This window comes from Anolis sagrei, chromosome 6, assembly GCF_037176765.1.
Source record: "Anolis sagrei isolate rAnoSag1 chromosome 6, rAnoSag1.mat, whole genome shotgun sequence".
In the NCBI taxonomy this organism is placed as follows: Eukaryota; Metazoa; Chordata; class Lepidosauria; order Squamata; family Dactyloidae; genus Anolis; species Anolis sagrei.
In genome coordinates, this window is record NC_090026.1 from 11,368,997 (window position 1) to 11,501,326 (window position 132,330).

Sequence of the window (132,330 nt, forward strand, 5' to 3'; positions counted from 1 at the left end):
CTTCAGTCCTGCCGGCACAGGGGTGGATCTCAACAGTGCTTACAATAAAATGAATAATTTAAAGCATGCATATCAAGTTATACAAATGAATTATTTAACAGTTAAAATAAGATCAATCATGCACCCAAAGTAATACAGTTGGCCCTCCACAGTCCTTGGATTTAGGAAGGCAGGATCTCCAGGAAAGGAAGTTGATCATAGTATCTGTTTTTATTTACTTCACTTGTATACTGCTTTTCTCCCTTCAGGGGGACTCAAAGCAGTTTCCAACATATTTATGGCAAAATTCAATGCCCCACATACATATAAAAGCTAACACAGAGCAACCATAACATATAACTATCTATTAGATCATAAAAACATAACAACATTGAGACAGTTAAAACGTGGAGTTAAAAACATCAATTTAAATGTTGACATCAATAGTATTAGAGCATGTAAGAAATCAGTGTGTGTGTGTGTCAACTGCAAAATAAGATGCATTAAGCTGATTGGTTGAGCTTTGCATGTGGAGATAGCTGAGCCTGGTACTTTTGGATACTGTTACATTTATGCATTGCTTTTCATTTTGTCACAAATAATATTGTAATTGGAAGACCTAGAGATGCCCAGATAAGTGTTTTCTCAAATAAGATAAGTGTGTCCTCAAATGCACTTTAATATTGATTTAGGATTGTCTGCGTGCCCTCATCTTTCTCTGAAAACCCTATCCTAGTTTACCTCCTTGTTCATGTCCAGCATTTTAAATTTTAATTATTACATTTGGCCCGGCCAAAGGTTTTTAAATGTTGTATGTTGTTATTGTTATTGTTTATTGCTTATTGTGTATTATTTGTTTTTGGGTTTTATTTATTTTATTTTATTTTATTTTAATTGTTTGTATTGATTATTTGTTATTGCCTTTGTTTATTGATGTGCTGTGGGCTTGGCCTCATGTAAGCCGCACCAAGTCCCTTGGGGAGATGGTAGTGGGGTACAAATAAAGTATTATTATTATTATTATTATTATTTCTCCAGAATCACTCTATGACCAACTTCTGACAGTGGTTTCATAAATTTTGCGTCACTTGAAATAAAATTACAAGGAAATAATATTAGGATGTAGAGTTTTTCAATTTTAAATGTTATTAGTCTGGCCTCATCATGAAACCAGATGGATTATGACAAGGGGCCCCTGGTGGCGCAATGGGTTGGCGGTTTGAATTCGGGGAGTAGGGTGAGCTCTCGTCTGTCAGCTCTAGCTTCTCATGCAAGGACATGAGAGAAACCTCTCACAGGATGGTAAAACATCCAGGCATTCTCTGGCCAACATCCTTGTAGACAGCCAATTCTCTCATACCAGTGTCTCAAGTTGCTTCTGACACGAAAAAAATGACACTATGTACTACAATTCCCATTATTGTTCCCCACTCCTTATGCTGACTGCTAGGAATTGCAGTCCCAAAAAATCTGAATGGTTGTGATGAACACCAGATTTTTTCTGGTGATGAACATCTGATTTTTTGGGACTACCATTCCCATCAGTGAGGAATAATGGGTATTGTAGTCCATCTAGTCACATGATTCCTACCCATGTTAGACTCACCCCTCACAAATATGTCTATTCTGCTCTGCCAGATTCCCTCTTCCCAATCATTTATTTCCTTTGCAGTGAGATGCGGCAGGTACCTGATAACCAAGAAGTCTTTGTTCATCCAAGTACAGACCAAAGCATCATTATAGAACTACTAGAATATCAGGCAGGTGTGCCAGATGAAAACGCTGCCAGGTAAGTGATGGAAAGCATGTCCCTTTGGAACTAAACAGACTGGAGCTGGTTTTTATAGTTTGTCAGGGATCCAGACTTTTTCATTTAGACTTTTTAATTAACTGGTTGTTTTTATCTGTGTTGTGCCCTGTCTTGGGGGCAGCCGGGTAAGAAATAAAAATATTATTATTAGTCCTTTTAATTAGATATATTCACTGTATTTTTTGTATCTTTGAACGCTATCTTTTAAAAATAATTTTAATGGTTGCAAACTGTTTTGGGTCCCATGTAGGGAGAAAGATTTGATATACGCAATTAAATAAAAAAAAAAGAAATATACATATATTCAGCCCTTGCCCATTAATCTTAACTCTGGCTCATTGAGAGAGAGAGAAAAGTCAAGTCTTCACATGGTCAGAGAGACCTTTTTATTTATTGCACCAATCACATCTGTATGGTAAAATTAATGCAGTTTTACAACACTTTTTGGCTTATTGCTATGAAATCCTAGGAGTTGTAGTTTGGTTTTTTTTTCCGTGTCAGAAACAAATTGGAGTCGCTTCTGGTGTGAGAGAATTGGCTGTCTGCAAGGATGTTGCCCTGGATGTCTTACCATCCTGTGTGAGACTTCTCTCATGTCTTGCCCAGGGGATGCCTGGATGTCTTACCATCCTGTGTGAAACTTCTCTCATGTCCCCACATGGGAAGCTGGGGCTGACAGATGGGAGCTCACCCTGTCTTGCGGATTTTCCGACCTTCAGGTCTTCAGGTCAGCAGTTCAGTCGGCACAACCCATTGCGCCACCGAGGCTCCAACACTTTTTGGCAGAGAAGGCTATAGACTTTGAAAAGCGACATCTCCCAGAATTCCATAGTATTGCGCAGTTAAAAGAAGTGCCAAACTGCACTAATTCTACAATGTGGATGCACCGTTTGGATTCATGAGTTGATCTATCCTGGAAGCTGTTATCAACAAAAAGTGGCATTTCCAAAAATTTACTTTTGATGTGTACCTATAGTTCAGGAATGGGCAACCTGTGGTGTTGTAGATGTGGTAGGCCTACAAATACCATATTTCCCCAATCATGGGCTATGTTGGCTAAGAGTTAATATCCAATAGCATGTGTGACCTTGATATAGTTCTTCAGAAGGAGTTAAGGGAAGTTTATCAGTTATTTTCCAGAGGAGATGTCAATTTTCAATTTTTTTTTCAATTAGGCGATCCCTCGTAGCCCGAGGATGATGGTCCTCCAAGTGTAGTGTCTTGGCGGTGGGTCCATAGGTGGCTATGGAGCCCTATTCTTGATCTGCATGTTCTCCCGCAGTGAGGACATCGGTTTCCAGATGGAAAGTGGTCACGGTCAGGGTTGGCTTGACGTGCCTTCCTCTTGATACGTTTCTCCCTTTCACCCTCCATTCATGCCTCTTCAAATCTTCAGCACTGCTGGTCACAGCGGACCTCCAGGTCCAGGGCTTCCCAGTTCTCAGTGTCTATGCCACAGTTTTTGAGGTTGGCTTTAAGCCCATCTTTAAATCTCTTTTCCTGTCCACCAACATTCTGTTTTCCGTTCTTGAGTTCGGAGTAGAGTAACTGTTTTGGGAGGCAGTGATTGGGCATTCGGATAATGTGGCCAGTCCAGCGAAGTTGATGGCGGAGAAGCATCGCTTCAGTGCTAGTGGTCTTTGCTTCTTCCAGCATGCTGACATTTGTCCGCCTGTCTTCCCAGGAGATTTGCAGGATTTTTCGGAGGCAGTGCTGATGGAATCGTTCCAGGAGTTGCGTATGATGTCTGTAGACAGTCCATGTTTCACAGGCGTATAGCAGGGTTGGGAGGACAATGGCTTTATAAACAAGCACCTTAGTCTCTCTATGGATGTCCCAGTCCTCAAACACTCTCTGCTTCATTCAGAAGAATGCTGCACTTGCAGAGCTCAAGCGATGTTGTGTTTCAGTGTCAATGATGACTTTTTGGAGAACTGGCTGCCAAGGTAGCGGTCAACGTTTTCTAATGTTACACCATTAAGCTGTATTTCTGGCATTGGAGAGGGATTGGCTGTGACTCCTAGAAGAGCACTTTGGTTTTCTTGATGCTCAATGAGAGGCCGAGCTTCTCATATGCTTCTGCGAAGGTGTTTAGAGTGGCTTGTAGGTCTTCTTCTGAATGTGCACAGACAACATTGTCATCAGAGGGGATGTAGCTCAGTGGTAGAGCGCATGCTTTGCATGTATGAGGTCCTGGGTTCGATCCCCAGCATCTCCACTTTTTTTACAAACAAGACTACTCTTATCTCTATTAACAAATTATTAAGACAAGAAATGAGCAGAGCCAACCTGAGATCCATACACTGTAGAATCAATGTAGTTTGACACCACTGTAACTGCTATCAAATCCTAGGAATTGTAGTTTTGCATGGTCCTTAAGCCTTTCTGCCCAAGAAGGCTGATGCCTCACTAAACTAAACATTTAAGCATTTTGCAGAAGAAGGGGAATTTCAACTGGTGTTGCCTGTCACACAACCAGGTAAGATGCAAGAACAGCTGAAAGTATGTCTTCTACACAACTCTTAAAGGCACAGGAGCCTTCTCAGGTTTTCATTTTGACAAGCCCATTTTGACAAGCCCAATGGGTATATTCCCATTTAACAACATTAGGCAGGTAGATGCAGTGCACTGTTAGGTACAGGATAGCACTATCATAATTTTTGAGATGTCTAGAGTCCCAGTGCCTCTATTTTGCTAAATATTTGCCCCGTCTGGAAATGCCTATATTGTCAAAGGAGTCAGTCAGGATTTGACTTCTGGTTGACCTATATAGCAATAATTTGGGGCACAAACATGGTGAAATTGCTCACTCCTGATTCCCATTTTGGGGATCATCTTGGATCCGTTTTTAAAGGGAAAAAATGTGAACTGAGAGTTCTGCAAAGGATACAACACTGTCAAATTAATGCCATTTGATCCCATTGTAACTACTGTGGCTCAATGCTATGGAATCCTGGGAGTCGTAGTTGGCTGAGACACCAGTAGAAAGTGCTAAAGCAGTGGTTCTCAACCTTAGTAATACCGCAATCCTTTAATACAGTTCCTCATGTTGTGGTGACCACCAACCATAAAATTATTTATGTTGCTACTTCATAACTAAGTAATTTTGCTTATGTTATGAATCGTAATGTAAATATCTGATATACAGGATGTGTTTTCATTTACTTGACCAAATTTGACATAAATACCCGATACGCCCAAATTTGAATACTGATTGGATTGGGGGTGGTAGTGTTGATTTTGTCATTTGGGAGTTATAGTTACAGGGATGTATAGGTCACCTACAATCAAAGAGCATTCTGAACTCCACCCACGATGGAGTTGAACCAAACTTGGCACACAGAACTCCCAAGAGAAAATACTGGAAGAGTTAGGTGGGCATTGACCTTGAGTTTTGGAGTTGTAGTTCACCTACATCCAGAAAGCACTGAGGACTCAATGATGGATCTGGACCAAACTTGGCACAGATACTTGATTTGTCCAAATGTGAACACTGGTGGAGTTTGGGGAAAATAGACCTTAACATTTGGGAGTTGTAGATGCTGGAATTTATAGTTCACCCACAATCAAAGAGCATTCTGAACCTCACCAGCGATAGAATTGGGCTAAACTTCCCACACAGAACCCCCCATGACCAACAGAAAATACTGTGTTTTCTGATGGTCTTTGGCGACCCTTCTAACACCCTCCTTGCAACCTCCCCAGGGGTCCCAAACCCTGGTTGAGAAATGCTGTGCTGAAGACTTTGCAAAACTGCAACTCCCACAATCCCATAGCACTGAGCCATGGCAGTTAAAATGGTGACAAACTGCATTAATTCAACAGTGTCGATGCAGCCCAAGACTCCTGGCAGTAGCTCATTGTTTCTCTAAGGGCAATGGTTCACTTGCTTTTGTCCTCCAGGTATTTGGGACTTCAGCTCCCAAAATTCCTGACAGTTGACCAAGTTAGGAGGGGCTTCTGGGAGCTGAAGTCCCAAATGTCTGGAGTTGGGAATTGCTGCCTGAGGCCCCTTCCATTCAGCTGAATAAAATCCCACATTATCTGCTTTGAACTGGAATATATGGCAGTGTGGACTCAGATAACACAGTTCAAAGCAGATATTGTGGGATATTTCACCTTAATATTCTGGTATATAAGGCTGTATGGAAGGGCCCTTAGAGGGTAGATCCAACCTAAGCATCAATTCACTTCATTTTCTCCTTTTAAGAAGTGATAAATAAACCTAGGATTCTTGTTTCAATTTAATCTAAAATTTGGATTTGGTTTCTAGTTCAGATAGAGGCCACAATATGCTAATAAATTGAGGTAGACACATCAGGAATGGGTCATTTGGCAGCAAGATGAGAAAGAAGGAAAAAGGAAGCAGGAAGGGGATGTAGCTCAGTGGTAGAGCGCATGCTTCGCATGTATGAGGTCCTGGGTTCAATCCCCAGCATCTCCAGAATTTTTTTCTTGACCATGAGGAATGATAATTTTTGGTAGAAAAGACTTGACTGGAACATACTAAAATATTTTGGCTATTTTGTTTTGACACTTTTCCACACCCAATATGCACAAGAACATTTTTCTCACTCTTAACCTATCCATAGGTGGGTTATTAATTTAAAGGGGATCAAAATTGGATCAAAACGCCCCCCAAATAGACTTTGCTTTGAGTTGCTGTGAGTTTTCCAGGCTCTATGGCCATGTTCCAGAAGCATTCTCTCCTGACGTTTTGCCCACATCAGTAGCAGGTATCCTCAAAGGTCGTGAGGTCTGTTAGAAATTAGGCAAGCGAGGTTTCTATATCTGGAATGTCCAGGGTGAGAGAAAGAACTCTTGTCTGCTTGAGGCAAGTGAGAATATTATCAATTGGCCACCTTGATTAGCATTTAGTGGTCTTGCAGTTTCAAAGCCTGGCTGGTTGCTGTCAGCAACACCAAAAAAAAAGCAGGGGAATTCCAGACAGTTGGCAACCTTGATTGGCATCTGCCTTCCTCACAGATGTGTCTGGTGGGAACGAGAGACAGGGCCTTCTCAGCGGTAGCCCCTCGACTGTGGAATGCTCTGCCTAAAGAGATATGATTGGCCCCCCCTCCCTCCTGACCTTTCGAACAAAGGTGAAAGGTGAGCAGGCCTTCCCAAATACGATATTATTGACCACTGATGACGCAACTGGACAATGATTTGATATGGAGACGCTTTGATAATGTTTTTAATGCTTTGTATGGGTTTTTATATTGCTGTTAGTGTTTTAATAGTATTTATGATTGTTTTAATTGTTGTAACTGTTTTGGCATCAAATTGTTGCCTATTGTTAACTGCACTGAGTCGCCCTTGAGCTGAGAGGGACGGTATATAAGTGTCGTAATTAATTAATTACTTAATTAATTGCCTTGCAACTTCAAAGCCTGGCTGGTTGCTGCCAGCAACACTAAAAAAACCCAGGGAAATTCCAAACAAGAATCAATCAGGGTCAGGTAACACCTCCCAACAAAGGATGCCCCCAGGCAGCAACCAGTCGGGCTTTGAAGCTGCAAGGTCATTCAATTCTAACCAAGGTGGCCAATTACAACATTCACACTTGCCCCAAGCCAACATGAGTTCGCTCACCCACCCCAGACATTCCACAGATATATAAACCCCAGTTCCCTAGTTTCCAACAGACCTCACAACCTGCTATAGATGTGGGCAAAACGTCAGGACGGCATGCTTCTGGAACATGGCCATACAGCCCGGAAAACTCACCGCAACCCAGTGATTCCGTCCATGAAAACTTTTGACAACACAATGGACTTTGCTTTATTTATCAAACATAGGAGTTATGATTTATTTGTATAATTCATGCAAAAATGCATAATATATTGATCCTGCTTCCCTCTGTGTCTGTTAATTTGGAAGTTCATCCAACTATGCTCCATGAAGCCGTTACTCCAAAATTAGATTACTCCAAAATACCATTAGATGTCTGATCAATGAGTGGGTAGGTTGGCTTTCCAGAGCAAGGGGATGTAGCTCAGTGGTAGAGCGCATGCTTTGCATGTATGAGGCCCTGGGTTCGATCCCCAGCATCTCCACCTTTTAAAACTCTGCCCTGCAGGCAAAGGACAAAGGCTAGAAATGTGAAGTAGCTCAAAATGCCACACACACCAGAGATGGCAAGTTGTGGCATTTGGACTTGTGTGTATATAACCCTGTCTTGCAGTTAATATTATTACAGTATTTTCCTACCATTTTTAAAAAAGGGAGTATAGGCCTTCTTACAATATAAAAAATCCCTTGAAACCTTCCAGGAAGTATTGTTTTTCTTTAAAGCAAGGCCATTGCTCTCTATGCATCATGTTGCTGATAGTAATCCTTTTCTAGGATTTCTTTGATGTAATCTGCAGCTTAAAAACAAAGATTTTCTCATTGAACTGGAGGTAAAAGGGTGCTTCAAAGTGGCATTAAAATTCGATTACCGCCTGGAGGCATCAGTGTGAACAAGAGGGGATATAGCTCAGTGGTAGAGCGCATGCTTTGCATGTATGAGGTCCTGGGTTCGATCCCCAGTATCTCCACTTTTTAATGACAATTGGTTTACATTCCATGCAACCCAGCCCTGCAGCGTTTGTCTCTTACACATCTTTCTGATCCTTCTGTTGTTATGATGGAGGAAAAGTCCCTCTTTCCCAATACACACACATTTAATCACATTTTAGCTCTCCCTTCCCCTTTGCTTTAAGCCCAGCAGAGGCCTTTTTTGAAGCAGGAAATAACTCAGAAATTACCTCACTACCTCTGAGGATGCTTGCCATAGATGCAGGCGAAACGTCAGGAGAGAATGCTTCTAGACCATTGCCATATAGCCCAAAAAAAAACCTACAACAACTCAGAAATTGATTTTTCAGGTTTCTAAAAAGACTTCACAGCCTACACCTGTGGTTATGCTGCAACCCTTAATACAGTTCCTCATGATGTGATTTTTTTTTTTTGGTCGTGTCAAGAGCGACTTGAGAAACTGCAAGTCGCTTCTGGTGTGAGAGAATTGGCCGTCTGCAAGGACATTGCCCAGGAGACGCCCGGATCATTTGACGTTTTTATCATCCTTGTGGGAGGCTTCTCTCATGTCCCCGCATGAGGAGCTGGAGTTGATGGAGGGAGCTCATCCGCCTCTCCCCAGATTAGAACCTGCGACCTGTCGGACTTCAGTCCTGCCGGCACAGGGGTTTTCTGTTGGTTGTGGGAGTTCTCCCAAATGACAAAATGACTCCCAAATGACAAAATCAATATTTTTGAGTGATGGTCACTCCTTGGGTTAGTAGGTGTCTTGTGGCCAAATGTGGCGGCAGTTCGTTTAGCGCAGTGTTTCTCAACCTGGAGGTCGGGACCCCTGTGGGGGTCGCGAGGGGGTGTCAGAGGGGTCGCCAAAGACCATCAGAAAACATAGTATTTTCTGTTGGTCATGGGGGTTCTGTGTGGAAAGTTTGTGTGGAAATGCTATTTCATTGTGGGTGAACTATAAATCCCAACAACTACAACTCCCAAATGGCAAGGTGTATTTTCTCCAAACTTTACCAGTGTTCACATTTGGGCATATTGAGTATTTGTGCCAAGTTTGATCCAGATCCATAATTGCTTGAGTCCACAGTGTTCTCTGGATGTAGGTGAACTACAACTCCAAAAACTCAAGGTCAACATTCTATGGCAGTGCTTCTCAACCTGGGGGTCGGGAACCCTGTGGGGGTTGTGAGGGGGTATTAGAGGGGTTGCCAAATACCATCAGAAAACATAGTATTTTCTGTTGGTCGTGGGGGTTCTGTGTGGAAAGTTTGTGTGGAAATGCTATTTCATTGTGGGTGAACTATAAATCCCAACAATTACAACTCCCAAATGGCAAGGTCTATTTTATCCAAACTCGACCAGTGTTCACATTTGGGTATTTTGAGTATTTGTGCCAAGTTTGATCCAGATCCATCATTGCTTGAGTCCACAGTGTTCTCTGGATGTAAGTGAACTACAGCTCCAAAAACTCAAGGTCAGTGTCCACCAGACCTTCCCGGTATTTTCTCTTAGTCATGGGAATTCTGTGTGCCAAGTTTGATTCAATTCCATCATTGGTGGAGTTCAGAAGGCTCTTTGATTTTAGGTGAACTATAAATCCCAGCAACTCCAGCACTACCAAATAACAAAATCAATCACCCCCAACCCCACCAGTATTCAAATTTGGGCATATTGGGTCTTTGTGTCAAATTTGGTCCAGGGAATGAAAATACATCCTGCATATCAGATATTTACATTACGATTCATAACAGTAGCAAAATTACTATTATAAAGTAGCAACAAAAATAACGTTATGGTTGGGGATCACCACAACATGAGGACCTGTATTAAGGGGTCGCGGCATTAGAAAGGTAGAGAACCACTGGTCTAGCGGATTTTGAGTTATGATGTCACTCAAAATGAACAGAGGATTTATAGATAGACAGACAGACAGAAAGACCCAGGATCATGTAAACATTTCTCAGGCTAAAAGGATTCCCAAGTGGAAAAGTTCATGAAGCCCTGATTTCAATTATGGTTCAAATTATGAAAATCTGACTGTGTAGCTAGTGCCCTTGTTCACCAGGTCAGGAACTCTGGGACTAGGTAGATTCTGGGATATGTAGACCAACTCTTCTGCTCTCCCTCTTTCAGTCTCTTTCCACGATTGAGAGGTGTGATGTTTGCTCCTTTTTTTTCCAGCCTAACTTCTCCATCCTTATCTCCACCAGGTACCACTTTGAGGACTTGGCAGATTCTTCTTCCACCACTGAGATCTTGAACCAAGAACAGTTTCTGCCTCAACTCTTAGCTCTAGAAGGCTGCAGCAGCGCCTGGCAGCTCACCGCCCGCCAGCTGGTCGCAAAATTTAATGAAGAGGTGGGTTATCAAGGCTTGTTGTGAAGTTGTAATGTGTTTAAAAACAAAAACAAAGTAAATAACTTGGCATTATACTAAGTGTCCTTTGACCAGTATCTGGCCACTTGGAGTGCCTCTGGTGTCACCAGGAGCAGGTCCTCCATTGTACATGTGGCAAGACTCAGACTGCATTGTAGTAGGTAGTCTGTGGTTTGCTCTCCTCCACAGTCGCATGTCGTGGACTCGACTTTGTGGCCCCATTTCTTAAGGTTGGCTCTGCATCTTGTGGTGCCAGAGGACAGTCTGTTCAGCGCCTTCCAAGTCACCCAGTCTTCTGTGTGCCCAGGAGGGAGTCTCTCATTCGGTATCAATCATGGATTGAGGTTCTGGTTTTTAGCCTGCCACTTTTGGACTCTTGCTTGCTGAGGTGTTCCTGCGAGTATCTCTGTAGATCTTCAAAAGCTATTTCTTGATTTAAGGGAGGTTTGAAGTAGTTGAGCAGAAGCTCTCTGAAGTTGTAGGTGCTCTTACTGCCTATTACAGGGGAAACCAACTGATTCCTAATCCATCTAAAACACAGACGTGTGCTTTTCACTTTAAGAATAGGCAAGTATCTTGAGCTCTGAGGATTACCTGGGAAGAAATCCCACTGGAGCATTACAGCACACCAAAATATCTGAGAGTTACCCTGGACCGCACTCTGGCTTACAAGAAGTACTACTTGACTATCAAGCCAAAAGTGGGTACTAAAAAGAATATCCTGGGGATTACAACCAGACACAGTGAAGACATCTACCCTTTCACTTTGCTACTCTGCTGCTGAATATGCATGCCCAGTGTGGATCACATCTCTATCAGTGTTGGGGTTTTAATTTTCACATCTGGATTCAAGTCAGTTTAAGTATTGCTTATAGGTGAGGGAAAGGCTAAATCATTGCCAAAGATACAGAGGCTAAGCAAGTTAGTACTTGAATGACAACCTCAGTCAAAACCAGGCTATGTGTCCAGAGGAACTACCTCCCTAATTTTCCTTGTCTATGAAAATCCCTATGAAATTCATAGGGTTGCTGTAAATCGACTAACAACATACACATCCTTGTAATAAGAAAAAAAGGGAGTTCTAGCCCATATGATTTCAGTGGGGAGAAATAACGGAAGACAAAATGAAATACACAAATATAGGATGGGTGACTCCTAGCTTGACAATAAGACTAGTGGAAGCGTGACTAAAATGATCAAGGGTATGGAGAACAAGCCCTATGAGGAGCAGCTTAAAGAGCTGGGCATGTTTTGCCTTAAGAAGAGAAGGCTGAGAGGAGACATGATAGCCGTGTATAAATATGTGACAGGAAGTGAGATAAATATGAGATAAATATGTGAGAGGAGATAAATATGTGAGAGGAAGCCACAGGGAGCAAGCTTGTTTTCTGCTTCCTTGGAGACTAGGACGCGGAACAATGGCTTCAAACTACAAGGGAGGAGATTCCATCTGAACATTAGGAAGAACTTCCTGACTGTGAGAGCCGTTCAGCAGTGGAACTCTCTGCCCCGGAGTGTGGTGGAGGCTCCTTCTTTGGAAGCTTTTAAGCAGAGGCTGGATGGCCATTTGTCAGGGGTGATTTGAATGCAATATTCCTGCTTCTTGGCAGGGGGTTGGACTGGATGGCCCATGAGGTCTCTTCCAACTCTTTGATTCTATGATTCTATGATTCTAAGTCATAGGGAGGAGGGAGAAAACTTGTTTTCTGCTGCCCTGGAGACTATGACGCAATGGAACAATGGCTTCAAACTACAAATAAGGAGATTCCACCTGAATATGAGGAAGAACTTCCTGACTGTGAGAGCTGTTCAGCACTGGAACTCTCTGTCCCAGAGTGTGGTGGAGGCTCCTTCTTTGGAGGCTTTTAAACAGATGCTGGATGGCCATCTGTCGGGGGTGCTTTGAATGCAATTTTCCTGCTTCTTGGCAGTGGGTTGGACTAGATGGCCCGTGAGATCTTTTCCAACTCTATGATTCTATGAATCTAGGAGTCTTACAAACTGAACATGAGCCAACAATGTGATGCAGCAGCTAAAAAAGCCATTGTGATTCTAGGCTGCATTGATAGGAGTATAGTGCAGGAAATCTGCTGACCGGAGCGTTAGCAGTTTGAAGCCGCAAGTCGGGGTGAGCTTCTAGCTGTCAGCTCTAACTTCTGCCTACCTTGCAGTTCGAAAGTATGTAATGAGAGTAGATCAATAGGTACTGTCTTGGTGAGGTAAAAGGGTGCCAAATGTAGACATGAGAGCAACACTATCGGAGAAGTCTATGGACAACAGGCTCCTCAGCATGGAAAAATGGAACAAGAGCACTTCCCAATGACCAGAGTTGAGCATCGCCTCCAGACACCATAGATGGAAGGGGAAGGACTCTACCTCTGTCTTGTATGTCGTTGTTTACTGTGTAAAAACAGGCACTGAATGTTTGGCTTATATGTGTAAAACTGTAATCCTCTCTGAGTCCCTCCAGGGAGATAAAACAGAATAGAAATAAAGTGTAATGTTGTTGTTGTTGTTGTTGTTGTTATTATTTGAAACACAACAAGATGAGTCCACAGCAGACACTCTGCTGGCTGTTGTATTGGATCACACGTTGGACACTTCCCAAGTGTCTAGGACTGTGTGATGTATCAGCGAATAATGCATGCAGATCCCAGTAAGGTGACCTTTTGCAGCTGGCAGATGATAATTTTGTCAGTGCCGATTGTGTTTAAGTGCAGGCCAAGGTCTTTAGGCACTGCACCCAGTGTTCCGATCACCACTGGGGCCATCTTGACTGGCTTGTGCCAGAGTCTTTGCAGTTTGATCTTTAAATCCTCATATCGTGTCAGCTTTTCCAGTTGTTTCTCTTCAATCCTGCTGTCACCTGGGATTGCAACATCGGCAATCCATACTTCATTTTTTAACACAATTGTGAGGTCAGGAGTATTGTGCTTCAAAATTCTGTCTGAATTTGGAGGTCCCAGAGTAGCTTGATGTGTTCATTTTCTGCAACTTTTTCAGACTTGTGATCCCCCAGTTCTTTGTTGTAGGCAGATGGTATTTGTGGCACAGTTCCAATGAATCATTTGAGCAACGGTGTTATGCCTCTGCTTGTAGTTTCTCTGTGCGATCTTCTTGCAGCAGCTGAGGGTGCGATCTATTGTTTCATCTGCTTCCTTGCACAGTCTACATTTGGGATCTGTCATCGACTTTTCAATTCTGGCTTTGATGGCATTGGTTCAAATGGCTTGTTCTTGGGCTGCCAGAATCAGGCCCTCCTTTGTCTCCTTTTTCAAAGTTCCATTTGTGAGACACAGCCATGTTCTTTCTTTGTTAATTTGGCTCTCAATTTTTCCCAGGAACTGTCACTGGAGAGCCTTCCTTTGCCAGTTTTCTCGTCTGCTCTGGATTGTGTTTTTCTGCTCTGGATTGTGTATTATTATTATTATTATTATTATTATTATTATTATTAGTAGTAGTAGTAGTAGTAGTATTAGTAGTTTCTAGATTGAAGGAAGGAATAGTACTGCCAGTGGAAACTTTGGAGCATTTTATGTTCTCCACTGGTTGGAAAAGGACAGGTGTCTGCAAGAGTTTCACTTTGTTCCCTTTCTGCTCCCAGGCCAAAAATGAAGTCACCCTGCACCTGGCATTGCTGCGCCTCCCTCAATATGGAACGGACCTGCTTCTCACCTTCAACGATCCCACACGGATTCAGTACGTATACCTTAAAGCAGAGTTTGGGGTATCTTAATACAGGCCTCTTCCACACAATGCTTACTTTCTAACCACAAAATGTCATCATTTATTTATTTATTATTTGAACTTATATGCCGCCACTCCCCTGGGGTTCAGAGCGGCTTACAAGAATGGCTAAAATCTATTTAAAAACAGCAATATCAAACATTAAAAGCCTGTCGAAACAGGTATGTCTTACATGCCCTGCGGAAAGCTGGTAAGTCCCGCAAGGCACTGACTTCAGGTGGCAGAGTATTCCAGAGTGATGGTGCCACTGCTGTGAAGGCTCTGCGTCTGGTTACTGTTAGACGCAAGGTCTTGACACTGGGAATTTCCAATAGATCTTGGTCCTCAGAACGGAGGGATCTCTGGGGTTGGTAGGGGGTGAGCTCTAAGCACCAGTGTTTTGTGGCCAACTGGAGTGAAGTGTGTGTGCAAAAATATTTGGTGCCTTACTCTGATTCTGCCTTTTTCCTTTCTTAGTCCGCTCAGCAGCAGCGCAGCCCAAGGAACTGAGGTCCCTCCTCCTTTTTCTCAAGCGCCGTGGACGGTGGAGCATTTCCACACCTTTGTACGCAGCCTGCGGCTTCACGACCCTGGCATCTTTGGCTAGGACACGTCTGTGCTGCCCTGAACTCCAAACATCAGCCCATCTCTACTGCAAGCACAACCCCCTTGTTGGGTTAAGACTCTCTTAAGGTATCCTCAGCCAGGCATAATATCTGATGCTTACGTTTGCTGCTGCTTTTCTCTCTCTGTCTTACTTTCCTACCCAGAGAGAAGTGGACTCAGAATACCAAAGGGTATTTGCATTGTTATATGATGATTTCAAGGCAACCCCACGTGACAAAAGTGGTTTTAAGTCTCCTCCCTGCTGTTGGATGACAATGAATGGTTTGTCTAAAGGGAATGTGAATTGCACTTGATTCTCCCAGCAATTGCACTTGGCCCTCCACAATTTGCAGGTTTGATTAAAATATTATCTCTAGGAATCTCTAGACCAGGCATGGACAAGCTTTGACCCTCCAGGCGTTTTGGACTTCAACTCCCACAATTCCTTTTTATACCCCGCTCCCATCTTCTGCCCTTTCCCCCAGACATATACTTTCTACAATAAACTACAGAAATTACATGTGAAATATCAGTCTTAAGGATACCAGGAGTGTATAATATGCAAAAGGAAAGAGTGATTATTAAATTAATATGTATGCTCAGATTGTTTTGGTAAGGGGTTGGAAAGATAAAAACCAAGTGGACTCTGACAAATTGGTATAATTATATAGTTCGTGTGTTAAATATGGAAGTAACAAATTGTAAATTGAGTAATATAGATATAATAGAAAATGATATAATAATTAAGAGCATGTGGGACCATTAGGAATTATTTAGAGAATGTATTAAGACGTGGAGTGGAAAAATTCTCCAGCGCAACTTCACACTTTGTTCATTGATTAAGACTGATAACTACTGGCTGTTTAGGAATTTGCCCGTGCCTGATCTAGATCCTCCAGCGCAACTTCACACTTTGTTCATTGATTCACATTGGAAGACCTAGAAATTCTAGAGAAAACATCTCTAGAGCAGGCATGGACAAACTTGGGCCTTCCCAGTGTTTTGGACTTCAACTCCCACAATTCCTAACAGCCTCAGGCCCCTTGCTAAGTGACTGAGGGGGAAAAGGAAAGGGCCGGAGGCTGTTAGGAATTGTGGGAGTTGAAGTCCAAAATACCGGGAGGGCCCAAGTTTACCCGTTCCTGCTCTAGAGGTCTGTAGCTCCTCCAGTGTCATTCTTTGTTTAGCTTCCAGTGGACATTGAGCAGTCAAAAATGCAAAGGGTTGCTGTGAGTTTTCCGGGCATGTATGGCCATGTTCTGGAAGCATTCTCTCCTGATGTTTCACCCACATCTATGGCAGGCATCCTCAGAGATTGAGGGGTCTCAACCTCTGAGGTTGCCTGCCATAGATGTAGGCGAAACGTCAGGAGAGGATGCTTCAGGAGGAACAAGAGCTAGAAGCAGCTGAGGCATTGTAATACTTGTGGTAGGGAAGCTTTGGCTTTCCAGTTGATAACGGACTACAACTGGCCTCAGTCTTGCGCTTTGGCCATTCAGACCGAAACTTTTGGAACTGGTAGACCAAAACAGCTAAAGAGTTTTATTGGGTTGTTGTAGGTTTTTTCGGACTATATGGCCATGTTCTAGAGGCATTCTCTCCTGACGTTTCGCCTGCATCTGTGGCAAGCATCCTCAGAGATAGTGAGGTCACCTCATTGCCTCTGAGGATGCTTGCCATAGATGCAGGCAAAATGTCAGGAAAGAATGCTTCCAGAACATGGCCATACACACCCAGAAAACTCACAGCAACCCATCGATTCCAGCCATGAAAGCCTTTGACAACACAAAAAATGCAAAGTTGAGCCGGTTTTCAAAAAGCAGCAGCAAGTATCTTTAATTACAATCAACCTGCCAAGATTTGTAAGACAGAATGCGATCCTTGATGACCAGAGAGAGGAGTTAATGTTAAGAGAAGAAAAGCAAATATTTTAAAAACAAGTCTGTTTTATAATTATCAAGAAAGACCCCTTTTGTTTTTTACCAGATCCCCCTTCTTTATGCCTCCTGTTTTTTAAAGGTTGCCACAAAAACTGAGGCTTCATTTTAAGAACTGGCACATTCCTTGGGTGTTAAATATGGCTGTAGGGCAGAGAACCTGTGTCAACCTTTGAAAATAAAATATCAAATGCATTGAAGCAGGTTTTGGACACATTCATCATTGATGCACTTCAATGCCAGGAATGCACATGTCTATTTAATCAACAACAGGTATGTTTTTTTGGGAATGCCGTTGGTATCAAGTGCAAAAATAAGTGAAATGAAGCCTTTCCCACCCTTTTTATAGGGCAGAGTCACCTCCATTGCACCTCAGTGCTGCTGTTAGAGAGCACAAACTAGAATAGTTGTTCTCAACCTGTGTGTGGTTCTCAACCTGTGGGTCTACAACTCCCAGAAATCCCAGCCAGTTGACCAACTGTTAGGATTTCTGGGAGTTGAAGGCCAAAACATCTGCAGACCCACAGGTTGAGAACCACTGAACTAGAACATGGATCTGGTCTCAAGAAAATGGTAATAAAACATAACCACAAAATCCCACCATCAAACAATATGATGGCACAGTGTGACCTCCATATCCACAAGATGTTTCATTGTGTACATCTGACAAAATATGCCCACTCTGGGCATTTTCTAGGTCTGTGATTCTCAACCTGGGGTCCCCAGATGTTTCTGGCCTACAACTCCCAGAAATCCCAGCCAGTTTACCAGCTGTTAGGATTTCTGGGAGTTGAAGGACAAAAACATCTGGGGAACCCAGGTTGAGAACCACTGTTCTAGGTCCTCAGTGATTCTATGATATGCTTCTGATGGAGGTTGACCATAGAAGGACCTACTCATGCTTACAGAGGTGTCTTCTAGGCATTTCCTAGATCTTGCAGCATGGTTCTATGGCAGGCATGGGCAAACTTCACCCCTTCAGGTGTGAGGAATGGTGGGAGTTGAAATCCAAAATACCTGGAGGGCTGAAGACTGCTCATGCCTGCTCTCTGGTATAATTCTGCCAGAAGTTATTTGTTCAATCAAGTTTACTATTACTGCAAACATGTGTCTGACGGATATAGAGGCTGCAACGTAACTGTAATTCAACACTGTAAGAAAAACTAGGAACAAGAGCTAGAAGCAGCTGAGGCAATGTAATATTTGTGGTAGGGAAGCTTTGGCTTTCCAGGTGATAACGGACTACAACTGGCCCCAGTCTTGCGCTTTGGCCATTCAGACTGAAACTTTTGGAACTGGTAGACCAAAACAGCTAAAGAATTTTATTGGGTTGTTGTAGGTTTTTTCAGGCTATATGGCCATGTTCTAGAGGCATTCTCTCCTGACATTTCGCCTGCATCTATGGCAAGCATTCTCAGAGGTAGTGAGGTCTGTTGGAACTAGGAAAAAGTGTTTATATATCTGTGGAATGACCAGGGTGGGACAAAGGACTCTGGTCTGTTGGAGCTAGGTGTGAATGTTCCAACTGATCACCTTGATTAGCATTTGAAGGCCTGGCAGAGCCTGGAGCAATCTTTGCTCCAGGCTCTGCCAGGCCTTCAAATGCTAATCAAGGTGATCAGTTGGAACATTCACACTTAGCTCCAACAGACAAGAGTTCTTTGTCCCACCCTGGTCCTTCCACAGATATATAAACCCTTTTTCCTAGTTCCAACAGACCTCACTACCTCTGATGATGCTTGCCATAGATGCAGGCGAAACGTCAGGAGAAAATGTCTCTAGAACATGGCCATATAGCCCAAAAAACCTACAACAACCCAGTGATTAGGGCCATGAAAGCCTTCGACAATACAAAGAGTTTTATGCTTTCATCCCTTGAACTCTACCACCACCTAGAGGCGAACCAACTTTAATTCTTTGGATTTGAATAGTTTGATACTAGACAGGGGTTGGCTCAGGTAACATTAAGAGTTGAAATTTTAAAAAGAGCACATTGTGCGCTTCTCTTGCCCAAAAATGGCAAACCTTGGGCCTTCCAGACATTTTTAGACTGCTGGCCCCATAGTCTCTTTCAGTTGGGAGTCCAATAACCTGCAACAAGCCACACATTGGGATACAATTATAGCAGTGCAAGACCACTTTAATACTAGTGTGTCTGTCCCATGAATCCTGAGATTTATAATTGGACCTGGTACTCTTTAGCATGCGGTTTCAAAAGTACAGCACCAAAATTTTCTGACAGGAAGTCTAGTACCTTGTGAAAGTACTCACCCCATGATTCTATAGGATGGAGCCATGGCATTAAAATGGCATGAAAGAGCTGTAGTAGATGCTTCACTTTGTTCTGTTGGTCCTAAGAATGAGCTGGAACCTATAGCCATCCTACAGAATCTGCCTTCCTGGACCTATTAGGCAGCTTATGAACTACATTCAACTTTGCAGGCGACATGTTGTGCCCAAGAACACCCAGAGACCTGTTCTAGTTCCACAACAAGGACAAGGTTCTGGATACAAGAGTCTCACAGAATTCTTGGTAGGTCTCAAGTAGTTTCTCAATGTACAATGCAATAACTGAGAAGATAAGATTAAACAAAACAGTAAAGATCAGCTGCCACATGATGGGATGCAGTGCAAAGAAGAGTCTGACTGCTCATTCCCTCGACTCAAGAGAGCAGAAGTCACCAGCCAAGGTCATGTTGGTCCCATGGTTGACGTCCAATGCATAAAAGAGTCTTGCAGGTCTCAAGGCTTCTTAACCTCTCTTCAGGAAAGTGACAACATGGAAATCCCCAGTGGGTTTTCTGTTATCTGCCATCGCCGTCACCGCTTCTGTGCCCAGCGGGCATAGTGTTGGCGCAGCTCATTCCAGAACAGCAGGCTGAGGATGGTGTGGGGCCCGATGCGGAAATAGCAAGCTCCCAGTCCCTTGTAGACCCCCAAGAAGCCCTCTGAGCGGATGATTTTGGCAAGGCAGTCGAGGAGACCCTTGTAGATCAGACCCTGTGGGAGAAAAAAAATTGAACCAAGATTGGTAACCTCTCCCACTCTTCATTGTGCACATCTGACAAAATATGCCTGCTCTTGGCATGTTCTAGGTCCTCTCAGTGATTCTATGATATGCTTCTGATGGAGGTTTCCAACCAATGGCAAATGGTTGGAGGTTTCCAACCATTTGCCATTATGCTTCCACCTGGTCAGCCATGTAAAAATCAGTTGGTGAGTGTGTGTTAACTGAAAATGCAATGCATGAAGCTAATTGGTTGGGCCGCATCCAACTAAGCTAGCTGAGCCTGGGAGTTTTGGCAACAGTTACATTTTCAGGCTTTAGCTGTGCAGGAGCTTGCAACGATCGATTTTCTTCTGGGTTGCTGGAAGAAGGTTCTTTTCACATGAACACCTAAGTTCCATTTGAATCTCTCTTAAAAGGACACTGTGTGAGTCAATGCAACTTTTCACATGATTGTATATGTGTTGCTCTGCATAACAAAGAGTAAACACCTTATTCTTTACTTATCATCTGCATGGCATATCTTTTCTTTGGCAAGACAGTGTGTGGACTGTCAGACGTGAACGTGAACTACAAGTGATTTTCATTCTGCCACACCGAAACAGCAGTTGTTTATTTCCACACTTACCTGACCCTCTGGCCCAACGGGCTGGTTGTAGAGGCGGGTGCTGGCCACATCAAAGGGCGACATTGCAAGGGCCACGGTGAAGCTGCTTACCATGCCAGCGCTCAGGGCCACAAGCCAGCTGTCCTTTGGGAATACCTAGGGAGAGTCAGGAGAGACGGAAAGCAGGTGAGGTGGCTCAAAAGGAACCCCAAGGAACACAGGCAGAGATTGCCTTGACCGATGGAGACTGGAACCAAGCATGGGCAGAGAGCCATCTTCGTATGTAAGTAACCTCCATGAAACTGGGAAAATTCATTTAAAAATGTGAGATAATTCCTTCTGGGGTTCTCTACATCCAGGGAGACTTGGTGGTAAACGTCTAGGTCTCCCACACTGGGGGACCTAGAGATTCCTAGATAATTGTTCCCTCTAAGTCAGTGGTTCTCAACCGGTGGGCCTTCAGATGTTTTGGCCTTTAACTCCCAAAAATCCTAACAGCTGGTGAACTGATATATAAACCCCACTTGCCTATTTTCCAACAAACCTCACAACCTTTGAGGATGCCTGCCATAGATGCAGGCAAAACGTCAGGAGAGAATGCTTCTGGAACATGGCCATATGGCCTGGAAAGCACACAACAATCCAGCTGGTAAACTGGCTGGGATTTCCGGGAGTTGTAGGCCAGCTTCTGCCAACCTAGCAGTTTGAAAACATGTGAATGTGAGCAGATCAATAGGTACCACTTTGGTAGGAAGGTAAAGATGCTCCATGCAGTCGTGGCCATACGGCCCGGAAAACACACAACAACCCAGCTGGTAAACTGGCTGGGATTTCCGGGAGTTGTAGGCCAGCTTCTGTCAACCTAGCAGTTTGAAAACATGCGAATGTGAGTAGATAAATAGGTACCACTTCGGCAGGAAGGTAATGACGCTCCATGCAGTCATGACGGCCACATAACCTTGGAGGTGTCTAAAGACAATACTGGCTCTTCGGTTTAGAAATGGAAATGAGCACCACTCCCCAGAGTTGGACACGACTAGACTTAATGTCAGAGGAAAAGCTTTACCTTTCCTCTTAAAAGATTCCAGTGTTTTTCACCTATGGTCTAGTTTCTGGCTGGAAAAGCTTTCGGTTATAAAAAGCTGGTATATTTGGTCCCTGGGCTCTCTACTCTTATACACCACCTTTGGAATGTGGTTTTGGAATTTCTTTAAGATTGGATTATGGCCTTGGGCAGAAGATTCCCCATCCTTGTAATGTAAATATGTAGTATCTCAAGGAACAGTTTGGTAACAGGCACACAGAAGAAAACATACACAAGTGTTCTGTTAATGGACCATAGACTGTAAATCGCCTATATATAGGAGTGTTGTGTGGTTTCTGGGTTGTATGGCAGCATTTTTTCCTGATGTTTCACCTGCATCTGTGGCTGGCATCTTCAGAGGATGTATATCTCAGGCTGAGAAACATGTTGGCCTCTAGATATTGCTGGACTTGCAGAGCTGATGAAGAAGAATGCTGGCAATTGTGATGCAACAACTTGGGGTGGGGTTGCCTTAGTCCCAACCCTGATCCATATCAACGAATGTTGAAATGCCCCCAAGCTCTTAGGACCCATAAAACCAGGATAGCTTGGGAAGAGCCCACTCCAGCACAAATGGAGGAAATCACCTTCTCTATGAATATACCTCTAGGCGCTGGAAGAACTCCTTGGCAGAAGAGAAGGTGGCCAGCTGGGTCGCGGAGCCCACCATGACCCGGGGTACGGATGAAATGGCTCCACGCCACAACCCCAGAATGCCGTGTTCCTTGTGAATCATCATCAATGCGTGGAACATCCCCTGGGCACAAGGAAAGAGAAACAAAAAGTCCCTAATACCTTCTCCAATTTTATGATATTTATTTATTTATTTATTTATTTATTTACAGCTTTGATATTCCGCCCTTCTCACCCCACAGGGGACTCAGGGCAGATTACAGTGTACACATATATGGCAAACATTCAATGCCATTTTTTGACATACAAACATATACAGACATAGACAGAGGCTATTTAACTTTTTCTGGCCGCCAGGGGAGCTGTCGCTTTCATCGTCCATCTGCGACGCTGATTAAGCACTTCCGCATTCCCTGCATGCTTCCCCGCTGGAATTCTTTGCTGGAGTCTTCTTTATGGCCTCATAAATCAGTTAATTTAGCCTCCCCACACTTTAAGGTGGTACCTTATTTTCCTACTTGACAGATGCAACTGTCTTTCGGGTTGCAAAGGTCGACAACAGGCTACACACAATTGGTTGGAAACCCACTCCAACCCGGGCTGGCTTCGAACTCATGACCTTTTTGGTTAGAGTGATCTTAATGCAGCTGACACTCAGCCAGCTGCGCCACAATCCCAGTGCCCAATTAATATACCACTTTTCTCCCACATGCCATACATGATCAGGGGTCCTCAAACTAAGGCCCAAGGGCCGAATACAGCCCTCCAAGGTCATTTACCCAGCCCTCGCTGAGGGTCAACCTAAGTCTGAAAGGACTTGAAAACACACAACAACAATCTTATCTCATCAGCCAAAAGCAAGCCCACACTTCCCATTGAAATACTAATAAGTTTATATTTGTTAAAATTGTTCATTTTAATTATTGTATTGTTTTAAAGTGTTTTTTGCACGACAAATAAGATGTGCAGTGTGCATAAGAAATCATTCATGTTTGGTTTTTTTAAAAAATTATAATCCGGCCCTCCAACTTTGAGGGATTTTGACCTGGCCCTCTGTTTACAAAGTTTGAGGACCCCTGCACTAGACTATAGTGAAAACTGTTAGAAACATATACATACAAATTAAAAAGCATTAAACAATAATGCTCATACTTGATCTAGTTGGACCGAGATCCTGGCTGCATATAGAGCAGCTTCCTAACAACTACGCTGTTAGGAATTGTGAGAGTTGAAGTCCAAAACACCTGGAGGGCCAAAGTTTGCCCATGCCCGGTCCAGACTGTAGAACTAGTGCAGTTCAACACCTCTTTAACTGCCATGACTGAGTTCTATGGAATCACGGGAATTGTAGTTTTATCTGCCAAAGAGTGGAGGTGCCTCGCCAAACTATAACTCCCAAGATTCCATAGAACTCAGTCACGTTCAGTGAAAAGGGCATTCATTCAGCAGTGTAGATGCAGAGGGGTCCTAGGTAATTTTCAAGGATAAGCAAACAGTATTATGCTCCCCCCCCCCCCCAACCAATCACTGATATATATTTTCTGTTTGTCGTGGGAGTTCTGTGTGCCATATTTGGTTCAATTCCATCATTGCTGGAGTTCAGAATGCTCTTTGATTGTAGATGAACTATACATCCCAGTAACTACAACTCACATATGTCAAGGTCTATTTTCCCCCAAGAGCGCCCCTGGGCAAAATCAACTATACTGCAAATGCTTACTTTGCGTAATGGGTTGAGCCGCCCCTGTGTAGATGCACCCTAGGACAAAGAACAAGCAGCACATACCTGATGCTGATACTGGTGCCCCACCGCAATCTCAGCAGCTGATTGAGCCTGAATGTGTGTCTTCACCTGCGGGAAAAGATGGGAGTCTGATTAGCTTCCTCAGAAGCCATATAAGGAGCCTATTAGTATTATTTAGGAAGAGTATCATATGTCCTCTTCTTAACACGGGTCATCTTTATCCAAAGGAAAAATAACACCTATGTTTCGGAGAGATGTTTTGAGCAGGGAAGTACTCCTTACATGTAGCTATGTTCAAACTAGTGGCGGAATGAAAATCACATGTAGTTCAATCTACACACTGTCTTGCTTGAGGAAAGATGCCACGCAGTAAAGAATTAGGTGTTTACTCTTTTATTATGCAGTGCAACATATATACAGTCATGAGAACAGTTGCATTGACTCACACAATGTCCTTTGAGAGAGATTTAAATGGTCCTTGGATGTCCATGTGAGAGATTGTCTTCCAGCAGCCAAGAAGCAAAAATACAAAACTGCCTTGGCAAGCGCTCACACAGAAAACTTAAACATGTAACTGTTGCCAAAACTCCCAGGCTCAGCTAGCTGCCTGGGCGTGGCCCAGCCAATTAGCTTTGTGTGTTAGGAGGAGCTTGAAGACGTGGTTGTTCCAGTGTGCCTTCCCAGAATAATGATCCCACAGCACTTTGTCTTCCGAAGCACTTTACATTTTAGGTCTGCTTATATGTTTCCACAAACACCACTACCACCTTTTCAACCATGCTCCAGCATTATTTTCAATTTTAATTTTACATTTGGCCTTCCCACAGTTTTAATTGTGTGTTGTCTTATTGTTAATGTTGTCCATGTCTTTTTTAATTTTAATTGCTTGTATTGTTGTTATTATTGCGTGTATTGTTGTATTTGGGCTCGGCCTCACGTAAACCGCACCAAGTCCCTTGGGGAGATGGTAGTGGGGTACAAATAAAGTGTTGTTGTTGTTATTGTTGTTGTTGTTGTGTTTTGCATTTTTCAGTTAACACATTCACCAACTGATTTTTACATGCTCCAACAAAACTGTTACACTCAAGATTTGAAGATTCAGAGAACCTTTTAGCATGGATAACTAGGAAATGAAAGCAATTGTTATGGTTTGAGTATCCAAGTATCAATCTGGAGACTACCATTTCAAAACTGCTCAACTATGGAAACCAAGTGGGTGACGTTGGATGAGTCACACTCTCAATTTCAGAGGAAAGCAATGACAAATTGCTTCTAAATAAATCTTACCAAGAATCCCATGTGCTAAGGTCACTATAAGTCAGAAATAACTTGAAGGCACACAACCACCATCAGGCTAAAATTAACCTCCCAAAAGCTAGCCCAGGTCTTGTCTTGCATCTATCATTTTTGGGGGCGAAAGGATGCAGGAATGGATGGGCCACAATGACATTGTTGAATACAGAAAGTCGTGGGGTTTATAATCTAAGAAGGTGGCTCCCATCCTGTGGTCCATGAACCACCAGTGGTCCCCAAGAACTAAATGTATTGTCGAAGGCTTTCATGGCCGGAATCACTGGGTTGTTGTAGGTTTTTGGGGCTATATGGCCATGTTCTAGAAGCAGAGAACTAACTAAATTTTTGTCCACAGTCTCATCATTACTACACTGTTACAACGAGGGGAAGCACTCTTGCAAAACCTTCGTATAGTGCTGAGGCTTATTAAATATGGTTTTCTGTGGGCAAGCAGATGGCGACTACTGGATGGCATATGTTCTGTATCAGAAACTAGAGCTGATGTGGTCTATCCAAGGCAATGTTCTGAATCAGCACCCCAAATAAGCAAACCAAATCTAAAGTTGACCAAAAACTGATTCGTAAACCTTTTGGTACTAATGTTGGAGAGTGGTCCCTGGTCAAAACAAAGATTGGGAACGACTGATCTACCACAATGCTCTTGATTATGATACTGGCTCTATCTTTTGTTTGATGGTTAACCAGGGAATCATAGAATCATAGAATCAAAGAGTTGGAAGAGACCTCATGGGCCATCCAGTCCAACCCCCTGCCAAGAAGCAGGAATATTGGAAAAGAGGAAGAGTGTGTGTGTCTCTTTAAACAATATGATGACTGTATCTTCCAAAGAATCTTTTAATTCTTTATGATGCAACAATCTACTTTGATTGTGTAAAGAGGAAACAAGAATCATTCTCCTTCAAAAGCAGAAGGAACGCTTTGGTTAATACAAGAATTTCAACTAACTACTCTGCCGCCCACACAGTTAGCCAGCTTCCCTGTCTCCATGATCTAGTATTTTAAGTTTAAGATTTGCCTAGGGCCCAAATTACATACATGTTTAGCAAACTACAATTTAGAGTAGGGCTGCGGGGAAAATGCAGATTTTTATTTCTCTTTCTGGAGAAAAAGAAGTTTCCCAACAGGTTATCTTGCTAATACGCATTTTCACATTTGAAGCAGCACAAGCCCTTGATATGTCTCAACCCAGACCCGAACACAGACCCACCATATAAATGGGGCTGCTTGCAATAGCTGCCATTGCCCCGGCCGATGCTCCGGCCACAGTGGTCCGCAGGGGGCTGATCCGTCCGTCAGAGGAGTGGATGTAGCCGGCCGTCTCGACCATCCCGTAGGTGCCCAAGCGGAGGCCGTTGAAGCCAAACTGGTATAAAAGGGCAGGCATGAGCCCTCGCTGGAGAGCGGCCAAGCCGTCCACCCGGCCAATGGTGTAGAAGGCGTGGAAGACGTTGCGGTAATGGCGGGTGTAAGTGCCCGGGGCACGCAGCTCTCCCTGCAACTGCATGCGAGTCTTCACCACTTCCAAGGGGTTGGTGAAGAGGCAGGCCCCACAGGCTGCCACACCGCTAAGGATGAAGTCCATTGTTGGGGTCTTCAATGGGCAGAATCCTTGGACGTTGTGTATGGGGCCAAGCAGGGGGAGAAGATCAGAAAGGAGGAGGAGGAGGATGGAGGACAAGGAAGAAAGATAAGATGAAGGGGGAGGATGGAGAAGGATGGAAGTCAACGATGGAAGACAAGGATGGAGGACAAGGATGAAGGTGAAGGATGGAGGAGATAAAGGAGAGGGATGGCAGGAACTATGGAGGACAAGGATGGAGGTCAAGGATAGAAGTCAAGGTTGGAAGACAAAAATTAAGGAGAAGGATGGAGAAGTATGGTGGGGAAGGATGGAAGACAAGAATGGAGGTCAAGAATGAAGGATGGAAGGCACTATGGAGGACAAGGATGGAGGTCAAGGATGGAGATCAAGGATGAAGGATTGAAGTTAATTATGGAAGATAAGGATGGAAGAGAAGGATGGAGGAGATAAAGGAGAGGGATGAAAGGCACTACGGAGGACAAGGATAGAAGACAAGAATTAAGGAGGAGGATGGAGAAGAATGGCAGAGAAAGATGGAGAAGTATGAAAGACAAAAATGGAGGTGAATAATGAAGAGGAAGGGGAAGGGATCGAGCGTGGTCTAGTCCATGAGGTTAAGAATGAAGGGGAAGGATGGAAGTTAACTATGGAAAATAAGGATGGAAAATGAGGATGGAGGAGATAAAAGAGAGGGATGGAAGGCACTATGGAGGACAAGGATGGAGAAGAAGGATGGAGAAGTATGGTGGAGAAGGATGGAAGACAAAAATGGAGGTCAAGAATGAAGAATGGAAGTTAACAATGGAAGACAAGGATGGAAGAGAGGGATGGAGGAGATAGAGGAGAAGGATGGAAGGCACTATGGAGGACAAGGATGGAAGATAAGGATGGAGGAGGAGAATGGAGAATGGTAGAGAAGGATGGAAGACAAGAATGGAGATCAAGGATGAAGGAGAAGGATGGAAGTTAACGATGGAAAATAAGGATGGAAGAGAAGGGTGGAGAAGATAGCGAAGGATGGAAGGCACTATGGAGGACAAGGATGGAGGTCAAGGATAGAAGATAAGGATGGAGGAAGAGAATGGAGTAGAATGCTAGAGAAAGATGGAAGACAAGAATGGAGATCAAGGATGAAGGAGAAGAATGGAAGTTAAGGATGGAAGATAAAGAGATGGAGGAGAAGGATGGAAGACAAGGATGGAGGCGAAGGATGGAAGTCAAGAACAGAGAAGGTAAGACTATGGGACTCCCTGGGCGAAAATGTTAAGGGAGAAACTCTACAACTCTGACCCTATCAACCAACGAGAGGATCCTGAACGAAGACTAAGGACAGGGTGACAAACACAAGGCAGAGGAAAGTTAAGATTGGGGTACATTCCCACACAAGAAAAAAGAGTAACGACATTTCCATCTATGGCAATGTCAACCATTGGGGGGGGGGGGGGGGGGGCAAATCAGGAACATCAAAATCCCAGAAAAGCACAGGTTGAGAGCATTAGGAGGAAGGGACAAGCGGAAGATGGCAGATATTCCATTGTTTTCAATGGCAGGATGAAGGAAGGGAGAAGAAGGGGGAATTCAATATCACCTTTGGAGATTTGGACTTCAGCTCCCAGAATTCCTGGCAGTTGATCAAGCCGGCTGGGGATTCTGGGAGTTGAAGTCCCCTAAATACTTGGAGGATAGAAGGTTGGGAGTTACTGAACTAGAGAATCTAATGGAGGATGTGAATAGAGAAAGGGTTCAGGGGAGATATAAGCAGGGAGTAACGAGTAACGGCTGGAATGTAATTAGAAAAGCCTGAAAAAAGGATGAAACTGGAGGATCTTCTCCTTGATCGCCGCTGGAAACAGTAGATGGCAAAATCCGGTAGAAAAATAATTAAGGAGACAGTCCCTCCATTCAAGGAAAGAGAGCCCAATCCGCACCTCAGCCGGCTTCTCTCCGTCTGAGCCACTGCTGCCCTGGCAAGCCGACAGGCGCCGGCCGGCGTTCTAACCACGCCCCCAACCGACGCGCTTTGCCCAATGGCTGGACGGCTCCCTCGTGGCGTCACGCGGGCGGACGGCGCTCATTGGGCGAGAGCGTAAATCGCCGCTACCTGCTTTGACGCACCTTGCCAGCGCGGTGGGCGGAGCCTCTTCTCCTCGCCTGACCCGCTAATTCCAACAGGGGTCCTCCAGGAACTTTGGACTTCAGCTCCCAGAAGCCTCAGGCAGCTTGATCAACGGCCGGGGATTCTGGGAATTGAAGTCCAAAACCCCTGGAGGATCAGTTGTGCCGTTTGGCATCACATTAACTACAGAGGCCCAATATTATGGAATCAGGGAGGTAGTTTGGTGAGGCACCTGCACTATTTGGCAGGGAAGGATAAAGACCTTGGGAAACTACAACTTCCAGGAGGTAGTTTGGTGAGGCACCTGCACTATTTGGCCAAGAAAGATCTTGGGAAACTACAACTCCCAGGCTTCCATTAGCATTGAGCCAGGGCAGTTAAAATGGTATCAAAATGCATTAACTGTACTGTGTAGATTAGGTATTGTCAAACTTTGGTCCTCCTTCCAGGTGTTTTGGACGTGAACTCCCACAATTCCTAACAGCCCAAAACACCTGGAGGGCTGAAGTTTGCCCATGCCAAGGTATAGATTCCACCTTGGAGTTTAAGATCTTCTGGGGAGGCCCTGTTTTCAGCCCCGCCTCTATCACAAGTGAGATTGGCGGGGACGAGGAGCAGGGCCTTCTCAGTGGTGGCCCCTCACCTATGGAATTAACTCCCTGGGGAAATTAGATCAGGAACATCCCTCCTTTCCTTTAGAACAGTGGTTCTCAACCTGGGGTCCCCAGATGTCTCTGGCCTACAACTTCCAGAAATCCCAGCCAGTTTACCAGTTAGGATTTCTAGGAGTTGGAAGGCCAAAAACATCTGGGGACCCCAGGTTGAGAACCACTGCTTTAGAAGGATATTAAAAACATGGATTTCGGACCAGGCGTTTGGGCAATCTGGCAGATAAATAAAGGACTACGACGACGGATAGGAATAGACTATGTGGAATGAAGTATGGACTATGAGCTGGCGAACACTGAGCATGAGATTGGTTATTGATTATGATACATATTGTCTTAATTATTTTAATTGCTATAACTGTTTAACTGCTGTTTTTATACGTTTTGTATTATTGTGTAGGCATCGAATTGTGCCTGTTTGTAAGCCGCCCTGAGTCCCCACTCGGGAGTTGAGAAGGGCGGGGTAGAAGTACACGAAATAATAAATAAATAAAATAGATTCACTCTCTGAATAGGAAAGGCCCTGAAAAGGAAGTATCCAAACGACGTTTTTAACAAAGAGGCACAATGAATTTATATTTTATTGATTTGTTTAGTTTTTATTATATATTATGTTTTTAATTGTATTTAATTGACATTGTAAGCACTGAATTTTGCCCTGTTAACCTTCTTGAGTCGCCTATGGGTTGAGAAAGGCGGTATACAAATATAGTAAATTTTCTAAACTTTGAAAAGTTGAAAATGGGAAAGAAAAATTTATTCCTTGTGTTCTTAAAGAAAGAAAGAATGGGCTGCGAGTTGGGAAAAAGGGGCAGCAATGGCAACTGATGTGAAACATTCCAGAGACATATAATCCCCACTTTCCTAGTTTCCAACAGACCTCACAACCTCTGAGGATGCCTGCCATAAATGCAGGCAAAACGCCAGGAGAGAATGCTTCTGTAACATCGTCATACAGCCCGGAAAACTCACAGCAACCTAACCTAGGCTACTGGAAGGGATGCACTGAACCATTTTGCCTTTCATTGTATGCGTATTGTAGCTCATCTGAAATTCACTTTGCCCCTGCCTGAAGGAAGTTCCAGAACTTTATTATGTAATGTATGTCTATAGCAGTGGTTCTCAACCTGGGGTCCCCAGATGTTTTTGGCCTTCAATTCCCAGAAATCCTAACAGCTGGTAAACTTGCTGGGATTTCTGGGAGTTCTAGGCCGAAAACATCTGGGGACCCCAGGTTGAGAACCACTGGTCTATAGGCATCATTGCCCAGGTGTTGTTGGGACTGCTGTCCACCTTTCTCCCTTCTCCAGCTCCTAGAAGGCCTACCTCACAATGTCTCTAGGTCAAGTGTAGGCAAACTTCAGCCTTCCACAATTTCTAACAGGCAGTAGGCTGTTAGGAATTGTGGGAGTTGAAGTACAAAACACCTGGAAGGCCAAAGTTTGCCCATACCTGCTCTAGGCCATGATAGCAAACTGAGATAACAGGTGGACACTCTCTTTGTGGCCTTTCTTTCCTTCCAGATACCGTCATACACAGTCTTTCCTTTATACACCTTCCTTTTTTCTTTTCTTTCTCTTCCCCTTTCTCTCTTCCCCTTTCTTCCATTCCTCCCTCTTTTCTTTTCTTCCCCCTCATATCTTTTCTACTTTTCTTCCCTTTATTTCCTCCCTTTTTTCACATTGCTTTCCCTTCTTTTCATTTCTTCCTTTCCTTCGTACACGACACCTACTAGCCAAATGGCTTCACTCTCTTTCCCAGTAACATCACAGAGGGCCACTTCACCTAGCAACAGCCAATCCTTTGCCTAGTGTAGTGGTTCTCAATCTGTGGGTCCCCAGGTGTGTTGGCCTACAACTCCCAGAAATCCCAGCCAGTTTACCAGCTGTTAGGATTTCTGGGAGCTGAAGGCCAAAACAACTGGGGACCAAGAGGTTGACAACCATTGGCTTTTTTCATGTCAGGAGCAACTTGAGAAACTGCAAGTTGCTTCTGGTGTGAGAGAATTGGCCATCTGCAAAGACGTTGCCCAGAGGACGTACAGATGTTTTGATGTTTTACCATTCTTGTGGGAGGCTTCTCTCATGTCCCTGCACTGGGAGCTGGAGCTGACAAAGGGAGCTCATCCACACTCTCCTTGGATTCGAACCTCCGACTTACTGGTCTTCAGTCCTGCCGACACAAGGGTTTAACCCATTGCGCCACCGAGGGCTCTGTCACCACTGGCTAGTCACAGACAATCTGCTTTGTTTTTTTTCCTCCCTTCTGCTTTGGACCCAAAACACGTAGTTTTTTTTTTAGTTCCAACCCATCAATTTGATAATGTGCCATGTTTGTTCTAGGATTTACCAAGCCACTTAGAAGCCTTTGCTGTATATACCAATCAACATACATACATATATACATACTTTTGCTTTCACATATAGAGATCCAAGCCCAATATCTCCCCATTCTTTTGGTCCCATTCAGTGCTCCTTTTCTCATACCAAGAGAGTCCAACCGAAGCTTTGTTTTCCACTCCATTTTTATTTGGAATTAGAAAAGTCCACAGTCACCACGTGACCTACAGAGTTTGCATATTTCCTTTGTCAAACTTAAGTTTCCTTTTATTTAAATTTCCCCCCTCTACTTTTCATTTTTTTTCTTTTTTTAAGGCCAATAGTGTTCTCTGCTTAATTATTCTTTTATTATTTTTGTCAGTTCTTTGTATGTCTCCCCACAACCTTGCCTTCAGGAAAACAAAACAAAACACATGGTTACGCTGCCCCATTACAGTTTGTTTTCGATCACCTTGTCACGAAGACGCGGCAAAAAAGGGGGGTTCGGGGGGTACACAGGTGGAGTCACAATGCTTTGCTCGCATACCCATCTCATATACACACACGCACACACCGACACACTCACTCCAGAAGTCACAGTTTCAAATCTGAGGGGGAAAAATACAATGAGGACTAGGAACGGAAAGGAACAAAAAGAAAACCAAAACAGAAAAGCAAAGAGTGTTTTTGTCTCTTTGTTCAATGTTGCATATTTTCCCCTAATGTTTCAAAGCAAGTGCAACTTGGGAGGAAGACATGAGGAAGGGGAGGGAGTGTAATTAGGAGAGAGAGAAAAAAATCAAGGAAGGGATTTTTGAGGCTGAAAATGGGAAGGAAAGAAAAGAAAGAAAAATCACGGACTCTACACTGTGCCATGGACGCGAAGAGGGAAAGGGAGCAGACTCAAGCCTGCCGGTTGCCAAAGTTTCTAAGTGCTACCTGCTTCTAAAGCATTTTTTTTCTTTCTTGCTCTTTCCCAGAGTCTGAAAATCTCATGCTGAGATCAATCCTCATGCCAAACTCTCCCAGACCACATGAGATTTGTGCCCAACTTAAGTCCTGTTCCAATGGTGCTGGCTCCAAATTCACTGGGTTGGTTTGCCAGGAAAATGGAGGGAGAAAAGGGGGCACAGCCTCGCAGAGGGGAACTGTAGTAGAAATCTACCCCTCTTTGGACTTTGGAGCTCTCCCCTAAACTATTTCAGTCCTCTGGGAGCGTGTGGACGCATGCAGCCATCCCACATCTGGAAAAGGACGAAGTTGCGAAGGAGAGAGGAGGGATCTTTGACTACGTCCTTGGTCAGCTGGGAAGTGGGATGGGGTGTTATGGCCACATCCGGCTACGAGCTAATCATAATGCCCTGAAATTTGGCATAGAGAAGGGAGGGGGACAGGGAAAGGGAAGACGCCAGCCCCAAGAGGCTGGCTTAACGTTTGTGTGCTTACAACCCGGCCCGCTTTGGCTCGACAGGAAGAAAAGGAAGAGGAAGGAGGGTGGGCTATGGCTTTTGACTGGTTAATGGATTGCACAGAGTCATGGGACGGAGGGAGTGTTGAGGAAGAAGAGGAAGAATCTGCCACATCCTGAAAGCAAGAGGAGGTCTGCAGGGAGCTGATGGCGCAAGGAGAGCCACCACGGTGCCCGAGGGAGGCCGGAGCCGTGCCCGAGTAGCAGTTGCCTTGGGTCCCCCGTGCCGCCCGGATCTCAGTACTTCTTGGGGCCCCAGACAGAGGTCTGCTTGGGGACCACACCGGTGCCAAAGACAGGGAATTCTTCAGCACTGCTCACGTCTGGAGCCTGAAACCGAGTAAGAGAGGAATGAATTAGGACGTTCATGGAAAAGGGCCCAGAATTAGTATTGCTGTTTGGACTAAAATTTCAAGGTGACCCCACACTGGTGTTGGGAGGTGAAGTCTAAAAACACATGTTTTGCTTCGTATCTAACTTGGGTGGAATAATTAAGTGGAAAAAAGAGGGGGTTGTCATATTTTCTGCACTAAATTGGCTATGGAGCACGGCAGGCTCTGCAAAGACATCAGCTTCCCTTCTGTACTCTATCAACTGTTTCTCTGGAGTCACCCATTTCTTCAGGAGTGTAGAGAATTGTGCTATTTCCATAGAGAAGTGTCAGAAATATTAAAAATTAACTGGGTATTTTGGATTACAAAAGTTTGAGTCAAGCACTGAAAGAGTTAGTAGGCCAAAGCCTGTTAGAGTCAGTGGGCCAAAGCTAGAGTGTCGTTCTGAGGAGAGTGAATAGGCCAAAGCCTTTTAGAGTCAGTGGGACAAAGCTAGTGTTGCCCTGAGGAGAGTGAGTAGGCCGAAGCCTTTTAGAGTCAGTGGGACAAAGCTAGTGTCATTCTGAGGAAAGTTAGTAGGCCGAAGCCTTTTAGAGTCAGTGGGATAAAGCTAGTATTGTTCTGAGGAGAGTGAGTAAGCCGAAACCTGTCAAGAGTAAGCGGGCCAAAGCTAGTGTCGTTCTGAGGAGAGTGAGTAGGCCGAAGCCTTTTAGAGTCAGTGGGACAAAGCTAGTGTTGTCCTGAGGAGAGTGAGTAGGCCGAAGCCTATTAAGAGTCAGTGGGACAAAGCTAGTGTTGTTCTGAGGAGAGTGAGTAGGCCGAAGCCTGTTAGAGTTAGTGGGCCAAAGCTACTGTCGCCCTGAGGAGAGTGAGTAGACTGAAGCCTGTTAGAGTTAGTGAGCCAAAGTTAGTGTCATCCTGAGGAGTGTGAAGTAAATCTCTGTGTGAGAGAAGCTTCGTATGAGAAAGCTCCAGTGTGAAGGACACTGTGTGTAAAGCTACTATGTATTTGTTTATTTGTGTTATGGAAACCTTGTTGTTGTCAATAGTGTAACCACATAATTTTACTACACAGAAAAGCCTCCTTTGGAAGAGATAATACTGGTGTGTTTTTCTTCTTTTTATCACTTTGGGCTACTGGTGCTGCTAATAAGTTACTCTGCTGTACATTAATGAGGAGGGTCTTTTGTTAATAAGCCCACTCACCCAACAGTAAGCAAAATTTAATTCCTTCTTACAGGGAATTATTTCCAGGCCAATGTGTGGCTGCTAAGAACTTTGCAGATACAAAACAAGTTTGTTTTTCCCTCCCACTTCCTTTTGACTCAGACTCCCTCCTTGTTGTGTCATGTCTTTCATGCAGTAAGTCTGAGGAGCTGGGACCTTAAAATTTGGTCTATTAAGTTGTATTGAGAATGAGGTATAAAAACTTCAACAAGCTTGGTACTAATGGTGCTTTGTATGCTCTACTTTGCCTTTGAGTAAAGGAAGACTTGGGAGTGATTCTGAGCCAGACCTTGTTCCCAGATGCGTTCCAGGGGGCATCGCGCACCACAAAGCCCTTGGCGGGGCCCCGCGGCTCCTCTTCCAAGCGTGAGGGGGGCTTCATATATGCAGCCATCGTTTCTGTCTCCACCACATCCATCATCTGCAAGAAGACAGAGGCTTATAGGATCGGAGGGACCTACTGTAGAACGGGGCTGAGGAACTAGAAACCCTCTCTATCCTTGCTGAACTACAACACCCACTATGACCTACAAAGCCCTCTATATGGCTTTGGCTTGGATTTTCCGACTGTTGTTAATGTACTGTATATACTAAAATGTAAGACCAGTTTTTCAGCCCTTTTTTAGGCTGGAAAGCCCCCCCCCCCCCCCCCCCGGCTGATACTCGAGTCAAGGTTATTTATTATTTTACTCTGTTGTTATTTTATTACATTTATTATTATACTGTATTATTACTGTTATTCTTACATTTCCATTATTTTCTCTATTTATTAATGTTATTATTCCATTTATAATTTTACCCTATTTTTATTGTTATTATTCCATTCATTCTACTCAATTTATTATTGTTATTATTCCATTTATAATTTTACTCTATTATTGTTATTGTTACATTTATTGTTTTACTCTATTATTATTATTACATTTACATTATTTTACTCTTATTACTATTTTTATTATCACATTTATTATTTTACTTTTTTATTATTGTTATTATTACAATTCCATTATTTTACTTTATTATTATTTTTATTACATTTATTATTTTACTCTATTTGTTATTATTGGAAGGATACGTAAGCACATTTACATTGAAGGTTAGAGTAATGATTAAATAAGAGTTGGACAGTCTTATCTTAAATTACAATTTTATGTAAATATTCAGAAACATTTAACCTCAATTAATGTAATTTTATTGGGATCTGTTTTTATTTTGAAATGTACCAGTAGCTGCTGCATTTCCCACCCTCGGCTTATACTCGAGTCAATATGTTTTCTAGTTTTTTTGTGGTAAAATTTGATGCCTCTTCTTATATTTGGGTCAGCTTATACTGGAGTAAATACGGTATTTATATTTTTGAATTTTTATTTTTGCATTTATATAGTTCCATGTTGTTGCCTTTCAAAACACTTCAAGTTTTGAAAAGTTGGTCTGTGAACTAATTGAAATGCTGTTAAGTTTTTTTTAAAGCTGTAAATCTGTCTGTCAAAGAATGGGCACTAGGTACAAAGTTAGTAAGGGGAAAGATCTCAAAGTCACTCTACCAGCTCTGCAGATATGAATACACCCACACTGCCACCAAGAAATATCCCTTTTTCTCACATATTCCTCTTCCAAGTTCAGCATGTGGTCAATCGCGTCATCAACGTTTTCAGGCAGCCCTGTCACCGTGACTCTGTCAGGGTCACTAGAGCCCGGCTGAGGGAAGCGGATATCCACCTGTCGAAAAGAAAAACTTTCTTAGAAAACAAGGCAGGACAACTGATGGAGCAGAGTACCCCCCAATGAATGTTCACTTATCAAAGATGGCAGATGGGACTGAAGGCCATCTTGCTTGAGAGTTCTGGTATTGCCCAAAAAATGAACTTTTCCATACTGCAGATGGGATAAGCAAATTGTGGCAAATAGTGAGAATTTGAAGCTTTGTTGCCCAGAATTTCTTTCACCTGTGGAAGGACTGAACACTTCTTTGCCCTTGAATATCAGTTTATTCTCCACCTTTTAACCATCTGTACCGCCTCTGGCCCCTACCCGGAAATCTTCCATGAGTTTGCGGATGGATTTGCCTCTCCCACCAATGATACGGGCGTGGACTCGGTGATCCAGGCGAATGTCCTCACTGACCATCTCCTCCAAGTCAGCAACGATTTTAAGGATGGCATCCCGGGCTCCTTCAGCATTCTTCTCATATCCAGTGATTGTGATAAGGTCCTAAGGTAGAAGGCAGGATATTGATTGAACTTGATTGACACATAGCCAAGTAAAAGGGCATTTCGGGTGAATCACTATTAGTTTCTGCTTGCCGGATACCGGAAGCCCCCATAGCCATTTTCACATGCCTCCTGAAAATGGGTCCATTTTTGTTCTGTATCCGAAAAAAGCGTCTCTTTTTGGTCCGTTGGCGACAATGGGGAACTTATGAGGCTCCCCTTTCCCCTGGGAGTCTTTCCTTTCTTCCCTTCAAAGGAGCCTGGTTGTCAGCAACGGGGTTAAGAAAGCACCCTATCCAGCCCATTATGTGTAGGGGACTTCTCATGGACTCCCCTTCCCTTCCATATCTTTCATTAAGACCTGGATTTAAAAAACATCAGATTTAAGATACCACTCTTTCTGGATCCTTTCCCTTCTGTTAGAGGAGACCTGGTTTAATGCTTCTTAAAGTTGTTTCTACTCTAGAGGAGAGTCAGGCACACACACTTACTCTCCCCAGCAGCAGCCACGCAGTTTTAGGCATTTTAGGTAGAAACAGTGATGACCTGGAGCTCAGTGGAGCTATCTTCCCTGGACTACCTTAAAAATCCCCTCTGCTTTCTCTACTGCCTGCAATCTACTTTCTGCTTGGGCTATTGCTTACTTAAAGCTGTTTCTACTTTCTACTCTAGAGGAGAGGTAGGCTTCCCTTTTTGTTCGCTGGGATTACTATTATTGCTAATAATTAGTATTACTAATAAGAAGTATTTTCTGAAGGAGAGGAAAGGAAGGGAAAAAAAACCCCTAAAAGGGTGACTCTTTAAGCTCCCAAACGCGCATGCGCATACACCACCCACTGTCCCTCAGGTCCCCAACTCCCAGGCAGTCCCACTAAATAAAAAGAATTGGGAAATAAAGGAAAATAAAAAAGATTCAACTGTGATGCCGGATAGGGGAGGAGCAGCCGTGACCAGCTGCCACATGGTGCCTTTTCAGATGGGAATCCATGGCGGATGGACCCTTGTTGTTTTGAGCACCCGAACAAAGCGGAGAAGCCGGATTGGCCAAAGGAAGGGCTAAAAACAGATCCGGGCTCAAGTCTACTAAAACCCAAAACTTCACATGTCTTCTAAAAGGAAATTATTGACGGATAAGCCCTGAAGGATCTAAAGTTCTTAAAAGATCTAAAAAATGGTCAAACTTTTCTATTCACTAACAAATTAGAGTCGGAGAGAAAGAAGTTGGTACTATAAGTCTACCTACTGACATGCATGTGAGGAAGCAGACTTGGTCTACGTTACCAATGTCTTTCTCGCAGTTAGTCTCCAAACCCTTTATAAACTGACAGTCCATATTAACATGGCTAGGTCTTTGAATTCTACTTTTTTTCTTTTCCCGTGAGAGAATGCTTTATCGATATTTGAATTTCACTCGTTTTCTTTGGAATGACTCAGGGAATGCCCAACAGCTATCTGGACATTAACCATCAAGTGGTTTTACGAGAAAGAACAGGTTGGATTTCCCGCACTCTTGAAAAAGAAAGGTCAGATCTAATTTTGAAACCAAGCCATTGTTTTGTCCAATAGAAAACCAGTCCAGGATGAATGTTGAAATGACCTTTGCTCTGAAACCAGTCTGCCCACACCCCGGGGACAATGACTCCACAACTGAAGGTGACTGATTCTCCCACCTGATTCTCATCTCCTTTGTCCGGGAACTGGATGGTGACATCGTGGTCCTTGCGTATCTGGGAAATGACTGCCCCCTTCTTTCCAATGATCTTAGGGTGGTACTTGGGTTCGACACTCACCATCAGCTTGAAGCCCCGCAAGGCCTGGAAGGAGGAAGTAACTAGAAATTACTGGCAGGACAATGTGTTGTCACTCAATACCATACTGTGTAAAAGGGAAGGGTCTTGGCAGGCTTTGCCCAGGCAGTACCCGATCCTCCTGCTCAGCTTGCAGTTCTTTGACCCTCTCGAGAAGACCGGCTCTGGCCCGCTCCACGTTTGAGACCAGGCCTGTGATCTTGATAATATCCGACTGCTGCTCGGGCTGTGGCACGGAGATATTGACCTGTGGAACAGTGGAAAACAGCGAGTCAGCATGATGTAGCCGTTTGTGTTGGACTTGGACTCTGGAGAGCAGGGTTGAATCCACATTCAGCCATGGAAACCCACTGGGAGACCTTGAACAAGAGAGGTATACATTCCCAACTTGCACAAAAGCAAGAGGTATACTTTCCCAACTTGCACAACAGTGGCATCATGAGGAAGGGGAATGGCTATCAAGGAAAACCAAGCTGAAAACATGTCAAAATCACTTCCCGACTGTCTTAGGACAGTATCTGGAATCATTTAAGGACAATGTATTGTCAAAGGCTTTCGTGGCTGGAATCACTGGGTTGTTGTAGGTTTTTCAGGCTGTATGGCCATGTTCTAGAAGCATTTTCTCCTGACGTTTCGCCTGCAGCTATGACAGGCATCCTCTGAGGACCACACAACCTCTGAAGATGCCTGCCATAGATACAGGCGAAACGCCAGGACAGAATGCTTCTAGAACATGACCATACAGCTAGAAAAACTGGGCAATTTTAATGGTGGTGCAGTGTAGCCCCTTTCCAAGGTCTCCTGGGAGACTACTGTGGTCTCCTCACTTCCCATAGCTGCCCATCCCTATTCTCCACCATGTAAAGTCTCTCCAAGTCAACACCAGTTTTGGGACTAAGATATGTTCTATTTGACCCCTACCTCATATTCCTCCATCATTTTACGAATGCCAGCTCCCTTCTGCCCAATGATGTAGCGGTGCAGATCATAGGGGACATCCACGTCCATCGTGATGGGCACCAGAGCCTGGAAAGGAAGAATGGAAAGCAGATTTAGGGGTGCAATTTTAGAGTTTTTCTTGCTATTCATGCAAAAAGCTATACAGTCAGCCATCCATATTTGCAGGTTCAAGTTGTGCCAATTAGATTACAGATGGCTTTCTGTATACCTGGATTCTGCACTCATAAATTCAACCAACCCTCTTTCAAAAATATATTATTTTAATGCTATGTTTTGTCATTTTATATAAGGGACATCCTTTTAGGGCCCCCTGGTGGTGCAGTGGTTAAACTGCTGAGCTGCTGAATTTGCTAACTGAAAGGTGCTCATCTCCATTTCTAAGCCGAAGAGCTGGCGTTGTCCATATACACCTCTAAGGTCATGTGGCCAGCATGACTGCATGGAGCGTCATTACTTTCCCACCAAAGTGATACCTATTGATCTGCTCACATGTGCATGTTTTCAAACTTCTAGGTTGGCAGAAGCTGGAGCTAACAATGAGAGCTCACCCCGTATGTGGATTCGAACCATCGACCTTCCAATCAGCAGATTAGTGGTTTAAACTTGATCATGATAACATTAATGTTAATAATAATAATAATAATAATAGAAGAAGAAAAAGTAGTAGTTTATTTTTCTACCCCGCCTCCATCTCTTCAAAGGGACTCGGGGCGGCTTACATGGGGCCAAGCCCAAAATAATATACAATTAAAACAAGGCAAATAAAAATTAAAACCACATATAACCGACATCATGAAAATAATAAAACGTTGTAAGAAACAACCGGAAATACTTCCGAGTCTCATCTTGGGCTGGCCCACTAGAAGGCTCTTCTCCCACCTCAGTATAAATAGGGAAAGGCTTCCTACCAACAGTGCTGCCCGGGCTGCTTCACATTTCTCCTTGCGCCCCGAGATGAGGATGATGTCACATTTGCGAGGGACAGAGTCCAGCTCGGGGCTCACATCGCCATTTTCCTGAGTCTGTGCTTCTGGACCTGTGGATAAAAGGCAATGGCAGGGGAGGGGTGAGGTACAGAAATTGAGGTCCTTGTAGGACAATCCTGAGTGTGGAACCACTAAGCCATCTTCCACTCCTAACACACAAACCTGAATTGTCATCTCGCTCCGGGAACTTGATCAATACATCATGGTCCCGAGTGATCTGTTGCACCTTGTACCCTTTGGCTCCCATGACCACGCGGTGGAAGCGCTGAGGGATGACACACTCTAGAACCACCTGGGCCTCCTGGGGAAAGAGGGGAAACCAAAAAGTGGGTTATGGTTCAGGGTATGGCTTAGGGCCGTGATGGTCAACCTATGACACACGTGTCAGCACTGACACGAATGGCTATTTTTGATGACCCGCATACAGAGAAGTACACCTTATAAGAGCCAATCTAATTCCATCCTTAAATTTGTAAAAGTCTCTAAATTTAACATCTGCACATTTGAGCATTGTTCACTCCATAACTCAGCATGGATTATATATTTTTCTTATTTAAACTATACATATTGCAAAATTATGGTGTGTTTTTTTCTCTCGAAGTGACACCCCACCCTAGTTATGCTCAGGTTTTTGGGGAATTTTGACACATCAAGCTCAAAAGGTTGCCCATCACTGGCTTAGGGCAAGGAAAGAAGCACAGTTACTTATAGCATGTTCAACATTTAACATAGGAAGTGGGGAAGAGGTAATAAAGATCAATGGAAGATAGTGGTATTCATATCAATGAGATGTGGCGTGCAAGTGTGGAGGACAGCAAACCACAGACCACAGACTTGTGTTTTAAATATATTTTAACTGTATCCTCAATTCACTTCTGACATGATAAATTAAAAAAATATCAATGAGGTGTTGAATTCATTTCAGCTTTAGTCTGGATTATTCAAGATGTTGATCCATATCCAAAGAATAAGTATGACACCTTGGAAAACTCCCTTAAATTTCAGATTAAAACTCAGAGCAGGTTTTACCTCACTGATTTGGAAGCTCCCAGGTAGCACTGATACAACGTTGGAATCAACAACCAATAACAACAACTCCAACATTGACATCTGGGAAAAATATGTACCAGGTCACTGATGATTTCCAGAATGCGTCTCTTGGCAGCCTCCACACAGTCCTTCGCCCCCTTTAGCGTCACTCGGTCGCTCTGAACCCCAGTCCGGGGAAAGCTGACGGTCACCCCGCCATACTCTTCTGCAATCTCCCGCAGGACATGCCCTCGGCGTGCCACAAAATGGCGGTGGTATTTGGGGTCCACCAGCATCCAATCTTCAATGACATTATCCTGGGGTGGAAGAGACAAGGTTTTTGGTGAGGAGAGAAAACTAAAATGGGCAATTGTGCTGAGTCCAAGATTACCAAGAATTACACCCAAAGTCGCAACCCTTTCAAATGCTGCAGTAGCAATGGAAGGAAATGTTTAGCTTCATTTCAGTGGGAAAGGGGAAAATGATGGAACCTGCTCCTTTCCATTCCTCAGGTGGGAGAAATGAGTTAGTGAGGTTTCTTCCACAAACCTACTTGGGACCAAGTGCCATTTAGTCTTCTCATACCCACCCCTTCATCCTTCTCCTCTTGGTGAATATAAATACCAGGACACTGCACTGGCCCCGAGTCCCTACAAATCAAGCCAACTGCCCTCAACTATTTAAGGGACTCGTACCAGGTTCCGGATGAGGTTCTCCAACTCATACTGGGCTTGCCGCACTGACTCCTCCTTCCCCACAATGGTGATGAGTTCCTGGTCCTTGTCTTCGGCGGTGGGAAAGATGATGCGGGCCCCGGTGCGGTCCCTCACCTTGCGGATATTTGCCCCTCCACGCCCAATCAGAAACTTGTGGTACTCTGGCTTGGCATGCAGTTCCACTGAGTGGTTGTTGATTTGCTGGAGGGAAGGGTGGCAAAGAAAAGGCATACAGTCGGTCCTCCACATTTACAAATTATAATTATTTGCAGATTTGATGAATACGCTTTCTCTAGGAGTCAGACTGCAGGACCTAGGTTTCAAGAGAGAACACCTCTCCAGGCATTTGTAGGTCCTCCCAGTTTGATTCTACGGTCAACTTCTGGCAGAGCTTGACCAGAGTCTCACCCTGGAAGACCTACAAATGTCTAAACAGGTTCTTGCAGATTAAAAAATAGTGGTTTTCCACCTTCAGAGGGATCCTGCACCCCTAACCCTAGTGAATGTGGAGGGATGGATATACTAATTGAAACAATTATAGTGCTTCGAAACTACTTTAACCTATCATTTTTATACCAATGCTGACACCCTTCTGATACCAATTTCAAAAAATACATCAAATACATCAAGAACCAATACTGCCTGCATGATTCCAATAAATAATATTTACACAAAGGCTGAGCATAGCACTCTTTTCCGACCCAGTGGGTTTACAATCTTTCTTCTCAACTTCATTTGACCATCAGTTCAAAATAGGGGGCCGTACAGCTAAGCTGTAGAAGGTCTGTGGTTTGGACCTGGGGACAGGGTGAGCTCCGGTTATTAGTCCCAGCTTCTGTCAAACTAGCAAATGTGAGTAGATCAATAGGTACTGCTCTGGCAGGAAGGTAACAGCACTCCATACAGTCATGCCGGCCACATGACCTTGCAGGTGTCTATGGGCAACACCGGCTCTTCAGCTTAGAAATGGAGCTGACACCAACCCCCAGAGTCGGACATGACTAGACTTAATGTCAAGGGGAAACCTTTACCTTTAGCAAAATAGGCCATGAGCCACAGATGTGTGTGTGTGTATTCTACATCTGTCTTTCAACATGGAGCTTGGCTGATTAGATCTGGGATGCATGGTGCAAGGTTTGACCTCTAGCATCTTTGTGCCATTTTGCAACAGAAGGGAGATGTTAACAAACCTGAGATTTATAGTTTTATGAAGCACTTATATGTTCATGAGAGAACACAGGGTGGGGCCATGGCATCTAAAATGCTACCAAAGTGCTCTTAATGTGGACAAATCCTGGGCTGAAAGTTCAAGAATAGTTTATTCAGCCAAGGCGAGGTTTCCTGTTTTGCTGTCCAAGGATGTAGCCCTACCTTCCAATTCTTGACCTGTTGCCAAGAGAATCAACGACAAAAGGTTTTCCCTGAGGATTTGCTGAGAATAATTTGAAAGGGAATTTACATATAGCAGAGATGAGGTACTTCAGACTGTTTTAAGGAACAGTTCACTTTTCTTTCATACCATTTCCTCATCTTTTGTATGTTTTCTCCATTCTAAAACTCTGAAATACTTCTCCTAATAAGTATTAAGAACCTCAAGGTAAACTAGGCCAGTATTCTCAACCCTGCATTTCTGCCTTGGAGTGTAGCTCGAGAACCTTTCTGAAATTGAATTTGTCACTGAAATGGAAACAGACGCTGCAGTCTTGGTGTACAGCTGGGGGCTCAATAGCCCAATCCTGTCCAAATAGCATTGGCCTACGACTTCTTTACACATTTTACATTGGGTCACAAACACTGATCATTCCAAAATCCAAATGCAAAAGGATTTTAGTTAACAATTTTGTACAAGTTGATTTCATCTACTAGCATCACTTAATTTCAGAGATTATATTTTATTTATTCATGTTGTTTAAAAGAGATAATCACATTTTTCTCAATGTAGAAAGGGAATCTGGGAATGGCAAGTAAGATGAACCACAAAAAGGCATCCAAAACGCACCTCTGCCAACTCCCATCAAGATAAATCTAACTGATAATGATTTTATACCACTCTGTGAAGCTGTCATATTTTCACAAGAATGCTGCCCTGCCTGAAAAACTAGACTTCTTGTGTAGTGAATTCCAAATATAGGTCTCTTTACCTGCCCTTTCCCTTGAAATACTTTATAAATTACATTATTTTTCTTTCTTGTGGTTATCCCTTTATTAAATTAATCAAAAGACACAAAATGCATCATGCTAACTTTTGAAAGCTTCTGCATTGAACAAAGAGGATTAAAAAATCAAGCAAAGGAAAGGAAGAGAATCTGTTGAAATCAGGATGTTTTATAGGGAGTGCTGCATCAACAAAAAGGTTAAGCTCTCCTCATAAGTTGATGGGAAAGGCAGAGAAAGAGAAGTTTCGCTTTGTGAGCTTTACACACCAATATAACACAGCCTGTGCCTTTTAGTTAACCTGATATACAACACACCACAAGGCATACTTTGGATTTTCCTGTATTTCTATGGTCAACAGAGCTTCATCTGAGATTATTTTTCCTTTTTTACTGCACAACTGGTGATAAATAAAGGTTGCTTACCTGTAACCGTATTTCTTCGAGTGTTATTCCGTGAAATTCGCACCTATGGGTTTTCCCCTGCGCCTGCGCAGCAATCCGGAAGTTCTAAAGATTTAATAGATTTTTAAATGATTATTTTAAATGATTATTTGCGGACGCGGAGGCCCCGCCCATGTCCCCGCCCCCTTGGGCGCCCTCCGCCGCGGCGCGCGGCTCCTGGGTAGTTCCCCAGCGCTAAACAGCAGCTAGGCAACGGCATGACAGAGGGGAGGAAGGGCGGGTTGTGCGAATTTCACGGAATAACACTCGAAGAAATACGGTTACAGGTAAGCAACCTTTATTTTTTCTTCGTGTATTCCGTGAAATGCGCACCTATGGGTGAGATAGCAAGCTACTGACCTGGAGGTGGGTCATGCCACACAGGAAAAGAGAACTGCCCTGCCGAAAGCAGCGTCCTTCTTGGCTTGTATATCCAATTTGTAGTGAGAGGCAAACGTGGAAGGTGTAGACCACGTAGCTGCTCTACAGATCTGGTCCAGCGGCACCCCTCGCAAGAAGGCTTGGGAGGTAGAGACCGATCGAGTGGAGTGAGCCACCAGATGAGATGGTGGTTCTTTTCCTGCCAATTGGTAGGCTAGGCGAATCGTCGAAACGATCCAGGAAGCCAATCCCTGTGAGGACACAGGGTGGCCCAGAGTGTCTTTCCTATACTTTAAAAAGAGTTTGGGAGACTTCCTGTAAGAGGACGTCCTATGTAAATAGAACGAGAGTGCTCTTTTAACATCAAGGGAGTGAAGGGTCACCTCCAACGGGGAGGTTGGGTTTGTAAAGAATGCTGGTAAAATGATGTCTTCCGACATGTGAAACTGGGAAACAACTTTGGGAAGAAACGTAACGTCGGTTCGAAGGACGACTTTGTCATCATGGAACCTAATGTAAGGTGGGTCTGAACGGAGAGCCGTGAGCTCACTGCTTCTTCTAGCGGATGTAATGGCCACTAGGAATGCAGTCTTCCAGGAAAGGTGAGAAATCTCATTGGAGGCCATGGGTTCAAAGGGAGGTTTTGACAACTGGGATAGTACTAACTCCAAACTCCATTGGGGTGCGGGGGGGGGGGGGGGGAGGCAGGAGGGTGGACATTCTTGTATCCTTTTAGAAACAATTGAACCAAATGGTCTTGAAAAAGGGACGGCAAGCCAGCTTTTCTTCGGAAAGATGAAATGGCCGCTAGATAGCATTTGACCGATGAGAGGGAGGAACATTTGTTGGAGAGGTGTACCAAGAAATCTAGCACCACCGGGGTAGGTGCTGTAGTGGGGTTGTGTCCCGCCGATTTTGCGAAAGATGTAAAGAGGGACCATTTGTAGTTGTATGATTTGGTAGTGTTCGGTTTGTGAGCGGCAAGAATTATACGGGATACTGCCTCAGACAAGTTTATTGAGGTTTGATCCTCCACGCTGTAAGACGGAGGGATTGGAGGTCTGGGTGAAGTACCAGCCCGTTCTCCACCGTGAGGAGGTCCGGGGTGGGGTCGAATTTGAGGAATTGGCTGTTGGAGAGTAGGAGGAGTGGGGCAAACCAATGCTGGCGTGGCCACCACGGGGTGATTAGGATGCAGTCTGATTTGTCTTGGATTATCTTGGCTATGACTGGAGATAGGAGGGGGAGCGGGGGGAAGATGTATAGGAGGCCTGGTGTCCAGTGGAATAGGAAGGCGTCTCCGAGACAACCTGGGGATGCGCGAGGGTGGAGTCTTGCGCAGTAGAGAGGGCAATGAGTGTTCGAAGGGGAGGCAAAAAGGTCTATCCTGGGGGTGCCCCATTTGCGTGTGATGAGTTTGAATTGTGTTGGGTGGAGATGCCATTCGTGATTGTTTTTTGCTGTTCTGCTCAGGGAGTCCGCTAAAATGTTGTCCTGTCCCGGGAGGTGGATGGCTGTGAGAAGGACATTGTGTTGAATGCACCATTCCCAGATGCGTGTGACGATTGAGAGAAGTGTTTGTGACCTCGTTCCTCCCTGTTTGTTTATGTAGTATTTGACAGCTGTGTTGTCTGTCACTATCTGGACCACACGGTTGGATACAATTCGGACGAAGGCCCGAAGAGCTTTCTCCACCGCCATCATTTCGAGGGCGTTGATGTGGAATTTCTGGTCTTGTCGGGTCCAGTGCCCGCTGACCTGGAACCCCTTGAGGTGAGCTCCCCAACCCGAGTTGGAAGCGTCCGTCGTGAGGGACGCGGAGGGACGGGGTTGGTTGAATGGAATTCCCAAGAGAACATTGTGTGCTTTTGTCCACCATATAAGGGAGTGGAGGACAGAGTGGGGTGGATGAAGGACCCGAGACTGCGGGTCGCGGAGAGGGTCGAAGGTTCTGATGAACCAGTTTTGAAGGGGCCGCATTCGGAGGCGTGCGAATGGGGTCACGTTTGTGGTGGAGGACATGTGTCCCAGGATGGACTGGATAGTCCAAGCAGAGGCCTGTTGAGAGTGTTGGAGGGTAGTAATGGCCTGTTTGAGGTTGGAAAATCGGTCTTCCGGGAGGTACGCTTTCTGGCGTGTGGTGTCTAGGATAGCTCCGATGAATTGGATACGTTGCGTCGGTTGGAGATGGGATTTGTCCTGGTTGATAACCAGTCCGAGGACCTGTAAAAGAGATAAGGTGTAATGAATATCTTTACACAACTGAGGCCTTGAGGACGAGCAAAATAACCAATCATCAAGGTACGGAAAAACCGTAACGCCCTGTTGGCGGAGATGTGCGGCTACGACGGCCATGCACTTAGTGAATACTCTGGGTGCGGTGGACAAACCAAACGGGAGAGAATTGAAGGAAAAGTGTTTGTCCTGAACTGCAAAGGTCAGAAACCTGCGATGTGATGGTCTGATTGAGATATGGAAGTATGCGTCTCATAGGTCTATCGTGGCTAGCCACGAGTTTTCAGGGATGAAAGGAAGAATGTTAGGTAGAGTGACCATGCGGAATTTGCGTGGTGTGATGAAGGTGTTGAGTCTACGGAGATCTAGAATGGGCCGAAGGCCACCATCTCTTTTATCTACTAAGAAGTATCGAGAGTAGAAACAGGTGGCGGTTGTGTGAGAAGGGGTGACAGAGATAGCTCCTTTATGAAGGAGAGAGTTTATTTCCTCCCAAATGGCTTGAGAGGGTTGAGTGAGAAGAATAGTGCCAACCTGTGGATAGGTATTGAACTCTATTGCATAACCCCTGTTTACTATATCGAGAACCCAGGTGTCTGTGGTTATGGATTGCCATTGTGGAAGGAATTGATGAAGCCTGTTTAGATATGTAAGTGGGGGGGGGGGGTGGGAGGTGTGGTGATAGGTAAAGGTGTGTCAAAAACGGCGTTTATTGGTATTGGAAGGTCTGGTACCACGGTACTGACCTCGAGGGGAGTGAAGGACGTCTTGCAGCTGTAGCTGGGGCGTATGGTCTTTGTCTGCCCCTGTAAAAAGAAGTGTTGTAAGGCCTGTTATAAAACTGGGGCCGGTAGTAGTAGGAGCCCCACCTTTGGCGTTGGTAGGTGTAGGGCTGTTGATCATACTTGTATACAGTTTGTTTCATCTTGTGAGAATGCTCAAGTTGTGAATCTGTTTCAGGGTTAAAGAGACCCGCCTCATCCATAGGGAGGTTCTCAATGAGGGCACGTTGTGATTGAGAAAGAATTGCAGCTCTCAGCCAGGCGTGGCGTCTGAGAGCAACCGATCCCGCAATCAATTTGCCTGAGGTGTCAGCTGTATTTTTTGCTAGATCTTTTTGTAATTTGGCTAACAACAGTGCTTCTTGAGCAAAGGCCTTAGCCAGCGGTTGATCAGCTGGTGGTAATAAGTCTAAATATGGAGATATTTTATTCCAAAGTAGGGTCTGGTAGACACTCATATAGACCCCATAGTGTGCCATGCGGGCAAAGAGGCATGCTGAGGAGTAAAAATTTTTTGCCATAGAGTCCAATTTTCTCCCTTCTTTATCGGAGGGAGATGACTGGTTAATTTGGATTGGCTTTGGTTGAGCATCAGTCACTACAGAGTTTGCTTTGGGCATTTTGGAAAGCCATGAGGCTGAAGATAAGTCAATACGGTACAAATTTTCTGCCCTTTTAGGGGTTGCTGGAACCAGGGATGGGGCAACCCCTGTATTTTTAAGGATTTTCAAGAGATAAGGCAATGTGGGCAACACAGTGGATGCAGGTGCCTGTTGTTCAGTAGAAGTAAAACATGGATCTGTGACTGTATCAGAAGGCTCTGGGGTGGTAAGGTTTAGGGTCCTTGCCAGCCTGATCATAAGGGCTGAGAATTTTTTAAAATCCTCTAGGTGCTGAGGTGATGGGTCAGAGTCTGTTACCGGGTCCTGGATAACAGGAGTATCCTCAGTGGACTCCAAATCAATAGTATCAGTCTCTGGTTGAGGAAGCATGCGAGGGTCATGAGGAAGTGGTTGAGGATCCACTTCGGGATGAAGATCTGGTGGTTGAGAGAGTGTAGCCGTAGGTGGTGCACGAGGAGGTTGTGGGTACCTAGGGTCAGGGTATTGATAGGCATGGGGTCCCCTAAAATGGTCGGGGGGGGAGGGTAATAGAAAGGGTATGGGAAGGGAGGTGGAGGGGGAGGATAGAGGTGGTAAGGGTACTCCTGGTACCCATAGGTTTGATAGTGTTCAGGAGGAAGAGATCGCACCTTCTTGGGTGGAGGGTGGGAGGGGGTCGAGGGTTGGTTTGCATGAGGGGATGGAGAGCGCTGGCGGCGTCTAGAGGGTTGCGCCGAGGTGCTTGGCTGTATGGGGGAAGGAGTTTCCCCTGGTACCGGTTGCGGGGAGTTTGGAGAGGGGGGGGGGAGAGGCCTGAGAAGGAGGCAAGGGAGGGGGAGAGAGAGAGAGATCGGGTGGCTGCTCCGGTTCCAGGTGGGGGGCTAGGAGCTCGAGCGGGGGGAGATGGGAGGGATCCTCCATTTCCAGCATGTTTGGGAGCGGTTCCTGCAACTGCAGGGTGGAACCGGAGAGGTGAGGCACCGTTTCAAGGATAGGGGGACTCAAGGGCTGAACACCAGTGAGTTGCCGTCCCTTTTTCTGTTTACTGGGTTTCTCTTTCGTTTTTGCAGGCTTCGTGGCCTGTTTAGAAAGCTTTGCTTTTTTTCTCGGCTGCTCCTCGAGGGAAGCATTTGCCTGAGTAGAATCACGCCTATCCCCAACGCGTGGGGAGGGAGGCTGAACAACTTCTTGAATCGGGGAGGATTGGGAGGGGGCGGGAAGCATCTGGGGCGCTAGGGCCCGTTCATACAACAAAGCTTTTAATCTGGCATCTCTGCCTTTGCGAGCCCTGGTGGTGAAGCTCAAGCAAATTTCACATGTCTGGAGGTTGTGGGTTTCTCCAAGACAGAGGAGGCATTTGGAATGCCTATCGGCCTCAGGGAGGTTAACTCCGCAGGCCGAACAATTTTTAAAGTAGAGGGAAGACATCTTAGCCTGTTCAGGAGAAAGAATGGTCGTGCCGGTCCGCGTTCAGGAGAGGAGAAGGTAGGTAGCCGAAAAACAGTCCAAAAGTCAGGGAGATGTAAGTAAATCGAAGAGCGAAGTCCGGAGATGCTGCCTGTTTGGCGCGGAAAAAGGAACTACCCAGGAGCCGCGCGCCGCGGCGGAGGGCGCCCAAGGGGGCGGGGACATGGGCGGGGCCTCCGCGTCCGCAAATAATCATTTAAAATAATCATTTAAAAATCTATTAAATCTTTAGAACTTCCGGATTGCTGCGCAGGCGCAGGGGAAAACCCATAGGTGCGCATTTCACGGAATACACGAAGAAAAAATGAATTTTCAAAAGGTCTCCCATCCAGGCACTTTTTTTTTTGTTGTGCCAGGAGCAAAAACTGCAAGCTGCTTCTGGTGTGAGAGAATTGGGCGTCTGCAAGGACGTTGCCCAGGGGACGCCTGGATGTTTTGATGATTTATCATCCTTGTGGGAGGCTTCTCTCATGTCCCCGCATGAGCAGCTGGAGCTGATAGAGGGAGCTCATCTGCGCTCTCCCTGGATTCGAACCTGTGGGTCTTCAGTCCTGCCAGCACAGGGGTTTAACCCACTGCGCCATCAGGGACTCCTTATCCAGGCACTGATCAGACCCGGAATCTGCTTTAAAGAGTAGCTGCATCAAAAACCTTCAAGACAACATCCTAATATGTGAAACATCAGTATGCAAATGGATCTTGTAGTGCTTTAGAGATGATGAAGATGGTAGCAAAAATGTTCGTAGACTAAATCTACTTCCAGAGGTATATCTAAGGTGCTACAAGAGGCGTTTGAATACAGATATTCCAAGCTAATATGGCTAAGTCTCTGAAGTCTGCCAGAGTATGAAATGTCCAAGCCACAGCAATGAAAAGAAAAGGCTGTGCTGGAAACTTTGTCTATCTTGTTACGAAATAAACGAACTGCCATCTGTTAAGACAGGACTAGGAAAGCTGTGACCAATTTATGTCGAGGTCAGAATCCCCACACCCCTCCTAAGGATTGGGGAGAGATGGCAATCACCCCAAAATAGTAAATCATCATCCTAGGAGTGGTGAATACATTACCAAGTTCTACAAAACAGTCCCAAATATTAGCAGCCTGCTGTGAAGAATATCACTTTCCCCTGCTCCAGGGTTGGCCACCTCTGCTTGAACAGCACACAGCATTTGTACCTTTTCTTCTGCAAGCTGCAGAAGCTGGCGCTTGGCTTTCTCCACCTCTTCGCCGGGACCCCGAATGGTGACTTTGTCGCTGCCCGAGCCTTCCGAAGGGAAGTGGATGTGCACCCCGCCACACTCCTCCATGATGGAACGCACCAGCCGGCCCTTGGCCCCAATCAGGGAATTGTGCAGTTTGGCTGGAATGGAGACGTCCACTTCTTTTATGTTAGCCTAGGAAGAAGCGGCAGGGAGAAAGAGGGGAAGAGCACAAAGAGCTACAAAATTCTCTATGTTGCTACGTGTTATGTTCTTAAGCAGAATCTATTGGCACCTGACTAAAATAAAATTGACAGAAATGTGTAAAGAGATTTATTTATTTTGTCAAAAGCACTGATAAATAAATATAAAACTGATAAAATAAAGCAGCTAAATACTTTTAGTCCAAAAATGGGCAACAGTGACCAAATTTCCTGTAGCTTTAAACCATTCCTCCTCTGTGCATGAGGCAGAGCGTTGTGGGCAAGCATACAGATGCTGAGTTGTTTGTTCTGCTCCACAATCACACCAGATGGAGGATTCTTCTAGGTCAGTGGTTCCTAAACTGGTGGTCTGTGGCCAACTAAAATATAGTCTGCAGCCTCGCTGCTACTATGCTGTTGCAACGAGAGCGACTGTTCTCATGAAACCCTCTTATAGTGCCAAGGCTTATTAAATATGGTTTTCTGCGGTGACTACTGGATGTCATATGTTCTGTGTCAGAAACTAGAGCTGATGTGGTCTATCCAATGCAATTTTCTAAATCAGCATCCCAAATTATTCATAACCATTTTGGTACTGATGTTGGAGAGTAGTCCCTGCTCAAAAAAAAGTTGGGAACCACTGTTCTAAGTAGTGCCATTTTGCCAGGTAGTCTTTTGATCTGCCCACTCCACTTCTGAGCCTGTTCAGGGACTTCCAAGTTGCCCATTCTTGGTTGCCCCTGGAGGAAGACCCTCATAGGGTTGGAATTGCCTGATGTTTCTGCCCACAGGGATATTCAAAGTGCTGGCTTTGGCCTATAAAGCCCTAAACGGCCCTGGTCCAAATTACCCTATGAACCATCGCGGAGATTAAGATCCTCTGGGGAGGCCCTGCTTTCCATCCCGCCATTGTTGCAGGCACGACTGGTGGGGACGAGAGACAGGGTCTTCTCAGTGATTGCTCCCAGGCTATGGAACTACCTTCCTGGTGAGATCAGGTCGGCCCCCTCCCTCCCGTACTTTAGAAGGATGGTAAAAACTTGGCTGTGGGACCAAGCTTTCGGATCAGGGCAAAGAAGCGGCAGTGGGAAAGATGACAGGGCCAATTGGATTTGATGCGGATGGCTAGGACGGTTTTAAATGGTGTATTTTAATATATTGATAAATGTTTTTTAATGTTTATGTATTGTATGTGAATTTGTGTCCCAGCATTGAATGTTTACCATGTATATGCTGTGCTCCGCCCCGAGTCCCCTTCGGGGTGAGAAGGGCGGAATATAAATGTTTTTAAATAGTAAAATAAATAAAATAATTCTTGCCTTTGCTGAAGGAACATTAAGAGGAGTGGTGGTTGTCATGAACTTTCCCTTGAGTTAAGTCTACTGAGAGTAGGCTGATAGACATGCAGCTATTTCTATCTAAAGGGCTTTCTAATGTATATTGGAAGTGTGAGTGACAGCTTGGGATATTTTATATGTAGTGGATTTGTGGGAAGGCTAAGAACTTTTGGAATCAAATACACAGTTTGATGGAAGGAGATTTTGGAGGTTGATATTAAAATAAAATCTGAACTTTGCTTACTGGGACCAATGGATGATCAAGAGCAAATATGAAAGACTACAATATTATACAATTTCTTCATCCTCCTCTGCTCCATACTCGAACTTGCTGAACCTGTGTGAAGCTTAACCTAACCAAGTCTCTTTGCTCCCTTGGTTAAATCATAGTTTGCTAATCAGTTTACTAATACAGGGATGAGCATAAAACTCACACCTTGGTATCTGACAGTTCTCAAGCCATATCCTGATTTCGATCCAAACTTTAAGGGAGGTGAACATACTTAGAGGAAAACGTCTAGCATCTTGGACTTAAAGTGGACACAAAAATAAGACTAAATATCCAAACCAGCACAAGGGATGGGGATAGTGGGAAAATGTATAGAGAAGACGCCTATCCTTTGGCTTGATTCAGGAAGGAACACCGTGCCCAAAACAGACCATGTCTACAATATTTAGAAGTATTCCAGTAAAAGTAACAGTCAAAGATAGCTTTGAATATCATGTTTAAACCATACTAAGTGCACTTTATTGATCTGCCCCCTCTGCCTTGCAAAAATAATTCAGTTCAAACTACTTTTGGCAATCGGGGAGAACTTTATATACTACATAAAATTAAAAGCGCATATTTATATGTTCAGTGACAAATGTGAAAAGTAGTCAGCTAACCAAGCATGCGCATTATCTTCCATAGGAATATTTTAGGCAAAGCTCTAGCCCAGTGGTTCTCAACCTGTGGGTCCTGATGTGTTTCAATTCCCAGAAATCCCAGCCAGTTTACCAGCTGTTAGGATTTCTGGGAATTGAAAGCCAAAATATCTGGAGACCCACAGGTTGACAACTGCTCTAGATGCTATCATAGGAGAAGGATAAGCAGTCTTGTGCTTAAACGGGTTGGGTTTAGGAGATCCAAATTCAATTTACCACTAAGCAATGAAATCCACAGGGGTGTCGTTAGGCATGTCATTATCTTTCTCAATTGATCTACCTCACAGGGCTGTGTGAGGATAAACTGAGAAAGAGGAGAAAACTTAAGTTCCACTGAGCTCACTGGGATGTACAGCCAGATCAGTATTGCATGAAACAATAATCGATTGTAACCTCAAAAAGGAAATGCATCCAGAAAAGGCTATGTAGATAATAGCTACCAGTAAAAAGAATACTTTCTTAGGGAACTGAACAGGCTTTTAAAAGGAGGAAACTGCTTCACACACCCACCAGCTCCCTCTGGATGGCCAGGATGCGGTCCCGAGCACCTTCGCAGTTGACCTTCTTCCCAGTTATCAGGATCACCTCCGAGTTGCTGTTTTCTGTGGGGAGGTCAATCTTGGTATTGGTTTCCTCTCGAATCTATTGTGAAGAGATAACATCAAACCCCGGACCCTCAAGGCTAGGCTACTGTAATGAACTTTACAAGGAGCAACCCTTGGAGACAGTTTGAGAGGTGAAACCCAGTGAAAGACAGTTGACAGATTGGGCCTCAGACGTTGTTAGGGAAATCCCATTGGATTCAAGTTAACTTCCTAGAGTATTTCAGCAACTGAACCCTGAATCCCCTAAAAGGCAGGATACCACATGGAAGTCTATAACAAGGGGCCTTTGGAAGTTAAAGGTGGGCAAAAAAATAACCGAAAGGTTAAAGACTGAAAACTTGATTTAAGTAATGATTCCCTAACTTTGGACCTCCAGTTGTTTTGAAGTTCCAGAAGCCCTAGCCAGTTGATCCAGTGGTCAGGATTTCTGGGAAATAAAGTCCCCAAACCCCAGAGAATCACAGTTTAGAAGCCCCTGTCCTAGAGTATATTATCCACAAAATTACATGCTAAATCTGGCTGACTCATTTCTGGATTTTGGAAGAGTGTTTTTTGACCACAGCTACCAGAATCCTCCAGTCATCAGAGTGCAGACTTTGGGAATATGTTGTCAAAGAAGCAAGCACTATCCATTTCTAGTCAGAGACATACTTTCTCAAGAAACTGTTTCCTTCCAGAGGAAGCAGGAAACACCTGGCCCCAAAATCCACAAACAAAACCAGAGAAGCCCAGTTCTATAGTGTTCAAGGAGGGGAGAGGTGTCTCGGAGGGCCATACACTTTTTACCTTTTTGATGTTGGCGCCTCCTTTCCCAATAATGTTCTTGTGGAACTGCTTGAAGATTGGGACTGGGATGGAAAAGCTGTTTTCAATCTAAAGCACAAAGAGGAGAAAAGTCACAAATATAAGATTCTATTTGCTTCTCTTCTAGTCTTTTAATAGTAAACATATTGAGAAGTTGAGTTTTTTGCACTGAATTAAGCCAAACCACATGTAAAGTACTGTATATACTCGAGTATAAGCCTAGTTTTCAGCCCCTTTTTTAGGCAGAAAAAGCTCCCCTCGGCTTATACTTGAGTCAAAGTTATTTATTATTTTACTCTGTTATTAGTATTATTTTTATTTCATGTATTATTTTACTCTATTATTATTACATTTACAGTATGTTACTCTGTTATTATTATTATTATACACTATTTATGATTATTATTAGATTTATTATTTTACTTTATTAGTATTGCATTTATCATTTTACTCTATTATTACATTTAATATTTTACTCTATTATTACTGTTATTATTGCATTTCCATTATTTTACTTTATTATTATTATTATTATTATTATTATGTTTATTATTTTACTCTCTTTATTATCACTGGAAGGATACATAAGTATATTTACATTGAAGAAGGTTAGAATAATGATTTAATCAGAGTTGGGCAGTCTTATCTCAAATTACAGTTTTATGTAAATACTGGAAAACATTTCACCTCCTGATGCCTCAATTTATGTAATTTTATTGGTATCTATTTTTATTTTGAAATTTACCAGTAGTGGTTGCATTTCCCACCCTCGGCTTATACTTGAGTCAATATGTTTTCCCAGTTTTTTGTAGTAAAATTAGGTGCTTCGGCTTATAGTCGGGTCGGCTTATACTCGAGTATATACGGTAGCTAAATCTGTCCCTCTGTAGCCAACCTTGAATCACAGAGTGGAAAGGAACCTGAAGGGTCACCTAGCTCAAATGTTTGCCAGTGTAGAAAGCAAAATAATCCACGCTGAGTGTCATCAATGCTTTGGCCACCTAATTAACATGACAGATATCACTCCAAGGCAGACACAACTTTCACGACTGAAATCAATTCCTGTTTGTGTGAGTGTTTTTCTTTTGAAGGGGTATGGAAAATCTACAAGTGATTTTCGTTTGCTGACAGCAAATAACTTTCTGCTAGTGCTCCTAGAAAACATCTAGTGCAGATCTTCAGATGCCATTAAACTGCCAATTCCCAACCACCATGATGGTCAGAGGTGAAGACGTGCTTAAAACTCACCAACTCAGCAATAACTTTCTGGAGGTACTTGGCACACTTTTCCACCTCGTTCTTAGGCCCACGTAGCTGCACAATGTCGCTCTTTTGAGATGGGTCGGGGAAGTTAATTATGACCTGGAGGAGCAGAGATCAACATGGAGGATCATAAAACAAGGCAGGGGGGAATCCTCAACTGTTGGAGCTCAGCCATATCGTGCACAAGTTTGCAGTCCTCAAGTCAGACATTAGCTCAGCTAGCAGGAAAAGCTCTTCCTGCAGTCTTCTTTGCCTCCCTCCCTTCTCTCCTCTTACTTCTTCTTCTGTTTGTTAGACTGATACATCTCAGGGACACCTTTCTTTCTATTAAAAGCATCTAGTCCAGGCATGGGCAAACTTCAGCCCTCCAGGTGTTTTGGACTTCAACTCCGGCTGTTTGGAATTGCAGAAGTCCAAAACACCAAGGGCCGAAGTTTGCCCATGCCTGATCTAGTCTCATGGCAAGCCTCCATTTTGCTCTTATCCTGTGAGCATGGAGAGAGAGATGTTTCCAGAAAGCTAGGTCCTAACTTTCCTCTAAAGAAATTTACTTCTTGTCATTGTTTATTATTGCTTTATCTTAATTTCCTGACAGTTTTTCAGTAAAGACTTTTGTAACTTTCAAAGTTTGACTCTGCTCCTGAACTGCTGAAGCTCATTTGCTCTATTGATAGCTCAATAAGCTTCTGATCTGCTAAAACTGCTACTGTTGTTGATTTCGATTTCAGCTCTTCTTGTGACTTCTTGTGACTGATTTGTCCATTAGAAAATCCAGTCAAATTCAGATACACCTTGTTAATTTCAAGGTGTATCTCCAAGTACCACAAAAACACTGTCTTCTGATATTTTAGTCAAGTATATATACTGCAATCCATGGATATGAAGGAGTATATGACTTTATTGTACAAACAGGAAACCACTGATAACAGCAAACCCTGCCGAGTTATGTTGGAGGACCTAAAAAATTCTTCTCAGAGAAGAGCCTGGTGAAACCGCAACAAAACACAAGCTACTGAAGTCTGGCCTTGAACAGTGCCAACCCTTTGCTTCTTACCTCTGGAAATTTGTCACGGATCTCTTTGATTTTCTCGCCTTTCTGCCCGATAATGGTCCGGTGAAAGCGCTGCTCAATGATCAGGTCTTTTGTGCGTTCATTTTCCTAGGAGAGACCCCCCCAACCATCAGCAGTGTTTATGCTCTTCCAAAGCCAAGAGGTTTGTATACATAGGAGGCAAGAGTGACAGGGAAAGTGCACAGAAGAAAGGTCTTTCCCCAAAAAATCTTCTGGTGGGTTCACAGAGAGATCTTCCAGGTACATCGTTTGAAAGATCATCCTCTCTCCGCCTATCCGTTCATGGCAGTACAAAATCAGTGCCTTATACCACGTCAAACCTTTGATCTATCAAAATCAGTATTGCCTACTCTGACAGGAGTCTACATACTTGCTCCTTGAGAGTTATTTCATTTTAATTACTTTATATATCACTTTCTCACAGAACTGGGACTAAAGGCCATGCACAACTGATGCACAAAATACAATAGTTACAAAAGTCATATTAAGTAAGTTATAATACTCAGGAGCTGTGAACCCCAAACTATAAGGCTTGGTTTCTCTTGCCATCCCAATCCATCTTTGGCAAAAGAAGCAGAGATGTATGAGCAGCTGAAACATCTGCCCCCCTTACCATACGAGCAGCCATTTCCAGCAGCTCCTTGCGGGCTAGCTGGACCCCTTGCGGGTCTCCCTCAATCCGGATCAGGTTGCTCTTCTCGTTGTCAGGTGGGATGCGGACAGAGACTTTGTGCTGTTCCTTGATGCGATTGACTGCCAAGAGAGAGAGCATGTCAGGTACCACTATTCTCCCCTCCTTTGATGGAGACTGAAAGACAGGACAGTGTAATGGTGAAGAGTGCTAAGTAAGGTGGGAGTAGAAATATTCAAACTTCCATTCAGCCAGAACATTTATGAAGTAATTGGTAAAAAGTCATCTTTACATGGGAGCACAAGGGGATTCTCATAACAATAGTGGGGGAGAATCCTAAGATCCTTAAGTAAAATGCACAAAGCATGACAATACATTAAATGGGCTGGTATCCTGAAACACACAGATGTCTCTGGATTCTATATTTACTCATCTGTTCCTGCCGGCATGGCCAACTGTAAAATACAGGTGGATATGGAAGTAAAAAATCAATCTTGTTATGTTGTTGTTATTGTTGTTACAGGGCTTTCTTGAAAAAATTATTCAGAGGTCTATGGCTCCATCTACACTACCATATAATGCACTTTCAGAATGAAGTTTAACTGCATTATATGAGTGCAGTGCATATAATACAAAGAACTATTGGAATTCAACCCACACTGCCCAAGTCTCAAGTCACCAACAAGGAGCAGTTAGTTTAGTACAGACTAAGGGTTTCTCTTCTCCCATGACTCCTGAATGACAGTTGGAATGTATCTATTTTGTTCTTCTTTCTCTGTTTCTGGTCTCATTCTGATTGTTTAAAATGGATACTTGTCTACTACAAGCCTTTTTGAATCTGACTTCTGCCTTCTTAAACTTCAGTATGGAGAGTATGTGCTGTGAGATCTCTCTCTGTGTGTCAGGAGAGATGTAGTGATTGAGTTTTTTCCCCTCTCTTGAAACTTTAGAAGAGATGGGCGTTAGAGTAGCTCAGAACCAGTTCTTGATTATTAAGAAATGCAGGTATTTCTCATTATAGTAAATAAACCTTTTTATGATTGGACTCTGCATGTTTGCCTCCTAACTCTGTATTATTTCCAGCCATCACACGGCATTTAACACTCTGCTCGCTAATGAGCTGATGCTCAACTCTAGGTATCCTGTTTATGTTTTTGGATGCTCTGCTGCATTTTATGTAATTTCCCCTAATGGGAATGGTATCATATGCAGTGTAAATGGGACCCAAGAACACCTTATGAAATTCATGGTGTCACCAAAAGCTGACAAGCAACTTGGAGGCACATACACACACAAAAAGGCTGAAATATCTCCAGCCTTCCAGATTTCCAGGTGTTGATGCAGAACCTGAGCAAATGCAAGATCTCGCACAGAATCTACCCGCCCCCTGCATGCATTTGAGACAGGAGGACTTGCCTGCCACCCACTTTGTCATCTCAAAACTCACTGTTGGCTCCATTCTTCCCTATCAGATGACGGTGGAACCTCTGATCGATGAGCACTTCAGTGTAATCCATGCGACCAAGCTGAAAAGCAGAACACCGGGAAGGCGGGGGGAGGATTAATTGCTCTCATTGTCTCCAGCAGCAGCTCTGTTGCAAGAGAGCTGAATGTGCTTCCAGATAAAATCTGTCATGTGGACTTTTATGGGAAAGAGCATCCCTTTTATCATGCAATTGCCCACTTGCCTCAGCATATTCTTGAACACTTTGCCAGAGCTGGATACTATCGAAGGATGGGACAGTGAGTAAGAGAACAAATGGAGCACTACTACTGCAGTCACATTTTATTCCCTTAAGCAACAAATTTGTGCAATGCCATTGCATTCTTTTAGATCTAACAAAAGGATCTTAGCTGGCTTAGTCCTTCAAATTCTGCCTCTATGGAAGAGGAATACTTTGGAAGTAGCAGCTTCAAAGTATAATGCAGACAACAAAGACCCACTTGGTCTAAAATTTGTATTGACAGCCAGTTCTCCATATTTGCAGATTTACTTTTTTGCAGATTTGATTAATATCAAATCTGGGTGCTCCAGGGTGCATCTATGGTTAACTTCAGACAGATGTTGACCATGGCGATATCTTGTAGGACCTAAACATTCCTAGAAAGATCATTTATCTAAGATACTCTGTGCCCTCAAGTGTGGTGTTATGGTCTGGAGGACATAAACATTCCTAGGCAGGTGATCTCCAACTTAAAAAATGTGTGGCTTTTTATTCAGTTTCCCCACTTTTTGCAGGGGTCTTGCACCACTAAACCCTGCAAAAGTAGAGGGATTGCTGCATTATCTCTCAGCACTTACATTTTTGGGTTTATTTATTTACAGTATTTATATTCCAGCCTTCTCACCCCAAAGGGGACTCAGGGCAGATCACAGAACACGTATACGGCAAACATTCAATGTTGATTATACAATGACAATACAGACAACCGTTAGAGGTATATATAGGCTTTTCCATCTTTTGGTATCTTTGGAGGCTGTGCTCGGTTGTGGCCACAGGGAGGTGCTGTAGCTCCATCCCCTTGCCAAAGAGCTTTTTTTGTTCGTAAACTTCCTCCTTTTTCTGATCAAAACTCCATGCCTAAAATACCTCCCTGCGTTAGTGTGGTTCCTATTTATCTACTCACATTTCCCCCCTGAACTGCTAGGTAGGCAGAAGCTGGGTTAAAAGTCAGGCACTCACCCTGACCCGGGCTTCAAACTGTCAACCTTCTGGTTGACAAGATTTATTACAGCTTGGTGATTAACCTGCTGTGCTAAAGCCTGGCCCAGTAGAACTGTTTGGAAACTGATTCAGAACAGATAATGTATAATGAATTTATAGAATATGATGAAAGTATTGAATTTACACCTACAGGACTAAGAGTTACAGGTTTAGGTAGCTTTTAAAAATGAAACACATCGGAATTGCAAGAAACGCTCACCAAGTCCCGGATGATCTCTTGTATCTGCGCCTGAGCCAACTCCACTTCTTCGGTGGGTCCTTCTAGTGTGATCTTCTCATCACCATCAGTGAATTCAATGTGGACCTATAAAGAGAGAAACAACATGGAAATGACATCACACTTGTTATGGCTGGCATAAAAACAAGGAAACAGTAAGGAAGTAGTAGCCAACCGAAAACAGTACTTAGGTTATTATGGGCCTTTATGTCCACTCTGACTTATGGTCACATTACCATAACATTTTGGGCAAGATTCATTCAGGGAAGGTTTGCCACTGTCATCTTCGAAGGCTGATAGTGTGACTTGCTCAAGGCCAGGCTCCTGGAATATCAATCAAAATCTACACCATTGCTGTGTGCCTTCAAGTCAATCCTGACTTACAGTATAGCAGCTCAGAGGGCCTAAATACCCTGAAGGCACCAGATCCCATCTGGTCCTGGAAGATAACCAGGATCAGCTCTGGTTAGTACTTCAAAGGGAGATAAACAATGAACACCAGATGATGTATGCTATATTTCAGAGTAAGGAGCTGACAAAACCAGCAGTGGATGTTCCTTGTCCAAGAAAAAACATACACAAAATTCATGAGGTTGTTATAGGTCAACGGTTGTCTTGAAGGCACATAAATAAGGCAGCCCAATCACAGGGTTTCCTTGGCAGAATCTTTCCAGAGAAATTTGTTCTGGTCTTTCTCTACACCAGTCCCCATCTTTTTTTGATCAGTGATCATTTTGACCAGGGACCACTTTATCTAAGACCACTCTCCAACATTAGTACCAAAAGGGTTACAAATCATTTGGGGTGCTGATTGAGAACATTGCATTAGATAGACCACATCAGCTCTAGTTTCTGATACAGAACATATGCCATGCAGTAGTCCACATCTGCTTGCCCACAGAAAATCATATTTAATAATTTAGAGCTCATGTGGCCTATCCAATTAAGCACCCCAAATAACCCCAGGAACAGGCCTAGCAACGAAGACACCAAGGTGCATCTGCTTCCAGGCACAACATGGAACAGCTCCACTCAGGTGGAGGGAGGGAGGGAGAAGGAGGAGGAGGAGGTGAAGTGGTCAGGAAGCTTGTTGTCACACCTTTTGTGGGTAGTCAGCCTTTTCCCTCCCGATATCCCTGTTGTCTCGGCACTGTAAGAGGGATTCGCGAGACCACTTGCTCTCGTTGCAACGGTGTAGTAATGGTGAGGCCACAGACCATATTTTAGTTTTTGTGCACCACTTGTGGTCCATGGACAACAGGTTGGGAACCGTTGTTCTACACCACACTGATCCTAAAATCATTACTCCCATCGGGCAAATAAAAATAGCCTCTAGATCAGTGGTTCTCAATCTGTGGGTCCCCAGGTGTTTTGGCCTCCAACTACCAGAAATTCCAGGCAGTTTACCAGCTGTTAGGATTTCTGGAAGTTGATGGCCAATACATCAGGGGACCCACAAGCTGAGAACTACTGGTCTAGATGACAAGTGAAGCAAATTCTGTAGCGGTTTCCTTTTCATTAACTGCAAAGTATGGCTGACACAAGTATGCTTTGGAAATTTAATTAAAACTTGTAGACTAATTGGGAACTTGTGGGCTGATTTGCTAGGTCCTTCTCCAAATTCACCAGGGAGAATCAAGAGGCATTCAAATGCAGCCTCCAGTGCGCCGATCCAGCCAGACTTCATGGCCATTACCAGATGGAACATACCACTTTCTGTCAAAGCAACACAAAGACACACTTTGGCATTAAAATTTTCATGCACTGTTGCAAAGCATGTCATGTTTACTTATTTACACAGAGCAAAGGCATTACAGACACCTGCCTTGGGAAGCTGTTGGGTAATCCTGCCAATGTTCTGTCCTTTCTTTCCAATTATAAAACGATGTAACCAGGCTGGGGCTGTTACTTCAGCTACCATCACACTCTTCGCCTGGAGAAGGAAAGGAAGACAAGAGACATTTACACGGTTAATGCCAGTGATGAACCTGAGAATTCAGTTTATACACAGATTTCCACATCCTCTTTAGAGTCCCATATTGTTTCTTCCTTATAATTTAGATGTTGCAATGGCTATGTTCTACCTGTAGATGCCACTATGGTGATGCCTGCTTTGCCATTCAGCTCAAGCCACAAAATACAGCAAACAAAAGTAATGAATTTGTGAGAAAATTGAAGAGATAGAGCAGTGGTTTTCAACCAACCTAATGCTGCAACCTCCCCCCCCCCCCCATGTTCCTCATGTTGTGGTAACCCCCAACCATAACATTAGTTTTGTTGCTATTTCATAACAGTAATTTTGCCACTGTTATGAATGGTAATGTAAATATCGAGATGTATTTTCATTCACTTGACCAAATTTGGCAATAATACCCGATACGCCCAAATTTGAATACTAGTGGGGTTGGGGGGATTGATTTTGTCATTTGGGAGTTGTAGTTGCTGGGATTTGTAGTTCACTTACAATCAAAGAGCATTCTGAACTCCACTAACGATGGAATTGAACCAAACTTGGAACACAGAACTCCCATGACCAACAGAAAATACTGGAAGAGTTTGGTGGGCATTGACCTTGAGTTTTGGAGTTGTAGTTCACCTATATCCAAAAAGCACTGTGGAATCAAACAATGATAGTCTGGAGCAAACTTGGCACCAATACTCAATATGCCCAAATGTGAACATTGGAGGAGTTTGGGGATAATAGATCTTGACATTTGGGAGTTGTAGCAGCTGGGATTTATAGTTCACCTACAATCAAAGAGCATTCTGAATCCCGCTAATGATATAATTGGGGCAAACTTCCCGCACAGAACCCCCCTGCCTTTAAGAGACTTGCTGGTATGAGCCTCCCTCCATCCTTGCATGATCTCCCTTGCCTGCACATGAGCAGCCCTCTCCAAAAAGGGAAACAGGGACAGGTGGAGAGATCTTCAGCCTTCTCTGCCAAGGAGTTTCCTAAGACCATTAGAAATATGTGTTTTCTGATGGTCTTCAGCGACCCCTCTGAATCCCTCTCGCCACCCCCCAGGGGTCCCAATCCCCAGGTTGAGAAACACTGACCTAGAGATTCCTAAAGAGAACACATTAATCAAATCTGCAAATATTCAAATCCACATGCACTGCACTCGCTAATGTAGAGAGCTGGCTGCACACATACTCATCTAAAGAAAGAACTAAATTGAAAGTTTCCTTCTTCATTGCAAATAAAAACATCTGACCACCAAAGATGCTCCTGGAATTTGTCCCATTCATACACTACAGTAGTCAAACTGACCTCATGTTTCAAGTGACTTACTGAGCAAACGTTTGGAGCAGAATGGAAGCCCTTACCTTGGCATAGACTTGGGTCAGAGCTGGGCCAAGCTTGTCTGGTTCTCCCCGGAGGATAATGGTTTCCGAGCTGCTTTCAAGGGGCGGCATCTCCACTGAAACCCCGGTGGCATCCAGAATCTCCTGCAGGGTGTTGCCCTTGGGGCCAATGATGTATTTGTGCTGAGACTTCTTCACCTCTACGGAGATTGTGGTTGTCTTGCGCTTCTAAAAAAGAAAATGAATGAGGCCATTGAAAGGTGTCCAAAAGTCAGCACTAAGAAAATTGGCGTAGGCAAAATGTGGTTGCATACTGCTCCTGGACTGCCCTTGGTGTGCCTTCCCCCCACCCTAAATTATTTTTTACCCCAAAAAGACTTCTTAGAGAGCTTGATGGATATTTGGAAGGTATGAATGTTTGGAAATAGCAACCTTCCAAGCCTTCATTATTTGTTTGTTAATGTATATATTTGCTAAACTGTATTGTATGTATATGTTGATTTGCCAGTTTGACTAACCTCTTTGGTTTGGGAGGGGCTACAGACATGTGATTGTACTAAACATGTTCAGACTCAAGACTCCATCTTGTTATCAGTATGTTTTTGGACTTCAATGGAAACAGTATGCTTTTTGGATTTATGCAGGAACAGTTTACTATATGTTTACTTTGAGAAGCAGTGAGTACAATTACACAGTTTGGACTTTCTTAAGATGTATACTTAAAGACTTTGGGCTATGGACTACTGATTAAGAATGATGCCCTGTGTTCTGAACACAGAGAAAATACATCCTATCTATAACTGAACTTTAATAAGAAATGTGCCTATATTAATCTTGTTTACTCACAATAACATATCTTGTTGTGAGTAAACAAGACATGTTATTTTTCAAAGAAAACTTTTGGTTTTTTAAAATCACTGACTACACATTTTAAACTAAGAGGTTTCAAGGGAGAGTATATGTTTTGGGTACTTGCAACTGCAATTTCAACTTCAAAGAAACATTTTAAAACTCTGCTAGCCAAATATATTTTTATGCAATGACATGTCTTTGTCCCTGGCAGTTCAAAGACATGGTTTTTCAGTTTAACAGCTGAGTTAACAGCTGAGTGCCATAATATGAATGCTTGTGAACATCACTCGTTCAAAGGTGTAAAGAAGTTGATTATAAATTGTATGATTTTAACTGTATTTGTGTTTGGATTGGTGGCACTAATGCTGGAGCGGCCTAGCTGAGAGGAGTGCGTTGCCATGGAGACGATGCTGTAGAGAAGTGGGAGGAGCTTAGAGGGGAGAGTTTGAAAGACGACAGTTTAAGTTCAGTCAGAGTTAGGGTTTTGGAGAGAGAGAGAGTGGGAAGTAGAGAAGCAGTGTTTGTGAATAGTCAGAGGTTTCTTCAGTTTAGGAAGGCTGAAGGGGAAACCTAATTAGTTTCATTAGTTAGAGAGGACTAAGTGAAGCTTGTTTAGATCACTAGTTAGAAATGAACTAGAGATCTGGGGTTTGATCACGGAAGGATCAAACAGGAAGGCTATTCACCTCAAGAAACATTGTTTAAGAAAGTGCTTCACCACAGTAAAAGTCAATTACAAGTTGTAACATCCAGAAGTGTGAACTGTATTGCAACCAAGTTACATGTAAAGTTCTCAAAGTATTTCCAAGTTTATCAACAGCCTGCAACCATACGCTTTGTTCAAAATAAACTTGTTCTCTTTTGTTTGAAGACTGCCTCATCTCCATTAATTCTGCGTCCAGTGTGCCATATCTCCCAATACTACTTCACATCACACATTGGTGGCACCATTAAGAGTAATAAATAATAAATCGTCCCTCCTCTCTCCTAAGACGTTACAAAGGGTTGACTTCTAACAAGGTCATGCCTTTTTTCTTGACTAGTGGTTTTGAAAAGGTGGTCTCCAGATGTTCATGGAGATTCACATTTGCCAAAAGGATATGACATCATTTTTCCTTTACAAAAAGGTTATGATTGCCATTTTCCCCCCTCAAAATGAAACACTTCCCATATTTTCTAAGAAGAAGCATTGCACCTTTCTTCAGCTGATTAAATTCGCAGTTACTCACCTTATCCTCGTAGATCTTGCGGATTCGCAGGAGAGCCTGGGAGACCGGTTCCTTTTCGCCTGTGATGATGATCTCGTCCTTGTTGACACTGGGCGGGGGGATGTTGATTCGAGCCCCTGTGTCCTGCATGATCTCCTGGACCACTTTGTTAAAGGCGCCAGCAATAAAAGGGTGGAAGGCCTTCTCCAGGTTCACACGCTCCACTGCCCGTTTATCCTGGGACACAACAGAAAACCATGGGCCCATTTGGGAACACACAACCATCTGAATTTCCCCAAAGGTCTGTTCTCCTTTGGGACACACATTCAACACTTGAGAAGCAAACTTCAGTGTGCTTTACTCAGCCCCTCCTCTGGAGACATAGTTGAGGTTAACTCCTCCTTCCCTGTTCAAACAATCTCCTAGGAGATCCCTCTGGTAAGCTTCCTTTTGAAGAAAACAATTAGAACAGCAGCAGTCTGATCCTTTATCAAAGGCACAAGACCAATGAACGGCAAGACTTGCTCAGGAGAGGTTTGCAACCACCTTCCTCTGAGGTTGCGAGAGTGTGGCTTGCCCAAACTCACCCAGTGGGTTTCGCAGATGAGCAGGGCTCAAATCCTGGCCTTCTGAGTCATAATCCAATATTCAATCTACAATGCTCCTAGGTGCCCAAACTGTTCTTATTTCACTCCTACAAACTCTGGACTTAAGCCATAGCATGATGAACCAGTCTTCTGGAATAAGATGTTTTGAATAATACCCTATTCCATAAGAGTGCTTCATCATGCTATTCAATTAATTTGACTTTATCCATGGTGACTGACATGGAATTTATTCATCTTTTAACTAAGATTTGGGGTTGAGAATCAGGAAGGAGCTTTGCTTACCTCCCAAGAAATCCTGAAAATCAAGACTAAAAATCACTGGTGGGTGGGAGTCATTGGGGCACAAACAAATAACATGGGGACAGTGCACTTGCCTTATAGGAAATTAATGTTCCTTGAAGTGTGATTCTCCATATTTATTATTTCTTTAATGGGGTACCTGTGCATGAGACCTTTGGGGCTACACACAGACCCATGTTCCCCACCCTACAGTGGGTCTATTCTGATTGAAATACTAGTGACCGTTTATACTCGAGTATAAGCTGAAATTTTCAGCCCTTTATTAGGCTGAAAAGTCCTCCTCAGCTTATACTTAAGTCAAGGTTATTTATTATTGCACTCTGTTATTATTATAATTTTTATTACATTTATTATTTTACTCTATTGTTATTATTACATTTACATTATTTTACTCTATTATTTTGTTACATTTATTATTTTGCTATTATTATTATTATTATTACATTTACATTATTTTACTTTACTATTTTATTACACTTATTATTTTACTCTTATTATTAGAAGCATACATAAACGTATTTATACTGAAGGTTAGAATAATGGTTCAATTGGAGTTTATTATTTATTTATTTATTTATTTAAAACATTTATATTCTGCCCTTCTCACCCCGAAGGGGACTCAGGGTGGAGCACAGCATATACATGGCAAACATTCAATACCGGGACACAAATTCACATACAATACATAAACATTAAAAAACATTTATCAAAATATTAAAATACACCATTAAAAACCGTCCTAGTCATCCGCATCAAATCCAATTGGCCCTGTCATCTTCCCCACTGCCGCTTCATTGCCCTGTCCCGAAAGCTTACCATCCTTCTAAAGGACAGGAGGGAGGGGGCTGACCTGATCTCACCAGGAAGGGAGTTCCATAGCTGGGGAGCAATCACCGAGAAGGCCCTGTCTCTCGTCCCTACCAATCGTGCCTGTGACAGTGGCGGGACGGAAAGCAGGGCCTCCCCAGAGGAGTTGGGCAGTCTTATCTTAAATTACAGCTTTATGTAAATATTCAAAAACATTTAACCTAGTGATGCCTTAATTAGTGTAATTCTATTGGTATCTGACTTTATTTTGAAATTTACCAGTAGCTGCTGCATTTGCCACCCTTGGCTTATACTTGAATCAATATGTTTTCCCAGTTTTTTGTGGTAAAATTAGGTACCTTGGCTTATATTCGGGTTGGCTTATACTTGAGTATATACAGTAGTTTAAAACCAAGAGGAGAAGCTACAACCCCAACTTGTTTTGGACTAACCATATCTGGTGCAGTTTCTCATGCCAACCTTCCTCCGCCAGAAGGAAGTGGGTAAAGAGAACTAATTACCAGCCACTCACCTGTTCAGCCGAGATGAGCAAGATCTCATGCCGAGCCTTCTCAATGCCTTCCTTGGTGCCCGTAATTTTGATCTGGTTGCTGGGGTCATCAGGTCGTGGGATGTTGATCTTGGTGGCCGTTTTCAGCTCGAGCTCCTGCAATTTTTCGCCGTTTTTGCCAATCACAAAGCGATGGTGTTCCTTGGGGATTGTGACAGTAGCTGAAGCCTGCACAAAGAGGGTGAAATGACAGTGATATTGATGGATTCAAAGGGAGTCCAGGGAGATGGCAGAAGATGTGGGTTCATGGAGCAGAAGAGCTGGACACACACCTGGGTCTGAAGCCGAGCGACGATTTCCTTCCGAGCTTTCATGACAGAGTCCAGTTTGCCGGTTACCATGATGGACAGGCCCTGATCTTTGGCCAAAGAGAGCTCAATGTGAGCCCCGGTCTTCTGCATGATATCCACACAAACTTTGGCCTCGTCGCCTTCTCCAAACTGGCTGTTGTCCTTGTAGCGTCGCTCTTCCAAAGGGACGTGAAACACCTGCCAAGCAGAACCCAGGAGCCATGATGACAAAGTTACTACTCCGAATTTAAGAACAGACCTACTCAATGGGACCAGGAGTCCATACTGTGACATTAGCTCATTAATATTTTCTGAAATCCCCCTAACTTGGAAATAAAACAATTGATATCCCACATTTGTCCTTGGTATCTGATATTCAGAAATATACCACCTCTGAAAGTGGACGTCACATTTAGATATTATGCCCAGCAGTCACTGAGAGACTATCCATCTTTGTCTAATCATTTATTAAAAGTAAACCCATCCCCTTTTAAAGAAGAGGATTCCATGAAGTTTTCCATGGAACCATTTTGATTCTATGAGATCTAATGCTATAGGATTGAAAATGCATACCTATTCTTCCCCACTCCATATTCCTAAGCCTATTGTATACTTCAAAAGTCATTTTCTTTCAACTAGGAAGCTTTCAACTTTTAACCTTCCCCCCTATTTCTTATTGTTGCTGTCATGTGCCTTCAAATCTCTCAGGTCCTTTAAAATCAGCACCCGATATTGCTACGATGGGCAACTATGTCTTCTTTCACCAGCAAAGGTAAAGAAGCATGTCCAACAACACTGGAGAGCAGTTTCCATCTGCCCCAGGGGAAACTTTCTGACTCCCTGAGGCATGCCAGGAAAACCCTTCCCAGAGTGAAAGCAAGAGTCTCCATGGCCTAACAAGTACTCACCTGGGTGATGACAGAGGATTTGATAGGCCGGATTTTGTTCCATACTCCCGTAAGCTCACTGGACTTTTCCCCAGGTGCTCCCTTTTCCGGGAGCGGAGGGAAAGCTTCCAAGTAAGTGGGGATGTAGGCCTCATCCTCTGGGACACCACCTGCCCAGCAGAAAAGGAGTGAGAGAGATTGCACAACAAGAACATATTCCTGCTAAAAACGGTTATAATAAGAAAGCAACAAGCAGGGAAACCAGAGATGGAGTGAGGAAGTCTTTTAGGAAATCTTTAAAAAATGGATCCTTTTACACACTATTTTGAGCAGATTTTTTAGTATGAGATGACACACTTTTTGAGTTTACTGATACCACAGTTGGTCCATGGTTTGTTACTTCCTCAGATATCTGACAACAAGAAGGTACCATACATACTTGGGTATAAGCTAGGGTTTTCAGCCTTCTTTTTAGGCTGAAAAAATCCCCCCATGGCTTATACTTGAGTCAAAGTTATTTATTATTTTACTCTGTTGTTGTTGCTGTTATTATTATTATTATTATTATTATTACATGGATTATTTTACTCTAATTATTATTAACATTATTATTACATTTACATTATTTTTCTCTATTATTGTTTTTATTACATTTATTATTTTACTCTATTATTACCTTTATTATTTTACTCTATTATTAATACCTTTATTATTTTAATCTATTTATCATTAGTATGCCATTATTTTAATTTATTATTATTACCTTTATTATTTTACTCTATTATTATTATTTCATTTATTATTTTACCCTTTATTATTATTGTTGGAAGGATACGTAAGCATATTTACATCAAAGAAGGTTAGAATAATGGTTTAATCAGAGTTGGGCAGTCTTATCTTAAATTACAGTTTTATGTAAATATTCAAAAACATTTAACCTACTGAGGCTTCAATTAATATAATCGTATTGGTATCTATTTTTATTTTGAAATGGACCAGCAGCTGCTGTATTTCCCACCCTCGGCTTTTTGTGGTAAAATTAGGTACCTCGGCTTATATTCGGGTCGGCTTATACTCGAGTATATACGGTACCCGATACTTGGGAGCGGGACAAGTTAGATCAAGATCAACTTATTGATACGTGGGAAATTTGTAATAGATTATGTTAGATCTAAAACTAATAGTAAAATATATATTTTCCTTATACCTACTTTGAGGGAGCCAGGGGGAAATTAGTAGGGAAAAGAATGTGTTTAGTGAGAAGGAAAGACTGTTCTTTAGAGCAAATGTGTCACTTGGTTGCAGCAGGCCCATTCTTCCAGAAGAAAATATATATTTTTTTCTTTCATATATTACACATAACCATAGACCAGGAATATACAACTAAAGAACTCCTAAAAGATTCCCATCTAACCTCTAATTAAGGAGCTTCAAAACTGGAGAGCCCACCACCCTCTAGGGCAATCTATTTTAATGTCAAACCGCTCTTACAGTGAAAAAAATGTTCTTTCTAACATTTAGGTGGAATCTCAATCTCTTTTTTGGAATTTAAATCCATCGTTTTGTGTTTTAGTTCCTGAGGCAGCAGAAAACAAGTTTCCTCCATTTTTCACAACATATTCCTCCAGGATTTAGGATTCTGAGACCCTTACCCTGCAATATCACTTCTTGTAACAAATGCTTAGAAGCTCCCACCGCACCCCAGACTCCTGACCATCTTACCTCGTGTTTCTTCATCCCTCAAGCCGCTGCGGTGCTCAGCAAAGCTTTCAGGTGTTAACACTGCTACCGAGCTCATAGTTTCAAACCCAGATTTGCGCGTTTCCGGTATTCCACTGGTTTTAGCAAAAAGAAAGATGATAAAAACAGTAGTTAAGCGCTAACCATATTTCACAGGACATCATCTAACTGGCCCAGAACAGTCACGCTCTATCCTCTGAAGTTGCCTTCTGCACCATGGCGACTGGAAAACTGTGGAAGTAGTAGTCTAGGAAAGTAAATTCTCAGAGATCTGCTGGTATCCCTTGTCAATAATATTAAAATTAACTAGGTATTTTTAATTACAAAAATGTGAGTCAAGCACTGAAAGAGTCAAACGGATGCAATGACTCAGCAAAAGCTGTAGTTCTATATAAGCAGGTGTGTCTGTATCTTAGTAGTCTCAGTCTGTGAGAGGTCTCTATTGGAGAAAGGCCTCAATGTGTTAGTAGGCCTCAGTATAATGAGAGGTGTCAGTCTGAGAGAACCCTCAGTAGGAAAAAGGCCTCAGTGTGAGGTAGGCCTCAGTGTTAGTAGGCCTCCGTTTGAGAAGACCTGGTGTGAGAAGCTTCACTGAGAGAAGCCCCAGGTTGAAGGCTGCTGTGTGTAAAAAGGTACTGTGTGAAGCTCCTGTGTAACTTTGGTGTGAGAGGAGGCTCTGTGAGAGCGAAGCTGTTTATCTGCATGAAAAAGAAGCCTAGCGTGGAAGCAAAGAAAGAAATATATAGAAGTTTATTTCTGTTATGGAAACCTTGTTATTGTAAATAGTGCAACCATATTATTTTACTAAAAAGAAAAGTCTCCTATGGAAGTGATAACATTTGTGTGTTTTTGTTCTTTTTATCACTTTGGGCTACTGGTGCTGGGTCACACTGCTTCGAATAAGTTACTCTGCTGTACATTTATGAGGGTCTTTTGTTAATAAGCCCACTCCCCCAACATCCCTCAGCAGTTTCACTGATATATAGCAAAAGTGGGGAAGTGTAGCTCATGTCCCATTTTAAGTTCATCTCCTGCTTATAAATAGCCTTTACCAACAAGGCCATCCAGAAACGTATTTTAAAGGAAATACAGCAAAAGTTTTTTTTAAAACCTAGGGGGTAGATCAGTGCATGGTAGATAAATATAGTCTTCCAATGACCATGGATGGGTCAATGTAGCCTCTCCTAAAATACATGAATTGCCTGAATAATTATTTTTGTTTTCCACCAAAAACATTGAACAAGACAGGAAAAAAATACCTGGAAATTGAGTGTCCTAGAGTTTGGTTACTAGTTATCTTGATCTCTTAATTCTTAATAAAAATGACTCCCATCGTCCATTTATTTTATTTCTCTATGTCTATACAAGTGAAACCGAGTCTTCTAAAGCAGCTCCAAGCTTTTGGGATTTCAACTCCCTAAACCATCAGGAATTCTGGGAGCAGAATTCCAAAACACATGACAAACAAAGGTTGGGAGCCACGATTAAGAGATTGAAATAGAAGTGTGGGGATTTAAAAAACTCCATATAGGCTTTCTGAATGCCACATTTCTCACTCATAGAAGCACTTAAGAATAGCATGCCATTATGTTGCTCACTTCTACTTAAAATGGGCATCAAGTCTCAGCGACTGGAAGGCAACGCCAGTGCAACATATCCTTGCTTTGCCCACAAAAGGAAAGATTACAGGCTTACCTGCAAAATGGTCAAAGGCCAGAAGGGTCCGTCCTGAACGAGGCTACCTGTGGCGCTTCAGCGTGACGGCGGTTTGGGTCCTGGAAAAAAGGATCGAAGCTTCATTATAATTTGGACAGGGCAACCTACATAGCAGCTTGAATACCTTTAGCCACTGAATGCCCCTACTGAATACAGAGGGGTTTGTTTTTTGGGGGGGGGGGGGTTCGGTCATGTCAGGAGTAACTTGAGAAACTGCAAGTCGTAAGAGAATTCTGGTGTGAGAGAATTGGCCGTCTGCAAGGACGTTGCCCAGGGGACGCCTGGATGATTTGATGTTTTTATCATCGTTGTGGGAGGCTTCTCCCATGTCCCTGCATGAGGAGCTGAAGCTGGTAGAGGGAGCTCATCTGCCTCTCCCCGGATTTGAACCTGCGACCTGTCGGTCTTCAGTCCTGCCGGCACAGGGGTTTAACCCACTGTGCCACCAGGGGCTCCAATACAGAGGGTAATTCAATTACTCCCTTATAAACACACATTGAATTAATACAGAGGGTAATTCAATGTGTGTTTATAAGGGAGTAATTTTGGATCTTGTCACAACAGAAAGTAGCCTAGAAATCAACCTCAAGACTTACATTATCAAGGGAACCCCTCAAAATGTGGTATTTGGGGACACTCCTCCCCAATCAAACTAAAGGGCCGCAAAACTGCACTGAGATGATACACTTTCCCCACCCTGTTGTGCACTAAAACTGAAGTCTTGGCTTTCATGAACATCCTAAAACTTGTCACTGCCTCTCAAAAACAGAAAATCTTTGCACCAATCTGCAAGATAAGGCAAATAGAAATGAAACTTTTTTGTTTTAACGAAGTAAAGCAAGCTGAGCCTGCTCCCCGACTGTTCTTAAGCTATTCAGGTAACTTCTGTTTGAACATGACTTCAAATGACTCTGGCAGAAAATTTTGCAGATTTAAAAATAGTTATTTGTGCAGTCACATGCGCTGAGATATTATTTTCTCCAAGCAACCAGAATTTCTTTCCGGCTTTATGGATGAAGGGTTTGGGGTTTTTTTTTGTTTTGTTTTTGTTTAAAGACCATAAACAACTATTCAGATGTAAATAACCAAGACTTCTTGATAAGGCTGCAAATGGGTGCTGCTTCTCCCTAGAAACGAAATGAAATTCAGTGGTGCAGTGGGTTAAACTGCCGAGCTGTTGAGCTTTTTGACCAAAAGGACACACGTTCGAATCTGGGGAGCGGCATGAGCTTCCGCTGTTAGGCCCAGCTTCTGCCAACCTAGCAGTTCGAAAAAATGCAAATGTGAGTAGATCAATAGGTACCGCTCAGGTGGGAAGGTAACGGTGCTGCATGCATTCATGCCAGCCACATGACCTTGGAGGTGTCTACGGACAATGCCAGCTCTTCGACTTAGAAATGGAGATGAGCACCACACCCCAGAGTGGGACACGACTGGACTTAATGTCAGGGGAAAACCTTTACCTTTACCTTTACCATCAAAATATTATATTAAAAGTTCTGTGTAGTCCTAACCACTTGCAGCCATTTCACAGATGCTAAAAGCTAGCTAAAGGTAAAACATCTAAGCTTCATAAATGAACAAAACTACCAAGATGTTTCTAAGCACTGCGCTGTATTTTTAGAGAGAAATAAAAAAACTCTCCACAGTTGGTGAAGAAGTTTTGGAAAGAGAGTATAATGGCCTTAACCGTTTTTGATATTCAGAGGAACCAATGCTCCTTAAAGAAAATCTGAACTGCAGGCAGCTTTCTTCTCAGCACGTCCAGGAGTCTTAAAAGTTTTTCTGGAATCTGTTACTTGAATGCAAACAATACAGATGGAATATCCTTTACCCCAAATGTTTGGGACCAGAAGTACTGTATTTTGGACTTTTAAATGCAAATTTTATTTACGGTATGTTTCATATCCACTTTATCCACACAGCCCGAAAGTAACGGCAGACAATGTTCTTAATAATTTTGTGCAGGAAACCCAAGTTTATGTACACTGAACCATCAAAAAACAAAGGTTTTACTATCTCTGCCACCCAAGTGGCCAATTTTGGAGTATTTTGGTTTCTGGAATTTCAGATAAGGGATGAGCAAACAGTAATAAAATTCAGGCCAATGTTTTAAAATTCAGATTTGGGGATTTGTGTTCAGAAATCCCTGATTCAAATATTTGTTTTTCCCAGAATTGAAAGCCAATCTAATGGCCATATTTCAGGAGATGGGGGAACAGGCAAAACCACCTCTGAATATTTTTTGCCTAACCATTAGAAAGCAAAGGTGTTCCTATCTCAGCAACTCAAGTGGACAATTTCTGAGTGTTTTGGAATTCCGGATAAGGCATGCTCAACCCATGTGTAACTGGGATTATGAGCCTCTTGCAGGCAAAGAGTAATGCACACCCAAGCACTCTCTTGGATGTACCGCTTCTGTACAGACGGCACTCGTATGAGCTGCGTTCCCCCCTCCTTGCAGAAAGACGGATCCCCATTCACCAACGGGCAGGCCACCCGCTGAAGGGGAGGTCGCGTGGCCCACTGCTCCCAACCCCCACAAAGCACACGCAAGATAAGGCCTAAGCCGCACAGAGCCAGCCTATGGCGAGGATTTGAGAGAAATCCTCTTAACGGAACCAGGAAGGAAAGGAAGAGCGCTCAACTTGCCACGGACGGTCACCTTTGCGTCAGAGCCACATCCAACAGGCAAAGGTTGCTGCTGTAAAAAAAGAGAAAGAAATAACCCTCCAGCCACCTCCCAGTATATACCAATCAAATTCTGGATCATACATTACTTAAAAACAGTATATGACCTTTAATTAACTTTTTTGGGGAACGGAAATTGGAGATGTTTAAAAGTACAGGTTGAGTATCTCTTATCCAAAAGGCCTGAGATGAGAACGGCTTTGGATTTGTCATTTTTTTTTTAAGAGAGAGACTTGTATTTGAATATATGTAGATAATGGGAGACGGGACCCACGTCTAAACACAATATTCATTCATGTTTCATAAAGGAATCTGACGGTAATTCCACACAATATTTTTATTCTTTTGGGGCATGAGACTTTGTGTACATTGAACCATCAGAAAGCAAACATGTCACTTTCTCAGCCACTCACGTGGACAATTATAGATTTGGGGTTATTCTGCAATCCCATATAAGACATGAGGAGTAAAAAAAAGAAACAAATGCAGAATCATGGACTGACAGCTCTCTCTCTCTCTCTCTCTCTCTTTTAGATAAGCAAGATATTGCAGGGAGGGGCAGTGATTCACATAAGGTGTGGGTCTAGTTTATAAGAGGGCAGTGTTTACTCCAAGTTTAATGGGATAAGAAGTTGGCTGGACTCCAGAGGATTTGGAGTCTAACAAATCCAGAACACATCATGTTAGGAGGCATTAGAGTAGATGATACAAGGCTGGATGAATGAATAGTCTGGGTATGGATTTTAATTCCGTGGCCATGCTGGCTGAGGAAGGGGAGAGTTCTGAGAGTGGCCTTCCAAAAAAGTAACTGTCACAAGCTCCGTGAAGGTGACCTAAAGCAATTGCTCATTCCAGCAGTAAATAGGGTCAGACATGCCTTGCTTTAATAGCTGAAAGGAAGCAGTTGTGAAGCAGTGCTAGTCCCAGGTGATTAACCAGCCAGGAAAGAAAGTTAATGTCAATATGAACAAATATGGTTGCTAGAGTGAAAGTAGGAGATGATTTCTAGAAGATGTAGTTTTACAGTGTCTAGCTTTCTCTGTCAAAGAGTGCTAGTGTCTCACAACTTTCATTATTCCACAGCACTGAGCCATAGCAATTAAAATGGCATCAAACTACATTAATTCTACAGTACAGATTTAATTTGGAAAAGGAAAACTATCTCCCTTCCTGGGACATACAAGTCACAAATTCAAGGTGGAGATGAGACTTTGCAGCCTTCGGGTTTGCCTTCCTGCCCAAGCGATAGAGTTCTAACCTCCGCACTGTCATTTCGTGGGAGAAAACATTGAATTTCAGTTGTGGTCCTGCTGTGCAGCGTTTCCCTCAACTCCTGCTGCACTGACCGAGTTGCAACCTCATCTCCTTGATGCAATCCGACAGTACAGGAGCCTCTGGCCATCAATAAATAAAGAAGAGAGAGAGAGTCGAGCACTAAAAACACAACTGAGGAAGAAACAGCAACTATTTCTTACTTGTAGGGGTTAGAGGGGGAACTGACAAACTTTGAGAGCCTGTCCTTCCAAAACAGAAGGGTTGACATCTTTAAGAGAACCATGAGCAAGTAATTGATATAGGGTTGTAGTCCTCAAGGTATGATGGAGAGTCAGAGAATCCACCAAAAATTGAGTAAATTCGATTTAAAGGCCAATTTTCATTCTTCAAAAGTACTCAGAGCACCATCTCATTGAAGCCAAGGTTGCAAATGCCTCCAAGAGTCAACTTATAGCAAGGTCGCCAGCTTGAAATTGAAGCTTTATGATAACTTGAAATGACCCATGGGATAACAATGTCACTTTCCAAAAGGACACCTCTTGTAGCAAAGCTTGCGGGAAAGCACAGTAGCATGATTGCTGGAACGGCCGACAGGGAACTCTGGCGTAGGCTGGTCCATGAGGTCACGAAGAGTCGGAGACGACTGAACGAATGAACAACAACATGTTGGGAGATCCAGGCTCAAGTCTCCACTTGGCGGGTGACCCTCACTCAGCCTGTCCCATGTTGTTGTGAGTATAATGTTGAGCGGAGGAAACTCATGAACATCATTTAGAACTCACTGGATGAAGGGTGGGGAAAGTATGTAACTAGTAGAAAATAAATTAATGCTTGAATGGGGTGTTTGGAGTAAAATCATGCATCCCAAAGTAATATAGTCGCTTGTGGTGTGAGAGAATTAGCTGTCTGCAAGGACATTGCCCAGGGGACGCATAGATGTTTTAACATCCTGTAGGAGGCTTCCCTCACGTCACCACATGAGAAGCTGGAACCTGTTCCCCAGATTCAAACTACTGGCCTTTCGGTCAGCAGTCCTGCCAGCACAAGGGTTGCGCCACTGGGGGCTCCGTGTAGCTATGGCATAACATGTTGTGCTCAAGTCATATGGCAAGTCTAAATGAACCTACAATGGGATGTTCTGGGGCTGAGAGTGTGCGACTCACCCAAGGTCACCCAATGGGCTCCTATAGCCAAGTGGAGAATTGAACCCTGGTCTCCAAAGTCATAGCCTAAGGCTCAAAGCACAATACCACACTGGCTATCTAACATACAAACACTCACTATTCATAGGGATTCTCTGTAAGTGTTAAGAGTGCAGCTTTCACGCCAAGTTGCAAATCATGCATTTTATAATGCCAAAACAGCAGAATAAAAATTTGATCCAGCTTGACTGTTGCATGTAACTCAGATTTCCACAACAGGTCTATTCTTGTTGCGCTGCAAAAAAAAAAAAAAAAAAACCCAAAAAAAACACACCCCATAATTTTCTGTAGCTTCATGTCCTCTGGAAATTTCACATCACTGCTCATGGAAAGAGCTGGGTTGCACCATATATTCACAAGATGAATATTAAGCCATCTGCCACCCACCTCTGGTCCAAGTCCCACATCAGCTTCTGCGATCCTTTCTCAACTGCCCTGGCGCCCCCTCTGCCAAAGGTGCACATCCCATTTGCTTTCACAAGTCGTAAAGTGCTCCAACACTCCCCACATGGCCAACAATGGAGAAGAGCCATAGAAAGCCCTTGAAATAAGCTGGGCCACTCTGACTCCAGTTTGATTGTCTGGTGACTTGGCTCTAGAGTTTGCATGGCATCCAAAGTAGCACAACTTAATTCACTTGGCACTCTCCCGATTTCTCCAGCCATCATGTATCTGGCTGGCACCACAACCCAAAGCTGTGTAAACACCAGGAGGCCAACAAGAAATTTGGGGGCCAAGTTGACCTTACTAGCCATAGAACAGAAAGGATCTTGGCTAAGGAAGCAATATTTCCTTTTTAGCTCTGGAAAGGCTCGCCAACCATGGCTGTGTTCACTGCGGCATACAGAAAGTGAGCATGTGGGTTTGTTTTCATTTTGCCATGTAAATAGCCATGTGGCTGGACAGCTGAAGACTGCTATGGGCCATTGTTACAATCAGATTGGTTTCTACTGGTATTTCTCCTCAGCCTTTTGTCAAATTAATACTTTATGTAAACCAAGAATGGGAAATGTATGTTTTTTTCAAGAACTGGGAGTAAATAGCATTTGTTGATGTTGACTGGGGCAAATAGGAACTGCAGTCAAAAATCTGGAGGGATGCACACCTTATAGTCTAATCGGATTTTATCCCTTCAACTTTTAGGAACACGGATGATGTGCAGGTCATTGAGAAATGTAGCTGTTGCTGCTTTTCCAATCAGTAAAACATTCCACAGACTGTCATTCTCTAGAAATCCACTTTGGAGATCTTTAAACAGTGGCTGAATGGGCATTTTTCAGGAATGCTTTAGCTGTAGACTTCTGCATGGCCAGGTTTGGACTGATGGTCATTGTGATCCTTTCCAATTCTGAGACAATGGTCTTCTAATTTGTATCATGACACTACCACATTCTAGTTATTCTCCTTGAAGGCTGATGATTAAAATTTGCCTTTCCATTTGGAAAGAAAACCAATGCTCAGACCCTGGAAGGTGCTCAGTCAGGTTTAACACAGAGTTTTTAGAGTAATTCTGGGGCAAGATACCCATCCATTTAAATCTAAGGTGATGGTTGAGCATATAAACACATATATTGATATATATATAGTTATATTGATCTATTTTTTTTCTTTTTCGTATCAGGGGCGACTTGAGAAACCGCAAGTCATTTCTGGTGTGAGAGAATTAGCTGTCTACAAGGACATTGCCCAGGGGACGCTTGGATGTTTTATCATCCTTGTGTGAGGCTTCTCTCATGCCCCAGCAAGGGGAGCTGGAGCTGACAGATGGAGCTCATCCACACTCTCCTACTGTGTCACTAACAATAACATTTGAAACAGCAGACACCCTTTTCATAAAACATTAACTTTTGCAATTGAAATAAACTGGAAGACTTAATAAGCAGCAAACAGATCTCCTGCCCTGGTTAAGAGAACAGTTTGCTACATCACAGAGTGGGCATCAAGGGCAGCTCTGCTGAGCCAAATGACATTTTGCCTGGTACTACTATCATTCTCCCTGGGGTCCCTAAAACTCAAACAAACTTGGGGAAGAAACACACCTGGTCACAGATTGGACAAGTCCTGAACAAGGACCAGTTCCACTGTTAGGAAAACAAGTCTCCCCATAACTGTCCTTGGGAAATTTCCTCCATCCTGTCATTGTTTACATGGTTCTCTCCAATAATGTCACACAACCTAGCTTCAGTTTTTGCTGATCTGACTGGAAAAGGTACTTGTTTATTGGCAAGGGGTTAAGGAGAAAAGGGGGCAAGGAACATACAAGACCTATAGACTTCTGAAATGGGCTGAAGACTTCCCATGCAGGACAATGTCAAAGCCTACATCCCATTAAGTCCCTATCAGAACAAGTTTAAGATTACTGTACTTAAGCACTGACTGTGAAGGTAAAGGTTCCCCCTTGATGTCAATGTCCAACTCTGGGAGGTGGTGCTCATCTCCATTTCTAAGCCAAAGAGCCAGTGTTGCCGATTTAGGCTGAAAAATGCGGTATAAAAATAAAGCAAATAAATAAATAAATAAATATAGAAACCTTCTAGGTCATACAGCCAGCAGGACTTCATAAATCACGGTTACTTTCTTGCTGGAGCGGTACCTATTGATCTACTCACATTTCCATATTTTCGAACTGCAAGGTTGGCAGAAGCTGGGACTAACAGCAGGAGCTCACCCCACTCCCCAGATTCGAACCACTGACTTTTCGGTCAGCAAGTTCAGCAGCTCAGTGGTTTAACTTGCTGCATACTGACTGTACATGCACGCTATTAATTGCACCATTACATTTTTATCTCTATCTTGGAGCATAAAGGATGCCCAAGGGACTCCCATAGCCAAACAACAGCCATCCCCAAGGCTTGCTTAAATAGGAATAGATTGTGCAAAATATTATCTCACATTTTAAGTATGTGTCCGTGCATAGAATACTTTTGGTGCCAAGGCATGGAGAGGAGATATAACATTTTATGAAAATTGGAAGCCATGGAAGAGGGAGGCATTTTTTTTCTTTTTTTCACAGGAAAAAAAAGGATTCCCTCTCTCACCTATCCTAAAAACTGAAACAAAACAGCTTTAATACATAGAAAGTGATTTTGTTATTTTAGAAACATAAAATGCCCCTGGCTTGGTGTAAATCTTTTGTACTCGATTTATCAAAGCTATAGTTAATTCAGAAAATAATTACAAAATGAATTTACTTTTTAAAAGAAAGAAACCACATCCCAGACCGGTTGGCGTTAAGCAATTAAGTAAGCAAAAGGTTCAACAAAGAAGGAAGAAATGCATCCATAGGCTGTCGAATATAAAACCTCTTTAACCAATGCTCAACGGATGAAACTTTCCTGAATACCTCTGTGAACCAGGAAGAAGAAAAAAACAAACATAGAAACTTCCAATATAAGTTAATGAGATCCCATGACATTTGCCCTAAAGTTAGAACACAATCAACACAGGGATCTCCACCCTGAAGACAAGCGAGAGTTCAAAATACAGGGACTGCTTCGTACTTTGAGAGACATTAACCACAATTTTGGCTTTTGGAGGGAGAGAGAAATTATGGACAAGATGGGCTGTCAGCTCATTGTGTTATAAAGCCTTCAAATTCTGGACAGAGCCAACTTGTAGTCAGTATAGAGAAAAGCTGATTTTTCTTTGCTGAGTATTGTATCCCGATATATCTTCAAGCGAGCCTAGACAGTAGGCAAGAGATATCAGTAGATTGGAGATATCCATGACAAATCCCAAACAGTGAGGTTCATACCTTAGCAGTGATGGATCCATAGCTTGCCATCCCAAGACTCTGAGTCAATGACTGCAAATTATAGATCTAGTTCTGTGCAGGTATGAACCTCACTGTTTGGATCTTGTGACCAGGAAAAGTTTCCAGAGGAGACCCTAATGTTGTGAAATGTATGAATTCTGGAAGGGCTTATCAACCTGTCGCTCTCCAGCTATCATAGAATCATAGAGTTAGAAGATACCTTGTGGGCCATCCAGTCCAACCCTCTGCCAAGAAACAGGAAAATCGCATGTTCAAAGCATCCCCGACAGATGTTGGACTACAACTCCCATCGCACTTGCTGCCAACAATAGAAAATCATTGATCCTTAAATCTGGAAGGTCTCAATTATAGCACTCCCGTGGGATGTCCATCCAAATTCTACTTAAAAACCTCTAAAAGGCAGTCAACCCATTCTACTCTCAATCTCTTACAGTTAGAAGTTATTCCTAGGTGGAATCAAACTGAAAATGACATTCTGGAAGTTAGGATAAGTGTTCAAAGTGTGACTCTAATTATACAACTGGGTGAAAAATCCTGTCTTGCTCTCAAGAACTAGTCATATCTTTGCCACTTTATGTTGTGGTTATGTTGGGTTTTCTTTAAGATAGGGAGCCAGAGGGCATTGATAGAACAACTGAGGGAAGGAGACAAACAAATGGTCAAGAACACACATACACATATATGTAATGAATACAAATCAAGCAAGTGATTGCATACTGAAGCTAAAGTACACTATAACCCCTGTAACAGAGATATGTTTCAAGATGCCACCAACATGATAATAATGATAATGATAATAATAAACAACTTTATTTGTACCCCGCCACCATCTCCCCAAAGGGGACTCAGGGCGGCTAACATGGGGCCAAGCCCAAAGACACAACACAACAAAATAAAATATAAAATGCAGGCAACAAAATTTTATCAGAATAAAATACATAAAGTAACAAAATAAAATAAACAAAGGAGATTGACATACATAAAATCAAACACAATGGGCATCTGAAACTGCAGATATTGGCAAACCTTACATTTTTATTATACTTGGGCTGGAAGCATACCACAAAATAGCACTGGACGACCTAGAGAGGTGCACAGAAATTTCTGAAATATTTTTGAAGAGTGAGTAAATGAAACTGAGGGTATCAAGTCCACAGATAAGGGAGTAGAACTGTACAGTGCCAATGATGAAAGCAGTCCATAACCTTACCTTATGCACATCTCACTTTGCCAAAACAGAGAACATTGCTTTCTCCATCCATAATCAGATCTCACCTTTAGATTTCACCTCATTTGTTTTATATAATTGCTCAATGCAGTCCAGTATTCCAAGACATCAATGATAATGGACAGAATAGCTCCTGGGACTCTGGCAAGCAATTTATTCAAACCAACACAATCCTTTGGGTTTCCATGTATACTTAGGGGACAGAAAGACACAATCTCGCACAAATTGTTCTTCTACTTTCTCGTATGGAAAGAGAACAAGATGGATGGCTGAACTGGTTTGGAAGCATCACGAATCCTCAAGCTGTTTAATTGCACACAAAAAGGAGCAAGGCAGAGAATCACACAAAACACAAGCTATACAACGGAGGAATATGAGGGTCATTAGCTATTGTTTAGACATCCCTGCAGGAAACATTTGTCTACCATACAGTTTCCTGTACAATAGACTCTTCATTTTTGTGTCCAGGACCAACACACAAGAGAAAAAAAACCCGCAAATTAAAAAAGCTATTTTTACTGGGGAGAACAACTCCGTAGGAAACTCTAGATCAGGGGTTGTCAAACTTTTTCAGCCGCAGAGCCCTTTTTGAAACAAAAGTTTCTCATGGAGCCCCAATAAATGTTTACATACTATATTATATATAACTAGCTGTCCCCTGCCACGTGTTGCTGTGGCCCAGTCTGGTGACCTGGAAAATAAAGTAATGGTTTCTAATATATGTAATTCCTTTATGCTTGTAGGTAAACAGTATTCCTTGTTGTTTCTGTGTCAATGTTGATGTGGAGATTGTCTGGTTTGCCTACTCTGGAACATGCGACATATAATTGTCCTTCTTTAGGGGTCTCTTTCAAATCCATGATACTATATCTCTCTCTGTGTGTGAATCATATATATCTATTTATATCTATGACTGGATGGCTCTGTCAGGAGGGCTTTGATTACGTTTTCTTGCCCTGGTGAAGGGAATTGGACTGCATGGCCTTAAGTATGCGGGTTCTGTGTGGGAAGTTTGCCCCAATTCTGTCGTTGGTGGGGTTCAGCATGCTCTTTGGTTGTAGGTGAACTATAAATCCCAGAAACTACAACTCCCAAATGTCAGGGTCTATTTCCCCAAAACTCCACCAGTATTCACATTTGGGCAAATTGAGGATTCGTGCCAAGTTTTGTCCAGATCCATCATTGTTTGAGTCCAAAGTGCTCTCTGGATGTAGGTGAACTACAACTCCCTAACTCAAGGTCAATGCCCACCAAACCCTTACAGTATTTTCTCTTGGTCATGAGAGTTGTGTGTCCCAAGATTGGTTCAATTCCATCATTGGTGGAGTTCAGAATGCTCTTTGATTGTAGGTGTACTATAAATCCCAGCAACTACAACTCCCAAATGACAAAATCAATTTTTGGGTGAAGGACATACATTGGGTTGTTAGGTGTCTTGTGTCCAAATTTGGTGTCAATTCGTCCAATGGTTTTTGAGTTCTGTTAATTCCACAAACAAACTTCACATTTTTATTTATATAGATGTATATATATCAGGCACAGGCAAACTTTTTGATGCAAAACACCCCCAACAGATAGATGGCCATCCAGCCTTTGTAATAATAATAATAATAGTAATAGTAATAATAGCAGAAACCCTAGAAGCCACCCAGTCCAACCCCCTTATGCCATGCAGAAAAAGTACAATCAAAACACCTCCACTAGATGGCCATCCAGCATTTGTTGTAAGAAGAAGAGTAGTAGTAGTAGTAGAAATAGGAGCAACCCAGGAGCTATCTAATCCAACCCCCTTCTGCCATGCAGGAAAAGCACAATTAAAGCACCCTCTAAGTCAGTGGTTCTCAACTTGGGGTCCCCAGATGTTTTTAGCCTTCAACTCCCAGAAATCCTAACAGCTGGTAAACTGGCTGGGATTTCTGGGAGTTGTAGGCCAAAAACATCTGGGGACCCCAGGTTGAGAACCACTGCTCTAAGTGGTGGGAGGGAAATGGGGTTTTGGAAGCAAAGAGGGTTAAGGGAAAATGCTCTGAGCAGCAAGGGAGGAAAAACGGCTTTAGAGGATAAGGGAGGTGAGGAAAAAAAGCTTTTGGCAGCAAGGGGGTAGGGAAAGGGGAGTAGGAAAAAGGAGGGAAAGCTTGGAGGTGGAGGATGAGGATGATGAGGGAACTGCAGAGCCCTTCAATATGTTTTGCGGAGACCCAAAGGGCTCTGTGGAGCACACTTTGAGAACCGCTACTCTAGATCATCCAGCTCCGGAAGTTGACCAGACTCATACTGGAGGACTTAGAGATTCCCAGAGAAGCAGAAGCTGACTATAGAATTGTACTGGACAACCTAGAGAGAACATATTAATCAAATCTGTAAATGAGGAGTGACAATGTACATGCCAGAAAATGTGGAGCTATGCAGCCTGAGACCTTATGGAGCTCAAAGGGGAAATGGAGACTATCTTCAAGAGCCACTGAGCAAGGAGAATATTGGAGTGATAGGTGGGATCCAGTCCACATTTCCTTCCTGAAAATGAAACCCACCAATGGTTTTGGACTGCAGTTCACTCAACTCATTATGATGACAAATGATGACGGTTTGGTGGAACCAAAGCCCAAAATCTCTAGAAAATACTGTCATAAGGAGTCTCATAAGATCAAACAGGGGAGGGTTTCAAAATGTGCTATTGGGCAGCAAACCTGAGATCATCCATGACGAAAATACATGCACTGAATGGAATATTGAAATGAACTCACTCAGAAGACAGTGATGCTATGAAGAACCGCAATGCCGATGCACAGAACAGTTGTACCATTATCTGCCAAGTCAACTAGGCAAGTGGAGTTGAGTGAGAAACAATGCATGAGTGAGAAAAACAAGCCACGGGGTCATTGTCCTGCTACAGGTTGTTGGGATGGCAAATTATTCCCCCCTCCCCTTTTGCCTAGTAGTCTATTGCAAGATACCTGACCAGGGATGCAGACCTTCCTCAGAGTTGCTAGGCAACCGCACACATGCCACATCACCTCAGCCACCACTAAAAGAAGAGACACACAGAAAACAGGTACGGATTGTGTATCCCAGATTTGAAATGAATTGGACCAGAAGTGTTTTGGATTTCAGATTTTTTTCCAGGTTTCGGAATATCTCTATTTACATGTAGTACATGAGATATCTTGGAGATGGGAGCCATGCCTAAACGCAAAATTAATTTACACCTTTTACACATTATTATAACATTTGTAATAATTTTGTGTATGAAACAAAGTTTGCGCAGACTGAACCACCAGAAAGAAAAAGGTGTCATCTCGGCCAAAATACTCCAAAACATAAGATTATGGATATCGTTAGATGGGGAATATTTTGTAATTCCAGATAAAGGATGCTCAACCTGTATAGATAGGAGCTCCTGGTGGCGTAGTGGGTTAAACCCCTGTGCTGGCAGGACTGAAGACCGAAAGGTCTTCTGTCCTGGGGAGAGGCGGATGAGTTCCCTCTATCAGCTCCAGGTCCTCATGTGGGGACATGAGAGAAGCCTCCCACAAGGATGATAAAACATCAAAATCAACCGGGCGTCCCCTGGGCAACGTCCTTGCAGACGGCCAATCCTCTCACAACAGGATGCTCCTGACACGACAAAAAAAAAAACTTGTATAGATGACAATACACAGCCTACTTGCAACACAGAACTCTTTGGCAACAAGCCTTTGCCTATAGCTGGATCTGACCAGAGATCCCAAATTGGTCTGAAGGGTCTTGTTAAGGCTCAAACAAAAACAGAAAGGGAAGCTGTCCTAATGTAAAGACAGATTCATATGTTCACTTTCTCCTTTCTACTGCCATTATATTCACTGTTGCAAAAGCCAAGATGTGGAGAACACTGAAATTTCTCTGACAAGGAATGAAGGTTAAAGGAAAAGACATAGGCAACACATTTCTCTTAAGACGTTTGGGCCAATAGCCCTTTTACAGCCATGATAAGAGAGTAGTAGGAAAAGGAGCTGAAAGTAAGACATCAGAGCAATCCCCAAATTAATTCAAGTCAGTTATGTGACCACAATCAGAATACACATTCACTTGGGTTTGGAACACAGGAACCCTATGAAAGTGGAAAACTCATAAATAAATAAATAAAAACCAACCAAAAAAAAACCCAAAACATTTTTGTTTAACCTGAGATAACACTTATTTAACACCTACCTTTAAAGCTCTAGAGCAGTGGTTCTCAACCTGGGGTCCTCAGATGTTTTTGGCCTTCAACTCCCAGAAATCCTAACAGCTGGTAAACTGGCTGGGAATTCTGAGAGTTGTAGGCCAAAAACATCTGGGGACCCCAGGTTGAGAACCACTGCTCTAGACGGTTCAGGTCCAGGCTATTTGGCTGACCGAATCCCCTTGTAAGAACCTGCCCCGGCCCTGAGATCTTCAGGAAAGATCCCACCTCAATCTCAAGCTCAATTGGTGGGAATGAGAGATGGCTGCTCCTTGACTTTGGCACTCCATGCCCAGGGAAGCCAAAATAGCCCTCTCCCTGCTGTCCTTCAGGTGGCAGGTTAAAACCTTTTTATTCAGGCAGGCTTTTAAAGAAGGAGGTTTTTAAGATCGCCAGGGACTGCTCTGATTTTATATGCTTTAATGATGTTCAACACTGTTTTAATACTTGTATTTGTATATTTAAAGTTGTATTGCAATGCTTTTGTTTTGAGCCGCATCGAGTCTTCGTATCCAGGAATGTCTTAAGTCCTTCAGTATGGTTCTATTCTCAACCTTTGCCAAAGAAATTGGAGAACCTAAAATACCTAGAGAAGTATTATCTCTAGGAATTTTTACATCCTTCAGCACAACTTGATGGTCCAGGGACAGCGCGGATGAGCTCCCTCTGTCAGCTCCAGCTCCTCATGTGGGGGCATGAGAAAAGCCTCCCACAAGGATGCTAAAACGTTAAAACATCCAAGCATCCCCCTGGGCAATGTCCTTGCAGATGACAATTCTCACACACCAGAAGCGACTTGCAGTTTCTCAAGTCGCTCCTGATATGAAAAAAAACCTCGATGGTTAACTTTTAGAGGAAGTTGCTGATATGTAAAACCTCCAGATTCGGAAGCAGTATTTCTATGAACTGCAACTGTGGAGAATGAATGGCAAGAGTTGCCTTTTACCTATGAAGCATTGCTTCTGAACATTGTAGATATGTAGTCAACCAAATTAGGGAGTAGTGGTTCAAGCACTGGAGTATGACTCTGGACACGGTGCTTCAATTACCCATTCGACCATGGAAATCAACTGAGTGAGCCTGGGCAAGACACATTCTTTAACCTCCAGAAAAACCCATGTTATGGTCACCATAAGTTGGAAATGATATGATGGCACACAAGTCAACAGAATTCTGGATAAGGCAGACCTTTGGTTTGAACCTGTAAAGAATTGGAATGGAAGCAAACCGAAGACTTAAGTGATGGCTAAGCTTGGCCTCAAGGGTTCAACCGTAGTCTATGTCTGCTTCAGACACTATCAAGAAGCAATAGCTGAGGCCAGTTTTAAGAACAAAGGAACAAAACTCCAATATTGTTTTCCAGAATCACTCCTTGTGGTAGTTCCCTCAGGCTTCTCAAGAGCCTTGCAACTTCAAGTGTATTTAATTGGACTCCACTAAGAGGTCTCAGAGGACCACGCAGGTGCTGGTGCTAAAAGCAGCTCTTATTTTCAAAAGCAAAAGGGGGGAGTGTTTCCCTATCTGAATCAAAATAGAGACAACATGCAGCCAAAAGAACCAGGAACAGAGTGTAATACTTTATTGTAGACAATTACAATGGACACCCTGAAGACATGGAGAGACCCTCAAACTATGTGTCCCTGATGGTAAACATGTGGCCACAGGCCTCACTTTCCTCTCCCAAATATAAAAGAGTCAATATTGAATTCTGCATATTTCTACATCCTTCATTGTGATTCTATGGCCAATTTTGATAGGAAGCTGACAACAGAAACACACTGGAAGACCTACAAATGCCTAGAAGAGTTCTCTCTAGAACCTCCAGCATGACTTCATGGTCAACCTCAGATGATAGTTGACCACAGTTGCACTGGAGGACTCAGAAATTCCTAGATAATAATAAAAATTAAATTCACAGAAGCAAAACCTACAAACATGGAAGGCCAACTGTGCATGCACCAGTTGGCTGCCAGAACCTCCTGAATGGATGCCCAGATGACGTAAGTGCTTCACCCCTGAAAGTACACTGTCACTTGCATTACTACCTTCTCTACCCTGCTACTATAAATTTAATATTCTCAACAAGTGTAATTTGGTGACACATCTCCCACCCACAGCCTATTCCCACTAAATCAGGTGAGAGCGTCTCCTGAGGAATCATGTCATATAAAATAGTATTTTACACAACCTTTTACCAAATGAAGAGTTGTTTGATATTTTTCCCCACTTCAATGCTCCGCAACGGCTCTACATCAAGACAGGTGTATTGGGAGGCCAAAAGTAGCCAAACGACAGGAAAGAAGACATCATAAACCAGCAGGGACTGAGGGACAAAGCAACCATTCATAGTATCAGATATTTCTGTGTGTCTGACAAATTCCAAGTTATATTAGATTTTAGATACAACTTCCAAAAAGTCTGGTCGCACAGATGGCCACTTTATGATACTAAAGCTCTGCCAACCTTGGCAGGAGTTTATGGCATGCCTGGAGAACAGCCAGAAGGCAAGGAGGCCTAGCTCCCATCTAGACCAGCAGTGAGAAAAATCCAGTTTCTTGCAAAATATATCGAAGAGAACAATGGGTGCATTTGGTGGGAACTGTAGAAATGTTCTTATGGTACACTGGAGAAACACTACGGTTCTTCAAAGCTTATCACAAGGTCTTCAATGAAGCAGAATTACTCTTTGGGAGTACAACTCCCAGAAATTCCCAATCAGTACAGCCATGCTGATTGAGGAGATGGACTACTACTAACATCAACTAGTAATACAGGCAGTCCCTGAGTTACAAATATCTGACTTACAAATGACTCATAGTTAAGAACAGTGGTGAGACAACAGGAAGTGAGAGAAATCTACTCATCAGAAGAGAAAATCACTCCTGAAAAAGTTATCATTGGGAAAAGGTGTCTCCACTGAAGTTTTCTTACCAATCCTTGTTTCCACAAAAGCCAAATTTTTCAAAATCCAATTATCACAGGGACAGAAAGTGAACAGTGACACAGATAGCAAAACACCACAAGGGTGCTAACTCTGCCTTGTGCTATCCAAAACTAATATATGCATATATATTTTGCTGATTACACTTAAAAGTATACATGTTCCAACTTACATACATATTCAACTTAAGATCGAATGTACATAACCTATTTTGTTCATACCTTGGGGACTGCCTGTAGTATTAGCATTATTTCTGCAAACTAAATGAGATGATTGATAATGACTGCATTACCAGTTGTGCCTTGCAACCTGGCAAAGGGTTTGTGAATTTACCAATCATGCTGTAGCATTTATTGAGTTTTCATCCCATTCATTGGGTTTATGAGATCTAGCAAAGAGCCCTAGGGGTCCATACTGCCAATTTTGAAGAGTACTGCTAGAGATAGTTATGCCCTCATGTTTGTGGACCTAACTTGTACTAACTTGCTTATTTCAGAACTCTATGGTAAACTTCTGCCAAACATTGTCTTGGCAAGAGTTGTTCCAGAGGGCTTTCCCATTGCCTTCTTCTGGGGCTAAGACAGCAACTTGCCCAAGTTGACCCAGTGGGTTTGTGTGGCTTAATGAGGATTTGATCCAGTCTCAGGAGTCACAATCCAGCACTCAAATCAGTACCTCAAGCTAGCTCCTCTAGAAGATAGTAACTTATACATATATTTTACATATAGATGTACCACCTTCCTTCTGGAAATCTATGTCCCTACTATGACAGACCATGCAGATCCAGAATAGGTCTTCTCGGTCATTTATGGACCCGCTGCCAAGACTCTACCCTTGGAAGGCAATCATAGTCGGCCCCAAGTGATTGGCTATAATGGTAACACACACACACACATATATATACACATATATGTACACACATAAAGAAACTTATCTGCTACAATAATTTACATTTACATCAACATTTCTACAGGAAAAGAAACATGTGAAAAAACAATATTTTAGGGCATTGTGAAGATTTTACTGTGGTAGGGTACTTCACCAATTCTTTCCGATTTTGCTGTCATCTCCAATTTAATTTTTTATAGACTTGTCTCCACAAATCTTGCAAATACAACTTAAGAACTACAAAATGGACCAGCTGTACAATCACACCCCTTTGCTTCCCTCTAGCAAAACGGTGGAAAGGGCAGTGGTGGCAAGCAAGTTGTTTCTTGGAGCTGCTAGTCTGCCATTACAGATCTTCTCACTGACCGACTGCAATTCTCATCAACTGACCTAAAGCAATTCTCAAGACGTACATCTTGAAATAACTGTACTAAGTCTGGTGTTCACACCCAACAGTAGAACAGCCCTTACTATTTCCAATGAAGATGGGAATTTTTATTTGCTGTTTTCTGTAGAATAAAAAATCCCTATAAAGAAGATATGTAATGTATTAGGGAACAATTCCATTCCTTTTTATGCTGTATTTCTAATTGCAGAGTATTATTCTCTTAGAACTGAATGCAAAAACAACACACATACAACTCTACTAGGGGTGGTACATTCCCACTTTGCTGGTATATTTAAGCAACCAATACCCCACTTCTCTAAATTCCCAGGGGTATTTGAAGCCAATGGGAATTACAGTCAGTCCATCATATCTACCAATTTTCTATGCATGGATTCAACCATCAATGGTTTGAAAATATTCCACCGAAAAAAGCAAATCTTAAATTTTCCATTTCATATAAGAGGCACCATATTACTATGCAATTGTATTTAATGGGACTTGATCATGCATAGAATTTGATATTGCGGGAGGGTCCTGAAGCCAAACTCCAGTAGATACCAATGGCCTATGGAACATCGTACAATACCCCCCCCCCCCCCGCCCCCAATGTTTCCTTCATTTCATTTATATCCCTCATTTTCAATCGTGTGGGACCATGTTCACACCAGTTTAACAGAAGCAGCATAAAATTCAGACAGAAGAGAAAAAACATAATGTAAAAAAAAAATGGGAGGGATAGAAAATGCACAAAAATAAAATGTTGACGGCTGCCTATAAATGCTCAGTGACTTTGCAGTTTGAGAAAAGCATTTTGTGGGGACCGCAGCTTCATAATCTGGAAGTCATTCTCCAATAAGTAATGCTTCCAAGCTATATTAAAGTTTTTCTCTCCCCTTCCCCTCCCTTTGGAATAGAGCAAAGAAGGAGAGGTGGAAACCACTTGAGGGATATTCTCAAATTGGAAGAGACTTGTCAACTTAGTCTAATGGGTGCCTGGAGCCAGCAAGATGGTCCCATGGGGCAAAGCAGTAGAAAAACAACAGAAGAAGAGGTCTGGAAGATTCTCCTGCTTCTCTTGAACTGCAGATTCATGTAGATTTTGGTGAGAATGAGACCAACTACAGTCCTCCAGATATTGACCTCCAGCTCTCACCATGCCTGATGTTGGTTAGAGAAGAGGAGTCTAGAAATCCAAGGCAAGCAAAAGGGCCACCACTGCTGCCCACTTTTATTTCAAATCCTCACTATGTGGCCTGTGGGCCAATTGCAGTTATCTCAATCTGAAAATGCCTTGGAGTTTGTCATGATAGAAAACCAGACAAGTGACACACACTACTGAGATCCTCCACATTTTCAAGCTTAACTTTCATAGATTTAATATGTCCTCCTAGGAATCTCTAGGTCCTTCAGCATGACTCTATGGTTGACATCCACAAGCATACCTATAGATTCCTAGAGAGATCACTTAGGGGGGAAAAGGTGTTTTAATTCATGATTTTTCAGTGTTCACCTTAACTCTCATGAAAGTGGAGGAACTGCCGTATAAAATAAATTCAACAATATAGGCAGGAAAGAATATTAGAATCACCCCCCCCCCCCCCCCACACACACACATGATCCTTCAGCAACAGCAAGAATATTCCTGTGGGTAGCAAAATCAGGCAATACCAACTGGATGCCCCTCCTCTACAAGGGTCTTCCTCCAGATGCACACTAAGAATGGGCAACTTGGAAGTCCCTGAACAGACTCAGAAGTAGAGTTGGCAGATCAAAAGACAACCTGGCAAAATAGCACTACCTAAAAGAATCCTCTACCTTGTGCGATTGTGGATCAGAACAAACAATTCAGCATCTGTATGCTTGCCACAGTGCCCCACTTCATGCACAGAACAACTGTTTAAAGCCACAATGCAGTCCCTGTTGCCTGTTTTTGGTCTTAAATTATTTAGCTACTTGGGCTCCCTTTATTTTCTTATACTTTTTATAAGTTTTATACTTATTTATGCAATGCTTTTGACATGAAATAAAAAAATAAAATAACCCCTCCACATAGCAGTTTTGACTCTTGTGGATATGCTAATGCACATATTTGATTTAAAATGTACTCTCTCAGAATACCTAGGTCAGGGGTCCTCAAACTAAGGCTCGGGCCCGGATACGGCCCTTGGTCAGGGTCAACCTAAGTCTGAAACGCCTTGAAAGCACACAACAACAACAACAACAACAACAACCCTATCTCATCGGCCAAAAGCAGGCCCACACTTCCCATTGAAATACTAATAAGTTTATATTTGTTAAAATTGTTCTTCGTTTTAATTATTGTATTGTTTTTAAGTGGTTTTTGCATTACAAATAAGATATGTGCAGTGTGCATAGGAATTCATTCATGTTTTTTTAAATATATATATATAATATGGCCCTCCAACAGTTTGAGGAACTGTGACCTGGCCCTTTGTTTAAAAAGTTTGAGGATCCCTGACCTAGGTCCTTCTGTGACTCTATGGTCATGTTGCTCCAGTCATACTGGAGGGCCTATAGATTCTAGAATGGTGGTTCTTAACCTGTGAGTCCTCAGATATTTTGGTCTTCAACTCCCAGAAATCCTAACAGCTGGTAAACTGGATGGGATTTCTGGGAGTTATAGGCCAAAACACCTGGGGACCCACAGGCTAAGAACTACTGTTCTAGAAAAACATCTCTCTATGAATCTCTAGCTTCTCCCCAAATGATTGTAGAGAGCTTCCAGCAGAGGTAGGCCACAAAATTTGTTAGAAGATCTAGAAATTCCTAGATAAATGTTCTCTCAGGTTAAAAAGCCTAGCAATTTTCACTTTCCGCTGGGGGTATTCTCTTATCCCCAGCAAATGTGGAAGGATGACTGTACTAGATCATGACAGAAGAAAAACAATGAACGAAACTCTTAAAACAGGTCTGGAGAATCTGTGGATCCCCTTGATGTTGATGCAGTACCAATTGTGTTAGCTCCAGATATGCCACAGGTGAAAGGTGATGGGGTTTGTAGTTCAGCAACATCTGAGACGTAGGCATTTCTCTGTTCTAAAATATATATAACTCCTGGAACTTTCAAATATGGCAGATATAAACAATAGTAAAGGGAGAATTCAGAGTGTTCTTTCCTAGGTACATCTTTTGCCAGATGAGTAAGAAATGAACTGGAAAGATAACAGGGCATGTTTCAGTGCCACATAAGCTTTTCAACCATGTCCTAACAGCCTTCAACAGCTCCAGCCATTTTGCGGGTCCCCTAACACTCAGGTGCATTTCTAGAGCCGGTCTGGATTTTATTTTCCATGTACGTTGGCTTTCACCCCAGAGAATGAGACAACTTACAGCTGCATATAAAATTGAGGAAAGAATTCTAGCAGCAACTAAAAGTGCAGTCAAAAAAGGGAATTGCCCGCTTGGCTCGCCTCAGGTCTTTTTTGCTTTTGCAGATGGCAATCTTGACCTGAATACAAATATACCACAGTAAGCACCACAAAGAGTGGGCTGACGCTTTCCTCAAGTATATGCATGACCTATCACACAATATTTCTCCAGAAGTCGGAGGCTGCTTAATGCAGCATCAGTGGCAGGTAGGATCATCCAGTAGTACCTGATGCCCAATTTAGGATTCCTCTTGGCCCCCAGACCAACCAAGCAATGGTACCTGGGGCTGGCAACAAGCCCACCATCCTTTTCTCTGTGCAACCTCCATTAAACAAAGCTCCTGCAGCTTTCTTGATGGATCCAGGGAGGCTGCTGACCAAAATGCCAGGAGATGCTGAAGGATGAGAAACCACAGAAAGCTTATTCATGCCTCATGCTCCAACTGTGCTGCCAAAATCCTGAACACACCCACAGGGCCTAAATGCTTGATCCCTTCCTCCTTTCCAAGCCAAATGTCTGCAACCATTTTCAAGGAACACCATATAACCAAAAGACTGTTAGAATTCATCCTACCTGAAAATCAACCAATATGTTCCCATCCCTCTTCTCTGTTCCCAATTACATTAAGAAAAATTAGCCATCTGGCAACACTATTTTTCTTGGTACCCAAATCATCTTCCCAACAGCGCTATAACAACCATTTAATTACCTAACGGCACTAGATTCTGTCAGAACCTAAGCAGGGCCAGCCCTGGATGGGAAACTCGGATGAGAAACAACCAACAAATATTAGGAGCTACAGGCTATGAAATTCATAGTCACCACAAGTCAGACATAACTTGAAGGCATATCTTCGTAATCTCTTGCATTATCAAACATGTCTCTCCACAATCCATCCGACACTCCGATATGTATTTTTTTTCTCTGTTGAAACCTCCCCTCAAAACATCCAATACTCAGATATCAGTTACCTTACCCAATCGCACTCTCATCAGTCCTCCAATTACTAGAAATCCTTGGATTAAACTTTTACATCAACAGCCTTATTATGCTTTATTTGGGAGAGGGAGTGCACAGAATTAAGCCGTTTATTTGCTCCCCCAAAGACACACATTAGTCTTCAATTCCCCTTTTAGCTTTTTTTTTTTTTTTGCTCAAGCTACCCATAAATTATCCAAACATGATACTCCAGTCATTATCTTTGGTGAATGCCAATGTTCCCCTTTAGCCTGGCCCAGAAGGCATCTGCTGCCCCAAAATAAGAATTACAGCCCCCCAAATGTTCCTTTAATTACCCTTCTTTGGAAATCACCTGCACACCAGAGAAAACACGCCTCACAATTCTCTGCTAGAAGATTGCATCATTTCCCTTCAACCTCCTCTCTGCTGAAGAACTTATCACGGGGGTCCCTCTGAGACATGACACTTCTTCAATCCTCCATGGTAAAGAGACACCCCAACATCCGCACCCCTTCTCCAAGGCTCCTTTTACACTGCCATATAATCCAGATTATCAAAGCAGACAACTGTTTGGAACAGGATTATATGAGTCTACACTGACATATAATCCAGTTGAAAGCAGATAATTTGTTTTTTACATGGTAGTGTAGGGCCCCATCCACACCGCAGTATAAAATCTGCATTGAACTGGATTATATGGCTATGTGGTCTAAGTTAATCAAGATCAAAGAAGATATTGTGGATTATCTGCATTGACATTCTGGGTTATATGGCTGTGTAGAAGGGCTCTAGAACAGTGGTTCCCAACTTGTGGCCTAATTCCAGAAACCCTAACAGCTGGTAAACTGGCTGGGATCTATGGGAGTTGTAGGCCAGAACACTTGGAGACCCCCAGGGTGAGAACCACTGCTCTAGAAGGTGCCCAGGAAGACCTTCCGACCACCACAGAAGTCCATCTGAAGCTCCATACTTCTTCAGTGTAGAAGAAAGGTTGCCCAGCCTCAATGCCTCTCTCTCTTCTATGAAGAACCTCCTTCTGAAGCTTCAAAACTAACCCTCAATCCTAGACGAAGAAAAAACCCAAGTGTTCCCAATGAAACACTTCTACCACCACTCAGGGCCCTTCCACACAACAGTATAAAATCCCACATTATCTGGATTATATGGCAGTGTGGACTCAGATAACCCACTTCAAAGTAGATATTGTGGATTATCTGCCTTGCTATTCTGGGTTATATGGCTGTGTGGAAGGGCCCTTAGAAGTCTTTCTGAAGACCCACACCTCTTTCATCCTCCGTGGAAGAAAGGTATCCCAACCTCAACAAGCAGCTTCCCATTGTGAACTTCCTGCCACCAAGATAGCCTCTACGAAACTCCACACTTGTTCAATCTTCAATGCCAGAAAGGCACCGCAACATTAATGGCCCTCTCTCTGTGATGAACACCATACTATAATAAGATCTTTCTGAAGCCCTACATCTCTTCAATCCTCCATAACAGATAGAAACCTAACAACAATGATGGAGGTTCTTCTGAATCCCCACACCTCTTCAGTCCTCCATGGAAGAAAGGTACCCAAATGCCAATACCCCCTCCTCAAAACAAACCGCTTATATCATCATTGAAATACTTTTGAAGCGCCACACCTCCATGGTTGAAAATCAGTCCAACATAATAATAATAATAATAATAATAATAATAATAATGGTAATTATTATTTTCGGTTGCTGTGTTTTCCGGGCTGTATGGCTATGTTCCAGAAGCATTCTCTCCTGACATTTTACCCACATCTATGGCAGGCATCCTCGGAGGTTATGAGGTCTGTTGGGGTTTATATATCTGTGGAATGATTTCTAGGGTGGGAAAAGGAACTCCTGTTTGCTTGAGGCAATTGGCCACCTTGACTGGCATTGAATGGCCTTTCAGCTTCAAAGCCTGGCTGCTTCTTGCCTTGCAGAAAACAGGGAATTCCAGGCATGAAGCAACCAGGGCTAGCTAACACCTCCCAACAAAGCATTCCTCTAGACAGGAATCAGCCAGGCTTTGAAGCTGAAAGGCCACTCGGTGTTAATCAAGGTGGCCAATGGCAACATTCACACTTGCCTCCGACAAGAGATCTTTCTCCCACCTTGGGCATTCCACAGATATGTAAACCTCACTTACCTAATTCCTAACAGACCTCACAACCACTGAGGATGCTTACCATAGATGTGTGCGAAACGTCAGGAGAGAATGCTTCTGGAACATGGCCATATTTATTTATTTACTGCATTTGTATACTGCCTTTCTCAGCCAAAGGCAACTCAAGGCTGTTCACAGTCAGCAGTGATTCGATGCCATAACAATTATCATAATACAGTTAGAACAACTATAAAAACAATTCAACATTTAAAATGTAATATAAAAGAAACAATAATGTCTATAAAAGAAAATCCTCTGCGTCTTCTTACTAAAATCATTGTCCTATTGCATTGACAGTCATTCCATATATTAGTTTCCGTCTAATTATGCTCCAGTAGTAAAAGCTTGCTCCAAGAACCAGGTCTTAACCATTTTGCAGAATGTTAGAAGGGAGGGAGCCAGTCTTATATCCCTGGAAAGGGCGTTCCATAGCCAAGGGGCCACCACTGAGAAGGCCCATACAGCCCGGAAAACTGACAGCAACCCCGTGATTCCAGCCATGAAAGCTTTCGACAACACAATAATAATTTTATTTCTTACCTTCCTCTCCCCACATCAAGTAACCTTTCCCATAAAGTATTTTATTTTATTTATTTATTTCATATACTTGTACCCCGCCCTTCTCACCCCCAAGGGAGGACTCAGGGCGGCCTCACAGCAAACACCATTTGGTGCCATCATAAAAATAAGAACAATCAACAAATTCATTGAAACAAAACATTAAATAAACAGTTGTTAAAACACGCCAATTAAAATCCGGGTCAATTCATTGTCACTTCAGAATTGCTTACGTCTTCTTCATACAAGCTGCTGTTCAATGGTCAAATGAAGGTCCCACAGCCAAGTCTTGAGTTTCCTTCTGAAGGACAGGAGGGAGGTGGCCAGTTTGATGTCTTTGGGGAGGGAATTTCACAGACGGGGAGCCACTGCTGAGAAGGCCCTGTCTCTCATCTCCACCAATCGTGTTTGCAATGGCGGTGGAATCGAGAGCAGGGACTCTCCAGATGATCATAAACTTCGTGATGATTCGTAGTAGGAGATACCTTCAGAGATGTAGTCTGGGCCAGAACCGTTAAGAGCTTTAAAGGTTAAAACCAGCACTTTGAACTATGCTTGGAAGCAGATCAACAACCAGTGGAGCTGGCGTAACAGAGTTGTATGCTCTCTGTGCGTCGCTCTGGTGAGCAACCTGGCTGCTGACCATTGGACTAATTGAAGCTTCCAGGCAGTCTTCAAAGGCAGCTCCATGTACAGCGCATTGCAGTAGTCTAATCGGGATGTAACAAGAGCGTGGACCACTGTGGCCAAGTCAGACTTCCCAAAGTACGGGCACAGCTGGTGCACAAGTTTTAATTAAGAATCCCTTACTACTATTGAGATCCTTCTGAGGGCCCTTCCACATAGCAATAGAATATCAAGACAGAAAATCCACAATATCTGCTTTGAGCTGAGTTATCTGAGTCCACACTGCCCCGGCCCAATTTACCTGTCCGAACGCATCTCCCCCTATGAACCATCGCAGAGATTAAGATCCTCCAGGGAGGCCCTACTTTCCGTCCCACCATTGTCACAGGCACAAGGGTTTAACCCACTGCACCACCGGGGGCTCCGCGGGCATGAACTGGTAGGATAACTCCTCCTAAAGACTGCCAGAGATGGGGCATGTCTGATGTCCTTGGGAAGCGAGTTCCAGAGTCTGCGGGACCACCACCGAGAAGGCCCTTTCCCTCGTCCCCACCAATCGCGCCTGCGAAGGAGGTGGGAGCGAGAGCAGGGCCTCTCCAGATGATCGAAGAGATCGTGTGGGTTCGTACACAGAAATGCGGTCACGCAGGTAGGCGGCTCCCAAACTTGTAATATAAAATACATAATCTATATAAATAAAAATGTAATGTTCGTTTGTGGTATTAACAAAACTCAAAAACCAGTGGGCCAATTGACACCAAATTTGGACACAAGACACCTAACAACCCAATGTATGTCCTTCACCCAAAAAAATTGATTTTGTCATTTGGGAGTTGTAGCTGCTGGGATTTATAGTTCACCTACAATCAAAGAGCATTCTGAACCCCACCAACGATGGAATTGAACCAAACTTGGCACAAAGTTCTCCCATGACCAACAGAAAATACTGGAAGTGTTTGGCGGGCAGTGTCCTTTGGTTTTGGAGTTGTAGTTCACCTACATCCAGAGATCACTGTGGACTCAAACAATGCTGGATCTGGACCAAACTCTACACGAATACTCAATATGCCCAAATGTGAACACTGGTGGAGTTTGAGGAAAATAGAACCTTGACATATGGGAGTTGTAGTTGCTGGGATTTATAGTTCACCTACAATCACAGAGCACTCTGAACCCCACCAACGTTAGAATTGGCCCAAACCTCCCACACAGAAAAGCCATGTGGGCCACAGCAACGCGTGGCAGGGGGCGGCTAGTATACTATAAAATACATGTAATATAAAATACACAATTACAATATCATATTATTATTATTAATATTATACTGTATGATGATGCAGTTTTGAAATGTTAATTATCTTTTTTTATATGAAACAATACTGAAGATGAGCCCATTTATTCCCTCCATCCCCATAATATAATTTGAATTATTTTCAGCCTCTTTTATTAACTCTTCAAACCCAGATTGACTTCTGAAATGGGAGCCCTTTCCCCTATATCGGTGTCAAATGGAGAGAGGGCCGAGATTTCCCTTGGAGGGATAATTCGAACTGGCAGAGATGGGGCATGCCTGATGTCCTTGGGAAGTGAGTTCCAGAGTCAGGGGGGCCACCACCAAGAAGGCCCTCTCCCTCGTCCCCACCAATCGTGCCTGCGAAGAAGGTGGGAGCGAGAGCAGGGCCTCTCCAGATGATCAAAGAGATCGTGTGGGTTCATACACAGAAATGTGGTCACGCAGGTAGGCGGGTCGCAAACATGTAACATAAAATACATCATATAATATAAAATACATAATTATAATATCATATTATTAATATTATACTGTATGATGATGCAGTTTTGGAATGTTAATTATTTTTTTTTAAAATGAAACAATACTGAAGATGAGCCCATTTATTCCCTCCATCTCCATAATATAATTTGAATTATTTTCTGCCTCTTTTTATTGACTCTTCAAACCCAGACTGACTTCTGAAATGGAGATTTCCCTTAGAGGGATAATTCCCCACTCCCTCAGCAGGACCACCATGTTGGAGCCTCTTCCATCCTGGGAAGGAGGCCTTCCTCCCAAAAGACCAACGCCAGAAACCCCCATGGCAGGCTCTCCCCCAAAAGGGGGCGCCCCTCTCCCCAGTGGGGCCTTCAGGAGACAAGCAAGCCTTCCTCGCGTAGAGGAGACCCCCGGCCTGCCTTTCCCTGGGCCGGCCTCCTTCCCTCCATCACCTGCGCTGCTGCGGCGGAGGAGGGTCCCACTGCGGGGGTCGCAGCGTGGCGGCTGTCGTGGAGGCCGCCCCAGGGCCCCGAGGAAGGAGGGAAGCCTCTGCCGCTGCGGCTCCTCCACCGGCGGCACTCTGGGCGCTGCGCCTGCTGCAGCCTCCGCCCCCTGCCGCTGCCCGGCGCCGACTGACAAGCCGCGGCTGGGGCACGCCTCTTTTGTATGGCCACGCCCCCTTTGGGCTCCTCCCCTTTTGCTCTAAACTCGACCAATCACCGCCTTCGGGGAAGTCGGAAGGCGGGGATTAGAATGTCCCCGCCTACATTGAGACTCCCTACGCAACCCCCTTAGGCGTTCTACGCATGCGCCAAATAGGAACGCCGCTATTTTCCCTCATATCCCAAAGAGGTGAGGATTGAGTAGATTCCACTTCCGGTACTTTTGGAAAAAAGGCTTGTCGCCATTTGAGTGGCAACAATGAAAATAGAGATTTGGAAGGCTAATGTTTTGTAGCCAAGAGGTGGATGATAAACATATTATCTTATCTCAATCCAAAGATACATATTTAATTAATTATGTCAAAAATTGGGAAGTTCTATTTCCAAATCTGACATCCTTTGAGGAAAAGCCACGCATTGGGAGCCGGAAATAGTAGGGTGAGCTGTGGTTTTCTTTGAACTACATCTCTTGGGCTTCCCTGTGCAGTACAGGTTGAGGAATGAGCATCCCTTCTCTGGAATTCCAAAATTGACCACATGGGAGGCTGAGAGAGCGACATCTTTGCATTCTGATGGTTTGGTGTACACAAACTGTGTACAAACATGCACAAAATTATTTTTGAAATATTTTTATATGTGTATAAGGGAGTTTCAGAAAAACATCTATTTTTGCTTCATTGACTACTCTAAAGCCTTTGACTGTGTGGATCATAATAAATTGTGGCAAGTTCTTGGTGGGATGGGCATCCCAAGCCACCTTGTCTCTCTCCTGAGGAATCTGTATAAGGACCAAGTCGCAACAGTCAGAACTGACCACGGAACAACAGACTGGTTCAAGATTGGGAAAGGCGTACGGCAAGGCTGCATCCTCTCACCCAACCTTTTTAACTTGTATGCAGAACACATCATGCGAGGATGTGCGGGGCTGGATGAATGCAAAGCTGGGGTGAAAATTGCTGGAAGAAACATTGACAACCTCAGATATGCAGATGACACCACTCTGATGGCCGAAAGCGAGGAGGAGCTGAGGAGCCTTCTAATCAAGGTGAAAGAAGAAAGCGCAAAAGCCGGGTTGCAGCTAAACGTCAAAAAAACCAAGATTATGGCAACAAGAATGATTGACAAGTGGGAAATAGAGGGAGAAAATGTGGAAGCCGTGACAGACTTTGTATTTCTAGGCGCAAAGATGACTGCAGATGCAGACTGTGGCCAGGAAATCAGAAGACGCTTACTTCTTGGGAGGAGAGCAATGTCCAGTCTCGATAAAATAGTAAAGAGTAGAGACATCAGACTGGCAACCAAGATCCATTGCCTAGTCAAAGCCATGGTATTCCCTGTAATAACCTACGGATGTGAGAGCTGGACCTTAGGGAAGGCTGAGCGAAGGAAGATCGATGCTTTTGAACTGTGGTGCTGGAGGAAAGTTCTGAGAGTGCCTTGGACTGCGAGAAGATCCAACCAGTCCATCCTCCAGGAAATAAAGCCCGGCTGCTCATTTCAGGGAAGGAGACTAGAGACAAAGCTGAAGTACTTTGGCCACATCATGAGGAGACAGCAAAGCCTAGAGAAGACAATTATGCTGAGGAAAGTGGAAGGCAAAAGGAAGAGGGGCCGACCAAGGGCAAGATGGATGGATGGCATCCTTGAAGTGACTGGACTGATCTTGAAGGAGCTGGGGATGGTGACGGCCGACAGGGAGCTCTGGCGTGGGCTGGTCCATGAGGTCACGAAGAGTTGGAGACGACGGAACGAATGAACAACAACAACATAAGGCATATATAGTAATAATAATAATAATAATAATAACACTTTATTTGTACCCGCTACCATCTCCCCAAAGGACTCGTTGTGGTGGAGCCCAACACAACAATACAGTATATGAAACACTGAAAGCCAAAACCAAGGTTACAACAACATCTGTTATAGAACTCCGATATACTGATGACAATGTCATCTCTGCACATTCAGAAGAAGACCTACAAGCCACTCTAAACACCTTTGAGAAGCTCGGCCTGTCAATAAACATTGAGAAAACTAAAGTGCTTTTCCAGCAGTCACCAGCCAATCCCTCCCCAATGCCAGAAATACAGCTTAATGGTGTAACATTAGAAAATGTTGACCATTTCTGCTACCTTGGCAGCCACCTCTCCACCAAAGTCAACATTTACACTGAAATACAACACCGCCTGAGCTCTGCGAGTGCAGCATTTTTCCAAATGAAGCAGAGAGTGTTTGAGGACCGGGACATCTGTAGGGATACCAAGGCAGGCCCGTAGCCAGGATTTTGTTTCGGGGGGGGGGGGGGGTGAGTTTGGTTCGGGAGGGGGGGCTGAGCCTGAGTGAAAGAGGGTCTAACCTAGCAAACCTTTTCTATCGTTACCCCAATACCCCCATGCATATGGGATATATTGAGCATGGTGATCAGATCATGATAGGAATAAACATAACAGTTTAAATAATGTAATGTATCAGTAAGGCCTTTGACTGTGTGGATCATAATAAATTGTGGCAAGTTCTCGGTGGGATGGGCATCCCAGGCCACCTTGGAGCAACAGTAAGAACTGACCACGGAACAACAGACTGGTTCAAGATTGGGAAAGGCATACGGCAAGGCTGCATCCTCTGACCCAACCTTTTTAACTTGTATGCAGAACACATAATGCGATGTGTGGGGCTTGAGGAATGCAAAGCTGGGGTGAAAATTGCTGGAAGAAACATTAACAACCTCAGATATGCAGATGACACCACTCTGATGGCCGAAAGCGAGGAGGAGCTGAGGAGCCTTCTAATCAAGGTGAAAGAAGAAAGCGCAAAAGCCAGGTTGCAGCTAAACATCAAAAAAACCAAGATCATGGCAACAAGAATGATTGACAACTGGAAAATAGAGGGAGAAAATGTGGAGGCCGTGACAGACTTTGTATTTCTAGGCGCAAAGATTACTGCAGATGCAGACTGTGGCCAGGAAATCAGAAGACGCTTCCTTCTTGGGAGGAGAGCAATGTCCAGTCTCGATAAAATAGTCAAGAGTAGAGACATCAGACTGGCAACAAAGATCCGCCTAGTCAAAGCCATGGTATTCCCTGTAGTCACCTACGGATGTGAGAGCTGGACCATAGGGAAGGCTGAGCGAAGGAAGATCGATGCTTTTGAGCTGTGGTGTTGGAGGAAAGTTCTGAGAGTGCCTTGGACTGCGAGAAGATCCAACCAGTCCATCCTCCAGGAAATAAAGCCCAGCTGCTCACTGGAGGGAAGGATACTAGAGACAAAGTTGAAGTACTTTGGCCACATCATGAGGAGACAGCAAAGCCTAGAGAAGACAATTATGCTGGGGAAGGTGGAAGGTAAAAGGAAGAGGGGCCGACCAAGGGCAAGATGGATGGATGGCATCCTTGAAGTGACGGGACTGACCTTGAAGGAGCTGGGGGTGGTGACGGCCGACAGGGAGCTCTGGCGTGGGCTGGTCCATAAGGTCACGAAGAGTTGGAGACGACGGAACGAATGAACAACAACAACATAAGGCATATATAGTAATAATAATAATAATAATAACACTTTATTTGTACCCGCTACCATCTCCCCAAAGGACTCGTTGTGGTGGAGCCCAACACAACAATACAGTATATGAAACACTGAAAGCCAAAACCAAGCTTACAACAACATCTGTTATAGAACTCCAATATACTGATGACAATCATCTGTGCGCATTCAGAAGACCTACAAGCCACTCTAAACACCTTCGAGAAGCTCGGCCTGTCATTGAACATCGAGAAAACCAACGTGCTCTTCCAGTAGGCAACAGCCAATCCCTCCCCAATGCCAGAAATACAGCTTAATGGTGTAACATTAGAAAATGTTGACCATTTCTGCTACCTTGGCAGCCACCTCTCCACAAAAGTCAACATTGACACGGAAATACAATACCGCCTGAGCTCTGCGAGTGCAGCATTTTTCCGAATGAAGCAGAGAGTGTATGAGGACCAATACCAAGCTGCTTGTTTATAAAGCTATTGTCCTCCCAACCCTGCTATATACCTGCGATATGTGGACAGTCTACAGATGTCACATGCAACTCCTAGAATAATTCCATCAGCACTGCCTCCAAAGAGTCCTGCAAATCTCTTGGGAAGACAAGCAGACAAATGTCAGTGTCCTGGAAGAAGCAAAAACCACTAGCATTGACATGATTGTCCTCAGCCATCAATTTTGCTGGACCGGCCACATTGTCCGGATGCCCGACCACCATCTCCCAAAGCAGTTGCTCTACTCTGAACTCAAGAACGGAAAACAGAATGTTGGAGGACAGGAAAAGAGATTTAAAGATGGGCTCAAAGCCCACCTTGAAATGTCTGCCATAGACATTGAGAACTGGGAAGCCCTGGCCCATGAGCGCTCCAGCTGGAGGTCAGCTGTGACCAGCCATGCTGTAGAATTTGAAGAGGCATGAGTAGAGGGCAAAAGACAGAAATGTGCCAAGAGGAGAGCGTGTCAAGCCAACCCTGACCGGGATAACCTTCCACCTGGAAACCAATGCCTTCACTGCAGGAGAACATTGTGCCACTGAGGGCTCCTATGGATGTACCACTGCCATTGGTTGAGAGAGTGTGACTTGCCCAAGGCTTCAATGGTTGAGTGAAGGATTCGAACATTAATTTCTCACTATCTTTGGTTGGATTTACACTGCCATATAATCCAGACAATCAAATCAAATAATCCTGATTATCGGCTTTGAACTGTATTATATGAGTCCACATTGCCATATAAAGCAGATAATCTGGATGTTATATGGCAGCATAGATGGGGCCTTAGTCAAAACTAGTACACACCGGCTCTTTCTATTGTAAATAACCCACTGAAAATAGCACCATATTATTCATAGTGGGAAGAACGTGTTCCTTATCCTTACCAACTGGGCTGTACTTCCACTTTCCCTTCTTTAGCTGCATCTAAACTGTAGAATTAATGCAGTTTGACATCACTTGAACTGCCTTGGCTCATTGCTATGGTATCCTGGGAGTTGTAGTTCTTTATCTTTATCCTTCTCTGCTAAAGAGTACCAGTGCCTCAACAAACTACAAACCCCTGGATTGATATTAATGGCAAGGCTCGGCTAGTGATGGAGAAAGTAGCATTCAGAAACCAAATATAGAGTGGTATCTTTAGTCTGAAAAAAGTGGTCCCTTACATACTCCTTCTCAATTTTTACTAGGGATCACAGTGACATCTAGTGGCTATACTGTGTATTGCATCAGGAAAAAATAATGTCAGAGAACTAGATGAATCATAGGCTGGATCTACACTGCCATATAATCCAGTTTCTCTGATATGAACTGGATTGTATGAATCAACATTGCCAGTTCAAAGCAGATAATCTGGATTCAGAAACTGGATTATATGGCAGTGTAGATAGGGGAGTTGGAAGAGACCTCTAGGGCCATGTGGTCCAGACCACATGCAGTCCCCAATATTTAATAAACCCATAGTCTCGTATCATCCCCAAAATATTGTTTTACTATGTACACTGTATGAGTGTGCACCAAAAATGGGCTATTCAGATCCATATATTGTATACATGTGTGCCTATGTGTGAGAGAGTCAAGGTATGTAGGTATGTATTATTATTATTATTATTATTATTATTATTAACTTTATTTGTACCCCGCTAGCATCTCCCGAAGGACTCGATGCGGCTTACATGGGCCGAAGCCTCAAAACACAATACAATAGAAAACATAACACAACAATAAACAAATCAAATCAAAACAATTAAGCAAAATAACAACAATGACAATACATCAATACATCAAGACACTATTAAAACTGGTTCGGCCGGCGCAATGGGGTACAGGGTTAAAAGTGCTAAGATGGCAGGAGGAACGTAGGATTAAAAGTGCGGTGTGCAGCAACATTGGTTGTGCTAAAGTGCTTCTAGGACTTGGGATGGGGATTCCTAATCTGCGAAGGCACATCGGAACAGCCAAGTTTTAAGGTTCCTTCTGAAAACTGCTAGAGTAGGGGCCTGACGAAGCTCTTTTGGAAGGGCATTCCAAAGTCGGGGGGCCGCCACAGAGAAAGCCCTGTCCCGTGTCCCCACCAAGCGCGCTTGCGACGTAGGTGGGATCATGAGCAGGGCCTCCCCAGATGACCGGAGCGAGCGTGTGGGTTCGTAGATGGAGATGCGGTCACGCAGGTAGGGTGGTCCCAAACCGTTCAGGGCTTTGTAGGTGAGCACCTGCACCTTGAATTGGGCTCGGAAAATAAATGGCAGCCAGTGGAGCTCCCTAAACAGAGGGGTAGACCTCTCTTGATAATGAGCTCCAGTTAGCATCCTAGCTGCTGCCCGCTGGACCAATTGAAGTTTCCGAGCCGTCTTCAAGGGCAGCCCCACGTAGAGCGCATTGCAGTAATCCATTCTAGAGGTGACCAAGGCGTGGACCACCCCGGCCAGATCAGCCTTCACGAGGTACGGTCGCAGTTGGCGCACAAGTCTCAATTGTGCAAAGGCCCTCCCAGATACCGCCGACACCTGAGCCTCAAGTGTGAGCGAAGAATCCAGGAGGACACCCAAACTGTGGACCTGTGGCTTCAGGGGGAGTGTAACCCCGTCCAGCACAGGTAGCCACCCTATACCCCGGTCCGGTTTACGATCGACCAGGAGGACCTCTGTCTTGTCGGGATTGATCTTCAGCTTGCTCTTCCTCATCCAGCTTGCTCTTCCTCATCCATTCCTCATGTATGTGTGTGTTGGTTTGTCCACTTGTACCACAAAGGCTCCTACATGGCTTGATGGATCTGAAACAAACTTGGCATATATACACTTCATGATCCAATTTAAAATAATTGAGGGCTTTGAACCAAAAAAACAAAAACAACCCACCACCTCTTTCAGGCCCAGATTGGCTGTGGCTAGGTGAAGTGGCCCCTCTGTGGTGCCACATGAAAGGGCATGAAGTGGCTTCACTGGTGCTAAGTGACAGGGGAGGAGAGAGAAGGGAAGGGATAAGAAAGGAAGGGAAAGAGGGAGGAAGGATTAGGAAAGAAAAAGGGGGGATGTATGGAAGATAAAATAAGAAGAGAAAGGAAGAGAAAGGAAAGAAAGAAGAGGAGGAAGTGTATGAGTGAAAGCAAGGGAAGAAGAAAAGAAAAGAAAGAAAAGTGCGAAGGAGGAAGTATATAAGAGAAAGAAAAGGGGGGAGGGAGGAAGGAAGGGCTGCCTACCCATAACTGCCAAAATGTTGCTGTGGAGTCATTGTGAGGTAGGCCTCCTCAGAGCTGGAAAAGGGAGAAAGTAGGTGAGCAGTCGTCCCAAGAACACCAGGTAACACCAGATATATACGCTAAATATCCATGGGAATACCTTCCTGGACATTGCATGCATATAAAAAACTGTAAATACTACTTACTTACGTGATCCCTCATTGTCTGAGTAAGATTGCCCTCCAAGTTCAGTGTCCTGGTGGTGGGTACATAGGTGACTGTGGAGCCCTATCCTTAACCTGTATGTTCTCCCTCAGTGAGGGCATCAGTTTCCAGGTGGAAGGCGGACCCGGTCAGGGTTGGCTTGATGTGCCTTCCTCTTGGGATGTTTCTCTCTTTCGCCCTCCATTTGTGCCTCTTCAAATTCTACAGCACTGCTGGTCACAGCTGACATCCAGCTAGAGCGCTCAAGGGCCAGGGCTTCCCAGTTTTTGGTGTCTATGCCACAGTTTTTAAGACTGGCTTTGAACCCATCTTTAAATCTCTTTTTGTGTCTTCTAACATTCCGTTTTCCGCTCTTGAGTTCGGAGTAGAGTAACTGCTTTGGGAGACGGTGGTTGGGCATTTGGACAACGTGTCCGGTCCAGTGATATTGCAGCAGTCACCAACCAACTCATCTGCAATGCCAGAAATACAGCTTAATGGTGTAATATTAGAAAATGTTGACCATTTACGCTACCTTGGCAGCCACCTCTCCACATTGACACTGAAACACAACACTGCCTGAGCTCTGCGAGTGCAGCATTTTTCCGAATGAAGCACAGAGTGTTTCAGGACTGGGACAGCCGTAGGGATACCAAGGTGCTTGGTTATAAAGCTATTGTCCTCCCAACCCTGCTATATGCCTGTGAAACGTGGACTATCTACAGACGTCACATGCAACTCCTGGAATGATTTCATCAGCGTGGCCTCCGAAAAATCCTGCAAATCTCTTGGGAAGACAAGCGGACAAATGTCAGCGTGATGGAGGAAGCAAAGACCACCAGCATTGAAGCGATGGTCCTCTGCAATCAACTCAGCTGGTAAATAATAGCAAACACTATTGAAATGAAGGACCTCTTACTTAAGAATACTATACAGTTGCATTGGGGAATCCACTGGGAATACGTATAATATAATCCTATGTAGATCTACCCTCAACCATCCATGTGGACAGTTTTGGATTTGGGGATATTTGGAATTCTGGAGGAATTATTTTCGACCTGTAATAAAATTCAGGCCAATATTTTCAAGTTGATATTTGAGGATTTGCTTTTAGAAATGTATGATTCAGGTATTGGTTGCTCCTTGAATGGAGAACCATAGTAATAGCTATATTTCAAAGGATGAAGGAACTGGCAAAACCACCTCTGTGTATTCCTTGCCTAAGAAAACCCTATTAAATTTATGGGGTCAGTATAAGTCAACCTGAAGGTACATATGATTATAGTCATGCGCTCTCAAGTAACTTCTGACCTATGGCCACCCGATCACAGGGTTTCCTTAGCAAGATATGTTCAGAAGCAGTTTGCCGTTGTCTCTGCGCACTTGCTAATGGCTCTTAATTTGCCATTTCCTCCAGCTTTGGGAACCTGCTCTGAATCATGTGGTGGTCTTTGACTCAACCCCACCTGCCCTCTCTGTCGTGGAAGAACGGGATCTGAGGCTTGACAACCGCAAGGTGGAATCCAGCTTTGATCTCCCTGGGTCTCACGCGTGGCTTGGTCACCTAATTAAAGCTCATCAGCTTGATGGGAAGATGAACGCTACTTGATAGCACCCAGTTATGTAACTCCTCCAAGCCTGGGAAGCATGAGGCAATCTAATAGGGCCTGGGAAGCGGAGCCAAAAATGCGATAATAACTCTGACTCGGGAGTTGACTTCAAAGCAGGGCTGGGACAGACACATGACTCTGCAAACAGAGGAGCTTGGTAGAGATACAGGTTCAACATTTACACCAGCTCTGTGGGGGCTGCATAACTCAGAAAGCTGATCTGGGTTAATGTGGCCCTCAAGCATGTCTTTAAAAGTTGCTGGTTCCTTTGGGAATCTAGAACAGTGTTCTAGATTCTCACAACCCTCCTGGGAGGGTGTCAGAGGGGTTGCCAAAACTATCAGAAAACACAGTATTTCCTATTGGTCATGAGGGTTGTGTGTGGGAAATTTGGCCCAATTCTATCATTGGTGGGGTTCAGAATGCTCTTTGATTGTATGTGAACTATAAATCCCAGCAAGTACAACTCCTGAATGTCAAGGTCTATCTTCCTCAAACTCCACCAGTGTTCACATTTGAGCATATTGATGATTCATGGCAAGTTTGGTCCAGATCCATCATTTTTGAGTCTATAGTCCTCTCTGGATGTAGGTGAACTACAACTCCAAAACTCAAGGTCAATGCCCACCAAACTCTTCCAGTATTTTCCGTTGGTCATGAGAGTTCTGTGTGCCATGTTTGGTTCAATTCCATCATTGGTGGAGCTCAGAAGGTTCTTTGATTGTAGGTGAACTATAAATCCCAGCAACTACAACTCTCAAATGGCAAAATCAATCCCCCTCCCAACCCCACCAGTATTCAAATTTAGACATATCAGGTATTTGTGCCAGATTTGGTCCCGTGAATGAAAATCCATCCTGCAGATCAGATATTTACATTACTATTAATAACAGTAGCAAAATTACAGTTGTGAAGTAGCAATGAAAATAGTTTTATTGTTGGGGGTTAGAGCATTAGAAACTTGGCATTATATGAAAAGTCCGTTGAGCAATAGCTGGCCACTTGGAGTGCCTCTGATGTTGCTATAGGGTTAGGGTTAGGGGTCGCGGCATTAGGAAGGTTGAGAACAAACTGTGACAAGCTGCAACCTATCCAGAGAAGAGTGACAAAAAATGGCCAAAGATCTGGAAACCAAATACTATGTGGAGTTGCAAAGGAGGTAAGTGTTTAGCCTGGAGAAGAGAAGGCCGAGAGGAGGCATGATAACCATGTTTAAATATCTGAAAGGCTATCACATTCAAGAAGCTTGATTTCTGCTGCTTTCAAGAATGGGAGGAATGGATTCAAATTGCAGGAAAAGAGATTCCACCTCAGCATTAGGAAGAACATCCTGATGGTTAAAGCTATTTGACAATGGAATATGTTACCTGGGGGAGTCCTGGGGGATTTCCTCCTCTGGAGGTATTTAAGCAGAGGTTGGTTGGCCATCTCTCAGGAGTGCTTTGATGGGTTATTCTTGCATGGCAGAGTGTTGCATTAGATGAGCCTCACAGTATTTTCCAACTCTATGATTCAATGATTTTGAGCCATTTCCGAGATGTTGAACTGGTTCTGAGATGGCCATCCTGTATTCTCTGGGCTTGGGAAGTCCCACTCCTGTATCCATAAAGGTGATCAGAGAAAGGGAAAGAAGGCGACGATTCTGCCTTACCTCCTCTCATGATGCTCTGGTACTCCATTCAACATCACTCCAGAAGATGAGCAATATACACAAGTAATATTAGACCTGGCGGATGCTGCTACAATGAGAATAGGAGACGGACACTAAGGGTGGTCATCCTACAGCACCAAATGGGTTGGATGATCAGGACTCCTTCCCATCTTGGCAGAGGCCATGGGGCGGGAGAGAAAGACCATCCCGGGCCCAATCCAGATCAGACCATGTAGAACAGCCCCACCTTAACTGTTTGTTTGGACCATCCAAATGCACTTTCAATTATTACCTGTGTTCTTGTTGTTCATCTGTTTGCAAAAGTGCCACTTCTCCCCAGGGCTTGAGGTGACAGAAAGAAAGGAAAGGTCTGGCTCTCTTTCCAGTAAATACTGTAGGATGGTTAAGGATCTGGATGGAAAAGTTCACAACAACATCTGTTAAAGAACTCAAATATGCTGATGATAATATAGTCTGTGCACATTCAGAAGAAGACCTACAAGCCTCTCTGAACACCTTTGCAGAAGCACACAAGAAGCTCAGCCTCTCATTGAACACTGAGAAAACCAAAGTGTTCTTTCTGCAGTCACCAGCCATGCCAGAAACAGAGCTTAATGGTGTAACATTAGAAAATGCTGACCATTTCCACTACCTTGGCAGCCACCTCTCCACAAGTCAACATTGGCACTGAAATACAACATCACCTGAGCTCTGCGAGTGCAGCATTTTTTCAAAATGAAGCAGAGAGTGTTTGAGGACTGGGACATCCGTAGGTATACCAAGGTGTTTGTTTATAAAGCTATTGTCCTCCCAACCCTGCTATATGCCTGCGAGACTTGGACTATCTACAGACATCACATGCAACTCCTGGAACGATCCATCAGTGTTGTCTCTGAACAATCCTGTAAATCTCTTGGAAAGACAGGCGGACAAATGTCAGCATGATGGAAGAAGCAAAAATCATCAGCACTGAAGCGATACTCCTACACCATCAAGTCCACAGGACTGGCCATGTTGTCCAAATGCCCGATCACCGTATCCCAAAGCAATTACTCTACTCCCAACTCAATAACAAAAAATTGAATGTTGGTGGACAGGAAAAGAGATTTAAAGATGGACTTAAAGCTAACCTTAAAAACTGTGGCATAGATACTGAGAAATGGGAAGTCCTGGCCTTTGAGCTCTAGCTGGAGGTCAGCTGTGACCAGCAGTGCTGCAGAGGCATGAAGTGAGGGTGAAAGGGAAAAATGTGCCAAGATGAAGGTACATCAAGCCAGCCCTGACCAGGACCACCTTCTACCTGGAAACTGATGCCCTTAGTGTGGAAGAATATGCAGATCAAGAATAGAGCTCCATATCCACTGTCAAGACACTACATTTGGAAGGCCATCATACTCGGACAATGAGGGATCACCTAAGTAACTAAGAAAGTAAGTAAGGAGGATTGTTTAGGATCGGGATGGAAAAGTTGCATCCTGATCCACATGACAATGATTTTGCGTTCCTTACATTTCCAGATATTTCAGTACACTGAGTCCAACTTCTGGTGCAAGCATATTCTAAAACAGCACTTCCCATACTTTTAAACCTACGAAGCCCTTCAGAAGCATGTCTCCCCACCTCAGCAGAACCCTAACTATTTCCCTGATTTTCCTGCAGACTCTAATGCTGTCCCTAAGCATACGAACCCACAAATTCTCTTGTCTTTGACTTATCACCTGGACAATGTAGTAAGTTTGCAAATAAAGAGAAAAAAATTAAATATGACCACAAAAATGTATTTTGCTACAGAAAAATATTGGATTCACACCTAAAATTATGCATGAATTTGTTTCATTTTTGTACTTAAAATAGTTTTGAAACTGAATTTTATGTCAGACAGTTGAATATGTATATCTGGGGCAGCATCCAGCCCGCTCCTAAATGGGTTTTTGGTGAAAGTGTAAGTTTAAAAGCGTGATTTGGATTGCCAGATGGAAACAAAGGGGTGCATTGCCTGGATAACCTTTCTGGCTAATGACAGCTATATGTCTATCAGTCCTGCTCAAAATGTCATTCAATGGCACGGGATTCAACAGACCTCACTACCTCTGAGGATGCTTGCCATAGATGCAGGCGAAACGTCAGGAGACAATGTCTCTAGAACATGGCCACATAGCCTGAAAAAAAACTACAACAACCCAGATTCAACTTTGTTTTTAGGAGCCCCCGGTGGTGCAGTGTGCTAAACCCTTGTGCCAACAAGACTGGCAACAAACAGGTCAGTGGTTCAAATCCGGAGAGGGCGGGTTGAGCTCCCTCTGTCAGCTGCAGCTCCCCATGTGAGGACATGAGAGAAGCCTCCCAAAAGGATGGTAAAACATCAACATCCGGGAGTCCCCTGGGCAACTGGAAACCGCTGCCCTAGTATCACACTGGAGAGCTTAATGACTGGAAATGTCATGAAAAGTCAGGTTGGACATTTTCTGACTTAAAATAGATAAGAGCAGAAGCACAGTGAAACCAGCCTGGACCATGCAAGGCAGAGTTTCCAATGTTGGAAAAGTATGTGTTCTCATCTTTCCACTTTCGTTGTGCCCCAGGTATCCAGTGTACCATTGGGTGCATCTACTCCTCTCCAAACTTTGACAATGGATACATCTACACAATGCATGGGCAAACTTTGGCTCACCGGGTGTTTTGGACTTCAACTCCCACCATTCCTAACAGCCTCAGGCCCCTTCGTTTTCCCCCTCAGCCGCTTAATCCATTGTCAAAGTTTGGAGAGGAGACTACATTGTGTAGACCACAGTGAGCCAAGTGCAGCCTTTCAAGCACTATTTGGACTGCAGCTCCCATCATCCATAGACATCATGGTCAATGGTGATGGATACTGGGAGATGCAGTGCACTTTGCTTACCCTGACGTAGACAAGCGGCTGAAGGGGGAAAGGAAGGGACCTGAGGCTGTTAGGAATGATGGAAGTTGAAGACCAAAACATCTGGAAGGGCAACGTTGGCCCATACCTGATCTACACTGTCGAATTAATGCAGTTTGACCTCACTTTAACTGCCACCGCTCAGTGTTGTAAAATCCTGGGAGTTGTAGCCATGCTGGTATCTCACCAAATTGCAATTCCCAGTATAACCATAGTCTTGAGCCATGGCAGTTAAAGTAGTGTCAAACTGCATTAATTCAAAAGCGTAGATGCACCCATTGAGTCAACAGCACAAATCTTTTCAAAGCCCTAAAAGCTAGGATCTTGTAAGGGAGGGAATCACCTAAGTCAGCGATCCTTACATCACCACCTTTATGTAACCAGCCAGTACTGCTGCCGTAATAGATCGTTCATGGGAATCCTGGCACAGCCCCAGGGCACAATCCAAGACTGTGGCAGCGAAGAGTTCGTCATGAAGAATCAACTTATGCACAAATCTGCATACAGCCTTGGTCGGTGAGTCTTTTTCCCCTCCCACATTGGATGCATTCAGTCCTATCACCGCCTGCACTGGAGGCAGCGAACCTGGGAACGAGCAACTGCCCGCCTACTTGTGTTCCTCATGATTCATCGTTTTACAGCCAACGGGGAGGTACAAATAGGAGGCTGATCTACCGAGGGAGATGTTACTCCAGAAACCTCCACACTTTGGACACATTAGCCTTGCTTGGTTGGAGGTTAAGAGACAGCCTCTGGAAATATTCTGAACTGATCTCGTCCTTGCATTAAAAAAGCATGGCTTTGTTAGTACCTCCTGAAAATCTCCAGATGAATGGTGACCTAGAAGAAGTGTGGCCTCTCTTCAAGCAACGTTTCCTGCTCTACTTGAAAGCGACGGGGGCAGCCCACTGGCCAGATGACCAGAAAGTGGCTCTTTTCTTGACCATCGCTGGTCCAGAGGCGCTTCAGGTCTACAACTCCTTCCAACTGGATCCAAGAGAAGAAGAAGACTTTGAGGTGGTGCTGGCCCATTTTGAAGGTCACTGCCTCCCCCACCATAACGAGACCTACGAACGCTTCCTCTTCCGCACCCGCTTCCAGGAGCTCCACGAATCGCTGGAGGATTTTGTCTCTGATCTCCACTACAAGAGCCGTTTCTGCAACTTTGGGAACCAACGGGAAGCAATGGTGAGGGATCAGGTGGTTCTGGGCTGCCGGGATGGCCACATCCAGCAGCGGCTTCTCCAAGAGGGAGGGCTGACCTTGGAGGATGCACTCCAGATCTGCCGTTCAGTCAAAGAAAAAGGGGAGTCCAAGGATCTCGCACGGCAGAAGCAAACTCTACTCAAGGCGAGCAAAGGCCAACCTGGAAGGCGGAAGGTACATCGTGTCCGGAGTCCAAACCCAAAGAGGGACAACTGCCCCAGGAAGGAGTCATACAAGACATACGTCTGACCCAGAGCAGTTGAGGTTGCCATTGAGATATTGGATGGAGTGCTCAAGAATTCTCCATCCTGATGTCCTCTTCTTCCATGATCTTAAATTGGACCAATGGTCCCACTTGGTTGATAGCTTCAGGCATTCATCTGACAATCCAACACAAACAGGCTGGCAGAACGTCGGATAAATGAATATGTTGGATAATATGGTGTCTCCTACTGTTACCTGCCCGACACTAGACACCTAGAATACTAACACAAGGATTTGAAGAGTTAAGACAAAGCTACACCTCGGTGCTAGAGCGGCCCAGAAGAAAGTGCTCGTATGTGGAAGAGGAGCGTGGAAATCACAGAGGGAAGGAGGGAGGACGCTTCTACTTCTGGTCCAGCCTCTTTTCCTCCTTTCCTCCCTCCTCCTCCTTGTCTTTTCTTTTTAACTTATTGGGAATGGAGAGAGAGTTGGGAGGCGCTCCTTTAATTGAAGGGGAAATGCTGGAGGAAAAGGGGGACGTTGGATAAGAATGTCAGATAACATGGAATGTCGGATAAGCGAAGATCGGATAAACGAGACTCTACTATAAATGAATTCACAAGGAGGATCTCATGCTCTAGAATGAAGATTAACTGTCTTCAGGACCCCATTCCCTTCAGTTGTCAGTATGTAGAATGCCTAACCGAGGTTCAAATCATAACTTGGATCATTGTCTCTGCTGATGGAAGAGAATGAAAAGCTGGAATGCAACATATTCAGAGAGTATAATGTGGAGCAACAGGTTTTGCAAAACCTACACTTTTTTAAATGACTCTGTATGGACTACACTCCCATAATCCTCAACAAGTATGATGGCTATGAGTGATGGGTGTAAGCACCTCTCCCTATATGATTCCTTCACTTGAACATTTTCAGCTATGGGACTAGATGCTGTTTTTGTATATTGTTCAATAATTTAGCTTTACACTGCTAAATTTATATTGCTAAATTTTACATACATGTTTGTTCTGTGTGGCTAGCCACACATTTATGTTTGTTGTATTTATCTATTTATTGTGAATAGTAAAGTTTGGCTATATTCTCCTAACATGGTTTGGTTTTGCTTCATTATCTTGAATGGATTACAATTTCGATCCCAAGGTTGGTTTGGTTTGAGATGAAATCCATTTCTTAATCCAAATCAGTGAGAACGTAGTATGTCATGACTTACACGAATTCCAGTGATTTGGTTCATCTACTTTAACTGGCTCTAGGGATGGAATATTTGAAATATTTGAAAAAACACTTTTTTCTTTCTCTCCCATCCCCTTTTCTTCTTCTTTCTCTTTACTTTTCTCTCTCCCTCTTTCTTCCCTCACTACCTTCGCATTTTTATCACTTCCTATCAAATTTTATGATTCATAAAACTTCATGCATATCTAAGAGGTACCCCAAAACCCCTAATAAAAATGATGATAATAATAATAATATAAAAGAAATATTAAAAAACAGAGTAGGGGGTAGGGAAAGCACGCAGGATTTTGAGGATCACTAAAGGCCTATATGCAGGAGAGAAATAAGAACAAAGATTTGCTTGGCTAGATGGTGCCAGGCATACCTTTTATTAAAAGTTACATTTTTCTGCTAAAATTCCTCATAAAATTTTTATAGACCAGTGGTTCTCAACCTTCCAAAAGCCGTGATCTCTTAATAGAGTTCCTCATGTTGTGGTGACCCCCAACCGTAACCTTATTTTCGTTGCTACTTCATAACGGTAATTTTGCTACTGTTATGAATCGGAATGTAAATATCTGATATGCGGGATGTATTTTCATTCACTGGATTAAATTTTGCACAAATACCCAATACACCCACATTTGAATAGTGGTGGGGTTGTGGGGTGATTGAATTTGTCATTTGGGAGCTGTAGTTTTTTGGGATTTATAGTTCACCTACAATCATGAGGTGAACACCACCAATGATAGAATTGAACCAAACTCAGGACACAGAACTCCCATGACCAACAGAAAATACTGGAAGGGTTTGATGGGCATTGACCTTGAGTTTTGGAGCTGTAGTTCACCTATATCCAGAGAGCACTGTGGACTCAAACAATGATAGCTCTGGACCAAACTTGGCATGAATTGTCACTATGCCCAAATGTGTACACTGGTGGATTTTGGGGGAAATAGACCTTGACATTTGGGAGTTGTAGTTGCTGGGATTTATAGTTCACCTACAGTCAAAGAGCATTCTGAACTTCACAAGCAATAGAATGGGGCCAAATTTCCCACACAGAACGCCCACGACCAACAGAAAATACCCCTCTGACACCCCCTCACGACCCCACCCCCAGGGGTCCTGACTCCCAGACTGAGAATCATTAGCACAGGCAGTCATTTTGGTGTCACTTCTTCTGAAAGCATCAGTGATATGGTCTGCACCCTCACAACCACCGAGTTACTGGAAATACCATATACAAATCTTGTGTAAAAAAGCTTCTGAACTGCAAACAGCATTCGAAAATAGGTTTCCAAGAGGAAGAACAATGCTACTCAATAATTGCATATTGAGTTGGTATTAACAATCAAGTTTCAGCTCTAAGTTGCAATCATGCTTGCATGTTTTTCCTATGAGTAAGATCTATCAAATACAGAGGAAGTAATATCTACAATATAATAGTGTTGGGGTGCATATACGCTGCAAAATTAATGCAACTTGACACCTTGGAAAACAAGTGTGGTCAGTCAACCTTAGAGAGGTGTGTGTGTGTGATTATGTGTCTGAAAATTAGGTTTCCAGCTCAGGATTGCCTTGGTCAGTGGTTTTCAACCTGGGTTTTGGCCTACAACACTGAGAAATCCCAGCCAGTTTACCAGCTGTTAGGATTTCTGGGCGTTGAAGGCCAAAACATCTGGGGACCCATAGGTTGAGAACCACTGGCCTAGGTGCTAAATTTCCAGGTCAAAACCAGAGACCAAGCAATGGCCCTCAGGTAATGTCATTAAGCATTATACACTAAGTACCAACCTCAAGTGGTACTTATCCCACCTGGAGATAAGTCACAAAAACTGGAGGCTCAGTAGCAGGATTTGAGATCTGCAAAACTTCTTGAGACCTAGCCAGGAAAGAAGAATTGAGAGTAGCTTCAGCTGCACTCCCTGAATTCAATTGAGTAATACAGCCCCAAGGAAATCCACGCATGGGAACAGTCCTGGCTTAGGTTCATCGTCCTGGCATGAAAAGATTTTGCCTGAAGCCACAAAGGGCGAGCAAGTCCAGCAGTATGATAAGTGGTGCCGAATGGAGTCTGCCGGATGTGCTGCTGCGTGGCGGAGATGCTTTCAAGATAGCCTCCTGCCCTGAGGACTTGGCCCAATATCAGATCCCAACCCTGATGTGGAGGAGGCTGCGCCAGTCATTAGCAAAAGATGCCTATTCATCATAGGGATTCTCTGACAAATAGGGCTGGAGAGATGGAAGAGGGAGCAGGTTTGAGAAAGAGGGAAATGGGAACTATGTACATTATGTATTCTCGAGGAAGACGGGGAGGGGAAAAGAAGAGGAGGAGAAGAAAGAAGGTGAGCAAGAAGGAGGAAGAGGAGGAGAAAGAGGAAGTAGTAGTAGTAGTAGTAGCAGCAACAACAACAACGATGACAACAACAACAGTGAAAGTGTAGCTATCTCAGCCACTGATGTGGACAATTTCAGACTTCAGAGTATTTTGGATTTCTAAATAAGGGATGCTTCAGCCAGTACAGTTTAGGCAACCAAATAAAAAAAAGGAGGCAAGCAAAGTGATCAAGAGAATTAATATCAAGATAGCAAATATAACGGTTTTAAGGGTGAAGGATTTTCATTTCTCTCTCTCTTAGCAGGGCTAGAGAGTGGGGGCTGAAGGAAAAAATTAATTGAGACCAAGAATTCCTATTTGGGAGAACTGGTCAAATCTCTCCCCCCCCCCCCCCCAATTGCTTCGCTCTTGAGTGAACAACTGTTGAGAGTTCAAATACCAACCTTTAGGTGCTGTATGGACAGCCAAAAAGGCCTTCTCTGAAAACTGGAGGTCAGCTGTGACCAGCATGCTGCAGAATTTTAAGAGGCATGAATGGAGGGCAAAAGGGAGAAATGTGCCACGAGGAATGCACGCCAAGCCAACCCTGACCGGGACCTCCTTCTGTCTGGAAACTAATGTCCTCACTGCGAGAGAACATGCAAATCAAGAACAGGGCTCCACAGTTACCTACGGACCCACCACCAAAACACTACACTTGGAGGACCATCATTCTCGGCTACGAAAGATTGCCTAAAAGTCTCTGAAAAGCAGTGGGGGAAATGAACCAGAAGTACCTAGACATCTACTATGATCTTGAAAAACTGGTAATTTTTAAATGCTGAACCTATTTAGAAAGTGAATTGTCCCTCCTGCAGTCAGTTATGCACCCACAAATTCAACATTTCTAAACTTCAAAATATTTTTTCAAAATCTAAAAGCCAACTTTGATTTTGCAATTTTATATAAGGAATGTCATTTTACAGCATCGTTGTACATATTACGATTTTGGTATCCTGAGGGGTTTTGGAACCAATTTCTGGGGGCCAAAAATTTGCAAATCGCTGCTGAAGATGCCTGGATTAACTTCTTGCAGAGCCTGAAATGGAATTATAGTCCCAAACACCTGGCACACAAAATGTTCTCAAACCCTCCTTTCTTCTTCTTTTTTTGGGTGTGTGTGTGTGTAGTGACTCTTGACTATAAAAGTGTTGAAATAATTGGGAAGTCACAACCAGCTGAACAAGTTTACACAAAAGTTTGCAAGATCCTTCTTTCTGTTACCACCATACCGGAAAAATAATAATTCTGTTTGTTTTTGTATGGGATTAGAGGAAAGAGGAAGCAGTCAAGTAAACTGTCCAAAGGAGGCATACAAAAACCTTGGGACAAATGGGGAGTAAACGAAATATCTTGCCAGGATGATCGGGGAAAGCCGTGTCGATCCCAAAAATCTGCTGAGACTGTTTTCTGTGCTTTTCTTTTTGCAGAGTTGGAGGATGTCTGTCCCAGTTGGACTCCTATCTTACTTCTCCACCTACTCTTCTGCTTAAGGCTGATGGCTGTTGCAATCCAATAATGCAACGTTTTGGACTAGACAACCCTAATGGTGTTTTAGACATCTTGCTTAGCTTGAAACAAGACCTTAAATGCACCTTAAAAACTAAATTAAAACAATAATTATTACCCAATACAGACTCTGACTCTTTACAGAAGCAATTGGCTCTTTGAGTTCCTCTGGGCATGTCCAAAGGGACTCTCCCTTAAAACAATGCCTCACTAGGGAGGTTCAGCCCTGACTTACAGTAACTCTGCTTCTGCTTTTTTAATTCTTATTTAGAGTGTTACATTCTGCTGGTTTGTTTTTAAAATATATTTTTGGTTTTCAGGAAGTGATGTGTTTCAGTTTTGTTATTTATCAAATGTTACCTAGCACTTTGTTTTAGAGGCTAGCTTCTAACACAATTACCCGGCAGATTGGGGAGAAGAAATAAGTAGAAAGCTGCCTGTGTTTAGATGGGCTGTTCCTTCAATAGCTCAAAACCCCCAGTATTTATTTATTTATGAATTTATTGATTTATTAAATTATTGTTATTACTAGCCGTCCCCTGCCACGCGTTGCTGTGGCCCACATGGGGGTTCTGTGTGGAAGGTTTGACCCAATTGTATCGTTGGTGGAGTTCAGAATGCTCTGTGATTGTAGGTGAATTATAAATCCCAGCAACTACAACTCCCAAATGTCAAGATTCTATTTCCCCCAAACTCCACCAGTGTTCACATTTGGGCATATTGAGCATTCTTGTAGAGTTTGGTCCAGATCCATCATTGTTTGAGTCTCTGGATGTAGGTGAACTACAACTCCGAAACCAAAGGACACTGCCCACCAAACCTTTCCAGTATTTTCTGTTGGTCATGGGAGAACTGTGTGCCAAGTTTGGTTCAATTCTATCACTGGTGGGGTTCAGAATGCTCTTTGATTGTAGGTGAACTATAAATCCCAGCAACTACAACTCCCAAATGACAAAATAATTTTTTTGAGTCGTGTCGTGTCAGGAGAGACTTGATAATCTACAAGTCACTTCTAGTGTGAAGGACATACATTGGGTTGTTAGGTGTCTTGTGTCCAAATTTGGCGTCAATTCGTCCAGTGGTATTTGAGTTCTGTTAATACCTATGTTCGGACCTACCTGTCCGAACGCGTCTCCTCCTATGAACCAGTTAGGACATTAAGATCGTCTGGGGAGGCCCTGCTCTCGATCCCGCCGGCTTCACAAGCACGCCTGGCGGGGACGAGAGACAGGGCCTTCTCAGTGGTGGCCCCTCAGCTGTGGAACGCCCTTCCTGCAGATATTAGATCGACCCCCTCCTTGCTGGCATTCCAGAGGAAAGTAAAGACCTGGCTGTTTGAACAGGCATTCGACTAAGCAGTGTGATTGATTGACTGACTATCGGAACACGGAATATCGTATAACGAGTTTGGATTCTGATTTCACTGATGAGACCTGATGGATTTGTTATATTGATGTAGTGATGTATTGATATTGAAGTTTAATTATTTGTGATGCTATTGCTTTTAAATGCTTAATGATTTTGTATTGTGTATACCTAAATTGTTGTAAACCGCTCTGAGTCGCCTAAGGGCTGAGAAGAGCGGTATACAAATAATGTAAGCAAATAAATAAATAAATAAATAAATAATACCACAAACGAACATTACATTTTATGTATATAGATACACACACACACACACACACAAACACGAATCAGTGTGTGTGTATAGAGAGAGGGAGGTGGAACTGTTTGTAAAACAAACAATATGCCTCTAAACTCTGACTCTAAACATCATTTTGTAATGTTTTGTAATGTACCTGAGAATATAGCCAACTGAAACTGGTATCTGAGCAAAGATATATATGATTGCCCTTTGACTCCATACTATATACCTTTAGGATTTCCCAAAATACTGACATTCAGCCTTGGGGGCAGTGAACCTTACCAGAAACATGGTACATGAGTCACACCCCAAATGTCCACCGTCAAACACTGTGACACATCCTACTGGCGGCTGGGGAAGCATGTGCCGATGTCCCATCTGCGACAGACCAGAGATGCACGTTACTTTGGTGGCATCTTCAAAGCAAGGCCATTCTCATGACTCATGCTTAGGCTACTATTCCCATCATTGGCCACAGGGCTTATTGGTTTGAGAGGATGGGACCAGATGACTAATGGCACCTGGAAAGCCATAGATCTTCCTTGCTCTAGGAGGGGAGTTCACCACACTTATGGGAATACTTGTGGTCCCCCAAGTTGTTTTGATGACTCTTAAACTAGCCACTGGTTTGAACACTGGATTCAAACTCTAGAGCCCAAGGTTCAAATCCTCACTTGGCCATGGAAACGCATTGTGTCCTACTTATTTAACTTCCAAGTGTGCATCTCCACTGTTCACAGATCCAGGAACCAACAGGTCATATATTTGAATCTGGGGAGAGTATGGATGAGCTCCCTCTGTCAGCTCCAGCTCCCCATGCAGGGACATGAGAGAAGTCTCCCACAAGGATGGTTAAATATCAAAATATCCTGGGCAATGTCCTTGCAAATGGTCAATTTTCTCACACCAGAAGTGACTTGCCGTTTCTCAAGTTGCTCCTGACATGGAAAAAAACCCCTTTTTCAATGTAAATGTGCTTACGTATCCTTCCAATAATAATAAAGAGAGTAAAAAAATAATTGTAATAAAAATAATAATAGAGTAAAATACTGGAAATGTAATAATAACAGTAATAATAGAGTAAAATAGAGTAAAATAATAAATGTAATAATATCAAAACATCCTGGGCAATGTCCTTGCGGATGGCCAATTTTCTCACACCAGAAGTGACCTGCAGTTTCTCAAGTCGCTCCTAACATGGAAAAAAACCCCTTCTTCAATGTAAAGGTGCTTACGTATCCTTCCAATAATAATAAAGAGAGTAAAAAATAATTGTAATCAAAATAATAATAGAGTAAAATACTGGAAGTGTAATAATAACAGTGATAATAGTAAAATAGAGTAAAATAATAAATGTAATAATAATAATAATAATAATAATAATAATAATTGGAGTTAATAATAAATGTAATAATATCAAAACACTCTGGGCAATGTCCTTGCAGATGGCCAATTCTCTCACACCAGAAGCAACTTGCAGTGTCTCAAATCGCTCCTGACACGGGAAAAAACCCTTCTTCAATGTAAATGTGCTTACGTATCCTTCCAATAATAAAGAGAGTAAAATAATAAATGTAATAACACTAATAATAGAGTAAAATAGAGTAGAATAATAAATGTAATAATAATAATAATAATAATTGGAGTAAATAATAAATGTAATAATATCAAAACATTCTGGGCAATGTCCTTGCAGATGGCCAATTCTCTCACACCAGAAGTGACTTGCAGTTTCTCAAGTCACTCCTGACACAAAAATAAAAAAAATCTCCATTGTTGAAGTAATACAACTTGGCACCACTTTAACTGCCATGCTCCAATGCTATGGAATCCTGGGAGTTGTAGTTTTATCAGGTATTTAGCCTTTTCTTCTCAAGAGGAATGGTGCCTCACTAAACTACATTTCCCACACTTATGAGCCATGCAAGTGAAGGTGATGTCAGACTGCATTAATTCGTTAGTGTAGATGCATCATAAGAGTCTGAAGCTCAGGGTTCAAATCCCCAATTTGCCATACAAACCCACCTTGGGCAAGTCACACTTTCTCAGCCTCATGAGAAAGCAAAGGCAAACCTGCCTCTGAACAAATATTGCCAAGGAAACCCTATGATAAATTCACCTTTGGGTTGCCATGAAATGTTTTGTAAGTACACCACAGCAAACTAAATAAAGTTGTCTCTGAATGATTTTGTCTTGCGAAAACATGCAAACCCCAAATACTTGAGAAAGGCTATTTTGAGCTGGAGAAGGAACTAGAAGGGAGGAACTGAGAACCCGAGAGATCAGCTTCAAGAGGGATTATGAGCGGTGGCTCTCAGGCCTGCAAACCAAGCATCTCCCCTTTGTAAGCACATTACATTTAAAGTGCTTTACATTAAAACATTAAAGCAGGAAGTTGCTTGAGAGCAAAGAGGTTTAAAAAGATTTAAAGGCACTTTTCGGAAGCAGCCGTTTATTAACACGCAAGACATGTTGTCTTAAAAAATAAAGACCTTTATATCCATTTAAAGAGCTTGAACTCTCAGGTCTACAGATGCTGGGAGACAGATTCGAATGAATCTGGGGAATTGGAGAAATCAGTGGGTTCATCTACACCAGGCATTGGCAAACTTGGGCCCTCCAGGTTGGGGGGGGGGGAATTGATTTTGTCATTTGGGAGTTGTAGTTGCTGGGATTTATAGTTCACCTACAATCAAAGAGCATTCTAAACTCTACCAACGATGCATTTGAACCAAACTTGGCACATAGAACTCCCATGACCAACAGAAAATACTAGAAGGGTATGATGGGCACTGACCTTGAGTTCTGGAGTTGTAGTTCACCTACATCCAGAGAGCACTGTGGACTCAAACAATTTTATTTATTTATTTAGAACTTTTATATACCGGTCTTCTCACCTCCAGCGAGGGACTCAGGCCGGTTTACAACAAGGAATTCATACACAATAGTTTAAAAACATCACATCCAATAATACACTAATATAAACACATTAAAGTACTCTCATATAATTATATAGGCCAAATCGTTAACATAAAATCACTATTCATCCCTATTCATCCCCATACAATGATGGGTATGGACCAAACTTGGCACAGATACGCAATATGCCCAAATGTGAATACTGATGGAGTGTGGGGAAAATAGAACTTGACATTTGGGAATTGTTGTTGCTGGGATTTACAGTTCACCTACAACCAAAGAGCATTCTGAACTCACCAATGATAGAATTGAACCAAACTTGGCACAGAGAACTCCCATGACCAATGGAAAATACTAGAAGGGTTAGATGAGCATTGACCTTGAGTTTTGGAGTTGTAGTTCTCCTACATCCAGAGAGCACTGTGGACTCAAACAATGATGGACAAAACTTGGCATGGATACTCATTATGTCCAAATGTGAACACTGGTGGAGTTTGGGGGAAATAGACCTTGACATTGGGGAATTGTTGTTGCTGAGATTTATAGTTCACCTACAATACAAGAACATTCTGAACTACACCGATGATAGAATTGGGCCAAACTTCCCATACAGAACCCGCATGACCAACAGATTTGGAATTGACAGGGATTTCGCGGAGATGTAATTCACTTACCTCCGGAAAGTACTGTGTTCCTAAGACCATCAGAAATCTTTGCCATGATGGTTTTTGGTGATCTTTGGTGACCCTACTGACACCCCCCTTGCAACCCCCCCCCCCCAGAGGTCCTGACTCCCAGGTTGAGAGATGCTGATCTACACTGTAGAATAAAGTGACACTTTGAACTACCCTGCCTCAATACTATACAATCCTGGGAGTTTTAGTTTGACAATGTCTTCAGCTCAATACTATGGAACCATAAGGGAGTTACAGTTTCACAAAGTCTTTAGCTTTCTCCGCCCAAGAGTGCTGATGCTTCCCCGAACTACAACTCCCATCATTCCATACTATTGAGCTATGGCAGTTAAAGTGGTGTCAAACTGCATCAAGTCCACACTATAGAGCTAACCCTTGACTTTCTCAATAGCAAACTGCTTGCATGGTGTCCCCTCATCATAACCTTTGCCACCTTGACCACACTCTGGCTTCAGCTTCTGGCTTGGCTTCAGTGGTCCTATGAAGCATGGGAGGGCATTGGGTAGACGTAGCTGATGATGCCCACCCCAGGTTTTGGCTGCTTGGAAGCCCAGTTGGTAGTCCCCCATGTAAAAATGGCTGTTCCTAGCAATTGCTAAGCCAGGCCCTTTTGGCAGGGGGTCAAGTGGAGCAGGAGAATTAGCATCAGAGGTGGAGAAGAGGCCAGCTGGCACGCGCCCCTTTCCAGATGGCAGCTCTGCAAGCCTCCCGGCTCCTTCTGAGAGGCGCCAATTTAATTAAGGCAGGAGAAGTAATGAGGCTCATTAGCATCACCCCAGAATTGGCTGGGGGGAGTAGGGGTTTAATATGATTTCTTTTTTTTGCTTGCAGCCACAAAGTGCTCCATGCTGACCCCTAGTGGACATAAGGAGAAACTTCCAGTTCTACTGGTCCCCTACAGTCCTCTCTCCACACTGTAGAACTAACACAGTTTGACACCCCTTTCACTGCCAGGGCTCCATGGTATGGAATGCTGGGAGTTGTGGTCTTACAAGTCCTTTAGCCTTCTCTGCTGAAGAATATTACCAGACTACAAATCCCAGGATGTCACAGCATGGAGCCATGGCAGTGGAACTGGTGCCGAACTGAAAGACCTTGTGAAACTACAACTCCAAGGATTCTGCAGCATTGAGCCATGGCAGTGGAAGTGGTGCCGAACTGAAATACCTTGTGAAATTACAACTCCCAGGATTCTGCAGCATTGAGCCATGGCAGTGGAAGTGGTGCCGAACTGAAAGACCTTGTGAAACTACAACTCCCAGGATTCTGCAGCATTGAGTCATGGCAGTGAAAGTGGTGCCGAACTGAAAGACCTTGTGAAACTACAACTCCCAGGATTCTGCAGCATTGAGCCATGGCAGTGAAAGTGGTGCCGAACTGAAAGACCTTGTGAAACTAACTACAACTCCCAGGATTCTGCAGTACTGAGCATGACAGTGGAAGTGGTGCCGAACTGAAAGTCCTTGCAAAACTACAACTCCCAGGATTCCACAGAATTGAGCCATGGCAGTGAAAGTAGTGCCGAACTGCAAGACCTTGTGAAACTACAACTCCCAGGATTCTGCAGCATTGGGGCAATAGAAGTGGTGCAGAACTGAAAGACCTTGTGAAACTACAACTCCCAGGATTCTGCAGAATTGAGCCATGGCAGTGGAAGTGGTGCCAAACTGAAAGACCTTGTAAAACTACAACTCCCAGGTTTCTGCAGCATTGAGCCATGGCAGTGGAAGTGGTGCCGAACTGAAAGACCTTGTGAAACTACAACTCACAGGATTCCGCAGCATTGAGCCATGGCAGTGAAAGTGGTGCTGAACTGAAAGACCTTGTAAAACTACAACTCCCAGGATTCAGCAGCATTGAATCATGGCAGTGAAAGGGGTGCCAAACTGAAAGACCTTGCGAAATTACAACTCCCAGGATTCTGCAGCATTGAGCCATGGCAGTGGAAGTGGTGCCAAACTGAAAGACCTTGTGAAACTACAACTTCCAGGATTCTGCAGCATTGAGCCATGGCAGTGAAAGTGGTGCTGAACTGAAAGACCTTGTGAAACTACAACTTCCAGGATTCTGCAGCATTGAGCCATGGCAGTGAAAGTGGTGCCGAACTGAAAGACCTTGTGAAACTACAACTTCCAGGATTCTTCAGCATTGAGCCATGGCAGTGAAAGTGGTGCCGAACTGAAAGACCTTGTGAAACTACAACTTCCAGGATTCTGCAGCATTGAGCCATGGCAGTGAAAGTGGTGCTGAACTGAAAGACCTTGTGAAACTACAACTTCCAGGATTCTGCAGCATTGAGCCATGGCAGTGAAAGTGGTGCCGAACTGAAAGACCTTGTGAAACTACAACTCCCAGGATTCTGCAGCATTGAGTCATGGCAGTGAAAGTGGTGCCGAACTGAAAGACCTTGTAATACTACAACTCCCAGGATTCTGCAGCATTGAGCCATGACAGCCCAAGTGGTGCCGAACTGAAAGACCTTGTCAAATTACAACTCCCAGGATTCCACAACATTGAGTCATGGCAATAAAAGTGTTGCTGGAATATATGGCCGTGTGGACTCAGATAATCCAGTTCAAAGCAGTTATTGTGAATTACCTGCCTAGATATTCTGGATTATATGGCTGTGTGGAAGGATCCATAGTGTTACCCTGTTCAAAACAGATAATCTGAGATCAGATACTGGGTAATAAAGCAATGTAGAAGAGGCCCCAGTATTGGGGCTTGATGGGTTAAGCGATCCCTCATAGTCCGAGGATGATGGTCCTCCAAGTGCACCTTCTTCTTGGCATCTTCCTCGCCTCCATTCATGGCTCTTTGAATTCTGCAGCACTGCTGGTCACAGCTGACCTCCAGTTAGATTAGCATTCAAGGGCCAGGACTTCCCAGTTCTCAAGTGTTACCAGGAGTGAAGACTTTATGTCATTGGACACCACTTGAACCTTGCTGGCTCAATGCTCTAGAATCCTGGGATTTGCAGTTCGGGACTACAGATCTTATGAAACTGCAACCGCTCAGGATTTCATAACATTGAACCATGGCAGTTTAAAGTGGTGGCAAACTATATTCATTCCACAGTGTAGCCCAGGTATGGGCTAATTTGGGCCCTCCAGGGGTTTTGGGCTTCACCTCCCTCCATTCCTAACAGCCTCAGGCCCCTTCCTTTTCCCCCTCAGGCACTTAAGACTTGCAGTGGAGGATCTAAGCTTGCAGTGGAGCATCTAGACTTGCAATGGAACATCTAGACTTGCAGTGGAGCATCTAGACTTGCAAAGGAGCATCTAGACTTGCAAAGGAGCATCTATGCTTGCAAAGGAGCATCTAGGCTTGCAATGGAACATCTAGACTTGCAAAGGAGCATCTAGACTTGCAATGGAGCATCTAGACTTGCAGCAGAGGATTTAGATTTGCACTGCAGGATCTAGACTTGCAATGGAGCATCTAGACTTGTAGCAGAGGATCTAGACTTGCAATGGAGCATCTAGACTTGCAGCAGATCTAGATTTGCAGTAGAGCATCTAGACTTGCAATGGAGCATCTAGACTTGTAGCAGAGGATGTAGATTTGCAGTGGATCTAGACTTGCAATGGAGCATCTGGACTTGCAATGGAGCATCTAGACTTGTAGCAGAGGATCTAGATTTGCAGTGGATCTAGACTTGCAATGGAGCATCTAGACTTGCAATGGAGCATCTAGACTTGTAGCGGAGGATCTAGACTTGCAGTGGATCTAGACTTGTAGTGGAGCATCTAGACTTCCAATCGAGCATCAAGACTTGCAGTGGAGCATCTAGACTTGTAGTGGAGGATCTATATTTGCAGTGGAGCATCTAGACTTGCAATCAAGCATCAAAACTTGCAATTGAGCATCTAGACTTTCAGTGGAGGACCTAGACTTGCAATGGAGCATCTAGACTTGCAACAGAGGATCTAGATTTGCAGTGGAGCATCTAGACTTGCAATTGAGCATCAAGACTTGCAGTGGAGCATCTCGACTTTCCATGGCACATCTAGACTTATGGCACATCTAGAACACCGAGAAAGAAGGTTGGGTGGGTTTACCATAATCCTGACCTGTATGTGTATGTTTGATCAAGGCACTGACAGGAATATTAGAGAGA

General features: G+C 43.4%; 3 protein-coding genes and 4 non-coding genes across 7 annotated transcripts in view; 5 read left to right on the forward strand and 2 right to left on the reverse strand.

The window, feature by feature from the left end:
* Window positions 1-15,549, forward strand: part of RANGRF (RAN guanine nucleotide release factor) — a 20,163-nt gene extending 4,614 nt beyond the window's left edge. The window contains exons 3-6 of the mRNA XM_067469770.1: window positions 1,652-1,768; window positions 10,525-10,672; window positions 14,295-14,389; window positions 14,894-15,549. Of these exons, the coding sequence (XP_067325871.1) occupies window positions 1,652-1,768; window positions 10,525-10,672; window positions 14,295-14,389; window positions 14,894-15,023 (490 nt within the window). The 3' untranslated portion in view covers window positions 15,024-15,549. The remainder of the gene's footprint in view (window positions 1-1,651; window positions 1,769-10,524; window positions 10,673-14,294; window positions 14,390-14,893) is intronic.
* On the forward strand, window positions 3,936-4,007 carry TRNAA-UGC (transfer RNA alanine (anticodon UGC)). The gene has a single exon. It is a non-coding gene; the product is annotated as a tRNA-Ala (tRNA).
* Window positions 6,162-6,233, forward strand: TRNAA-CGC (transfer RNA alanine (anticodon CGC)). The gene has a single exon. It is a non-coding gene; the product is annotated as a tRNA-Ala (tRNA).
* On the forward strand, window positions 7,777-7,848 carry TRNAA-UGC (transfer RNA alanine (anticodon UGC)). The gene has a single exon. It is a non-coding gene; the product is annotated as a tRNA-Ala (tRNA).
* On the forward strand, window positions 8,260-8,331 carry TRNAA-UGC (transfer RNA alanine (anticodon UGC)). The gene has a single exon. It is a non-coding gene; the product is annotated as a tRNA-Ala (tRNA).
* A 4,182-nt stretch (window positions 15,550-19,731) lies between the features above and the next one.
* On the reverse strand, window positions 19,732-27,006 carry SLC25A35 (solute carrier family 25 member 35). Its single transcript, XM_060780089.2, has 5 exons — window positions 26,556-27,006; window positions 24,077-24,142; window positions 22,262-22,414; window positions 20,595-20,729; window positions 19,732-19,959 (listed from the first exon to the last, which is right to left on the reverse strand). Exons 1-5 carry the CDS (start codon window positions 26,928-26,930, stop codon window positions 19,780-19,782), a joined length of 909 nt encoding a protein of 302 aa, XP_060636072.2. The 5' UTR covers window positions 26,931-27,006; the 3' UTR covers window positions 19,732-19,779.
* Window positions 27,007-32,220: 5,214 nt separating this feature from the next.
* On the reverse strand, window positions 32,221-102,822 carry LOC132777680 (vigilin-like). Its single transcript, XM_060780090.2, has 28 exons — window positions 102,634-102,822; window positions 74,085-74,164; window positions 72,372-72,484; window positions 70,671-70,819; window positions 69,745-69,960; window positions 69,434-69,640; window positions 67,208-67,423; window positions 65,148-65,354; window positions 63,643-63,750; window positions 61,800-61,904; window positions 60,322-60,400; window positions 58,857-58,996; window positions 58,226-58,330; window positions 57,157-57,270; window positions 55,891-55,977; window positions 55,010-55,141; window positions 52,009-52,227; window positions 42,748-42,969; window positions 42,151-42,369; window positions 41,186-41,324; window positions 40,946-41,073; window positions 39,999-40,103; window positions 39,190-39,324; window positions 38,940-39,083; window positions 37,091-37,270; window positions 36,662-36,778; window positions 35,349-35,480; window positions 32,221-33,830 (listed from the first exon to the last, which is right to left on the reverse strand). Exons 3-28 carry the CDS (start codon window positions 72,445-72,447, stop codon window positions 33,738-33,740), a joined length of 3,774 nt encoding a protein of 1,257 aa, XP_060636073.2. The 5' UTR covers window positions 72,448-72,484; window positions 74,085-74,164; window positions 102,634-102,822; the 3' UTR covers window positions 32,221-33,737.
* Between the last annotated feature and the right edge of the window lie 29,508 nt (window positions 102,823-132,330).

Bases quoted from the DNA above. Each gene is read 5' to 3' on its own strand.
- SLC25A35 (XM_060780089.2), bottom strand. From the start codon at position 26,930: ATGGACTTCATCCTTAGCGGTGTGGCAGCCTGTGGGGCCTGCCTCTTC. The intron at 24,143-26,555 runs GTGGGTCTGTGT...CTTTTCCCGCAG, and splicing joins CAAGCAGCCCCATTTATATG to GTGAAGACACACATTCAGGC. The intron at 20,730-22,261 runs GTATATTCATAG...GACTCTCCCTAG, and splicing joins AGTTCTTCCAGCGCCTAGAG to GTATTCCCAAAGGACAGCTG.
- LOC132777680 (XM_060780090.2), bottom strand. From the start codon at position 72,447: ATGAGCTCGGTAGCAGTGTTAACACCTGAAAGCTTTGCTGAGCACCGC. The intron at 58,331-58,856 runs GTAAGGGGGGCA...GGTCTCTCCTAG, and splicing joins TGGAAATGGCTGCTCGTATG to GAAAATGAACGCACAAAAGA. The intron at 57,271-58,225 runs GTAAGAAGCAAA...CTGCTCCTCCAG, and splicing joins TCCGTGACAAATTTCCAGAG to GTCATAATTAACTTCCCCGA.